Source organism: Aptenodytes patagonicus, chromosome 3 (genome assembly GCF_965638725.1).
Source record: "Aptenodytes patagonicus chromosome 3, bAptPat1.pri.cur, whole genome shotgun sequence".
Taxonomy (NCBI): Eukaryota; Metazoa; Chordata; class Aves; order Sphenisciformes; family Spheniscidae; genus Aptenodytes; species Aptenodytes patagonicus.
This window is the reverse complement of record NC_134951.1, coordinates 48,026,988-48,171,166: the sequence shown is the minus strand read 5'-3', so window position 1 is coordinate 48,171,166 and position 144,179 is coordinate 48,026,988. Positions and strand designations below refer to the sequence as shown.

At 42.5% G+C, this 144,179-nt stretch overlaps 2 protein-coding genes across 3 annotated transcripts; one reads left to right on the top strand and one right to left on the bottom strand.

Moving 5' to 3' along the window:
• The first annotated feature begins 48,867 nt into the window (after positions 1-48,867).
• Positions 48,868-117,560, top strand: FBXL4 (F-box and leucine rich repeat protein 4). Of its 2 annotated transcripts, none has more exons than XM_076333279.1 (9): positions 48,868-48,927; positions 56,143-56,314; positions 57,124-57,713; positions 67,163-67,508; positions 75,148-75,392; positions 85,684-85,897; positions 102,696-102,767; positions 107,225-107,537; positions 115,583-117,560. In XM_076333279.1, exons 3-9 carry the CDS (start codon positions 57,205-57,207, stop codon positions 115,744-115,746), a joined length of 1,863 nt encoding a protein of 620 aa, XP_076189394.1. In that variant the 5' UTR covers positions 48,868-48,927; positions 56,143-56,314; positions 57,124-57,204; the 3' UTR covers positions 115,747-117,560. The 2 variants fall into 2 exon arrangements, with proteins under 2 accessions (XP_076189394.1, XP_076189395.1); XM_076333280.1 differs by lacking the exon at positions 48,868-48,927 and adding an exon at positions 50,211-50,266.
• Positions 117,561-140,674: 23,114 nt separating this feature from the next.
• POU3F2 (POU class 3 homeobox 2) lies at positions 140,675-142,497 on the bottom strand. The gene has a single exon (XM_076335460.1). It carries the CDS (start codon positions 142,480-142,482, stop codon positions 141,169-141,171), a length of 1,314 nt encoding a protein of 437 aa, XP_076191575.1. The 5' UTR covers positions 142,483-142,497; the 3' UTR covers positions 140,675-141,168.
• Between the last annotated feature and the right edge of the window lie 1,682 nt (positions 142,498-144,179).

The following is a 144,179-nucleotide window of genomic DNA, read 5'->3' as shown; positions in this document are numbered from 1 at the left end:
CATATTTCCCTAATTGTAAGGCACATTTAACTTAGAAAAAAAAATGTTGCTAATGACAAATTATCCAGTAATACAGATATTCTGAAGAGCAGAAAAAGTAGGAAGAAGTGGTAACTAAACAGAACTATCAGGAATGGCAAAAGGCAAATTAGTGACGAAATTGAGAATAAAAATGTCTATAGAATCTGAAACTGAATATACAGTAGAGCAGCACCTGAAGTAAAAAGAAAGTCTCAGACCCTTTCAGAAGGATTTTGTTACAGACATAATTCAGGAAAGAATGAATTCATTTAAGGCACTTCCTTAATCATAAGATTCTGTCTTACAGGAGAAACGAGACCTACAAAAATAATTAGGGGCATGGAGTGAATTAATTTACAAGGGGAAAGATAACTAGTTATCTTTGGTAGGTGATGATTAAGAGTGGGAGAGGGATGCATAATAAGAATTTACAAATATTAGAGGCATAAATATACAAAAAGCAGATTATAAATATGCAGTGAAGTATTTTTAAATCCAAGGACCAATGTTTGGCCTGTAGGTGACTTATTTGCTAAGGGAAAAACACATGATATAAAGCCTTTTTCTAGGCAGGTTACCGGTTCAAATCTGTCCCTGGCATGACATGACTTAATAATCTAAAGACTATTTAGGATTCTGCTTGAAATAAATTTACTCCTGTTTCAGGAGAAAGTGTCTTCATTACAAAGGCTGAAGCCTGGACTAGCACTGCTGCTCATTGTCTCAACAGAGCAGCGAATGGCACACGCAGCCCCTTCCCAGCGCTGTGAAAGGGGGGTTTATCCGCGTGGGAAGCGGAGGGAGCATTGCAGCATCCCCATGCACTTGCACTTTACTGGCTGCAAAGAACTTTATCCCATGGGAGTGTCAGGATCTTATTTGTGATACACTGGGCAGGTAATTAGTGAAACAGAACGTGATTTTATTGACCCAGAATTCTGCAAAAATTGCACACGTATTACTGGCCAGCGCCAGTATGACAAAGAAGCACTGCAAGCCAGTACCCTCCTCACTCGCCTCATAGCCACGAAACAAAAAGTTTCCAAATCTACAAAGCTCTAACCTGTTTTGTTGTGTAATCAAAACTGATTTGCATATATAGCCATATACATGCGTGACCTATATGGACATCCAGAAAAAAGGCTAAGAAAATAATAAAACAATAATAAACAGCAGTAGCAGGGAGTTTGGATGCTTCTAGCAACATGTGTAAGTGAATTAACATGCTCTTTCAAAGCAGACTGGTAAACACTCCCCGTAAAAGAAATAAAATCTGCTATTTAAGCTACCTCATATTTGACAAAGACAATCTGCTGTGTACACCTATACTAATCCAGGTGACACGAAATATCTTTCTTAGAAATGCTGCTCATCAATTTGATTTAGAAGGGGGAGAACAAATTAGTAATTTGCTAAATCTGAGAGAGGTTTGTAGCATTTACTTCTGTTGCACCAGAAGGAACTCTTTCAGGTAGGTCTTGTTTCACTGTGAAAGGTTACTGAAATGTAGAGTTTCAGAGAAAATGGATTTGATAATAGTTAAATACATTCCAAGTAGGAATAAGCTTATCTTCCTAAGAAATATAGTAGTATATTTAATTTCCCAGTTAAATATGGGAAATTCTCCCATATTTAGGTTCCTTTCCAGACCATTAACATGCATGTTCTTTTTAAGCAAAAGTCTCCGCTGGTTTGGGTTTTACTGTCTTTAATCTAGCAGATCCACACCCTGCATCAATTAAGATCTGAAGAATTAGCACTTAGTGCCATAAAAGTATGTATTTTAATTTCATCTACAATGCATAAATTGATGACATAAGGCAATCTGCTCCCCTCATCTTCTGCCCCTCTCCCGCCCCCTCCATCCTCCCGTCTGAGTAATATGGTTCAGAGTAGGAAAGGTTAAGATTTCAATACCTGTGTGAATGACGCCTTTTTTTAGTGTGATACAAGGTCTCTTTTTTTCACAATTTGAAAAATCAGAACAGATTTTTTCATGTCTCCTCCTTCACCATAGTTAGCTCTTCTCAGTGTAAAATGTGATCTATTCATGTTTGAATTATCTTTATTATTGATAACAAAAGGTTTTTAGAGGGAAGATAGAAGAATACAGGGATCCTTGACTGCTACTGGTGCTCTAAGCACAGATTTTCTGGAATTTCCACTAAAATGTCAGAGGTTGCTTTTTTTTGTTTTGTTTTGGTTTTTTTTTTAATCTTTCTATGTATTATGGAGTTCAGGGAATAGGGAGACATTATCCTCTGTCCTACCTGTAAGTGAATGACTGTATCTGCTGGTCGTGTGGGTTGAAATGAAGCTGCTTTTTCAGATCAGTCACTATGATTTGGAGACTCTGTTTTGTTGCCAGATGCAGTCCTAGTATCTATCTTACTAGCTGGTTTTCCTCTGCAAAGGTGGCAACGAACATGCATAGCTGGTATAAAATGGCATACCTGCCCTGACTTGAAAAGAAGTTGCTTTACACCAGCTGAAGATTTACTGAAGAGCTTCTCCACTGGTTTGGGGGAGGCTGGATGGCTGATAACAACCAGTAAAAGAAATGTCATTACTCGTTTTGCTCTCCGTTTTATCAGCATAATAATGCTTGTACTGTTCAAGGCTTCTCTTTCAGTCCTTTGCTGTCAATACATTTCAAACCCAGCATCTAGTGGTACAAGCCAATTAAATCCCAAATTCACTTGTCAGAGCATTCCCTCTATGTGTCTGCCATGTTCTGGAGCCAAGTTCTTCAGTTTCTTGGGTTTAGTCCAAGAGGAAACATTAACAATAAATAACTACAAAGATTTGTATGCTGGGAATTAAAACAATATCTATTAAAGGCACTCCACGAAAATGATCTTGAAATGCATGATGTGAAAATTAAATAAAACTGGTAATAATATTAAAGTTCCAAAGAAATAAATGGAATGACTGCTGAGAAAAACTGAAAATGAGGTGCCCAGTGTTTTTAAACTGTTCAGATTTTTGGCAACTTGCACAGTAAGTAAATGCTTTAAATCAGAAAAATTCCAAACAACTTTCAATTGCCTTTAAACGTATTTTGGACTCAGTTCTCGGTGTGGACAAATGTCATGGAGGAGAAGAAATCTGGCTCAAAACCATGAAGTATGAGTATTGAAAAAAACTTAAATATGCACAATATGTGACTTTCTATTATATTTTTAACAACATTTCAAGGTTGGATACATAATTCATGGCATTTTGGATATCTTGAGAGAAAGTACAGTGTTGTAAAATTTCTGGATCAGCATCTCTTGGCTTGGGACCCATACCTCTGAAACTTTTTCAGCTCCCTTAAAACCGTTCTGAATGTAAAAACTCCAGCGCTATGATCTGAAGCCCACTGAAAAACATTAAAATTCTCCTTATTCCAAAATGTGCTCTGAATCCGCCTGCATTGTGGAAGGGAAGGGATTCATTCCGTATGTGGAACGGGCTATTTAGAAATGTAAGGCAACAAAGCAGCATGCATTTCGGTAATTTCCTCCTTCAGAAAGAAGCAATCATCTCCTTGCAGAAGGGACCACACTCTTTCGGAGGCTTTATTTGTTGTTGTTGTTGGGTTTTTCATCACAGCAGCAATTGCCATCCAAGATGGGGTGGCAGGCACCATGACCGGCGGGCACCTTTGGTTCAGCATCGCACCGAGCCCTGGTTTTAAGGCGAAGTTTGGACAACTGCATCCTGAAGCCACAGGCAGCTCCGGTGCTGCCCTCGCACGTGGCTCGCGTGGCGTTCATGGTGCTCGTACCTCCGTCTGAGACTCCTTCTCGAAGCATCTAGAAGGAAATAAACCACAGTGCTAGTAAACTCCTGTGGTTTTTTTTTTTCCCCTGGGGTTGTTTGAATCTGTTCATTTTTTGCTGTTGGAAATGAAAACCGAGTCATATAATTGTATACAGCTCCCAGTCACTGCGGTGCTGAGGTCAACCCGAGCTAAAACACGAGTCGCCTCTCCAGGCTCACCCAGCCAACAATCATCCCGAAGCCAACTGAAAATGAAGCCCCGTGCAAACACTTGAGCTGCAATCCCTTTCATCTGTGCTGAAAGGCTTTCAGCGCAGTGTCAGCTGGTGTCTCCCGGTCCCACCAGCGCCAGGCAGGTCTGCCATTGCGCTGGGGCACTTCACCCCTCTCCCCCCCAGCCTCCGAAAGCGCGGTGTCCCCGTGGCCGGGGCACCCGCCGCTCGCCTCCCCACAGGGGCCATTGGGGTTGCTCTTCATCACGGTCTGCTCGACAGTTGTCTCTCGACTGGAGATACTCAGGGAGGCCCTTCAGCATGAGACCCGGCCACGGGATAAAAGCCGCATGGTAAATAATAGCTGTTATTCTCAATCCTCAACACACAGAGTTTAAGCAAGAAAAGAAAGAAGAAAGGGAGAGCAAGTGCTGTGAAAATAAGTAGTGTACTGCGTGCTGAAGACTTTAAAAAAAAATGTTGCTAGAAATGAAAATAAGGACTAGGTAACGTCCTCACCCCCAGAAATGAAATATTCCTTTAATAACTGTTTTCCTCAGCTACTCTTACAGCAGTTTCAGAGCCTTGTGGTCTTGTAGTTTTTCATTTATCGTCAGTGGACTAAGACAAAATGGGGCCAGTCGAGTCCACCCAAAGCCCGTTCCTTCCTTCATGTAACCCCAGAAACAAGTCAGGATCTTGGAGGACTTCTGGGCCACCATGTCCCTCCTTTGGCGCTCCCTGTTCTCCCCGACAGACCAGTTTACAGCTGGGCAACTTTATAAACATCCGCCCCAGGGGTTCTTTAATCCAGACCTTGAGGGCAACTGAACCCCCCAGATCTACAGTTCCTCGCAATGTGCCTTGTTTCTTCCTTGTATCGTGATGGTAAGTAACCACAACATCCTCCAGTCCTGCACATTGTCCCCTTGCAAAGGAGGTCACCAAGAGAACAAGCCCGTCTGGGGCATGGAGGAGACCGCCTGTACCAAGATGGCTTGCATGACTCTCTTCTAAATAACCTTCTACCATACATACTATTAGCGCCAGGGAGTGCCAAATTAAGAGCAATGTGAAATCTTTGCAAATGGTGACTAAATGATGGAGACAATAACAATGTAAATAACTTGGTAATTTAAATAGCTGGTTTATAAATAAACCAGAGTCAATATATATTCCTGCTGGTCTCTAAAGAAATTAGACCAGTAAATTCCTGTGAATCACAATAGGGAACATATTTTGTGCATTTAAAATAAATCTCAAAGCTGCATGATGAAGTACTTTTAATTATTGTAGAGTGGTACAGGCAGCAGCTTTATATATTATATCTCTCCAATCAATAACAAAAGAAGTGCTTTGCAGGAACTGATGCTGAACTTTTGCAAGAAAATAAGTTGTACTTCAAAAGAAAAAGTCAAATGCTAACCTTAATTTGTCTTGCTAGTCATTTTATTTGACTTGTATCTTAAAATTCAGTTGGTTACCTCATGAAGGATCACAATGCTTAGAAGAATGTAGTGTACCTTAAACTGGGTAAAAGTTTTGTGGGTTTTGCATTTCAGTTGTAGCTGATAAGGAAAAAAAATGCAGAAATACTTTCCTTTGAGTTTATAAGCAACATGTATGAAAGCAGAGATAATTTCTCTAAACATTCTTTGTATTTAAAAAAATATGAAAGGAACTCTGCAAGGTGGGCACTTGAGAAGGGTATTTTATTTTAAAAGAAATGAAAAAATGCTCACAGCAGGCAAAATCCCCAAATGGAGCCTGTAGCCCGTTGCATTCAGCGGGTAGCCTGGATTGTTAGCATAATAGTAAAACTCCAACAGTGACACTTGAAGCAAAACTTTATGCATTTTTAAAGACAGCTAAAAAAACCACTGAATTTGATTCCTGCATTCTTGTTTTCAGACATGCCACTGGAAAAATAAGCCAATATATCGTCTTGGTAACTAACGTTAGCAGCCCAGACTTATCTCTGAACAACTCTGTGCAGCACAAACACTTGAGAGATATTGGTCCTGTCCAAGGTCACTGGAGATCCGTTTTTCAGAAAAACCACCTTGCTTATAAGGGGCTTCACATTTAGATAACCACATCTGTCCTTCAGTGGCCATTTAGGACCCTTTAGGATCATTCTTTCGCTTTGCAGTCATTCCTAAAACAAGTTTCGTATTCCTCCTTACCTGAGCAAGCGGTGGTTATGCTATCAGAAGGGAATAGCATCCTCTGAAAACTGTTTAGTGGCCAAGATACTCGCAGGAGCACCTAGTTAACATTACCGCTGACCACGCTCAGGGGAACTGGACGTATACTTGGGGCTGCTAGCAGAGTTTGACCCAGACACGTGAGAGGGTGGCTCATCTCCAGACCTGGAGCTACAGTGCTAAACTGCGTTAGCTTTCCTTCTCTTAGTGATACAGGGCTTTTTCTCAAGAGAGCCTGCAGCTGCTTGCGCCCAGTAGCAGAGCCCACGGCCACGAGTGCTTCCTTAGCTCCTGATACTGGCATGTATTTTGTCCTGGAAATGGCCACTATTAGGTATTCATTGCGCCATTTCACACCTCAGGTCTCTCTCAAGCTCCAGCTGCGTTGTGGATTACTCCAAACCCATCGGAAACGGGCATCAGCTCAAGATGGCTTCAAAGACATTTTGTCCATTTAACCACCATAGAATATTTTGGCACCTACTTTCTAATTTTTGTCATGTTTAGCACATCTGGCAGAGTTGTTGCCCTCATAACAGCTGACATTTCAATGGAACCTCTGCACCAAGGTATCCAGCAAACTTTGCGGAGAGTGTCCAGCTGCCCCCAGGGCAGCAGTTATCAGCGGTTCCTCAGTGACACCAGGCAGCATCCAGCTTGCGCTGCAGGAAGGCTGGGGATAGGCAGAATGAAATATGCAATTTTAAACTGACCTCAGGGCTAACATTATCCTGGGAGGAAGTCCTTGATAATTTTGATGACCGTAGCAATTCAGGAAAAAGCCTCTCTATTAGATCTCATTCCAGTGTAGCATCTTCTCAACACTGCACCGCATAGCAAATGGCTGAGGAGGTGTCCTCTGCCCATCCTCTCCGTTCCAGTTCTGTCCCTGCTGCCTCTCTCCTCCCACAGGGCTCTGCGTGCCCTGGCACAGTCCTTCTGGGGATGGGAGAGGGGTCACCCATGGAAAAAGGGTAATAGGTGGCCCAAATATTTGGATACTTGCTCTGAATTTCTCTCGGTCCCCTGCATCTGTATTAAAATGCCCTCCGCAGGTAGCTCTGCCAGTCAGGGGGGTGTGATTTCTCATCGGAGGTAGAGCAGCAAGGCAGCACTTTCCCCAAGAACAGCTAGGGTTTTGACTGTGGGAGGGAAGGGCATTGATTTCAGAAGACGTATAGGGATGTCCACAGGAGCACCTTCCCAGCCTGGTGCATCAATCCTCACTGTCTGATAGAGATGGATGCACTGCTTCCAAGCGAAAGAGAATTATCTCCTGAACAACGGCGCTTGCTGCAGCTCTCTTCCTTTGTGTACACAGCCTGCCAGCCAAACTCCTCGCAGAATGACTCTGTTTGGTTGACAAGAGTCACTGTGATCACAGTCCAAGGCAACACGTTCGCCGTTCACAGGAAGCCGTGGATTAAAGTACAACTGACCTTCAAAACCCACCAGCACAGGCAGTGCTTCACTGAAGTGAAATGCAAGGCTAATTTATGAATGGGGCAACTCATCATCAGCATTTTAATGAATAAACGATGTGCCCATTCATTATTTTTCCATTTCCAAGTGTTAATAAACAGCCCGGTGATAATTAACTGAAATTCTACCTTTACAGAAAAGTGGCACTTCATAAATATCAAATTGTGCTATTATCGTACATATCTGCTGGGTTTCCATGAATATATAAATTCAGCAATTACCTCTGGAACTGTTTGCTAAAATGTAAAAGCAGGTTAGTGAAGAAGAGGAAAGTCATACAGCAATTAAAACCTGAGAAACAAACAAAACGTCTTCCTGATTCAAACATTCAATGACAGTAAACAGGGCAATGCAATCAGGAAGGAAAGCCCTGTCCTAATCAGCAAAGGTGATTTTTTCATATAACTCGAGATGTGGCTGAGCGAGCGGTGGTGAAACCTGCCTGCAATCAGCCGAACAAGTCTTTAAGGCACTGAGCATCTGAAATTCCTGCCCAAGGAAGCGGAGCCTGGAGTTGCACGACTATATCAGAAGGTCAGCTCTTTTTTAGAGAACAAAGAGAAGCCCCCAAATTTTCAAGCCTTCCTAGAAAATTACCCTGGGGAAAAAAAAAAAAAAAGAACTGACCTTTACCAGGGCTGGGCTTTGCACCTCGCTGGGAGAGGTGTGAGCTGCTGCTTTCATCTCAATGAGATGCTAATTCCCATACTCTCTTTCTGCAGGGAGATGCCAGATCCCGCCAGAGCGGGAGGCTGCGGAAGCAGGGTGGAAGTGGGGAGCGGGACCCTCCTTCGGCACGTGGGGCATCCCTGAGCAACCGTAAAAAAGGAGGAGGTGAATTTTCCTCTGAATTTTGATGAGTTGCAGGGCAGAAGGGAAAGAGCTGATTGGATTGTGACTGCCATCCTGGTCTGTAGTCTCTTGAAAACTAAGCAAGAGTAGATGCTTGGAACAAGATTTCAGAAGAAAATGGAGAGTACAGAAGGTGGTGCTGGCTACCAGAAAGACAAGTACAGCCACCTGTACTGTTCAGCCCACGTTGAACCGAAGCTGTGTTTGGGCCGGAGCACACTAGCAGCTCTGGAGCCGGAGCTCCCCTGCGGTGGCCTCAGCTGCATTGGTGGAGGCTGCAGCAGCACTGACTTGGTTTGGCTCAGCCCGCCGCATGGTGCCTGGCTAACCGGTTGGGTGTGACACCGAGATGCCATGCCCAGGTCCTTCGTTTGGTCGGTTCAGTATCTCCATCACCAAATGGGGTGGTGGGGGACACTTACAAAACAGGCTAGTGACAGCGGGGCAGGGGGTGGCACAGACATGTTGGACCAGAGGGTTAGGGCTAGAATTTAACACGTGTTGCTCCTTCACATTGCAAAGAGGTGCCATGCCCTCCCTGGGGACAATGCTCCTTTACCGAGGGGAAAACCTGGACTCTCCCACTCCTGGAGGAGCGGAGGTGCCCGGGGGTCAAGGAATAGCACTGAGGCAAGAAAGGGGGGAAGCGGGATTTCTGGGTTTTGGGACACGCTGCATGGCTTACATTGCTATTTCAGCTGCAAACCCAAATTCTGACTTTGGGGCGCGGGGTGGTGAGCGCAGGGTCTCCCTCCTGCTTCACACTTACATGCACAAACTGAGCAGCACCGTGCTGCCGGCAGACAACTACTACTGAGCACTTACCCTTATGCAGCAGTTTTCCACCGGCCTGGGCGATGAGGAGATTATCTTGCCCACAGCAGGTGACAGTGTTGATTCATGGCTCAGCCAGACGCGGTTGCTTAGCTATGCAGCTGCCATCCCCCGGCTTCCCACATCTCCATACAGTTCCTGAAGCCAAGACTACTCCAGCAAGGAAATGCACTGGGCCTAGAAAGGCAACTTCCTTTGATGAGGACCTTTCAAACCTCTTTGACCTGACCTCACTGACAAAAGAGCCCTTCAAAGAAGATGAACTGTTTCATGTGGCAGCAATTTCTCATGTCAATCAAAAAGATTTTTTTCTTACAGCAACAACTCTCTATCCTTTCCCCACAAAATTATTCATTTTAATACAGCTATCCTCCTCTCTACAGCGAACACCCTTGGGTAGCATCTTCCAGTGTCTCACAGACACACTCTTCAATTCGCATTTCCATATTTTATTTTCTTTAAAAAGGGGGAGAAAGGGAATGAATTGAGCTTTCTTTGATTAAGATTCTTCTTTTGCATTTTTAAAACACACATCTTCTAAAGAGCAAGTTCCTGCATGAGATCTGGTGGTCTTCTGAATATTTTTTAAGAAATAGATGCTCAACTTCCTTTCTTTTTTTTTTTAAATGATAGAATGTTTGACCTGTTGGCCTCAAATTTTTAACTCGGTTTTCTGCCTTAAAATATTGCTGCAGCAGTATTTGAACTTCTATGACATCGGGAGATACAAGTCAAACAAATATTTCTGATGTTGAAGTAACTATTAAACTTCAATGTGGATCCATAACCTTGAACCATATTTTAGCCAGGAAGCAAATAATATGGATGCACAACTCAGAAGAAGCCATAAAAGCTACTTAAAATTGCCTACAATAGATTTTCAGCACATAAAATTGTCCTGCGTTGAAAGTCTGTTCTCTCACATTCCTCCCAAGCTCAGAGGGAGCCTTGGCCTCCTCTGTGACTCTGGTAACCTCTACATCTTTGGGAAGGAGAGCTTTCCTTCCCAATGATATAAAGCATCTGTCCTGATCCTTGTGCAGGAAATACAAAAGATATGCTCTGGTGGGTTAGTTTAGAAGAAAAGCCTTAATCTGTTTAGAGATTTGGAACATCTCAAGAGCTTCAGCAGAGATGGATGGATGGTCAGGGAGTCAATGAGGTGGTCAAATACACATGCATGATTTAGTCATATTGTCATTGCTCCAGGACTTTCCTCGCAGTTCCACGCTCCGCCATATAGCCATCATTACTGCAAACATGTGACACGCCGATATGTTGAACATGTTCATAATCAAAACTATACATAATGCCTGCAGTTAGGACTGTACAGCCATTTCCACCTTTTCACCTGCTTCTAATTTTGTTACTCTTTACCTCCTCCTTTGTAACTGTCAGTGTTTTCTCAATTCTGTAATTATTTATTTATCCATTTATTTGGAAAATTAGTTGGCTTAGGCATTTTTTAAACTTTAAAAAAACCCAAGCCTTTTTAAAATGAGACCAAACTTGCCAAAACAAACAGAAACCGGACATTTTTGAGAAAGAGGATGTGTAGGAGAGCAAAATGTGCTTCCTGTCAGCTGGTGGAAATTAGCTGTGATTTGAAGAAATTGTAAGGTTTTTTTTAAATGTCCTTTTTTTTGCATGCTCTCTGCATTTAATAATGTGCTGTGATCACAGCCTAGCGGTTCTGTGGGAATGCCTAGTGTAGGAGTATGTAAATCACACCCCGCTTTTCTCAATGGTTATTGGAGTTGCATGGAAAGCTTTCCGCTAAGCTGCCAGAGAGATCCTTGTCACTGCCAGCGTCCAAGTTTTATCCCTATAACTCAGGAAATTTATCCATATAACTCAGGAAATTTTACATTAAATGAGGCAGAAAGTTCGACCTCAGGTTGTACCTCCTGAACAGCCCCAGGTGCCCTGGTGCTAACAGATCTAGGTACATAGCAGAATAGGTTTATTCCTGTCATTTTAAAGAAATACAAAAAAATTCTATAGGAATTCTCTTAGAAGATTATTAACGTCGCAAAATTAAAGCTTCAAAGGCAGGGAGAAAGAGTAAAGGTGGCAGCTGCACTTTAATTCTGGTCTCTGAATTAGGCTTTTAATTACACCATAGAATCATAGAATCATAGAATCATTGAGGTTGGAAAAGACCTCTAAGATCATCGAGTCCAACCGTCAGCCCAACACCACCATGTCCACTAAACCATGTCCCTAAGCGCCTCATCTACTCGTCTTTTAAATACCTCCAGGGATGGGGACTCAACCACTTCCCTGGGCAGCCTCTTCCAATGTTTAACCACTCTTTCAGTAAAGACATTTTTCCTCACATCCAATCTAAACCTCCCCTGGCGCAACCTGAGGCCATTTCCTCTCGTCCTATCGCTAGTTACTTGGGAGAAGAGACCGACACCCACCTCGCTACAACCTCCTTTCAGGTAGTTGTAGAGAGCGATGAGGTCTCCCCTCAGCCTCCTTTTCTCCAGGCTAAACAACCCCAGTTCCCTCAGCCGCTCCTCATAAGACTTGTTCTCCATCATGCAGTCCTGCACAGAATCCCAGGTCGCTGTGAACGCTGAAACCTGCTGATTATTTATCGCACTGTATCTGCCACAGTTATCCCCAGACGCCGTGGGACGAAAGAGTGGGAGCCTCCCGACTCCACAAGTCGCAGTTAAAACAAGGAATACTGCTATGAGCCAAGGCTCGGACTGAGCTGTACACGCAACTGCAGTTTTTATAGAGGGCAGCATTACTTTTTCCATTGCATACCAATGGCTGAGGGAAACTGGGGCTGAGTTTTAGTTGTTGGTCTTTATTTAAGCGGTCTTTACATTATGCCAGAACATAGCTAACCTGAATATTTATTTAAAGGGAAAATGAGCATTTGAAAGAGGCTGAGCTTTGAGACCTTTGGTCAGAGCTCTTTGTTGTAGCTCTTCTTTGGAAAAGTAGACGCAGGACAGGAATTCTGATCCAGTTTTCCAGTTTTGCAAGGAAAAAAAAGACCTAAACCTGTACTGCTTGAGATTCCACCCATCCCATCCCGCAGCATTTCTTTAATCCACTGATGACTGATGTAAACAAGTTTTACCAACTGCAGCTCTCAGATACGTGAGTTTATTAGAAAATGTGAAACGCAGCATCTGCAAAGGGAAGAGGCATCCAAGGAAATGCTGTGCTGGAGATTTCCTTGGGCAGGAGCTCAGCAGCAGGAGCCTGAGCCCAGCAGTTTTCTGCGGGGTTTGGTTGCCAGCTGGTGAAGCAGGAGGTGCTCACTGGCCAGCCGGTCAGCACCCTCATCCCTCGGGACTGGCCGGAGTGCACACTGCCGCTCGGGTGGCACAGGGGATGGCAGAGAGATGACAGTGCTGGGGGAGGTGGAGGACGAGGGGACAAGGGGAGGATGCTGTGGGAGGGTATCAAGGCCATAGGGAACACAGTGAGGATTTGGGATAGTTTGTAGGGAGGAGGAGAGGAACAGGAATATAGGACACAGTTTCATAGTAAACTAGGCTTCGTTAATGATGCGGCTCTCAGAACTGCTTGTTTTCTAACTTGTAAAGAGTCTGTCAAGTGCTGCCTTTTTTTCTCTCTTAGACTTTTCTCCTCATTACTGTGTTCTTTTCTTTATTGCCATCCCATGCTGTGACTTTGATTCTCTGCTCTGAGTCACAACATATCCACCGCCACTTCATATTTTGAAATGCCTTTACATCAGCATTAATATAAGAATGTATTTTGGCATAATAATTGTATCCAGTTATTGACCACATAATCAATAGTGTGGAGTTGGTAAAGCCTTTGCTGCCATTTAAATCAAATCATTAACGAAAGCAATAAAATCCTAAATGTATAGATCTGTAAATGCTCCTAACAGTTGCTTTATATTAAAGGGAAAAAAGGGACTCGAGTTTGGGTTTTTTTTTCCTTCCAGTCATATATAAAGCTGCCAAATAAGATGATTTCATCCTTTTGTTCATCTCTCAAGCAACCCCAGGATTAGGCACAAATTACCACAAGTGTCAGGCGGGGCTCCCAGGAAGCCGCGGGCAGCAGCGGAGGGGACTGCAGGCCACGTCACGGCTGGATTGCACTGGCAGAGTGATCCGGGAGCCACAGTCACACGTTACACCCCGCGGATGTTTCTGGGAGCCTTGCGCTCGCTCTCAAAGCAAAAATCAAGTTGTCAAAGTCTGTGTCTGTGCTGCTAAATAAAGCAGGGCTAAGGAGCAAGCTCGACTGCTGGCCATCCAGGCTACTTAGCTATTAGCTGTTAGCTCACACCTTGGTGCAGTCTTGATACGTGCCGGCTTCTCTCCCTCGGGGAGTGCCCGGACGCGGCTGGCCCGTGCGCTCGGCTGGCCCTATCAGTGAGGGTGCACCAGGGTTTGCTCCCTGTGTCCTGCGGGCATCTAGGATGCTCTCTCCAATGCCCCCCTGTCCCCATGCGCAAAGCCTGGGGTTTCTGCTGGGAAAACATCGCCGTCATGGGCTGCAGACCCTCATGATTCAGTGCCAAATACAGCAACGACAAAACCAGAATGCCACATTTATATCTAGGCCTGTAGGAGCATCCCACAGGGCCTGAGGGAGAGCCAGACCCTAGTGCCATGCAGCTGGTAAGCCTGTGCCTTTTTGAGCCGCAGAGCCAGAGAACAGCTCCTGGACCTGTTTAATTGGAGGATGCTTCTACAAGGGTGCATGAACTGGTGCGAGGTGATGCAATGAGGCCTCTCATCCCATTTGCAAAGGTGTCTGAGCTTTTTTTCTTTTTTAAAGCTAGATCAGCCTTTCAGTATTGAATTTTGAGGTCTTAGATGAACACAATTTTCAGACACTGTTAATGCTCAGCATTATGGAAACTAAGACCTTTTATAGAGCCTTATGCCAGGCATCTAGAAACTGAGGAGCCTCAACTCATTGGTTACTTTTGAAATGCCCGGCCTGAATTTCTGGGTAGTTTGCTCCCTTCTCTTCCTATATGATACATCATTATACGATATGTAAGAATTTCTCACTGCTGTGGTTTCTCCAAGAGCCTGACTCGGTTCTTGCTCATTCCAGTTGAAAGGAGAATTACTCCCACTAATGGCAAAGGAGTTTCATCAATGTAAAGTTTCAGTACCAACGGACATGAAATTAGAAGCAGACGGCCAGAGTTTCAGGGGTCTAGAAGAAATCATACTGCCACTGGTACTCACGCCCCTGCACTCACTGTCAAACTGACGGCAAGACAGCGCAATGTGGTTTTGCACTCTTTGCGGGGTGTATTGGCTATGACGGACGTGTGCACATCCTTAAAACACCTCTGTGCTTCTGAGACTACTTGTTTGTGTGGAGTGCTTTAGGAAGGCTGTGTTTTTAAAAGGCTGATTAGAGGTATTTGAGAAAAGAGAAGACAATGCCCTGCTTTGATCCTTTTAAGTCTTCTTTTTATATAATGGAGACAAAATAGTTTCTGTTTACCAGAGCCGGCCTTGCACTGCGAGCATCGCACCCACCGTTCAGGCTTTGTGGTCTCACCCCCTCAACTGAGATCTTGTCCTGATTATGGGCTCTCCCTCCTCCTCCCCTCCTTTCCCCACCTCTAGGGTCAGATGAGAAAAAGTTATACCACAGCCCAGAAGGAAGGAAAAGAGGAGGCGAAGTCCTCAGAGATCCGCTGCATCAGGGCAGTTCATAGCTGCATCCCAGGCAGGGCAGCTCCCAAATGCCCCTCTCAGGTGTCTCTCTCACCTCTCATCTCTTGGCCTCTCACCCCAGGGCCTCATGAGTTTTTCATGATTCAGCTGGGGCTTTTATAGTCAAATTTATAACTCAGATGTTAATTTAATGTACAATGTAAATGTAACCTGCAACTATAACGGAGAAGCTCAAAGTCTGGACCCTGGTCTGAAACATTTTATATGTGTGCTTTTAAAACCATAAGCAGACCATAAGCGGTCCTCCCCTACCGGTTCACAGATCTTTTTGAAATCTGACTGCAGCATCTGCTGGCAATGTTGTCTACATATATGTAAGCTTTGTTTTTCATGCATATTCATGTGGTAGGCCATTTATACACAGCATAAACAATAACAGACCAAGGACTATGTCTGATGGACCCCAACAGGACTAGCCTGAAAAGAAGATTTAGTGCTTCTAGTAACAATATTTTGTTGGCAATTTGACAGCTTTGACCTAAGCCAAGTGACAGCGTTAGGTGATACACAGTATGCTGACAACTTATTACATAAAGTATCATGGTTGGCTGTCAAAAGCTTTCTTGGAATCCAGAAATATAGCTCTGGCCAATTTTTATGGCAGTGAAAATGTGTTCAGTAATTTCTACCAAGGCAGTTGTTGAGTGGGGAGGCTGAAAGACAGGACTGATGGAGAGTTATTTGATAACAACAACAACAACAAGTTGTCCACCTGCAATCGGGCAGGTTTATCCATATGGTTTTGCAACCTTCTTGGCAGTGACTCAGACATTAAGATACAGTCTGGACAATTCCCCTTTTTCTCTGGGGGAAAACATAATCCCTGCAAAAATAACATGCTACCTAGTTCCTTTTTAATCTAAAAACGAATTGGGAAGGAGTAGCAGTGCACGGGAATAATAAAGCAATGCTAGTTGGATTCTGTGCCTCAGAAATACAGGGCACCTCATTTTATGCCTTGAAACTGTGCGGACTCTGGGGGCCAGCGGGCATTGCTCGCCCTTGTACGGCCCTGGGAAGCTTAAGGGCATTAGCAGAGCCAAGGATTTGGCTCCACAGGTCTTCTTCAGTAATGATTTGGAAATACAGAATCTCAGTTCTTCATATTCTTTTTCTGAAGCTTTACTTGCAATAAAAAAGAGATGATTCTTAGACTATGTCATGCAGTTTTGTGAGGAGAAGGATCGATATGACAGGAACGGTCATTTTGGGGCAGCAAAAGCCCTCAGTGGCTTTCTTGAGCATCCCTCCCTTTGCTCCTGTTATGGGAAGGGATCAGCTCATGTCCAAGTAGCTGGAAGGACGTGCAGTGTTTCAAGAGGGGCAGATAGCTGCACTGCAGGAGTGTAAGTCAGCAGGCACATGACTCACATACTCATCAGATGACGTAACCTACCAGGTCTGTTCAGATCTGGGCTGCTTCTTTTTCATGTGGCTTTTGCCACAGGGGTTGCATTCTCCGAGTTACAGAGGTTCCCATATACTTTTTAAATGCAGATCAAGTATAGCATAATAGACACACGCTCTTATTTAGAAACCTTAATCTTGTTTTGACCAACACAGCAATTGCTCTCGTGAGAACGTTAGCCTGGGGAGTTAATTTAAATTAGTGCAATTTAGTCTGGGGAAAAAACCAGGAGCATCCACTGTGCAGGGATGCATCAACGGGCAGCTGGCCCCCAGCTTTGGCCCCCTGGGTTTGATAACTCTGCTTCAACCTGGCTTGTGGGATGCAGTGGGGAAGCAAAGCGACATGAGCCCCGACTGAAGGGAAGGCACCGTGGTTATCGGCGATGGTCTTTCCTTTCTGCTGCAATGCCGACCCATGTCGGTATAGCTTTATAAAATGAACCGGTATGACGAGTGAAGCAACCACAGGCAACCATTTTTAACTGCCTGCACATGATCAGACACACAGACCCCTTCTTCTGGCATGTCTAGCACAGTCTTAATTAAGAAAGTCAGGAGCTGGAGTTGAAAATACGGTATCACATTTCCCATAATGTGTGAATTGATGGTTTCCTACAGTCAGCGCCGACAAAAATCTTCCTTTCCTCCCAGTTCAAAGTAACTGTTGAATATACAGATGGGCCGTATCTGCACCTTTCCCCTCACAGCAAAAAGTGCTTTAGATGATTAAGAATTTAAACTGTATTGTGAGCGAGAATCTTGGCCGTTTTAAGGAATAAGGGTTTCCTTAGAAACCGGGAAAAGTAGTTTAAGAGCAGACGTTTATGAGGGCGAATATGTACACCATCAATTAACACCTTGTTTCTTTCACAAGTTCAGTTATATTTACAACACTGCTACGAAGCAGTGAAAGCAGACAGTTTTGTATGTGCATCAGGGCTGTGAAAGATAGACTCTGCGCTACCAGACAAACAGGGATTCACACCATATGGCTGGTTCAGGAGTTTTGACCGATTTAGAGCAAACGCGTAGTAATTTCCCACCGGGGCCAGGTTAGGATGAATATTAATACAGATCAGAAATGACAGAGAAATGGACAAAGATTGTCCCCAGATTACATCCCACCCCCACCCCCCAACCTGACACTAGTTTTTAAAGCTGTTTTCTTGGCAAAGTCAGCGGTTTGCACCTGATTTCCATGGTACTTTACTTACGTCAGATCTCCGTAAAATCCCACTAAATGTTTCCATCTCCAAGCGGCAAATCATCGGCTGCAATTTGATAGCCAGAAGAGGTCATAGGCTGAACATGTTTAAAAAGCAGCCAAACAAGCCAAGAGCTCAACAGCTAACAATGTTGAGGAGGCTGTAGACACCGAGCTTGGCACTGACAAACACTGCTGTCATTCCTACCTTTAGTGCCAGTTTTATCCAGAGCCGGTTTTATATCAAACGTGGTGCTGGAATACCAGCACATTGCACATAGATATCCTGAGAGGCTGCAGTACTAATACATTACAAATAACATAGCAGTTCAGCTGACAAGCAGAAGAGTAAAGTATTGTGGATGGAGCTGGCATAAAATTAACCCTGGTTTTATCTTGCTTTCACTGAAAAAGATTTATTCCCCTTCTTTGCAAGAAGATAATTTAGAAGATAGTTTATAATTGTCTATGAGAGTCTCCTCAATTCAATTTCTGATCAGCTTGTGTAGTGGAAATAATGAATAATTAGGTTTGAGCCAAAACTTGAGTTCCATATTTGGTGCTAAAATTGACATTTTGAGTCATAGTCCTCCACCCTTCTTGTTCCAGGGAAGCGGCACTGCATTCAGCTCCACGGAAAGCAAAGGTGCCATCATTTAAAGCACTGTTCCTCAGCTTCTGGAAGAAAGCCCTTTTGGAGATGACGGCTGAATGAGGTTGTATCCCAACAGCCGAGTGGATCCGATTTAAGTACTCACCACCTGCAGAAACAAAACAGTGTAAGCCCCAGCTACGCTTAGGGTATGTTGATCCTCTTTATGGACAGATTCTGTTTTCAGCTGACAAACTGTAACCGTGTGAGTGGAAATTTTTCATTCAGTGGCTTATTTCAGGATGGCTGAGCTGAAAGAATTCAATTAAAAATGACTCAGCTAATTCTGAGGACAGGTTAGTAGAATGACTGTTTTCCTATGTTAAAAAAAATTCATTTATTTGAGGAACTCTCTCACACAAATGCTCTGGAGTTGTGCCTTCAAATTTGGCAGGATGTATGACTTTTCTATACAAGATTTGTTTTTTGCAGTTATTCTGAATATTCTCATGCACAGGTCTTTTAAAAGCTGCAATTAATACATGCCCTCTAATATACGAGTTTGGTTTTTTTAAACTGAATTATTAAGCATGTTGACATGGGGATTTTTTGTGACTTCTTAATTTTCTTTTTTATTCATTCTCTATTTGAATTTTGGGTACCACTGAGCTAGAGTATTCATGTTGTATGTATTTCACTTTCAAAGAGAATATATGAAGGAACATTGTTATGAATTCAAAACTTAGACGATACCCAGGCAAGCTTAATTTTCCCTTGCCTACCCAATGTACACAAAAAATTGTGTGAAGACCAACTATCTCAGCAACTATGTGCAGTATAATTTCCTCTCCCTTGTTTGGCATGCTTTATTTTCTATATGTTGTATTTCCTAAATATTGTTCACATTCTGGTCCCAAGGCAAATTTTCTGAATTTCTCATGGCTTGCAAGATGCACCTCATGGGTGTATCTTCACGTTCCAAACACAAACTTAATTTTTGCAACACTATTGGCATCAAAGAGGACTGAAAGGACTACCACAGCCTGGAAACCATCTCTTCTTCTTGAGATCCACTGCTTCATCACTACGCACCACTTCCACAGCAGAAGAGGCAGAAGTCATCCAGACGCTTGCTTTTTTTTTTTTTTTTTACACAGGCTTGTTTCAAAATCTGGCTGATTGTAGCATCAGTCTTGTGGCAAAAAAATGCAGCCATGTAAGTAACGCTTACTGCAGATAACTACGAGGAGTTCAAATTCAGGGTTTTTCAAACAATCTCAGCTGCTGTATAACCTATTTTTTAGAGTTTGATTTTCCTGCCTTTGAACTAGTCTCGTTCAATGGTTGTGCAACAAGTAGACTGCCTATCCATTAACAAAAGAAGAAAACATAACAGACCTAAAATCCATGTCATCAGAAAAAATGTCTGCACCAGTTTTAGATGCCAAAATGAAAGGCAATTCTGAGAGACTTATATTTACAGTGACAAATGGGAGAGTAAAAAAAAAATGACCAGGCTACAGTTTCTTTTGAGCTACTGCAAAATTGTTCCTTAAAGAATAAATGCATGTAAAGGGCCTCATCCTGAATGGGTTCTATGCAACTGCATCTTCTGACTTTTTGCAAACATAAGACCTCAGCTTGCAAAAAATACAGTAGGCTTAAAAATCTGAGCAGCTTATCACAGTCCGGCTGAGACAGACTCGGTGAACCGCAGGACTTGCTTTTCATTGGCGAGGCCATTTTCACCTCCTGAACGTTTCAATCAGCTCGCTGGCAGATGTGCTCCCGTACATGCTTGCACGCTCAGCCCCGCCGTGGCTTCCAGCATTGTTTGGCAGCACCGTGGCAGAAGCGAGACAAAGATAAATGGAAGTGCGAAAGCTATATTTACACTGCATTTAAACATACTGTATATTGGAGATTGAAGGGCTTGCTGGTAGGTGACACTGCAGGTTTCAATAGGGAGCACGTCTAGTAGAGCCCTTATGCCTCATTCAGGTCATGTGGCTCCCATGACTTTACCTAAGGGTTGTTGTTTTGCCTGAAAAACAGATTTTCGTGGGTAAAATCCAGACAATAGTGAAGTTTGATCCTTGATTTCAGCAAAGCAAGAACATTGCTCTCCTGGAAATATTCTTCAACTATACAAAGATCCTCCAGATCTAAACAGGAAATAAATCAAATATGAAAAGGAACATGCATGGGAAGCAGAGATCCAACAAAAAGTCACTTTAAAAGCATGTTGATTTTGCTTCACAAGCCAAAAACATGAAGCAAGGATAGAAGTATTACATTAATTTTTCATCGTTTGCCGTTCAAGTAACATCTCCATTTGGCATACCTTTAGACATTAGTCTTACACTTTATAGAGTTAATATTAAAGTTGGAAGAACATGAAGCTGCAAGAAGTATTTGGAACAAAGCATATTCGCACTGAGATAGGCCTGCTTTCAAATTCACATAACACTGACAAAACTGGAGTAAATTTATGACATTTTGAAGACTGTCAATCCATTTTTACCATAGGATGACTTTGGAATTTTATGTTGAAGGCTGGCATAAAGGAGATATCGAGAGATATTACAAGATATGTCTTTAATGAACAATATTTTACTACATAGATATAAAGATATCACCACACTCACCACTTGTCTCCTTTCAAGAAATCCCTTTTGATTCTGTTGTGAGTCACTGATGAAGAATACAGAGTATGAATGGCAATAAACACAGTGGTATAAAATAAATAAATTTTCATTGTAAAAGATTATTTTAACCAGGTCTTCTTGGCTGGTGAATAGAATATTTATGGCACCAATGCAGTCAAAATCTTGATGTTACTGCTCCACGAGTGCAAGGGATGAAGGGCTGTTAATGTCACCGGCACCTCTGTTAGACATTAAATATAGAAAGGGATGTGGGTCATGCACGTTAGTTGTACAGGTAGTGCCTAAGCACCCTGAAGAGGTGTATCAGTTGTTCCACCACAGCAAATGAGGTGGGATTCAGCTGCCTGGCTGTTGCCTGCAGGCAGGTCTGTAGAGGTTTGTGGGAACTCTGGCCATAGTTGTGGGGTGCTATTTTTTTCTCAAAAGCCGGTTCTGATCCTCAGAGGATGCAGTCCTGATGAGACTGCATCCCTGGAAAGATGGGGGGGTATGACTACGGAAAGGTATAGCTGCTCCCCCATCATATGCTGGGGGTTACAGCCCCTTTGGCTCCTGCTATTCCTCCCTGCCCATGAAACTGTGCTTGCCTTATTGTAGTGCAAAATAATTCAGCAGAAGTAAAAGTAAAATACTTTAACCAGATGAAATTTAAATAGTATAAAATTGTGATTTGTGAAGCAAAACTGCTGAATGAGTAAAAGAAAAAGAAGCATGAAAGATTTCTTATCAGTTTTTCCATTTCAAAAGGCTCGCCTGTGGGATGACCCATCCAGCATTCTTCAGGCTTTAATTAATTAAAAGCAGGGAGAAAGTTAGGATTTTGGTGCAGGATAAATATTCCAGACTTGAAGAGATGTTGCTTTAATGACCTGGACACTATCCAGGAAGTACGCAAAGGCTAGCAGGCACTTCTGACAGCTAATATATCTGATAAAAAAGAGCATTCTGGCCAATTAAAGAACTGGGGTAGAAATAATGGTTTGTCACCAAGTGTGTAACTGAGGCCAATTGGTCCAGATTAACCAATGGGTTATCCTTTTAAAGTGAATTTAAAGGTCACAATGAGCTGTCTTGGTGGGTAAAAGATAAAAATGTTAAATTAATATGGTGGCAAAAGATTTTCAAATGTGAGACGTGGAGATAAAAATTAGATTTGCAAATCATGCAAAATCACCTGGAGTGGACTAAGCAAATTGCTCTTATGGCAGAAAGTCATTAAGAAAAAAATGTGAATAAAAGTATGAATTTCCATCCACCGTAGAAAGCAGAAGCCTTCTTTAAGTATTCATAGGCAAATGTTCTCCTGAAGGACTTTATTATAAACTAACAGCTGGGAGCATATACATCTATATATGGGGAGAGGTAGGGCTGTTTTGGGGCAATTAGTTTCCGCCTTCTACAATAAAACAACTGGTTATGTTATTGAGAGCTGACCTATGCAATACTAGTTGACCATGAAGAGATTATCTCTAATCTAGCTGTAAATTTCCATCATGCTGACTGTCCTGGGGACAAATCCCATCGAGGTGGATTTTTCCAGCATGCTTTTCTCTACACTCTTCCATTGCACAGAGACGTAAAGTTTGACACTGCCTCTGGACAAAGAAGATGGTCACAGACTTCAGGATCCCCACAAGACCTACCGGGATGTCCATGGGGATGAAGCTTTGGCATCCCTGGTTTGGCTATGGCAGCCTGTGACAGAATGGAGTCGCTAAGGTTACGTTGCCCAAGTATCCCAAGCTAAAACCAGGCACCTCGGGAGAGAGAACTGAAGCCAAAAGTTTGCACTCAGTGCTGGGGGGTGATATCTGTTCCTCCCAGCCTTGCTCTTGACCTTCTCCTTGCTTGGTCCTGCTCTCTCCCCACAGACTGATGTAGGTGGAGATGTGAAGTGGCCACTAACGGCATGAAAGGATGTTTACATTGCAAATGACTGCCTGGCTCCCCAAATGCAAGAGAGCCTATTTAGACACAGCGTGATGTCTAGCTGAGAGCTGAAGCCTCTCCAAACTTGACTCTCCCCATGGGGGCAAGGTAAGTTGTCCTGCCCTCATGCCTATCCCATGCACGAGGGATGTGGAGGCAGCCTCACGGCTCTGGCTCTCATCTGCCAGCACCGGAGTCTCCCATCAGAGCACCCAGGTAGGCGGCTGCTGCTCGCCGCGGGCCAGCCAGCTGCTCCTCATGAGCACCTCTGCCCCATCCCTCTCCAGAAAGTCCTGTTGTGCTATTAACATTAGAGATCCTGTCCACCAAACACTTCTGATTTCATGTGCATCACAGCCAGCGACTGTATTCAAATGGCTCTGTTTGCTGCTACTTGAGAGGTAAGATTCCCAAAATAAGGCAACAGATATCCACAGTAGCTGCTGCTTATTTTTACAAGAACCTGCAATATGGAGGCCCCACACCATCACTGCAGTGCATAAAAATGTAGATGTTTATAACAGGCAAAGTCTAGCCAGCCCCGTAGGGAGGCCTTTTGGTGTTCACAGCCTCCCAGTTGTGCTTGGTGCTTCCTTCTCACCTAGAGGGGGTAACCCCCAGCCCCCCAACCAGGGGGGATGCCGCTTGCTGCCTCTTCTGGGTCCCTCTTTCAAGCAGATGAACAGCTCGGGAAGGACCCTGCCTGCCACCCACCCTGCCCAGGGCTGAGATGCTGGGGACAGGCAGGCGGGCACTTTCCTTGTCTTCCAGGGCTGCTGGCGAGGAGAAGAGGAACAGCGACAGCCCGAGTGCAGAAGCAAAGAGCAGGACCAAAGAGAGGCTGTGGCTGGCTGCCCCTTCCTCTTGGCACTGTTTGCTGCAAATATTTGTATTTTAGCACCCTTCTTCCAGCCCCAGGTCTGACTGTGTGTGCAAACTGCTGTTCTGGCAGGATTTGGGTGGCTTTGAAACCACAGGAAACAGCAAGGGCTCTGAGAGGGCTCAAACACTGTTAAAAAGCATAGAACTCCATTTCTGCGCATGGCATGGAAATATTGGTGCCAGGCCGTGAGATTTCGGGACTTCAGAAATGGGTTATAACAAGTATATAACCAGTGGTCATAAACGGTATTTATTTTTCTTTATGTGAGTACCTAAAATAGCCAAAACACACATAAAGCTGCTATTTATTTCTCTGAGGAGCATTTAAAATGCTTGTTCTTCCATGGATTACCCATGTGAGTGAATGAACTTAAACCACTAAACAGCTGCTTCTGAGCCAAATTTTCAATGGATATTAAAAAAGATGTACATATACCTAGGAAAGTGTGCGTTGCCACACGAGGTAAATGCATGCAAATGAAGATATCCAAGTACAATGGCCATAAAGCGTTGATGAAAGGTATTTTATTGACACTGAAGTAACCTTGTTGAATTGCAAATTTTGGCTTCATTTCCTTTTCTGTAACCAGTACAAAAGCAAAGAAAGGATCTGATTTCCTGGAAGCAGGTTTGCCTTATCTGTTAATATATAGTCCCACCTTTTACATTGGGTGAATATATTTTTATGTCCTTGGTTGGCATAATTTGGGACAAAAAGGAGGAGATATCTTGATTTTTCAGAGAGAAGCAGCTATTTTGAGGATGAATTCTAGGGAAGCATTCTGACATTTCTTTAAAGAAAATGTAGAAACAAATCATGTCTAGTCAGAGCATTAGCAAATTGCCCTTCTAGTAGAAGGAATTACAGTACTGAAACTTTTAGTACATGGTTTCCTATAGGTAGACTACCTCATAGGGTTTTGTAGGAAGTGAGACAGCCAAGCTGAAGTTAGCTTGTACGTAAGATTCCTTAGGAATTAAGCATGAGCTTAATTCCCATTTTTGAAAGCGACTGAGCTTAGAAACACGAGAGCCAATGCGTGGCAGCGCATGCTGGCGATGGTGTGGAGAATCCTGACGGCTGCTGCAGCTCAGCCTGCGACTGCATCTGCCTCGGTGTGCCTCTGCCTGGTGGTGTCTGTACGGCTGTGGTGGAGCTAGCAAGCTCTTCTGATACCTGCTGGCGAGGTTGGTTTGAAGGGTGTGCTCAGGTGGAGCCATTTCAGGGATTTCTATACCATACTTACTTGCACTAAGGTCCCATTGAGTCTCAATTCAATGCAGGCTCCCCAGTCCCTTACTCGCTTTTGGAGACGCACTTAGGAAGCTTCTGAAACTTTTACCTTAAGTCTCTTTGCTGACACCATGAGAAAGTGAGGGAGCGGATGCAAGTTCCCATGCAAAATAAAAATATACATACTTAATATTTGAAATTTCAATGGAACCGCTGTTCTGTGTAGAGATAGCACTGTCCATTCAAGTGGTAGCGTGCAAAGCATCTCATCTTAAACCCACAGAGCTGGCAAAATCTCCTTTTGAAATCATAGTATTTCTTTCACGAGATGCAAAATATGTGGAAATAAAGCTTAGTCGAACTTTTCCTCCACTCTTGGTAAGTAACATGTAAAATAGAAAAAAATACCCAGCCAAACAACAAGCAGAGCCTTCTTGACCCAGCTGACTTCACTAGTTGGTGCCTTGTTTTCTTCCCTTTCCTTAGCTGTCATTGCATCTCTCCCCCTGTAAGCAGCTCAGTCTCATTAAAAGCAATGTGGTGAAACTAGCCACATCATTATACTCGCTTAGACGGAGTTCTTGTAGCCGGCACTTACCGTTCGTAGTAACTGCCACTTAGGATTTGTGAAACCCCTATTGGCACCTTCCTGGTGGTTTGTTGGGGTTTTTTTTGTGTATGTGTGTGTGTCTTACTTTGAAATTTACATGTCTTCAGAACAACTAAAATTCACAAGAACAAACTAATTAATGGATTCTAGTTTTGACAGCTACAAGAAGACAGATGAGAAAGTAACATGCTTCTGGCAGCGTGTTATCAATTGGGAGGCACCAGTGCATCGCCTCTATGTGGTACAGTGAGCTGGAACCGACACTGACAGATGACACAGCCCTTGACAGTGAAGCCTGTACACGCTGACAGCTCCACTTGCACTCAGGCAGGTCCATGCTCGGCGCTGGAACTGAACCAGCTTGATGTGCGGAATATGCTTGCTTTTATCTTCCCCCCGGCTGTACAGTGGGCAGGCTGAACAGCAAGCACTGTCAGGTGGATCCCAGGACCTACCTTAGAAAGTTACAACTGTAAAGAGTGCTAAGATTTTACCAGTAAAAATAAACTAAAACAATTAAAAAGTATCATTAGCTTCCAACTGGTGCTTTGCTCTCCTTTTTGGAAGCAGGGTGGCTCCCTGGCCAGTGGGACTAAGGGAGCCCGGTTTCCTATGTACCGGTGGGCGTCTCCTGCTTGGATTCTCAAGTGCCTACTAAGGGGCTAGCTCCAAGCAAGCCCTGCCACGGCTGGGCACCCCGAGCCTCCCTCTGCCACGTGGATCCTCTGGTCTCAAAGAAGGGCTGAACGCACATGCCTGCCTTTCTTTCAGGTGGATCTCTCTTCTCTGGACAGCTGCCTGCTTTCACAGAACTGCAGGAGCTTGTGTCTTTGGGCCTGTTACCCCTCTGTCAAATTTGGTCAAAACTGGCCAAAGGTTTGAAGGCTGTGACTTAAAGTTTAAGTTCAGATGGTGCTGGTGGTGGAGAGAGGGTGAGGATGCGCATGCAAATACAGAGTGTGACAACATAGACCTAATTTCCTTTGAAAACAAGGGTAACACAGCAAGGGTAGAGTTTCTCCACACTGTACATTCAAGACATACATCTACAATCTTAAGATTAGATTGAGTCTGAGTGTAGAGGCCCTGGCAGCCTTATCTAATTCTTCCCTAGGGGACAGGGATGCTAGAGGCACCTGCCTAACTGCTCCATGTCGTGGTGAATTACAACCCTACAGCAAGTATCCCTTCACAAATTACTATGATAGATCTTTTTTCCAGTCCTCCTCTCTTAGTATACATAGATGAGCTCAGGAAAAGACTGTATGCTTTTAAAAGGGACAGAATACTGGAATCAATATTCTCTCATGGATTTAAAAGGATATTGTCTTAATGAAGAAACAGTCTGGTTAAATTAGTTTGAATCAGCCTAGATCTTCAAGAAGCTTCCTTTCCTTCATCTGTAATGCTGTAATTTTTTTAAGATCACATTACAGAGGAACTGAGAGCCCTATTAAGGGGGAAATCCAAGTTTTATGGCTCCAGCGAGGGGATTTATTGCAGCCAACACATCTCTCTCCCTTGCCCCTTACAGCTCCATGTGGCCCTTCTGCCTGCTTCCCTCCTGTTCATTACAGTCTCCTTTGGCCCCCCAGAGCAGCTGTCAGTGCTCCCTTGGCCTAACGCTGGGGTGACACAAGCAATAATACCGGCAGAAGCCAGAATGGCATTGGGCATACTTGTCCACATTCAGCAGCCGTCAACAGGAGCTATTTGAAAGATAGATGGGGGCTTCTATAGCTTTGTTTGTGCACATGTGTCTCAGAATACGGCGCTTAACTAGAAGGAACATAATTCCACTAGCTTCACTGGGACTATTCGCATCCTTAATATTATGCTCATGTTTTAGGGGCTTTGCTGAATCGGGGCCTAAATTTGTGAAATTTGTGTTGGTGCACATCTGGCCGAATTTTTCTGTGCTGGGGCTACCCATGCATGCTGTCGTTTCAGCTCCTCAGGAGCTTGGTAGTAATATGTAACAGGAGGTACATTTCACACAGTCTGTTTTCAACTGTTTTAAAGTGTAAGAGGAGAAAAAAGTTCATTAAAAATTAGTCTATAAAAAGACAACTGGGCAATTTTTTTGAAGTGCTTTTCTCTGTGAAGCTCTGAAGACAAAATTAAGTTTTTTTCCAGATATTGATACTTTTGCTTACTGTTACACATCTATGTGATGTATAAATAATAGATCTGCTGGAATTCTTCAGAAAAATTTGTTTAATGAGGATCAAGATTAACAGGACTTCCCTTTAAGTCAATAAGGAGGAATTTATAGTCCTTTTTCCAGGTAGCCTTTGTGCATCACATTCCCTTTCCCTAGAAACCAAACAAAATCCACAGCCTGAGTGGCTCCAGCTTCTCAGGTGGATTGTATCATGGAGAAAACAGAAAGCATGTAAGCATGATCATTATTTGCCTTATGCTAATGTTTAGACACTCTTATTCCAGCTTCACGGTCAAGGAACAGCGAGGCAAAGAGAAGCAATTGCCTAAAGCAACATTATGGTCCCGTGTTGAGCCATGAAGCCCCTATCTCCTCTGAAGCAATGGCATCAGTCACCCTGGAAAGCCACATTCTCATCTTGCTTGGTCCCTCCTTCTCCTGTTGAGGCAATCCGCCTGGGTAACAGCGCGACAGCTCGCAGGCACTAGCTCAGTCAAGGCAGCATGTTGGAGGGCAGCATTGCAGGCACTGCCTGTCCAAGTCGGGCTGGTCATGCAGGGGTGAAAGGCTTTGTTTTAACATTGCAGCAGCATGCTATAATTATGTTTGAGCAGGCAGTTATCGCTAAGTTCTTGCTTTCAATATCTTACACCCACCTGAAAAGTTGCCTTTTAGAAAGAAATTCAAATATCTCTTCTTAGCCTAAACCACTTTGGAATTAACAGAATATAGAAGACCAGTGATTTTCACTGTAAAATTATTTTCATAGGCAAAAACATTGTATTTCCTGGATCCAGATGTTTGAACATGTATGTTGCATCACATAAGTTTTTAAAGAAAAATCTTATAGAAAAGATGAGCTAAGGATATGTGGCCAGAGTTCTTTCTCTCTTCTTTCATACTGATGAAAACTAATTTTGTACAAGCAAATAGAAAAACGCCACTGGTGTTCTTAATTTTTAGGTATTAAAAAAAACTCCCTGGGGATAAAAATATCTTATGGATACTGCTCCTGATTTAAGACAAGTCTTCCCAAGCACAGAACAAACATGCCATCGGAGGTGCTCAGCGGCTTTATAACCGAGTGCCCTGGATGGTCTTCTGCAAAGGTCAATAGAAATACCTATCTGGAAACCAGGCCCTCACTTCAATCCCTCTAATATGAAATTGAGCAGTGAATTGACTACCCTTCGTAATGCACCTTGCAGCAAGAATCTAGGGTGTTTGACTATTCAGAGCTGAAGGTACTGTCCTTCGGTTGTTTTTTTTCTTTGAGGGTTTTTGCTTCTGTATTGGTTGTGAGAGTCACATCCTTACACACTTAACGAAACAAAGCAGGATCACTGAACAGGCAATTTGTGAACTCTGCCTATCTAGGTTAGGAGCGGAATCCATATTCAAACTAGATCCAGATGAAATATTTATGAGTATGCACAGATACATATTTACACAGAGAGACATGGATATAGACAAATTCAGATTATCTGTTTTTCTCCCCCATGATCAGACTGTTCCCGGATTGCTCGCTTAGATATATTTTAAATGGTTTGCATTTATATTCATGGTGCTGCACATATCTGTGTTCTTGCTGTTTTAGACAGATTTTAAAATATCATGCTGAAATTTTATCGAGCCTGATAAAGTTGGATAGCAAACTTTCTTAAACAGAATGAAATTGTACTGTCTAACATCATACACGGCTATCCAAGATATTCTTTAACTTCTTTAAATACAACATTGAGCGTGCAGTTCTTTTTCTTTGACATTTTTTGAGCAAGTTCTCTTCAAAAACCTCCATCATTTATATCTGCAACCCAGGAATACATGCAATGTTTCTTTACAGCCTCATTTATCAAGAGAACCTGAAGTAGAGGAAGCTATGGTGAGCCAAATTTTCAGGTGGTGTAAGTGGGGAAGCTCACTGACCTCATGAAGGCTCTGGCAATTTATACTACTAGAGTCTGACTTTTCTGGTGTATCCACATTATGGTGATTAATAAAACATACTTAAAATTTCAGCTGAGTACGTACTGTCATACCGTCAGCATGAAAAAAGCGTATTCTACACAAGGAAAAAGACGCTTAATTTTTTTCTTGATATTTTCACTCCATTGACTCCATCCTGCATTCAGACAGGTAAATGTAGTGTCTCTGACTGTTTCTTGTTTCTGTTTTGGAGCCACCCATGGAAGAGAAATCCACTAAGGGCTGTTAAAAACAAAACACTCTCTCTGGCTCAGAAAGCCCTTGAGATGCAAATTTGTGGTTGCTAGGAGAGTGTTTTGGGGAAATATCACTATGTGCTTTCTCTATTCTCATACTTTTCTGTAGCCACCTGCCCTTGGACACTGCTGAAAACAGGGTCTTGGGCTGGACGGACCTTATATTGGTTAGAGTCAAAGAGGCCAGGAGCAGACATAAACCTTCACCAGTTTAAATTCTCAAAGTTGTTCTGTAAGTAGAAATCTTTGCTGATACTGAGAGTGCATTAGATTCTGATAATGACATTTTGCTCTTTTCTAGATGACCCTGGGTCTTCTCCTCAGAGGTATATGTTTGTGTTTCTTTCTCAGAACTTACAATGAGTAATCAGACAAAACCTATTCAAAATATCCTACTCAGAATATCCTCACAGTGTCCCTTGTCCCCACCTTTTATATCTGGGAAGGACTAGCGCTTTGCTTTTTGTCACAAAATCATACCTGGCATATGAGAAATGGGGTTCCATTCTGTGCGTGGATTTTCTGCTGTAACTCTGGAAGACAGAAGTGGGGAGCTGAAAGTGGTGAGGGCAGCAAGGGGGAAAGAGTTTTACTCCTTTGAGAGCATTAAACATTAAATAAGAAACTAGAACTGTCTTTTTTTTTTTTTTTTTTCAAATGGTGGTTTTTCACAGTAGATGAAGTGAGGAAGAGATTATCCAGTGGTTGAGTAACAGGGCTGAGATTCAGGAGGTGCAGCTTCAGTTTCTGCCCTAGCTCAGCAACTTCTCGCATGTCTATAGGAGTCTGTCCATACTACTAAATGAATGAGGACCAAAGAAGAAGTTTTCACTCCAGGCCCCAGTTATGCACCCTGCTAATTGCTTTCCCACTCCTGGCTTTGATTTGGATCACTGCAGACAACTCATGCAAAGACAAGGCACAGGTACCTTCTCTGTTGAATTCACTCCCAGGTCTGTTCCTGACAGGCAGTATGGAGGAGATGGCATTAGGTCTGGCTCCTCCTGCCTGGCACAGTTTTCCAGCACTCTCTCACCCACTTTGCACCCTCACATCACCCTCCAGAACATGTTACATGAAGCCCTCAGTTTTGTAAAAACACTGGTGTAGTGGGTCGCAGCACAGGTTTCATATTATTCCAGTGGTTCAAATTGAAGAGATACATGGAGGGAGTCATGATTGTATCTAAAATCTACGGAGGCACCACTTGGCGCGGAAGAGACCCAGGTGTCATGTGGATGATCTTGAGAGAGTTGAAAGGAGTATCTCCTTCTGCTTTCCTCTGAGAAATCTGAGTCAGCAGCTGCCTTTAACAATGTTTTTTAAGCAGCTAGGTTAACAGCTGGAAACTCTAAGCACTACTGTAAGCTTAGTAAATAACAAAAGTGAAGCTAGCTTTTTGATAAAGCAGTTCTGGTAGGAAAGAACAAGATTTTCCATTACTCCTCCTGAATGCGATGCCTTTTAAGGCTGGCTCATCGGAAATGTATATAGCAATTCTGTTTCAAGACATTCTCAAGAATTTCCTTAATTAGACATCCATGTTTACTGTACTTGCCCTTATAATATGTGCAGTGTTACATTTGCTATCTGTAATCTCTTTGTTGATTTTGATTCTCCTGAAATGCATTTTTCCCTCCGATGAAAAGTACCAAAAGGGCTTTCATTCAAGAAAATATGCTCGGCATCTGAAAGTTAGGGATATGTGGGAGTCACATCCTTTTCGTACAGTTTCCTTTAGTACAGTGGGAGTTTAACTCCTTGCTGTCTCCTGCAAAATGAAGTCAAACTTACGGAGCTTGCAGTGTAGGTGCTCGGGAGGGGGAAGGTTTCAAGGGAAAGCCCAGCAGCTGCTGCTCCCCTGGCGTGGGGGCAGACGGGAGGGAAGGAGAAGGAGCTCTACCTGTGCTCGCAGCGCTGTGTCCCGGAAAGGCAGAGTATCGCTCCTGCTACTGCACAGCGGCTAGTGCAGCTGTACAGCAGCTGTAACTTTGGTACATCAGCACCTATAACTTTGGTGCTGGATAGGGAGGACTCCCTGGAAGCACTTACCTTTCTGAGGCTGAAGACCTCTGCAGGCTTAACAGACTGCATTTTCAGTTGTTATAGGTCAGTTTTTGTACTGTTAAGGATCAGGCATAATATCTCCATGTTAAGCTTTTTACATAGCTCCCTTTTTATTTTCCAGTACTGTTCTGACTCCAGAGTCAGGTTAAAAGCTCTAGAAGCTGATGAGAAAGTACTGGGTGCTGGACTGGAAAGAAAATAAACAATATTCTGATTTTGTCACCTCCTTAATTCTGGTTGATCTGCGGGCCACAGGGGCTCCTCCGCTCCCCGCCTTCTGTAGCTGTTCTGCTTCGACAACCACGCACACTGGTTATGGTCTGTGCCACTATGCACACTTTGCACATTAAATACATTTTCTCCCACCCATGAGCCACCATCTCCCTCTCTTGGCTACATTTGTTCATCGGAGGCTATATGGCACAGGCATAAGAGCAGTATAAATATAGGAAATGTTGAGACTGCAGCACCAGAGAGTGCTTCCCAGGTCCTGAGCTGGCTTAGCATCCAACCAAGGTCTGGACTGCACGGAAGCAAGGGAGCTATGATGCTCTCCAGCAGGGCCCCTGAGGGCACCTGCCCTGTGGTACAGGCACAGCCATGGGGCTCTTTTTGCACCTGAGGAATTGCCAGAGATCATTACAGACTTTTTAATCTGCAGGAGGAATATAAAAGAAGGCAGGAACCAGTATCTGGCTCACTGACAAAAAGATTTCAGGCCAAATGACTCACCTCTGGAGGAGTCAGACAAAGCTTTTCAGAGGACATGACTTACAAGGGAATCCAATAGCTGGGATTTATTTATTTTCAGGGCTTGTTGAGCTTTTTTCAGCTCTTAACAGTAAATCTGCATACAAAAAGAACATAGACTTCAGACTCATGAGGTTTGAGGACAGACTTCATAAATGGTCACTTGTTGTGACTTACCCACAGAGGAAGAGAAAGCAGGTTTTTAGAATCTTATTGTTGCCCAGATCATAAGACCCTGATGCTTGTTTACGTGAAGAAGGCAAGCTGAGCATTTGCCTCTGGTTATAAACACATCATTTGTGAAAGCATCCATGCTGAAAGAGAGAAGTTTGCTTCTTATGAGAACTGTCTCCTTTTTCCTTCGGTTCTTCAGTTGAGGCTTTGCCAAAGAGGTCAAGTAGACAGTGGTCTCACAAAACTGAGAGTCACCTAATGTACTCAGTGTATTCATAACTCTGACGGTTTCTCAATATATTGCTAGAGAAGGACCAGAGTGTTCAGGAAAAGGCTACACTCATAAAAATGTGAACATCCAGTACAAATAGCCAGACACAGAGTAAGATGTAATACAATGGACTACTTGGACCATAACTCTGAAGTTGCATTACCTTGGAATTCTTCATATTCTGTGCAACAGTTTATACCTTAAGTCCTTCAAGCATTTCCTGCAGCATAAAGTATGTATGTCAGAATAAACTCACAACTTACTCTGAATATCACTGAAAATTACCTGGTGTGTTTGCCTGAAATTGGGGATATTGTCATGTGTGGTAATTCTAATGAAATGTTTACCTTTGCCATAATAACTAGAAGTGATTATACTACACAGTTTTCAAGAACAACCTCCCCAGTGAATTAAAAGGATAGGAAATTGCTTAATATACATTGATATTTTTTTCCCTTTGAGAAGTCATATAACAGATTTGTTGGGCAGTTTGTTCTGTAACACTGCATCTTCAGAACAACCTCTTTTACATGACGGAGAATGATTTGATATCTGCTTGTGATAAAAGTACAGGCTGCATATCATTGCTGCTTCACTGAAATATGACCTGAAACAGTCTGAATCAAACTCTAAAAACAACCGTTCCAGACTGACAGTTTTCGGGGACTTTGCAAGTCCATTTTTAATTAACCAGTTTTGCTACAGATATTAAAACTGCAAACAAAACACATTTACAGAAAGCTTTTGTGTTTAGAGGTTTAAATCTACCAGTAAAAACCTTGCCAGAGCATTGGATTTAAAAAAAAAAAGTTGCATTTTTCTGTTCTATGAGTGTTAATTGGGATTTCCTTATCACAGTGAAGGGTAATACAGAAGGTGATCTAAAGCAACTTCTTATAGTCCACCATACCGGTATTTACAGATAGCGTTTCCACTACTACTACTGGCCTGATTTACTCATTTCACTAGGTTTACATAGTATTTCTATGTTTATCTGTTGCAGAAGTGAAGAACAGTCATAAATAATGTGGGAAGTCTCCTAATTATAAAGAAAAACATACATAAGAAATTAAGAAAATATTTTACCAATGGACTACAGCTGCATTTTACAATTACAAGGAATTGTAATGGCTTGATGAGCTAAATCATGTAGATTGTCTAAGCACAACAAGGTGAGCTGGAAAAATAAAATAAAACTTCTTTCTGTAAATAGTTCTTGTACGGGGACCAGATCTCATAGTCTGCTACAAGGTAGAAATGGCAGCTGCAGAAGAGGATGAGTGGGGAGATGTGAGGAAGGTGCTAGAGGCCCAAGAAGCTGAGGTATACATAAATGGTCCTTTGCGCGCTATTCTCCTGCCAACAGCAGTGCGCAGCATTAGGCAGACACCTATTCTGCCTACATCTAAAGCCAGCTCTGCTCAGGGTGCTCCAGTTGTGTTAGAGCTGGGATTTTCAGCATTTCTGAGTTTGGAGACCTGAGGAAGGATTCAAATCAATATTAAGATATCTTTGTTTAGGGTTGCAGACGTGGGTTTTAGTGGCATCTTGCTTGCACTAAGCCTTCAGTTGCTGGCCCAGAGGGGTGCAAGTTGCTCATAGCCCTGTGAAGATGCCTTAGATACCACAGAACATCTCAAATATCACCAAGTGCCTATATTTAGGTAACTAAACTGAGCCTTAGGTGTCTACATGGAGATTCCTACAGATGATTAAGGTATCTAATCTTCCTTTGTAATCTGTGGAGACCTACTCTTTACAGTCAATGGAGACCTAGTTTGTTCCCCATGTTCCACTGACAGTGTTGACAGGGTCTCTATTTACCGAGACAAGAGCTTACTGAGACAAGATGCCTCCTACCTAAACATACGTATCTATATCCAGAGCTGAATCCCACTCCAAATTCTGGTTTAAATTCTGGTTTACTTTGTTATCATCGAAACCGGACTTTTTTTATTGCTGTCTAAATTGTGGTGATGTCTAAGATGCATGCAGTTTGAGATTAAATAACTTCTTAATTAAGTCAGCTTTAAAGTCTAGCTTGATGGTGGCAGAAGCAGCACATTCACCTGTAGCACGCTGGCCACATAGTAACAATGCAATCTACTTACTACAGAAGACTACCGAGAGCAAACTACGAACTAAACGTTAGCGTGCAGGTTCTCTTCCTGCTGACGTGTAAAATGGACTGCTCTGGAAAGCAGTATTGCTTTTAACCGAGCTTTTACCGATCTCCATTGCAAGTTAGCAAGCTCCTCTCAGTCTATCAGAACATGGGACTGCCAGGAGGTGTAGAAAATGTTCTTTGCACTTGGTCATCTGTACGTGGCTCCTGCCAATTCTGTTTGTTCCTTAGCTCTGTCAACACCAAATTGGATTAGAAATTTAAAAAAAAATCTGTCAAAAGTGAATTATTAAGGGATTTTTTAATTTCCTTCTGATGTTGCACCTGAGAAGCCAAAAAGGAAAATGAGAAATAGTCTATTTCATCTAGGTACTGACTACAGATTAGAAAAACAGCAGGAGGAAATAAAAAATAACACTGGACTAGGCTGGACTTGAATGGTCTTGGCTGGGTGAAGAGGAAATGCCCGTGGACAAACTTGCAAAGCTCAAAGACAGTGTACAATTTATCTAAGTAACTTTATTCACTTGGATTCAGCTCGCAAAGCTTGGTGCTTAAATAGGATATATATAGTCCCAAATTCGGGTGTTGTAATGGGCAATTATCCTTGGGCGAATTAAAAATGAGGCAGAATTTGTGCCCTCTATTGCAAATACCTAGGTATGAAAAGTTGGGTTCTAAATATTTGCCTTCCTGGCCTAGAACAATTATCAGACATTATATTTTAAGAGGTACACTTTATAGCTTGCAAATAACAGTCATGTGTTTTAATGTATTTAATTTTACTGGCCTGACTTTCACATATTTTCAGAGCTCTCTACCTCTCCTTGGCAGCATAAGAAATTTATCCTGCCAGAGGGATATAAAGGGTCTGTAAATGAAAATCAGGGCTCAGTTATTCTCTTCCTAAACATCAAGGTCTCTGGTATTAGGCTGTTTGAGATTATTGTTACCTACCCTACCTTAATGTGAAAGTGAAATCATGCAATGAAGAATGTGCTGGGATGAGTGAAATATTCCCCCCTTCTGTTGTTGTGTTTTGTTTCCTTGCAGTTAAGAGAAGCATAAAATGTGCAATTGAATCCTGTTTGGTTGATATTAAGATAATAATTTCATGCACATGCCCATACAAACAATGCTGCAATGAAAACTGAATACGTCCCTGCAGCCTATGAACACCCATAGTAAATAGCCCTACTCTAAATTAACTAATAAAACTTTTCTAATTACGCATGGTAGAAAGGGTAAAGGAGAGTGATAGCAGGAAATTCCTTTTGCCTCATGCTATGGGTTTGGAAATGGAGTGACATCATTCCTATTGCCAGGCACTAGAGGAGATCATAATAGGATATAATTGTTGCTTGCTCATTTGATTGAACTCCAAAACTATATCAAATAACACTTAATTATACACATAGAATATCATTACAGAAGAGAACTCAGAACTGAGAGCTCAGTGTAAGCAGAAGCATTTAATAATTATACAACTCCTGTAGATGCAAATAGATAACTTGCTGCTAATTAGTCTGGAATTTTATGCTCGCAATATCCTAAGTAAATCTAGTGAAAATTAGTTGGGAGCCTGAACATACAGTTTTACTATAGCTCCATCTGGTACGTGCCCTCCGATTACCCAGCGCATTGGCTAGCTGTTTGAGGGACGCATTTAATATCTGGCCAAGTTTAAAGGTCTACTGGAGGTAAAACAATGCCCACCCTTTTACAAGGGGATCATTGTTGCTCAACAATAAAGCTCTCTGGCTTATTTGAATGTCAACAATTCAGAAAAGTTGATGTTTGGAGCCATCAAATAAAATGTTTTTGTGAAACAGTTTATTATTTCAGTGGTAATTATTTGAATCATTCATGGTAAAGGATGTTTGCTAATGAGAGCTTGGCTGCTGTAAATTCCAGGGAGACTGAATGCTCTTTGTGCTGACAAAAAGGCCCAAATCACTGGAGAGCGACTGACTGGACAAATCATTCATCTATGCAAATGCCAGCTGAAATGGTCAGATGCATTTATTACCCTCCTCATTATAGTAAACAAGGCAGAAATCGTGACTGGCAGTTATCAACTTGCCCTGAAGTGTGATTTGTTCTCCTACCACTATTTAAATGAGAGGAAGAAAGGCATGCCACCAGGGACTTTGTCGGTTTATAAAAGAGTAAATGTCACATAGCCCAGTGCTTAAAGACTTTTGATTGACAAATGTTTTATTTGACATATCAAACAATAATGGTTTTCATATCAAATAGTCCATATTTGTTAGCAGAAATTTAACCCTTGGAAGAGTGAGAACTGATTTTTCAGAATGCTCTGAATCCAGATGGAAAGTTACAAGTAAAAAGAAACTCTCTAACTGGGTGGACCAGAAAGACTCACATGGTACTGTAGAAAGATGTTTTTAATGGAGGCTTCAAATGAACCGCTGTCTTAGTTGCTTCAAGAAAGCATCTCACATCGGGAAGGCTAATAGAAGGTAACAGAAGGAAATAAAACAGTGATTTATTATTTTTTTTCTAAAGGAAATACAGTAGCAGTTTGAGAGATCTAAACAGGACCTGCCTCATCCTCAAACTATGTTCCTAGGACATTTATGCTTGTATTAGGACAGGATATAGCCCAATTTGTTTGAGGAATGTATGGGTTCGATAACCAGAAATATTACTGAAAAAAATAAAAACAAACAAAAAAGAAGCAAACAAGAACATAAATAAAAATTCTTTTTTGTATTAGGAGTGTGTATTTGTTGCTACCTTTCACTTTAACAAGCACAGGCTTTTGTGTTGGTGATCTGTCATCACTGAATATGAAACTATTATTATATAGGTGGCTCTAAGACCCTGTATAAATATTTACAAAATCATATGTCCTCTGTTATTAAACAAGAAAGAAATTACATGTGACTAAGTGATGCTTCACGTCATTTGCTGATTATGTCTTTTCACCTCTGTCAGTCGGTGGAAGGACCAGATGGAAAAAGCATGTATGCTCCATCCAGATGTGAATGTACATTTAGATTGATTGAGAATGAGCTCTTTCAGCTTTATAGAAGCGGGAGGACAAACTCTGAGTCAGATCCTTTAAACCTTTTCCATCCAGAACAGTAAACTGGGTCTCAAGAATGAGATCCTGAAGCTGAGGAAAAAGGAGAGATCATTAGGGATTGTAAGAGGAGAATAAAGCTCTTCGATCATGACTTTTGGGGGGGTGGGGGGAATGATCCTACCTGCCTATATGTTCTAACCTATGCATTCTGTTGAACTGAGATTCTGCAATCCAAGTAGCCTGGCAGAGAAATACTACGTGGAAAAGAAGCTAGAAAAAGCATTTTGGAAAGATGCTTCGGGTTATCTGGGAAATATAATGTGATTTTAATAATAATAATAATATGAATATGAATAATACTGTTTATTAGCTAGCATGATAGAGGGAGGAATTAAAAACAAACAATGTCTATATAATGCTTTATGGCTCTTGTAAATCAAACATTAACTGATTCATTTTCTCATTAGCTCTGTGAAGTGGCATCATTAATCCTCCTTTGTGACGGGAGAGCATCTGCATACATAGATAGGTGATAGATATTTAAGGTCACTCAGCTGGCTGCAGCAGACCTAGGTGTTACTACCTAAAGCATTTGATTTCCACTTGTGTGCATAGGTATTACTGTATGCTAGGACTATGTACAGAGACACTTCCTACATTCTGAAAATGGATCACCACAGCATTTACTTGTACTGCATACCTCTGCTATCAACATTTAAAGGTCCCTGCCTTTTAACATCATAAAAAAGCACTTGTCATCGTGGCTGTCACTACTGTCATTAGAAATACAGGACTTTCCATTCCAACCTGAAATAATGATTCTTAATTCCGGTATCCAGTATGTGGAGGCAGGTCGGCCTGGTGCTTCAGAGTAATATCCTTGGCCAGTCGGGCTGTGCTGCCTTGCATATGGAAGGAAAAATCCTCCACAGATATCCTGGAACCACAGGGACATCTGGTGAGATATATACCTTGCTGACAGAGGACTACAAACGTTCTTGCTGACCACAAAATAATCCAACAGTAGCATTTGATTTTGTGACCTTATGCAAAGATATCAGAAGATAACTATTGCAAATATAGGGAAGAAAATATTCCCATTTTTTTCTAACATAGCTTCTATTATTAGATCTAAGTGCCCCCTTGCATTCTCTTCCTAATGTAGTCTGAATACACATATAAAAATAAAAAGTCAATTGTTACCAGCATCCTCTTTATAGGCATTTTGAGATTACCCTCCTGTCTTGGGATGCAGCCAGCTCTTATTTATGGGAGTCCCTGCTTCTCCTCCCTCCTGTGCCCCCATATTCCCCTTTTATCATCCTCACACTCCTAATTTCTTCCTCAGTCTCTCAGAAGTTGGTGTGTTTAAATGCTCCCATCGGTCCACCATTCTGGCTGCCGTCAATCTCCTTCAGACCTGCCACGTCATTCCAGAGCCATTGCTTCTGCAGGTCTTGAGGGTGCTGTCACAAGGGGCTGATTTAACGCGGTGGAAGAGGCAGACAAACGGTTAGCTGCAGAGACAGGCCAGCCTAACGGAGCTTTGTAAAAGCTATAAATAGCGTTCTTGGTTTCGAGGATTTTGGAACTGAAGAAGAAAGGCAAGGTGCTAATGAGGCAGGGAGGAGCACCTGCTCTTCGATGACATTGCTGGCCTCCACCTTCTCCACTGGAGAAAAAGTTAAAGGAGTTGACTAATATAGTTCAGGAAGGTTTCAGGATTAATTTTCAGGAATGTGAAGTAATCAACATTTTCTCAAGCAGTTAGTATGTTCAGTCAAGAACAATGCCACCTTCAGGACTAACTATGTGCCCAGAATAAGTGATCATCAGGAAGCCAGACAACACTCAGTCTAAAGGGTTATAATAATAGAAGAGGGAAAAAATCTCACTAACAACGCTGAATATCTTTCATTAATACATACTGGAAGCTAACAGCAGGCAGCAAAAACACTTGTTTCATTTTGCCAGTTATTCCAAGTAACTTGGTGTCCCCTACACGGAGGTGAGTGGGCTGCATGCACATAAGCAGTTTTCTGTGCATCACAAGCCTCCTTAATCCGTGCAGGAGCTGCAGATGTCACTGCAGCTTCAGGCTTGGACTGATGATCCCTAGCTATGTCCTCCAAGCTGTAAGGAAAACGTGTGGTGCCAGGAAGCAGAGAAATCGATAGATAAAAAACCCAGATTGAAACCAAACACCGGTCTTCTGGTGAAACTGCTGTATTTAAAAGCTAAGAATGAAATCACTCTGCCATGAAAAACATATTCCAGTGTTCTTAGCAACTGCACACTGCTACCTTGTTTTTGGATGAACTAATTAATTACAGTACCAGCAACTCACTGGCAAATCTCAGGCATGATATGTTGGAGGAAAAAGCTCCAGGAAGAACTGACCTACCTACGATCTTCCTTAAGCAACTTTATAATGGGGTAACTCCAGTCACTTCAAAGGAGTTACTCTCATTCAGGAGTGTGCAAATCAGTACAGAAGTAGGCCAACTATTTTATATATATTTGTAGTCAAAAACTATTTAACAGTCATAATTATGTGAAATCATTGGCAGAGGTGCTGAATAGCCTGAAACTGAAGGGAGAATGGAACAAATAAAACAAACTGTGAAGACATTTCTACATTAAAAAAAAAAGTTCCTTACACAGTCTGATCTGTATCCAATACAGAGATATTAATGCCGGTCTTTTCATTATTCAGAACTCTTTCAGCAACTGCATCCAAATTAACATAACCATCTATTTCCATGTGAGCAGGAATTCATGCTAATTGTACATTAATTCCCAGGATAAATAATTGAGGTATCAGATGCAACCGCTCAAAAACCTAAATCTTGTTCAGTGCTAAAGTAACAAGTTCTAAGCCTTAAGTTAATCAAGAAAACTACACATAGGTCTTCATTAACATAGCGGGAATCAATCCACAGCTGATAAAATCACAGACCATGCAGGTTTAACAGTGTGCGACTCTATCATACTTAACTTGGTCCGAACACATCTGTGTCTTTAAAGTTTCACAGCGCTGGTAATTTTATAGCTAGGAATCATCACCTCCCACTATGCTACGAGTCTTCTTTCCAAAGCAATAATGATGTGTGGATGTGGAAAAGGAATTATTTTTAAATGATGCCTAGTTTTTCTTGTTTGGGATGAGCTAGCATTTACTCCCGCTTCCCTGTATTTCTCCCTGGCGATGCTGCATGGAGAACTCACATGTAGATACCCTGCCCATTACGATTCCTCTGCGTACTAGTATGACACTATGTTGCTTGATATTGCTGCTTGTTCACCCTCTGTCTGTAAACATTACCTAGATCACAAACCTACTTCATCAACTATGGAAACCAGCCAAATTCCTGCAAGAAAATATAGTAATTTCAAAAGCTAAAACATGCAAAACAGAAGGGAGCTAGCTAAATAAACTAAGACCCAAGGGTTGGAGAACTACTTGTAACTAACAGCTCGCTTGTTTCTGACTAGCTGTGAGAGGGAAGTAGAGCATCCGGCTCACTAAGGTAGAAAATTCCAGTATAATTAATAGACAAGAATGAAAAAAACCCCGGATTCTTGGCTTTTATATTCTGATTGTTTGAATGCCAACATGGTATCCATGCATACTTCAGAACTGACTTAGTCCAGTTGTTTCTATTGCTGTAGCAAATTCATTCCTAAACAGAGAACGCTTGGGTCAGACACCTGGCTGTGTTATTTCCTATTTGCACCGTATCCATACTTAAGGGACTTTCACAAATTAAGGAGAACAAAAGCATTTCCTGCAACAGGGGCAGGGTGTATGTGTGTGTGTGTGTGGGGGGGGGGGGGGTGTATACATATGCATATTACAAGCACGCATACACAGTGTAACTTTCAGCTGTCGGTATAGCAGGGAAAGGAAGGTGGCTACAAGCTTCTGGTTAGAAGCTGAAGCTCATTAAGTCTTCCCTGAAATTGACTGCTAAAAGCTTATATATTTAGGGAAGTGACAGTCTCTTTTCTTACACATTATCTGCTGGAAACAAAAAGCAGAAAGAACACAAGTAGAGACTTCTTGCCAGTTTTACACACCCGCCCCAGCAGTATAAGCCCTCTTTCTCAACCCATTCTCCTAGTTTGCTCTATATTCTGGAAAAATGCTTGAATGGCAAACTCAGCTGAATGACCTGAAGCCATTTATCCTCAACTCTGGGAGGACTGAACTTCTGCTGATGAATAGACCTTATCTCTTTGAGAAGATAGGTTCCTTTTCTGTGCCCTTGCTTGCTGAAGAGGACTCATTAGGTTATCCAAGAGGTCATTAGGTCATTAACTGCCCAAGTTGTGGTAGATTTCCCATGACTTTTTAGGGCTTGTATACATTTAGAGCTCCCAGACTTTCCTTCACTAAAATTTAGGAATAATTTGTTTTAGAAGAAGGCAACAAAATAAGATGCTGAATTCCAATACATACTCTGAACTGTTCCACCACAAAGTAAGCTTTGCAATGTGCTTTGTGTATTTCCTCTCCCCCCCTTTTTTTTTTTCAATAAAACACAGCAAGCAGTAAAGCCTCCTAATTTTTTATGGGTAAGTTTTCTTATATTGCCTTTTAATACATCACTTTTACTTTTTATACTTGTATGATATCTTTAGCAGTGGAGAAAGGTACTAAATAAGCATATGGTTTTACTGTTGGCGTATTTACATGGCTGAAAAGAGCTTTTCTGCATGCAGTGGATGCACATGTTATTTCTGAAAGAAAACTTCTGCACATCTGACCCATCATGTTGGCAGCCTAAGACATCAGTTGCAAAGCATCACCAACAACTTCTCCATTCATTGCCATTGACAACAATGCTCACATTGATCCGATTGGAACAGCGATATGAACTTCACAGTACTTCTCACAGTTTTCCAGGTTTCTAACCCGTGGGTGGAATCATCTTACTGTTTAGCATCTGCAACTCCCCAGCTCTGCGGAGCTCTGATTTGACTGATCATGCCATTGTGAAATGTGGCAGCAGTGGATGAGCCACAGGCAGCTTTGTGGCCATGGAACACAACTGACCTATAAAAATATCTCTGGTCATATGAACACATTATAAAGGGTTTAAAATTGTTGTGTGATGCTCAATGAGAGGCTAACAATGTCTTTTTGTGAGGCTAAATTACATATCTCTATTGAAATCAATATGGCTCAGATCTGCAAACACTGAAGTACTGCACTGCAGCTGTATCTATTTCCTTGGTTTTTGTGCTAAAAACCCGCACGGTGTGGACATTACACACATCTATCTCAAAACTACCAGTCATCTGCTCCTCGCTGCCAGTCAGTTCATACAGCCATTATGCAAGAAAACATGAAATGGCTGATACATTTCTAAAGAAAAAGTACTGGCATGATAAAGGAGGCTCGAGCTGATTAGCAATTGCTACCAATCAATATCATAAGCCTGATGATAAAACACAGAGTCCCGCTAATTATTAGAACTTGCCTTTCATCATGAAATTACAATAAGACCTTGTTCAAATGTACCTTGCAGCTCTTTAGTTGTTATGAAGAAGGAATCAATTGTCCCTGTTCCTTGAGCGTTACATGCCTGTGATACTCTTCTGCACTCCTAGCAGGCTGCAAGGAAAGCCTAGAGACTAGAAGCAGCTGACAGTGCACTAGGAGCACTTAGCTTTAGAAATCTGACATTCAGAAGGTTAAAGCAACGGGTCCGGTTTGAAGAAAGTAGGTGCTTTGCCAGAATTGCCTCTGGGAATGTTTTTATGGCACAGACACCTAGAGCATTTATTTGTCTGCTGGAACAGAAAAATGGCGGTAGCCCAAGGGCTAAGGGAATTTCCTACTTACTCTTTCAGTTGTTATTCAGGTTTCAATGTTACTGTATATCTTGCTAAAATGTTATACAGGTTTTACATTCCCACTCTTAAATTTCAACTGAATGCAGTAACAAGCTGTGCAGTGTCAACACAAAAGCTTAATAAGACTGTATCTATCTCTGTCTCTCTAGATCCCTATATGAAGTCTATTGCTGGTTAAAATTAGCATATTATCCTTACTGGATCCTACTGCTGCTGACAAAGGATTCTGATTTAAAACTTGTCTGAAGATTCTTGCACAACAACCTCCTTGTATACAGTAGATTTTACTATCTCGGATTCCCTAATCCTCATTAAAAACCTCATGAAGACTTCAGTCAGCGCATCCTTTCCAGGCTTTAGGATTATTGCTCATGAGTGTATTTCTGCAGAAAGATAAAAAGGAAAGAGGAAAGATTTTTAACCGCGATATGTCCAGGTAATACTGTATTTTGATAAATTAGGATTTTCTCATTCTTTATGCTTTTTTCTTAAAGCTTAATTACATACCATGCAGAGTGCTTCCACAGTAAGGGCAGTGCTTAGCCATTCAAATGCTGAAACTGTTATTGTTATATAATTTGATAATATGTACCAGGTACTTCATAGAAGACATAGCAAGACATCGCCCTTGCCCCAGTGAGTCTATAATCTAAATTCTGTGTGATCTACCGAGAACCAGTGCCAAGCAGCAGCGAGACAGATGAAATACTGCAGCAGTTTAATTGTGTGTAAAATTTAAGCACATACTTGTACCGTGGCACATTCTTCTCTTTGTTTTTTAATAAAAATACAGGAAAATAAAGATAAAAATGCAGCAAATATGTTTAACTATGCAATACAGCATTTTCATAGAGCATAGCAGAGAGAGGATGCTATGCAAAATATTGTTACATGGAAAAAAAACCCCACAGGGAATAAAAAATTTCCTCTGGAAAAAAAAGAGTTCAAGCTGACACAGAAACCAATGACTTGTAGGCCTGGCTCATGGAAACACCTACAAACATGTTTAAATTTACTCAGTGAGGAGTTTCATTGACTTAGTATACTTTCTCTTCCACTTCAAAGAATATATGTAATTTCACATATCAAAAAGCAGTAATGCCAGTCCAAGAGGCAGCGAGATGTTTCCCACGCTGGGTTAATATCCTGGGATGCAGAGGAAGCCAGAGAGAACAACTCACACCAATGGCAACGGTGTTATGCATAGGCACTCAGTGCTGCTTTGTGGTTAACACTTGGCTAAGTTGGTTGTATTAAAAATAACTCACTGATTAAAAAGATTTCATTATTTTTAGGGTTCAATTTAACACTTTAAAATACAAAGCTTTGCAAAGTGATAACAAAATTCAGATCAGTTTCCTGCTAGGAGCGGGAACTGGTGACTTACAAGCCAGGTAGTTTTTTGCATGATTTCTTTATTTACAAAATGTTTTCTCAACCAGTATGTTAGAAATAGCAACTCAGGCCTCTCTTTTTTTTCCAACTTAACTAAAGTGTTACCCTGTTTTCAGGAGGAGCTGTCTCCTAACTCTTACCCAAGGCTCAGGTAGGCTTCATTGCTTAATAAGCAGACTCTTCGTTCTCACTAAAAATCCCTTTGCTACGTGTGCTTTTCCAGAGACCACCTTGCCTGGAAAAGTGGATCTGGATATCTTCTGGGAGTGCAGAACATAAAAGAACCTTGGAGCTCCAACCGCCAGACACAGTAGCTGACGCGGTGGGATCTTTACCTCCTCCTACGGAATCAAAAGCAATTGAAATGTCACTAGCCGTATCATTCCCTCACCTGCCTTTGGAATAGACACAGACATAACTTCATCACATTTAACCATGCCAGTTATATGGCCTTTCCATTCTTTCTACCTAATTTTGAAATAACAGTATTCCTACTGACTTCAGTAAGATTTCCTCCTAATGAGCAAGCCATAACGCTGCTTATCATAATGAGCAAAAGCTGAAGGAGAAGCAGGCTGCTGTTGAGACATGAATTTGGTGATTACAAAGTTTGATTAACACACAGAAGATAAGTCTCACTGTTATTTTACAAACAGAAGGTTTCCTGTACTGTTCTACCAGTGTATTTCCTTTCAACACAGAGGACCATTTCTGGAACATATTCTATGCCTAGTTTTACTGCTGATGTGTATATAGAAATATGTATAAAGTGTTTATGTGGCATAGCTCACTGGAAATTATCTGTCATCTTCAGATGTGGATAACTGTTGAATAAAAACAGATCATCAATTGATTTTTACAAAGGCTGTGGAATGACAATTTGACAGTAATTTGGAGCACATCTTGAATGCACATAGCTTGAATTTGAGACAGCAGCCTAGAGAAAAAGGAGACTGTCACCCGATGTCCTCTGTCCCCTTCAATAAATACTAGTCTCTCTGCAGTTTTAAAATGCTACCTGCCGTTGGACCACCTCTGTGAATAACGATGAAGTTGGTTCTGTAATTTGTCTAGCTTGGTAAGGATGTGTTCATACATAGCACATCATATTTGCTGTCTGAAAGCTTGGGGACGGTCCATGCGAAGTGGAGAGAGGTGTACCTCCAAACAGGTATCTTCTGTGTATCTTAGGCACCTGGCATAGGAGTGAACGGGACAGGCTGGATAACCTGGAGGCAGCCGTGTCTCCCCATGAATTATAGAATGAGCCTAGCAGACTAGATCAAACACATACCTTTACAAAGCTAAATTGAAGTGATAATTCCAGCATTTGTGAGCTGGAGGGTGAGTGGACTGAGAGAAAAACTTTTCATATCCTTCTATCTTCTGCACTGATGCAGAACTCAATCTCAATATAGTCTTAAAATAAACACCGGATAGGAATGATTTGGTCAAACATAGACCTCTGCACAGATACCTGAACTAGTTGCCTGCTTTTTCTTTGTAGCGAATAGACAGAAATGGATACTCTTGGGTTCCTGTTCCTAGGCGATATGTTTCATGCTAAAGTAGAAGTCTTAAATGAGTTAGATAAATTGTGCCCTCAAAGTGTTCCCTTTCTTTTCATTTCATTCGGAAAGGGAGGATAGCATGATATGCACAAAAAGCAAAATGAAAACAAGAACATAAACAAAACACAAAAATTCAGCTTTATGTCTAACCAATTTTCTGACTCATCAAGCTTATGTGTAGTCTTATTTCATTTTTTTTTTTGTATTTTTATGAATTCAAATTTTAAGGTGGCCACTGTCTGGGAAGGTGGGTATTGAAAGCACCTTTATAAGCACTCTGTAGCTAGCACCTAACTGTAGGGTAGGAGTGAGGGAGTGAGGCTAAATGATGCAGAAAGGCACATTACACCGCTGGCACTGGAACCCGAAAAGCCTACCTTTCTCTTCCGTAAAAGTAACACCTTAAAAGTTGGGGTTTAAAATGTTATTTTTAAAACATTGTATGGTACAGTGGCATCTTATGCATGTAAAATATGTATGCATGTATGCGTATTTCTGTATGTGCACACACCTGTGCATGCAGGTACATGAATCGCCTATAAACTGGTCACCCTGGCATGTCTGCTTGTGGAAAGCAGGGTTGTGCAGTGGCCTGTCTGCCACTGCAGTTAGCGACAGAGAAGCACTCTATCCTAAATTTATAGATTTCTATATTTGGAATTTATTATAAATGTACAGAATTTATATTAAAGCATTATACAAAAAGTACCTTAGATATCAAGTATTTTTAATCTTTCTTGGATTTTTAGAATTATTTTTCGACCACCTAGTCAAAGTCAGCGTCACTATTTTCTACCGTAACTGAACGGTCCCAGGTACCATCTAACGCGGAGCACCGCCGGAGACACGAGGAGGCCAGGCGGACTGACAGCAGTTTCGGCGATCACCGCAGGAGCTGGAATGGGAGGGAAGCGGTGGTTGAGAGAGAAAGCGCAAGTGCTTGGGCACGCATCGCAAATGGAAGGGTATGGAAGAAAAACATGACACTTCCTTTGCAATATGCCAGCTAGGGACCCAAGAGGCACTACAATTCACTGGAGCAAGTACTCATTAAGGTCAATTAAAACCAGGGCTGCCCTTATGACATGCCGGGGACTCAAGGCACCACGGCAAACGCCAGGATCCGGTTGGGCTGGGGCTAGGGCGAGACGTTTCAGCCGCCTGTTAAAAAGCTTCGGGAGAAACCAGGCCGGGGCTTGCGGAGGGCAGGTGGGCTTCCAGAAGGCGGCTCCCAGCGCCCGCCTCCCCGCAGCCTTTCGCGGCTGCAGAGGTAAGGCCACGCAAGCCGGAGAGGGCCTGAGCCGCAAACGGTAACTAAACAACAACCCTCCACCGCCTTTCGCTTGACTTTGCAATTAAAATGAAGAAGGGGGCGCCGGGCCCGCCCCGCCGCCCCCCCTGGGGCCCGCCCCGCCGCCCGCCGCCCCCCTCAGCCCACAGCGCGCCGCCCGCCAACGGCCGCCACGGCCCGCCCCGCGCCGAGGCGCGGGCACGCGCAGCTCGCAGCTCGCCGCCCCGCCCCGCCCCCGCGGCGCCCCGCCGCCGCCGCCGCGCCTCTTCCTCCGGCGCCCCGCCCCCGCCGCCGTGCGGGGCTTCCGGCGGCGCCTGGCGCGGCGGCGGCGCGCGGCCCGAGCTGCTCCGCCCTCCGGACGGGGTAGGGTGGCGGCTCCCCTCGGGCAGGGGAGGGGCGGGCGCGGGGGGGCCGCGCTGCCTACCGGGGCCCCTCCCCCCGGGACGCGGCCGCGGGGAGGGGGTCGCCTCGGCGGGGCGGCAGGTGCCGGGCGCCCTCCTCCGCGCCCCCGCCCGACCTGGCAGCGCCGGTTAGCGCGGCGCCGGGCCTGGGAGCAGCCCGGTGCGGGTGCCGGTCCTGGTCCTGCGCGGCGGGTGCGGCCGGCCGCAGGTGTGTGCGCGCCCGCCCGGCGGAGGCGGGGGCCGGGCCGCAGAGCCGGCGGCCCGGCGGTGGTTGGCGGGGCCGGGCCGGGCCGGGCCGGGCGGCCGTCCGCGCGTCAGGGAGGGGACCCGGAGGGCGGTGGCGGCACCAGGCAGTCCCGCCTGCTTGAGGGTGGGGGTGCCCCACCGGTGCCCGCGGGCCTCGGCGAGACCTACCCCTGGGGACGGCCCCCGTCGGCACAGAGCGCTAGCGCCCGAGGGGTGCGAGATGACAGGGAGGAGGTGGAGCGCGGTAGGAGGCAGGCAGGGCGGGCAGAGTTGGGGCAGGGGTTGCGCATCCTCTCCCGTGCGGGGCCTTGTCCGCTCTGGGAGCGTCAGGCTCTCCATAGGCGTTAACTGCTGCACGGTCCCCGCTGTGCTACGCCAGTTACGCCTCGTTACCCCAGTTGCCCAATCACAACACAACAGAAGCAGGGTAGGAGCTTAACCGGCAGCATTTATTTATTTTATTTTATGTAGGTGTGTACTGTGGGGTGCTTCACTTCATGTGAGTTGTTATTTATTATCGGTGCAGGCTGATGGATGGGCAGTGGGAGACAGCTACGTGGCCTAATGGCCACGATCGGCGTGGCGAGGAGGCAGGGGACCAGCAAGTAAATGCCGTACAGAATATGACTGCGTGGAGAGGTAGTACAACATGGTGAAGAGAAAAATGAGAAGGCAAATGCACTTGAGTTGCTTATTGAAAGTAGTATTGAGTGGGGATTTTAGTGGTTTGGGTTGTTTGGGGGTTTTTTTTTGGCACAAGGAGGAGAGTTTCGCCATAGCTGGAAGGGCAGTTGTTCAGAATGAAGTGGCGTAATGCTGGTGACTTCAGGCTTTGTGTAGAATGAGTCATTTTTAAAAGGGGCTACCTGATGATTTACACATATTGAGAAACAACTTCTGTTACATGTGAAGGCAACCTCCAGAAGGCAGGGTGGTCACCTGGACCATGTCACAGATGCCGAAACCAGGACAAGAACGTTTGTCTCCGTTGTACTGCAGTGCTGAACCACGCAGTGACTTCTGGTCCTGGCAGGAAGGAACAGGCAATCAGTGAAGTAACCTGAAATTCTTGGATTTTGCATGTTTTGATGCTCATGACAGCAACACAAGCAAGATTTTAAATAGATAGAATTGTCATGATGTTCCTTTTTTTTGTAATTTATAAGTTTATAAGTAAATTTATAAGTTGCAAATATGTAAAATGGCTGTGTTTTTAGTGCCAGAACACATTACAGGACGAAACACAGCAAGCGGGGCATGAGTTTAAAGTACGTTGTAAGAGCTTATTAATTTTTAATTAATATTACCTTCTAGTTTGAACAAGTTGAGTGTAGATGTTGGTATAATCTGGGTAATTAACAGCGAGAGATGCTAACCTGTGGTAAAAATACTCTGTTTTAGCCTGTAACGTAAGGTTCCAGTGTTCCCTCTGTGCATTTATGTGCAAAGATAATTAAGAGATTTCCCATTTACCATCTTCTATCTAAGACGCATGTATTAAATTGCATTAATCTTTCTTCAGAGATAATACTGTCTATTGTTTTTGTCATTTATACGTTCTTTGTAATTGTCAATGTTGCTGTTTCTTTTATAGTCAAATGAAAGAAAACTCTGCACAGTACTCCCAAGTGTGAGATTAGCAAAGCTGGTGTAAAGAGGAATTATTACCTCTCTGGCTTTAAAAATCAAACCTGGTGTGTACATGACTTGTATATACAACGTTTGCTTCTCCTGAAATAGTACAAACTCTTGTCTAACACCTGCATTGCCAGGGATGGCTCAGGGACGAAATACGCCATCTTTCATTTTTTTTTGCATCTAATATCTGTCACTTGTTATGTTTCTACGCACATCCTTCACTTTGCAGCCCCTCCAAATCCTCAGTATTTTTCTGTATATTTCCTACCTTTTCTCAGCAGTCTGGTTGGTGAATAACTATGTAACTATGTCCTGTTTCTGCTCTCAGTGGGATGAAATTGTGAATACTGGGGAGCTGCGTTTGCAAAAACAACCAAAATGAATAGGTACAGTAATCATTAACAGGATGGGTTGCCTGGAAGCTGGAAAATAGATCTGTGTACATAAACTCCCTGTAAAAAGAGGCAAAATAGACTGAAGAGATCTAGTGCTTCTGAATGCTTTAGTTTAATTAGTGCCTGTTGCCATGAAATCTACAGAAACCATAAGACGTTTTCCTTTATCAAGGTTTGTTGCGTTTTAAAGAAGGAAATAGTGAATTACAGTCTTAGCAGGCTTTCTGTATGTATAGCACGAAGGGAAGAAGGGTTAATCATAATAGAAAAGGGGAATTTGCCCATATAATTGAAATAGTTGTCAATTAAATAACGATCTGAATAGGAGAGATTGTAAATAATGTGATGGGCTGCAATGTATTTTGGAAGAAGGTAGCATCTCTCTGTCTTAGGAAATTTTTATTCCAGGTCTAGTCCAGTCTGGTTCTCTGGAGTCCTGTCTGTCTTGCAAAACTAGAGGTAACATTTCCATGGCCCTTGGTTTGACTTGGGGCTCTTGCAGTCTTGCTGCCCCCTTGAGCCAGCACTGACTTCACGTTAACCGGCGTTGAGCTGGTTCGGGGAGATGAACAAACTGAAAACTACACTTGCTTGCAGGAGTGGTTGGTGTCTGGCTGGACGAGCCCCAGGACTCATCTGGCTCCCCAGCAGTGCTGGCTGGAGAGGTGGCTGGGAAGCAGAGAGGGATGGGTCCGTGTGGGGCGTGAGACGGGAGGGCAGAGCTCGGGCAGCCCCGAGAGAGGCTGGGGAACGGGATCCAGTCTGGAAGTGCAAAGTGGGCATGTAGGCATAGGACAGCACCTCACAACGTCACTGTAGTTCGTAGTGTATTGCTTTTTCTTTCTAACCAAACTGTTAACGCCCTCTGTGCTAGTCTGTGGTGGCCGCTGAAGGTCCTGGTATTTAATAGCACCATTTCAGTCCATTTAATAGTATCTTGACAGAAAAAAATTATGGTATGAAAGAAACCAAATAAAAGAAAAGTAGAAGGCTGCTGCCTGGGAGGAGGATAATAAGATACGTTTAAAAGAAACCTTTATTAAGCTTCAGTTTGGCATAATTATGCCTGTACAAAAGAAAATGAATAATATACAACAGGCCAGAGATGCTGCCAGAGATTGGAAGGTATAGTTGCATAGGCCCATATGGATCTCTTAAAAATAATCAAGCAGTTTGGGGGAGGGGGGAGTTTTCCATGTAAACTTTGCACGTACATGAACTGCTCTGCTCCAGACCTGTTTATCTTGATGCTTTGCATAGGCCTGAGTCTGCATTTTTATCTTTTTTTGCAAAGTTAAATCCCTTTAATTGGAAATCAGCTTGACCTGTGGCAGTTCCCGAAAAAATCTCTCTATATCATCTGGCCCTACCGATCTGTATTTAATGTAATTCTTTCACTAGCTTATTATCCTTTAACCTCATGAGCAATTTTTCATTGGTCTTTTAACTCCACACAATTCTTAATGCTTCTTTTAAAATGCCAAAAGAAGAGTTCCTATTTGTATTGTAGTCCTAATGCTTATTTATCCTTCTTTTATAATAGTTTTGTTTCCTCTTACTTGTTATAAACTGCCTTTGACATGGTCCCCCACAACATCCTTCTCCCTAAACTGGAGAGGTATGGATTTGATGGGTGGACTGTCTGGTGGGTGAGGAATTGGTTAGATGGTCGCATCCAGAGGGTAGTGGTCAATGGCTCAATGTCCAGATGGAGATTGGTGATGAGGGGCGTCCCGCAGGGGTCCATATTGGGACCGGTCCTGTTTAATATCTTCATCAATGACATAGACAGTGGGATTGAGTGCACCCTCAGCAAGTTTGCAGACAACACCAAGCTGAGTGGTGCGGTCAACACGCCAGAGGGACGGGATGCCATCACATGGACCTGGACAAGCTGGAGAAGTGGGCCTGTGTGAACCTCATGAGGTTCAACAAGGCCAAGGGCAGGGTCCTGCACCTGGGTCGGGGCAACCCCCAGTATCAATCCAGGCTGGGGGATGGAGGGATTGAGAGCAGCCCTGCCGAGAAGGATTGGGGGTCCTGGTGGATGAAAAGCTGGACATGAGCCAGCAATGTGCACTCGCAGCCCAGAAGGCCAATCGTATCCTGGGCTGCATCAAAAGAAGCGTGGCCGGCAGGTCGGGGGAGGTGATTCTGCCCCTCTACTCTGCTCTGGTGAGACCCCACCTGCAGTACTGTGCCCAGCTCTGGAGCCCTCAGCGTAAGAAAGACATGGACCTATTGGAGTGGGTCCAGAGGAGGGTCACAAAAATGGTCAGGGGAATGGAACTCCTTTCCTATGCAGAAAGGCTGAGAGAGTTGGGGTTGTTCAGCCTCGAGAAGAGAAGGCTTTGGGGAGACCTTATTGCAGCCCATTCAGTACTTAAAGGGGGCTTAGAAAAAAGAAGGCAGCAAACTTTTTGGCAGGGCCTGTGGCGACAGGACAAGGGGGAATGGCTTTAAACTAAAAGGTGGTAGATTTAGACTAGATAGAAGGAAGAAATTTTTTATGCTGAAGGTGGTGAAGCACTGGCACAGGTTGCCCAGAGAGGTGGTGGATGCCCCATCCCTGGAAACATTTGAGGTCAGGTTGGCTGGGGCTCTGAGCAACGTGATCTAGTTGAAGATGTCCCTGCCCACGGCAGGGGGGTTGGACTAGATGATCTTTAGAGGTCCCTTCCAACCCAAACTATTCTATGATTCTATACAATTCTATATTGCTTTTAACTCTTTAGAAGTAATTTACCTCCACTTGTATTGTTTAGACTAATACATTTTTATGAAAGCTGTATGCTCTTCCCTGTTTCTTCCTACTTACTTACTTTTGAGCCTGTTGACCAATGTCAGCCAAAATTGACAAAGTGGCATCAGCATCAAGGTTATCAAATTTTTACAGGTTTTATGAAAATCATCAAGTTGGTAGAGGGGGAATGACCCAAATTATTACGCTGCAGATTTTCCTTTATCTGCTCTGTTAGACCTGACTTAAACTGGCCAGCTAGTTGATGTACAGCTCCGAACCAGCCGGCGGTTATGCTGCTCTTTGACAAGCTGGTAGGGAGCACAGCTGGGTTTTACAACAGTGCTGTAAGAGCTCCGGGCTGTGGCCAGAGGCAGCCTGGAGTTTGCAGTGCAGATGTGAAGCTGTGTAGGATGCATATGTGAGAGAAGTGATTCACACCTGATCTTGAAGTACCCCAGCTGAATGATTCTTAAAATTGAGCTCTGTAAAGCCATCATTTCCATGGAGCAGCCTTCAAACCATGTTAATCAGTGAAATTTTGAGTTGGAAGCTGGTGTGTATGCTGGTCTACACATGATTCCAGGGCTTGACAGCAGTGAGTTTGTTGACGTTTAATGTCTGTTGGCATATTCTGTAAATAGATTTTTCTTTTTAAGAAAAAAAATCCAGACGGAGAATGTATTTGTAATCTTCACTTACATCTTACAGCAGCTCCACACTGAAAAGATAAAATAACAATTTCCAGTTTGGAGTTGTTTTTTTTGGGGTTTTGGGGTGGTTTTTTTAAGGAGGAGAGATTGGGGGTTTTGCTGCTTTTTTCCGCAGTGCCTTTTCTAAAAGGTGGTTCAACAGGATGTTTGGGGGAAATGTGAAATTTTTGGGTTTTGGCATTCCAGGGGAGCTTGAAGTGGATCCAGCATATCATCGTATGCGTTCCCTCCTGCACTGTATGTCAGGAGTAATTCATGTTGTTGACAGCTATGTCAACATGTGAAACTGAATGAAGGACAGGAACTAAACAAAAAGCTAATAATAGAAGAGGCAAGAAAGTGCGAAGTGAACACTTCGTTAGTAAACCTTCTCGCTGTCACGAGTAAGAGGGTCAAATAGTGCAGCATGTCCTTATCTGTTACCACAAGCGCCTTCTTGTTGGCAACATTCAAGCGAAAGAGAGCTGTTTGTACATCTATGTGCATTTTGTGAGTATGGGAAACAAGCAATTTACCCAAGAAATATGCACGGTGGATTTATGTAGAGGCATACACAAGTCACTTTGATTCGTCTTCATTTGTTTAATTATTTACCCTACTTTAAGCTTATGCCTCCAAAATCTCTATATTGTATGGTCTCACTTGTACCCATTGCAAACGTTAAATGTGTGGTTTGTCTGCCAGGCAATGTGAGGCATCGTGTTAGTTGTTGTTTGATGCGTCTTCTGCAATAGAAGAGTCGCCTCTGCTGGTTCAGTGATTACCACAGTATGTGTCCTGTGATAAACTAACCGGCAACTCCGGTACAGGCTGTTGAAGAAACATTTATTCTATTTTGAAACATGCTTAGTCATCCCTGTTTGGGCCTCTAACAGGTTACAGGCATTACTCCTTATTCTTTCCTAGTAAAGCTGATGAACAAGTTAATCGGAAGGCCAGTTTGTGAGAAACAGTTTGTGGTACTGGAGGGTGTGAATTCTGGAGTGCTGTGTTATTGCCCGTGTGTGTTGTGTGCTGCTAGCAGAAATCAGAGAATACGTTCCACGTTTTGTTGTGTGTTGGTAAATCTAACAGTTTACATCACGCAGGTATGGAGCGGCTGCTAAATATGGTACAAGCATATGTAAGAGGATCTTTATTAGTAGGGAATATGATATAGCTCTTCTGTGTCCTGAAGACTACATTCAGCTATAAATATTTCTTCACCGTTGTGAATAGAAACTTTAGTAAAGAGACTTACCTTTAATTTGGCTTTTTCTAATTGTTAAACCTGCTTGCTTGTTTGTTTTACTTGTGATTTGGTGTAGGCTGTGTAAAACACATCAACATCCTTAATTATTAGTATGTTTTCTGTTGATTTTTTAGGTGGCCTGGCAGTATGCAGATCTAGTACATTTTGTGTTTAACTGAATTGTTACATAAATGGAAATATTTTCTCTTATCAGAATTAAAATGCTTTCTATGGGGACCTCTGCTTCTGATGCCAGGACTCTTTTGAAGACTTACTCTGTTGCTTGGCTTAAAGGAAGATGATGCCGTTAGTGAATTCTGAGCATCCTTCAGGAGGCTGGTGACCCTTGTATCGTCGGTGAATGCTGTCATGGACAACTTCAAAGGGTAAAGACAGTATTTTTGTGAGTGTTTCAAGCTAGTGCTCTGATATAGGAAGCAGTGGGTTAAGTTTTTGGTTTAGATTAACTGCCCAAAGCTCGCGCTTTTCACTCTTAAAACCATCCACAAATTATGGGAACAAATTAGAGGAAACAATCCACTGGAGTAGCTGTCCAACTTTCTATATGAGCTGTCTTTGAAGGGTGTATTTACTCTCTGTATATATTATAATATAATATAGATATACTTGAGCTAGCTTTAAATGAACTAATTTGGGTCTGGGAGCAGTCTTACTGCAAAATATAAGCAGTGAAGTAACTTAGGTTTTGTTGAGCTGTATACTGCTGCAGCCTGACTAGGTACCTGAGTACTTTGTTTAAAAGTCAGTTTTAGTTTAAGTATTTCAAAACTAGACTACGAATAATTTTAGCTGTACCTTCAGATACTCTTCTACAGTTGTTTACTGCAAGGGCCGGATTTCATTTCATACTTGATGTCATTTCCATAAGTCAGTGCAAGATTTTTTTCTCTTAATAAATCCCTGAAAATAATGCTTAATTTAACCATTAGTCTTTTTGTTGCTCAAGGGCTAGTTTTGGCTGATGTTTCTTCATTAGTCTTATCTTTTTTTAAACACAGTAAATGGGAAGCCACACTTAGTAGCCTCCAACTAAATAATGGTCTTAAAATAAAATGTAATAGTTTATTAATGTTTTAGTAGCAGTACTTTGTTTAAGAGGATATTTGAAAGAGTACAGTTTGCTTTCTAAGAATGTTTTATCTGCTCACTATGTTTATTCATTCTGTTTTATCAGCTCTTTTCCAAAACACCACAAGCAGTTCATGCACCTTATAAAGGACTCTTGACCTTTTGCATCTTCCTAAGTCATATCTAGATGTCACCAGTGTTTCCCATGTTAACAGTTCTGAGCATGTTTTACTATATGTGCCTTCGGCGCCGAGCTAGGACAGCGACGAGAGGAGAAATGAACAGCCGGAGGGCTATTGAATCAAACACCCGAGCCTTACCTATCAATGTTGAAATAGTTCAGTATGCCAAAGAAGTGTTGGATTTCAGCTCTCACTACGGTAGTGAAAACAGCATGTCTTATACCATGTGGAATTTAGCAGGTATTCCAAACGTGTACCCTAGTTCTGGTGACTTTACTCAGACTGCCGTCTTTCGAACTTACGGGACCTGGTGGGATCGTTGCCCTAGCGCTCGGCTGCCGTTCAAGAGGACGCCACCCACCTTCTGTAGCCAGGACTATGTGGAACTCGCTTTTGAGGAACCAGTTTATCCCACCGCAGTGCACATTCTGGAAACGTATCATCCTGGAGCTGTAGTCAGGATTTTGGCATGCTCTGCAAATCCTTACTCACAAAATCCACCAGCTGAAGTAAGGTAATTTTTTTTTTTCTCCGTTATGCTTTCCTGTAAGATGTTAAATGCTACAAATAATGCTGTTTAGCGTATTTACTTCCTAGTATTTCTCTGTTTTGTATCTGACCCACTAACGTTTTCTTTATTTCTGCATGTTTTTAAAACTGTGGTGACATGTTTTTATAGCAACTTAAGAGATGTGGATTTTTTTGTAGGAATTAATGCAGATCCTAATATCGGATTTGATTTGTGTAATGATAGCTTTTGTGTTGGAATTTTTATGAGCAATAATTGTTATGTATGTAGAAAGATCACTTTTGAAATGGCAGTTCTGAGTTCTTCTCTTTCTCCAATAAGAAAAGCAAATTGTGTAGAAGAGGCTGAGGATTCATGGTTGCTGTATCGTCCTGCTTCAAGTAGCCATAAATTCTTCTCTCTGCATGCTTTAGGTTGTATGTATAGTACAGTCAGGCACTATAACTGTTCATATGGAAATGAGGCCAAAAACAGAAGCACGGAACAGTTGGACAAAAGGTGATGCCATTTGTCTGATCTTTACTTCTGGTTTGATCAAAGGGTGTGAGCTGCACTTCATTTTTACGCTTGCTTCATAGACTAAAAGAAGCTGATTTGATCCTGTTGGTTTTCCTCATAGTAGGAACTCCTGATGAAATTCCAGCTGGGGGGGGCAGGAAGATGGGGACCTGGGGAGTGGTAAGGTAATAAAGAAAAACACTGTGTATGAGGTGTGAAGCTCTTAGCGAGGAGGTGAGGAAATAGAAATGGAAGGAGAAAGAGAACAGGTAAAAGCACATAGTGGGGAAAAACATTGGGAAAAGCTATCGGTATACACAATCAAAGTATTCTGTATACATCAAAAAGAGATGAAATGATACCAAAGCCATAAAGGAAAGGAGAACTGATAGAAGAAAGACTTAACAAAATGTATCCTGTAGAAAATAATATGCCAACAAATACTGTATTCCTTTAAAATGTGTGCTTTGGCGGAATAAGCAGTGTTAGCTTGGATGCTGGGTGTTTTTTCCCTGACTTGCCTTTTACAGGTACAGCTAAAAAGCATACTTTTAGGTCTAACGTAGTATCCCATGCTTCCTAATACTAGGCCATTGATGTTTATTCAAAACCCCTAGAAAATCAGGTGTCATGTTATATATTCAAAATTCCCAATTAATATATTTTGTGTGATTCTATCATCTACTGTTGTTTAGTGCAGTTGTTTGTTTTACAGCTCTCTAATGAGTATATACTGTATAGCTCTAAAGTAAACATCCAAATTCAAGGAACAGTGATAGGTCAAACTAATAATAATAGGCCGCCTAACTTCAGATGTAGGAGTGCGTTTGGCACTGTAATACAGAACTTATTTATAGGATGGTATGTGGTGAAGGCAGCTTTTAAGACTCTTGAATTTAGAACCTAATGTGAAATGACTTTTGGCCAATTACTCTGTGAACTTTCATTTTACTTTTTTATTTTATGATGTAGACTTGACTATTTTATGATGTAGCACAGATTTATGTAGAGATTATTTCTGTAACTTGATAATATTGCATTAGAGTAATAGTAAGATAGTGTGCTGCAGGGCAATACAAGGATATAATTCTGAGTATTAAGCTAATGCTGTGTTATAAAAATGTCTGTTTAGGTTTTGCTTCTTAAAGCAGTACACTCTTTTTAGTTTTGTGTAAAGACCAAGAAGAGTCGAAGGAAAGCTCAAGAAATGTTAACTGAAGGAGCTATTTAGTAAGGTGCACTAAAAAAAAAACCAGAAAATTGTTCAGAGAGCTAAAAGAAGATGGAAGTGAAAATACTAATATAAAACTTTTTAGGATGTGCTTTATGACTCCTCTTGGGGTGTGGTCAGAGAGAGAGCTCAGACTTTTCCTTCCTCATAAAAAAAGATTAAGTTTCTATAGGACCCTACTTCTTAATTTGTAGGCAGGAGTATCTTCTGTTCTCCCTACTTAGGTTAACAACATTTTTGGTTAGAAGAAGGTTGTCTCAGGGAGCCTCAGAACCAGTTGTCTGTGCTGCATCTTCAGTACTTGCCAGTCTTGATGCTAGAGAAATGTTAGAGGGACTTTTTCTTTTTCTTTTGGCTTAGCTTTCCTCAGCAGGACTTGTCTGTTCAGAGCTGCACATTTGGTTTGTCTCCTTCTTTCTTCTGAAAGAGACAAACGTGTCTTATGCATGGTGTCTTGAAGGGAAGATTAAGGAACCCTTTCTCCACATGAGGTATGCAGTATTTTTTCTCCGTTCATTTGCTCACCTTTATGAGGGGAATATGAAGAGTTGCAAGAATGCGGTCTCTTTTCTGCTTCAGTTCTTGGTCCCTTGTTTTCACTTCCAAAAATTCTCTGAGATGTCAACTAAGAATTATTTTTTGAATAAATAATAATGATAATAAGGTGGAGTGCTGCTGATAATCTCAGATGATTCTGTGTTTAACTGATGTTTTGAAGTTGAAGCACTGCCGTACTGTTTTCTTCAGTTAAAAAAGGCCACGTCCCAGTTACTCGAAGGCTACTTAGAACCTTGTTTTCCTCTTCTGACTATTTTGATACTTAATTTTAAATCACCTTATTAACTAAAAACCTTAAAGTGCTGCTTTGTTTTATCTGCTGACTCTGGATCTGTTTCTTTCTAAACACCACTGTAGAAACGGCAGGTCATTAGAAAGGTTGCTTTTCACCAGTTCTTACTTTGATATAAAAAGAAGGCTAAATTAATGGTGGAGTCAAAACTGTTGAGAGGAAAAAGTCTGCTGAGACTTGTTTAAATGTTATGCTTAATGGATTATACTAGTCCAGCTGAGTAATCTTTTTTCCTCTTTGTTTAGTATTTAAAACATCAGCTCATCCAAGACTTTGCTGTGTGCAGAAGCTTCTAACCTACAAGAGTCTCTGTAAGGACTCGGTGTACCGCAGTCCTTGCTCAAGAGGAGTTCATATATTCTTGTAGAAAAATGGCTATAGCCCACATAGTAGGCCAATGTGTTGCTCTGTTGCTCAATTTATGCTTCAGTTGCATGAAAGAACGACTTATGCTGGTGTTCAGAAAAAGGTCTTTAGTCATGTTGCTCTCTTGCTGGTGCATTGAATACTGCTATCAATTACAGCTTTGTATGATACTCAGATCAGCTTTATGCAGAGTCTTTTTAGAGGTGGGATCAGCTCTTCACGGAATGGGAATAAGCATTTATTTTTCGGAATGGAATGTAAATGTTCCTGAATAATTCTAATGCTTAAAACACGACAGTTAATTTGAAGTTTTTTCATTATGGTTTAATCAGCTTCCAGCAATTTGAGGATTCTCTGTCCTCTCATATCTTTTGCTGCTTTAAACACAGAAGACGTTACATCACTCTACTCTGCATAAAACAATTTTTAAAAATCATAAAAGTCAGAGAAACTGCTGTCTTTACACATGGAGACTTTTTGTGCTTTTCATTAGTGCCACTCACAGCTTGACTGGTAAGAATTGTTTGGTAATTTCTTAAACTATACTAACGTATGTTAGTATCCATGTACAAATTTGTTACATGAATTATGAGTGCAGAAAATCCAAGCAAAAATTAATAATCTGAGATTAAGGGAATATTGTAGCATATAGTCTCAGTTTTTATGTGGTGAAGAAATCCCTCCCTTTTTTGTATTGTGTTGTGCTATGATTATTATACTAGTGTAGCCTTGAGATTCTTGTACTGTTGTGCACATTGTATGTACTTAGGGTTTGGTGACAACGATGAGTCCCTCTTCGGCCGGTGGAAGAGGCAGAGCTCCACACAGGCATGATGGGGACGCTGCACCTGACAGTGGCATGAGCTGAACCCAACAAGAGAATTTTCTTTGTTTCTCATAGTGTGTTAGATTGATAGCTAAGATATAGCTAGGTTCTGTGATGAGGAAAATGTTTTCTTTCCTGTTTCTTTTTCCTTCTCATTTACCCAGAAGGCTTACTCTTGGCGATTCCCTAATGACTTATTTGGTGTCAGCCCTTTTGAAACATTTTGATGCTCCCAATAGTTAGCTGCTGTCAGACAGGAAGAGTTTGTGTGTGTTTAAATGAGAGCTTTCAAGGCAGAAATAACTTTGTCAGAAGTTTTTCAACTTTATTCTTTTACAAAAATAGCTTTGCTTTTTGGCATATAAAAGAAAAAATTTGTCCCTGTTCTTCTGCCGTGGTCTTTTTTTAACTTAATTTGACAGTTTCTCTTATTTCATGTACGTTATAGTGACACCACATATTCATATGCTCTTATAAAAGCTCAAAACCAGAGATTCCTAACTGCTCTGGGATGTGTGGCAGTGCGTGGGGTCATGTTTCATAGCATGTGTCCTTACTGCTATGGGATGATTGCTCCTTTAGTAGATTGGAGGTTGTTTTGTGATTATTTTTTTCTTGTTTTCCACAGATAGTGTGTAATACTGATTAGGTTGTTTCTCACAGGTGAGATACCATGATCATTTGACTGGCTGGGAGCGGTTCCATTCTGCCTTGTGTGTTCCCGCCATTTATTTCTACTTAATTTAATTTCTTTCATGTTGTTTAGAATTTTGCTAGATGCTCGTTTGAGCAAAATTCTAAGTTTGATTTGTAGGTGAACAGCGTGGCTCAGTATTTCCTAGCTTAGCTGTGTTTGCTGTATGCGAGGTTCCTTTCTCTTTTTGAAGGTCTTGAAGCCTGTAGAGGCAGAAGCTGCTACAACCAGAGGAGCAGGCTAAGGAAGGTGGACAAAGTAAAAGGCTCCCTCTCCTTCCATTAGGAAGTTCATTGTTTTTAGGCAATACAATGCTAGTCCAGGTGGGAATGTTGCAGATTTGTTGGCTGGCAGCCAGGATAGGGATCAAAATGTTTGATGAAAAAAGAATCCCCCCTTCTGATAAAGGGAGTGAAACCAGAAAGGCAGTGTACTGAATGTAAAATATCGTGAGTCTCTTGCTTGTAGAGAGTGGCATTCAGATGGTTCTTTCGCTCTACCTTTTGTTCCCTGTGAATCTCAGATGAAGGCACCCAAAACACTGCTGATACCGTCAACACATTAGAGTGTGATAAGGGGCCTTCAGGGCTGTATCTCACCTATGTGTAACACACAACTTAAGTTCTAGCCATTTGCATCCTTACTTATAACTTGTTTTGACATCTTCAGGGAAACAGCTTTTTCTTGTCCAGAAGACTGTCATAGAAGAATGAATTCTGTGTTCATGGGACACAGTCATTTTTGAGAAACCCATAAAAAGCTCATGTGGACAGGGCAGTTATTTGAAATTTCTTTTGCTATGTTAAATGCCCTGAGCATTCTTGGAGTCCTGTCTGCTTTCTCTGGTATTTCAGAATTGAACTCTCAAAGTAGAAATGAAAATCTGCTGCATATTCCCCCATAGTAATTAGACTGCTGTGAACTCTGCTTATCACCTTGATCTGAATGGTTCTAAAATTGTTCTCGTGATCAGTCTTCTCTGCCTTTTGTATTTACGAACTCACAGCTGTGGCCAGGGACGCACTTCCCAGGTTTTATTGAACCTAGTGTGCTGAAGCATCCCCGGCACGTTAGCAGGCAGGAGATATTTTCTTGTAGGTAGCCTGCAGATTATTTACAGAGCACTTGCTTGGGTAAGAGCAGGTGGGATGTATTATAATCACATATCATGATTATAATTGTTGCAGAAGTTGCAATTTCAGCAAAGATGTGGTCATATTATTCTCTGAGTTTCCTTACGTTCTCCTTGTTGGTCTATCTGAAACTTTCCCTTCTTTGGCTTTTTGGCTTTTAACACAGCTGTAAGTTTCTTGGGACAGGGCATTTATTTTTTGTGCTTGAATCGCACATAGTGCTTTACTCACTTTCTACACCAATCTGAATTTTACAATGCAAGAAATCTCAGCAGACTGCAGGAAAAGTTTAATCTTGTCTCGCTGGAGAGAAATCTGATTACTTTTCCTAGGAGCCACTTTTCCAAAGAATCTTTCTTCTTATATATTTTCTTCAGAAGTAACCAGGTCTACTCAGTCATCATCTTAGCCATTAAAAAGCTTTCCAACAGCATTAGGTCAACAAAAAATTAAGCAAGCATTAAACATGTGCTCTCATTTGACACAAACCTTGCAAGTATGTTTCTCAGCCTAAAAATCATTAGACTGTATTTTCCTTCACGGTGAGGGAAGGAGAATGGGAATTTCTTTTTTTTTTTTTTACCACATAGGTGTATGGAGTCTTTAGTATCAGAAATTTGAACAGAATGAATTCCTGGCTATCTTCATGAGGTAGGAAGAAATCTAATGGGAAAACTGAGTCCATTAAAGCTGAATGGAAAAACTTCACTTAAAGTCCTCATTTTCTTCAGTCAGTAGAGAAAATAATACAGATGTTACTGCCTCTCATTCAGGCTTTGCATGGCAGTGTAAAGACCGCGGCTTTCTAGCACGCTGCTGGTGAAACCTTCTTATCAAAGCACTCTCATTGCAACATCTTTGATCAGCTGTTACTGTATATCTGCAAGACTTGAGGACAAACAATGTCCTACCTTCAGGCATTTGATTCTGCTTGATTTTTTGAGAGCTACCTAATTAACTCAAAGTGGGGGTGGAGAGGGAGGAAAATTCCTTTGACTTCTTTACAGGTATTTGTTGGGATTCAGTTTCTCTTTGTTTTGGGTTAAATAGTTTATCAAGCATCTTAAGCTTGGAACAAATGCAGGCAACCTTATTAGGGAAGCTGATTTTGGTATGCACCCTCAAACCAGGACTGACTGTCAAAATATCTTTCTTCTGAAGGATTTTGAAATTAATGCCCGTAACAAAAAATGCTCCAGAGCAGAAGAAATACAGTTCTTACTGAAGCCTCTTGGAAATTTAGACTTTTTTGATCCATTTCTTCACTCCCATTTAGATTACATGTAGCCTGTTTAAGTGTCAAAGTGCTGATCCTAGATGAAGAGACCACTTCCAACTTCAGTAATGGGTGTATTAAGAGCATGCGTACCCTCAGGAAGAATTTACCAGCCCTGACTCAGAGCAGTTGCTATGGCCTGGTCTTGTGTGCCGTGCCACCAAGGCAGAGAAGAACATCAAATCAACCTGATAGACTTGAGGTTTTCCAGTTAAACCAACAGCTAACTCCTTTAAAGTTAGATTGGTGGGCTGTTGATGAAAAGAAAACAGTATGACAAGGACAGTGGGAAATAGTCACCAGTCTTGTTGTCCATCAGCACTTGGTATGTAATGTGGAGTTTCGCAAGATTGTAAAGTCATGCTACGTGTCTTTCCTTTTCTCTAGTTTGTTACAAAGACTGGAAACTAGAGACACTGCTTGCTGAAGGAGGTTATTGCTCTGCAATTTGATGAACCTGGGCCTCCAGATGCATTATTTTTTTTCCAGAGCTCTGCTACTGCTAGATAATCTTCTCTCCAGGGCACCAAAGGAGAAGTCAATAACTGAGACACATTCTGTTAAAAGTTGATGGTCCAGCGTGTGCTAAATTAGTGGAAAAAAATAGCCTTGAGTTTCCCTAAGGATAGTTTGAGTGGGTATATGAAAGTGTCTGAGCAAAATGTCAGACGGTGATCGGGATGTGTTCAAGAAAGGTCATGTGCGTTGCCAACATTAAGTATTTGCTTAGGGAATTGACCGATGTGAGAGGGCGTGACAGTGGGACTACATCTGTTACTTTTTGCCACGAGTTGACATTCATTTCCTAAATGAATGAAATGGTCTCTTAGTAATAAGTCTCTCTTATAAAAACTGTTAACCTTAGGGTAGAGTTGTCCACTCTTCTACGCTGGTACTTTCTGATGTGCCATATATTCACCAGTCCTGCATGTTTGTTTTTAGTTCATGACTTTTTTTTTTCCTTTGACAGAAGACTTCTGCAGGCTTCCCATTCTACTGTAAGGTATTTGTGGACAGTGGCATGATGTAGGATAGGAAAGTTTATCTGTGCATACCTGAAAACATCCATCGTGAAATGGAAGTTTCAGCCGATACGGATTAATTTTCCTATCCTTGAAATAGTAGCAAATACCAAGCTTCTAAGCCTTATTTATACCATGTGCTATGTTTTAATGAAAGTCCTTACATACGTTTTACTTTCTGTCATGATGGACAAAGTTTAAGCATTTGGTTCTGGAAAATAAAGCATGTTTGATTATTTTTTTTAATTAATTTTTTTCCCCCGTGTGTTCTGCAGTATGTAAGTGTTGAGCAATACTTGTAAGTTCAGAGTAGTGGTATCTGACAGGGAAAGCTGAGATGCTGAGGTACTAGGGAGCAGATACAGCGTTTCTGAGACCCATGTGATAGGACACGTAGCCTGAGAGAAATCCTTGAAGCTGGGACTAGGGTGATCGGAAGGAGATGGAGTAGATGTGGAAGTGTCTGGGTTATGCACACGGGATGCAGAGATCGCTGTAATTGTACTGTCAAAGGGAGTAGCAACAGTGGCTGCTGGAGGCTTCCTTCTTTAGGAATTAACTAGACTTGATGGAGGAAAAGATGGGCATCAGTGACTGAAGGACCTCTAAAATCCATGCACTGGGTAAGGACCCATGCAGATATAAAGAGCATATTTCTGTTTTCAGGCCTTTTGGCGAGTTTGGGAGCACTGAAGACCTAATGAATATAAGACTTGATTCTCCGGATTACTCAATTGGCAGCAGGTTTCACTGTCATTACTGGAGGAGATTTGAGGTCTGTGTGTGAAAGTAAGGATGTATGTATGGAAGTTCTGTGCATGCCCTGAACCTCCTTCTGTCATTGGACCAAAGAGGAGAAAAACTTTTCAGTTTAGCAGTTTTGGAAAAGCTAATGTTTTTTTGCAAAGGACCTTTTCAAAAATGACTTGAAGATTCTATTTTCTTTGGTAATTTGATAGTGAATTACTTTTTAAAAGGAATAGTTTGCTTGCCTAGACAGATAAACAAAGTAGAGTTTAGATTATTTTTGTAATAATTTGCGATGCTGCAATTTGAACAGGTTTGATGTTAAAGAGTCTAAGCTATGGCTTTTGGTTTTTTTTGTGAAAACCTTTTGTGGGAAATAAGAGAGGTCAGCTGAGTGTATATTTGGGTTACGTGGCAAGACTGTTCCCTGCATACTTGTGAAGACATCTGTAATCCACTTGTTACGATTACCTTACCTGTGAGATGTTAGAACAAATTATGCATGAATAATAGTACTCTGACACAAGTGCGTGACTATCAGTATACAGCTTGTTTTGTTGGTTAGCAATGCAGAGAAAATACGCTAAGGTCATGAATTAGTGTGCCCTGTTAAATTCATCCTTAGGATATTTTCCATCTAGGGAAAACATAATTTTCATTGGCTTTTCAACCATGTTTCTCACTTGTTAAATACTTCTGACAGAGAAGCACTCTTACTGTGTTCAGGAATTGCTTTAGTAACTTTGATTTTAATCCCTATACTGTCTGCGTGTGCAATTTTTCTTTCACAGATGGGAAATCCTTTGGTCCGAGGCACCTACAAAGGTGAATGGTCCTCAGGCTCGGCAATTCACACCTTGTATCAAACAGGTAAACTTTCCCACAAACTTAATCCGACTGGAAGTGAACAGCTCTCTTCTGGACTATTACACTGAATTGGATGCAGTAGTACTACACGGCGTGAAAGAGAGACCTGTGCTTTCACTTAAGACTTCCATGATTGATATGAACGATATTGATGAAGATGAGGATGAAGAGAAGTATGGCTGTGGAATGGACACCCTTAATAAACAGTTCAGCATTGTTACCCTCAGGGAATGGCCGACTAACGGATATTTTGATAAACTGCCTTATGAGGTAAGAAAAGCATGTTTATATTCAATGTATTTGTCTTGATCATTAGGGGTGCAAAGGTGCTCTATAGGGTACTGGTCAAGACTGTTGTTTTTTCCAGTTAGAATTCCTTGCACTCTTTTGTGAATCTCCTGCAGTTACTGTATGGTTATGCCTGAATTATGTAAGTCTGTCTACTTCCACGGATGGATATTAGCAAGCCACTTTGCTGGTATTTGCATAGTTGTTGCACTTTTATTTCTCAAGAATCTGTCCACTCACACACTGTTTTTACACCAGTTATTCTAGCCTTGAATTTCTAGCTCTTGAACTTAGAAGCTTCTGGCAGTTTTCCAGTAGTTTTAGTCCTCATGCTTGATGCAGAAGACATATAAGAGATATGAAAAGATCGAATCAAGATCTGGAAGTGAAAATAGTTTGTAATAGGCTAAGTTTCTTTTCCTGTTATCTCTCTTACAAAACCCAGAACTTTGTTCTTGAAACTGCCATAATATTTTCATGTTATTATGAAATAAGGTTCTTCCATCCAGCTAAGTTTTGAATCATGGTGCAGGTAAAAAGTGTTATAGCTGGACTTCTGTACACTGTCTTGTTTTGATGTTTGCTACTTTTTATTCTATCATTAGCACAGAAAACAGTTGTGAAGAAACTACTCCTTTCAGATCCCCTGGCAGCAGAGCAGTTGCAAGTGTGCTCAGAGTCAGTGTAGATAAATATTTTCTTTCCTGTAATTTCCAGTATAATGAGATTGTGAAGTATGATTACTGAATATTGTGTGCAGGCCAGGAAATTCTCAGTGGGGTGTAGCTGTTTATGGAGATAGTACCCTAGTTACAGTAAGAATTGAGAGATGAAATAATTGTCTTCACCTCTCCTGAAATAAACTGGGTTTGCACATAGTGGAAAGGAGCCTTTACTTGCCGGTCAGACCTCTGGACTTGGGCAGAGACATGATTGTTCCTGCTCTTCAGTGTACTGCAGTCTGGCAAAAGAAGCAAGTGTCTGTTTACTGCAGTAACTCATCAAATGCTCAGGGTGCTTGTGGCTTGAATCAGACTCGCTTTTGAAAGCAAAGGGAGGATGGTGAGAGATGCTGTCACTGATTGCAGGGCACTTTCAGAAATACGTGATCTAATCAAATAGTATTTTGGTTTTGTCACATCTTTTGTCTCTAAGTACCCCAGTTCGGCACGTGAAGGTCATGGCTGGGTGACCATGTGCCCTAGTAAACTGCAGAAGTTTGCTGTGCTTGTAAAGAGGAAAGAGAGAGGAAGAGAATGTAACAGCTCTTTCCATCTTTCTCCTGTGTATTTATCTTCTCTTTTAAGTCTTCTTCAGTTCTTGAGTTTGTTGGGGTTTTTTTTGTTGCTGCTGCAGTGGAATAATAAATGAGGATACTAACTTCATCCTGAGTTAGCTCTAGTGGTGGTTTTTTTCCCCCAGAGTCCATATCATGTTTTATATATTTTGCTGTCGGTGCTTGTATATCAGTATTGAAGTAAAGAAAGTACTTCGCATATGCAAAGGTGCAGCTGATTCCAGAACATCTTAAAATGTATAACAGTTCGAAAGTTTGAAAATGTGTTGGTTTTAGTCATTCAAAGAAATTAATTGTAGAGAAAACCTGATTTAAATCTAGGAAGTCTTGTTTGAAAAGACTGGATAAATTGATTTGTAGTATAGTAGATTACCAGAGAGATTGATTAATCTCTCTTCCGTTCCACATGATTATACATCTTAAGATTATAATTTAGGAAGTATTTGTGTAGTCCTGTTACTCCTATGAACTTCTGCCACCATGTACTTTATTGTGCTTTTCTGCTTTCCTGTTTGTGTACCGGCTTCCTTTTTTATCCATTTTTTAACATTTGGTTTCATGAATGCATTTATGTGGTCTATCAATACCAAGCACATTTTCTTTTCTTCTGCTTTGATGTAAAGAGACTGAAAATATGGGTGGAATATTTATCAGAAAACTACAAAAGACTATTTCTGGACTGGTTTTGTGACAGCAGAAATCCCAGTCTCCTATGTTCTTGGTCCAGCTGGAAGGTTTGGGTATCAGAACAACAAAAATGTTGTACTTTGTAGTATGACAGTTTTTTATCGCATCAGATATGGGAACAGTACCCTGCATGCTGTCTTCAAGACTGACAAGTGTCAGATTTTTCTGGGAAGTGTTCGAACCTTGTAACGATGAAGTAAGGCAACCGCTGACTCCTTCCAGTTTTGATTGATACATTACATGAAAAATTGTATCTTTTTATAAGTTCATGTTGATTGTTAACGTGTAACTGTTCTAAGTCTTCATACATATGCCTATTCCTTATTTGAGCTGTTTCAGGCTGTTTCATACTACCTTCCATAATTCACAAAATACACAGGCTGAATGGTCTTCTGTGCTAATCTTAAAGTAGGCAGTAGTTCCTCCAGCCTTTGTTTTGCCTTTGTTGTCTTTCTGAAACTTCCGTAGACTATCCTTTCATAGACTGTGGTGTTCCTCAAAATGGCATTAGGAATGGCTTGCTGCAGTGTGAGCTCTAAAAACATTGTCAGAGTCTAGATTGCTCCTGCCAACAAAAGAGAAAAATGCTCGACTCCTGGGGCACAGACTTCCTTAGAAGAAAGTGTGAAGTCTTGGATGAACTAGGTGAGAGAATTTTCCTTCTCTGCTCATGGACGGTGTTAACCAGCCCTTAGTAGCTGTGAAGTACTTGTACAATCATCTGTTCTCTAGAATTACCTTAAAACTGAGGAAGGATTTTCTAGGAGAGATTTCATGTCCTTGTCTTTCTTCCCAGTTATCTTTTGACTAACGTGTGCTGTTTGTAAGGTGGAAGGAGCAAGGCCTTAGTCTTAGTTGGCTTTGCAGGAATGCTTGAGACCTGAAGGCCTGAAAAAGTTAAAAGCCTTTGAGAAAGGTGAGGTATACCTGCCACAGCATACCTGTTTTGCAGTTTGAGACTCACCAAGATGTGCCAGGTACCAAGAACCTACCTTTTGTTCTCCAGAGAGGGGAGCCAGGAGAAATCCTGCATGTTGACGTCCAAAATATATTTTTTGTATAAATTTTGATAAAAAAAGATATAAATGACATCTTTGTCATTCCTTGAAGCCAATTTTTCCTAAAGCTGCCTACAAGATTTATGAGCTGTTCATGTCTACTGGGGAAGTGAATTTAACCGCTAAATGTGGATTTGGCACCTATGTTCCAGGAAAATGGGTCTTGAATGTTAGATCTGCATCCCTTAAATGATACTTAGATAGAAGAGTTGGAGCAATAAGCAGGAGCGTTTTTAAGTGTCATACACTTTTTTTCCCTCAACAGTAAACTTCTTACATCTTTCCAGAACTAATATTTTTAGGCTTTCAGATAATCAGCAAGATTTTACGCCTCTCTTTGGAAGGAGAAACTCATGAGGGTCTTAAAAGCTGTCTTAACAGCTAATAACCATATGGCACAAGATTCCCTTCGGTTAATGGCCAATATACTGCCAGTTGCTGTAGCAGACTAGGCTCTGAGCAATGGCACATGGAGAAGATCTCTCCAGCCTTAGTCCGTCTGGAGTCTCGATTATTTGATTGTGCAGTCTGTCAGTAAGATCCTTTTCTGTTCTTTGAATCAAGAAGGGGCTTAAAAACCTTTACAGCCTTTCACTGCTGAGAGGATCAGAGCCTATAGCCTGGTGATGTAAAGCCCACTCTGCCAAAGCATGTTATGTGAGTAGAATAAAGAAAAGAGAGACTTAAATGGTTGTGTTTTGTGAAACAGTTGCAAGATCCACTTTTCATGTGTTCAGGTGCGCTATTAAATGTGTATGCATTTGCTGGTGCAAGCTATAGGATGGTGGAACTAGGGGCTGTGTTTTCTTAAACTATGTTGAGGAATGTCAAAAGCCCTAGAATACCATCTTCTTCCTGCCTTCTCTCTTTGCCTTTTTGTGGACATATCCTTTGTCCTTTATCTGAGCATGTCTTAGTATCAATTCTAATTAATTAGTCTAAGCTGTGTCAGCTCTAGCTGCAGAATGAAAAAATTGTAAGTCATTCATTTGTGTGTTTCTGAATGAGTGGCTTGCATAGGCCAATATATTTTCATATTGGAGGGGTTCACGTTGAAGAACTGAAAGAGGGTATTTATAGAAAGTGCAGATATTCTAGGTTTGACCAGCATCCAAGCATTATTTTCTGACCAAACCAAGTTCTGCATTATTGTGCTGTAGCCGCAGAAAGAATTTTATTGGGTACAAATGGTTATTGCTTTCTGTTTTATTGCTTTGTTTTAAGCAAAAAAGCTTAAAAAAGCTGGAGAAACTTTTGGGTAGGTAAGTACTATTAGGAGCTACACCATTGGTAAAGTTTTACCCCATGTATTGAAGAATGTGATGAAGATCCTGTCTGAGCTTATAAGCGAACTTTGATGCAGTGGGTAAGATGTCTGGTTTTTTAAGATGCATATATTTTGAAGTATAAATTAAAAAATATAACATATATGTAAGACGCTGCAATCGGAGACTGTGATGATGGTAAAACACACACAGATCAAGTATGAATCAGGATCTTTTTTGTGCTCAAACGGCACACAATGAATTTGTATACTGTTGTTTGTTGAATTGTTGCGGAAACTTATGATTTGGAAACCTCCAGTTTTTGGAGGTTTTCACTGTAGTGGGTGTTGATCTCGCCACATCTCTAAAGCTAGCATGTACCATGTTTGCCCTGGAAGTGGGAGAGAAAGTACTTTTGTACTTTTGGTCCATCATAGCCTAAAAAGGTGATGAGTGTTGTATAAATTATATTTTGTTTTCTTCTTTCTATTCCTTTGTATTGTTTTTCCAATAATCTTTGTTTTTACTGATCGATTTATAAGGAAGTGTGAAACAATAATGGTTGCCATAATTTTTCATAAATGCAGAGTAAAAACAGTTGTTTGCGAGAAACCGTGTTACGAAATTAGTTTTCAAAGCAGATACTCAATTCTGCAGCATTCTTGGAATCACCATGAACACAGTGTAGCACAATACAGCACATCATGTCACATACTCATTATGGTATCAAATTGTACTTTATGCTAGGATACACATACATAAAAAGCGGATTTCTGACAGACACCAGACTCCAGACTAACGGTGATTAATGGTTATTAGCCTGTAGGCTTGGAACCTGTTATCAACTTTAATCAAAAGCCAGAAAAAAAGTACGTTATATCTTAATGTCATAGCAGTGACATTTCATTATATTTTTTCATTCTAGATATTATGAAGTTGCATAATTTCAGTAAAAAATAAAGAAGGATTATTGTTTTCTGATTAAGATGTTCATGTGATAAGAGATTTCATCTCAGGTGTGGAAAGATTCCAGCATCCTGTATGTTATGAAATACTCACTGAAGTCATCAGTTAGTGTAAAGGGACATTGGTGAGGCATTTATAGTTTCATTCACCATTATCTTTACTGCTTAGAAGTCACAAAATATTTTTTTTCCATTGAACAAAATTTGTGTTACTTTGTTTTTATCAGACATTATTATGCCGCATTAATCGTAGAAATAAATTTAGCTAACTGTGCAGCCTTTGGTGCTGAGCTCTCTTCTCTAGAAAACTTACTAAATAAGCATGGGAAAAATCTGAGGGAAAAGACATTCATAAAATAGATCTTTAGGTGGCTTACAGAGTGTGAAATAGCTGAAAGATTGCAAAATGGTTTGAAGCTGTCTTTCAGAATATTGAAAATTATTTGAAGTGAATTGATGGCCTTAGAAAAATAGGTATACGTTTAGGTATCTGCTATTAGAATGACAAACAAAACTGTGCTAAGCAGCTTTTAAGCTGAAGTATGGGTCTGAGCCAAACAAAAATCAAGGTATTAACTTGGGATTATATCTATGTTAGCTCCTAGTTAGTTTGCTCTCTCTGAGATACCAAAACGCCAACAAACTAAATGTCAGTTAGGAGCAAACTTTGTTGATTATAATATATTACCTGGAGTTGTTATATATATTTTATGTATCTATTGCTGTCACATTGAAATGTCTGCGCAGATCCTCTGCATCAAGCTGAGGTGAGAGTTGGAGGCACCTGCAGAGACAAAAAGCCTGGGCTGTTTTTAGGGGGAAGGAGGAGCGAGGAGAGAAATCAAACTTGAGAGAAACTGGAGTATATGCAAACACTGTATTTTGGCATTGGAGTTGAAGTTAAATTTTTTGAAGAGTCGTAGATTGTGTTTGAAATCCAAACACTAAATCTGGAGCTGAGTAGGAAGTAACATTTTTCATTTTGCAGGAAGTTGGATTGTTTTCTTATTTCTTCTCTTCCAAAAATGAAGGGGGGAGGAGGGGAGGCGGAAGCTAGCTGCATGAACTGGTACGTTGGAAGTACAGTCTGTTTGGATCTCACGAAAAGCTTCATTTTCATTTTATGTCAAGCATTTTAGTCTCATTTTTGGCGGTTTTGTTTTATGAATCCTTACAAGACATTAAAATGAAACATTATGGTATTTTGAAATGGCCGCAGGACTCTCTTCAGTTTAAGCTGGCTTGTGGGTTGTTTTGGTTTTTATTGTAATTTACACTGATTCATTTCAGCGAGTTATTGTTTTCCACTCTGCTTGAAAAGTCTTAGTCAATTTTAGTTACTTAACTTGAATGCAGGTAATTATAGCTGTTAAAAGAGAGCCCTGGTAAAGTAAACATTAATTTTTAGATTTAATTTTTCAAGTGCATTTTCTCTCAGTTTCTAAGATAAAGGAGATTGTTTTTGTTGAGCATTTTTGTTACTTCCTAAAGTGAGTATTTATGTGTCTGTGTGTCTTGATCTTCCTTTAGAAAGGAAAACAGAGCATCATAGGAGACAGGGGATATTTCTTAATTTCTGAGTGTGAGATAAGTCGTTAGAAAAACATGTATAGTGGTGCTAGTTAGAAGGGCTGGTGATTATTCTGAAGCAGAGATGATTCAATCTGATAAAGGTAAAAAGGGGTTTTGCCTTGCAGATTTGACTCTGGCATAGAACAAAAATGCTCTCAAAGTATTACAGCAGGGAAGAGATTACTTTGTAAAAGAAGATCTGAATATGTTGAATTTTTTACCTAGTTGCATAGTCCAGCATGGATGGGAGAGGATATAAGGTAGAAGGCAAACCACCGATTTTTAAAGCAGGGAGCAGAGGAATAAATCTGAAATGAGTTCAAGGTGTGGGGAAACCGGGACATGGTATGTTTTTTCCATGTACTCTGCAAATATGCTACCATCTTAAAAACCAAATCCAGAGAAGAAAGAGGATGCCAATTCAGTGTTCTGATCAACGGCAGTGCAGACATTGTGAAGGGAAATATGTAAACATAGTGTTTACATATATATCACTGTTTAAATTAGCATGGGTAAAGAAACTTCTAATTTGAAAGCTTCCTGTCACTTTCATATGCTGACCTGCTTTTTCCTTTCTTGTTTAATATGTTGTCAAATGGAGAAGGCAGTGCAGTCCTATTTAATAGTTAATCAATGACTTATTCGAGAAGTTACTTTTAAGTAAAAGGATTTACTTTTCTTTGAAGTTAGAACATATTTTCTTATTCCTTCGCAGTTTTCCCTTAACATTTCAAGTGCTATATGACCATCTGTGACTTTTTTCTGTTTTTAATATAGCTCATCCAGTTGATTTTGAGTCACCTTACAGTACCAGACCTGTGTAGACTAGCGCAAACTTGTAAGCTACTGTATCAACATTGCTGTGATCCTCTACAGTATATTCATCTCAGTTTACAACCTTACTGGGCAAGGATTAATGACACATCTCTGGAATACCTACAGTCTCGCTGCACTCTCATCCAGTGGCTGAATTTATCTTGGACTGGAAACAGGGGAGCCATCTCTGTTTCTGGATTTAGCAGGTCAGTGCTAAATGTACAGAAGTATTTTGACAAGCTCTGTTTGCAGAGCTGCTGCACGGTAGTTAGTCACTAAGTATTCGAAACCTTATTAAAAGACAAGAAATGTCTTTGATTTACTATAAAGGGTGTGATTGTTATGATGTAGAAAAAAACAACAGCTGAAACAGTAAGAGATAGTAGATACAGCAGCAAAAGTCCATTTCAGTATGTCGAGTCTGCATGTGCCAAACTGCCTGTGACTGAAAGGCTTCTTCCATGGGAAGCAGTGTTTTGCTTTCTCCTGGGCTTCTAAAAGACTCCACTAGAACCAAGCTGTCAAAAGTCTGTCTCATGAAGAAAATGTTTGCGGTTGTTCTTTGTACAGATGAGTCATCAGTAGGACTGTATTAGAATGGCTGCAGTAATAAACTGATTACAGTGCATGCTTACAAGGTATGGGCCCTAAGTAATCACTGGAGTGCAATGTAAATGCAAATATTTTCATAAAAATGATTTAAAACATTAGCCCTGTTGGGAAACAGGGGGTTTGCATGTGCATCTTCCACTGAGCTGAAAATATGACTGTGCTGTAGGTCATTAAAACAACAAATTCGCAGGGATTCTTCTCTGTATAACAGCCATGTTCTCTGCTTTCTTAACATATCATTTCTTGCTTCTTTGCTCGTTTGCATTAGTTAAACAGCATCTATCAATGCATTTCATTTAAGCAAAAATTGCTGCTTCAACTAATCAGCAGTGGCAGGTGAAAGCAGAGCTTGACTGATAAGAAACAGAAATGTTTAATATATCTTAAAAAAAAAATTGTCTTAACTCTCATTTGTTTTCCAAATAAAAAGGTTAAATCAAGTATTCAAACATTTTCTTTCCTTTGGTGCCTGGGTGCCTTCCCTGGGGAAGTAAAATAATTTGAAGGAATACTTTGTCAAGATGAGAATGTCGCTTCCTTTTTTCCTGACCTTCCAGTACAATCCAAGAGCCCTATGCTCTTTTGTGCTTGTTGGTAGAAAAAGGAGACAGGCATCAGCTAGTTGCTGAATGGGGTACAAACATTACTCCTAAATTTGGATTTCATATTAGACACGTTATGCAGAGGATAATTATGCAAGCTTTAATTGAGAATTTAACTCTGAAATGATGAAGTGCTTGCTTTCTGATGCTTAGCTATTAAATCTGTCTTTTGAAAACTTAAAGTGTGTGCATCTTCATGGCAATTTATTTTAATTTTCATTATTTTTTTTGAAAATGCAGTACTGCTAAAGATTTTTGTAGTCTTGAAAGCAATGAATGTCCAAATTCAGAGAATTATAAACTTTGCAGTTCTGGCATTTCTGACTTCCAGTTAGTTGAAAATGGCTTTATTGCTAATGACTTTTTTTTTACTCCAGTGCTGAACTAATAGCCACACTTACGTGTAGTCAGCATTTCTAAAATAATAAATATTTGTTGTTTGACTATTAATAATAATCTGTGAATAAACATGGTCAATTTATAGTCATTATTATGGGTGATATTTATTTGTAACAATGGGGAAAAGTTGTTCTTGGACATTGATACAATTGTGAAGTTATACTTTTTCCTAGAAATACAGATTTCTTGGAAGAGATACATGCAGTCTGGGAATGGCAGTTCAATCATAGATTTTTGAAACAAAGTTGTGAACTAAATAATTTTCAGGTGTGACTTCTCAGAATTTTTACTTCTGAATCAAAAATTCTCCACTGTAACTAGGTCTGGTTTTGAAGGTTTTCTTTTTCCTAATACAGAAATAATTTTGCAACTCTTTGTTCTGTAGAAGTGTCTTTTCTAGTAGAATTTCCAAACACAAATTTTCCTTTTGACAATCTTCATCAGCAGGTTTGTCAAATTTGCTGACCTCCAGGAAAGGAAAATTTGCTGCTCATATGCTATGGAAGTATCTAGTAATACAGGAGACTTATTAGAACAACACTTGCTTTTCAAAAGCATTAATGTAACTTTCTTCAAAAAAGTAGCATCCTGGTAAGAGATACTGTTCCTCAAAGGAGAAATCTGTCAAGTAATGTTTTAGTTTTATTGCCCTGGCTGTCATTAAACCACCACCATGTGGATATTGCAGCATCCAGGACACGTAGTCATGAACCCCCACAATTTTTCCTTTTTGATTTCTAGATGTTCCTCACCCAGCCTGACTTTTGGGAGATATTATGCAGAACAGAGTTTCCAAAGAATGGAGGTACTTTGACTTCTCTAGGAATTCCTATTTCACACTTAAATTTTCTTTCCAGTTTACTCTTCAGAGTATGAGTCTTGCAGAGGAGGTTGTCAGTTGGCTGGGGAGAGTGTATTACTGCTTTTATCAGTTACCTGCTGATGTTAACTGTTACTAAAAACTTAATCAAATTTTCAGACTGAAGTTGTCCTTTGCAGAAATTAAATACTTACATATTTCTGTCTGTCTCTATATGTAACAGCAGAAGACATGTACCACTACATTTATTGGTGTAAAGTCTTCTCTTGCTGCCTACTGCATGAATGTTTCTGAATCAGTTTGGTTTTTCTTTATCCTGCTCTCTTTGGCTCCCTCTCTGGTCTTGGTATTCTCTTTTTCTTTCTGCAATGGAAATTTTTAAATAAGGCAATGAGGTGTTCCTATAGAATACCAAGCTGCATATTTTATTTTGGATTTAATTGATGAAAAAGTCGTCTTCTAACTTGAGGTTAAGTTCAAGCGAGCCTAAATTGCTTATTCCAATACTTCAAGTTTATAAATTTTGTGATAAGTTGCTGCATAAGCGACCATGAATAGCTGTCAAGCCAGCTACTTGGAGGTGTAGAGAATTCTGCCTAGGAGTTGTAACAATTTGAAGGACTCCGTTTATGCTGTTTTTAAAAGGCCAACCTATATTTGTCAATACAAGGAGAAAAAACATTATTTGCTAAATGAAATTTGTAAATAACTTCACAAACACTACAAATTGCTGCAGTATAGAAACAGCAAAATGCTAAAACCAAAATACCTTATCCTCATAGATAACAGCATTTCACTTTTACAGGGCCTGTTTTTTATTTTGTTTTCTTTATTTTTGCACTTTTCTCAGCATTTGGTGTTACAGTTGGCACTGTTGAATTCAAAACTGATAGTTAGGTTCATTCTTACAGCTATACAGTTTAGGTTATGATTTCTGCAAGTCAGGGCATGTTTAAATGCTACTCTCGCTCGAATTTCATTGTGGCAAATATCTTTCAGAAATGTTTTTATCTGTTTCTTACGACGATCTTAAGTAGCTTGTGTAAATTTGTGTGTTGCTTTAAAAGGTTCATGTAGACGTGATTGTAAGAAATAATTGAAAATATATATTTTCTTGCAAAAATGTATTGAAGTAGAAAATTTTTAAAAAGAGTAATTTTAAGAAATGTGACTGAAGCAAATACTGTGTTATCATGAGAAAATAGAACGCTTCAGGCATATGAACATCCCGAGGCAAAGCTGAAGGTATTTTAACTTATTGATAACGTCTACTCCTTAGGGCAAAAAATGGCTATCATAAAGTTTTCATTTCGGCACATAATATAAATTAACTAAACTTTATCATCTAGATTGAACTAAAAGTATACGGAAAAGTGAAAGACAAATTAAATGAGTATCTGAGCAGTCTCAAGTGTCTGGAATGCAAGTGACGGGGAATAAACAAAGATTTCACCTCAAGCGTTGCGTAAGCAGCACTGCATTTCTCTTGGCGTTAGAGGTATGGTGAATTTCTTCATGCCAGGGGAATATCAGCGTGAGAGGATAAGACCTATATAGGAAAAGTGAGGCAAGTTGACTGGAGGTATACTAAATATCGAGATGCTGAATAAACGCTCTGAGGTTTAAACAGCTCAAGGACGGTGACAGTTTAAAAATCGAGTTCTGCATGCATATTTCTTTGTATCACTGATAATGTCATTAGATTGTTTAAACTCTTTTGCTTTAAATATCTGAGGTATTGGGATTTTTATTTACTTCTAACATTTTATACTGTGAAAATGAATTAATAGTGTTTTATTTTCAGGTTAGTGATGCAGTGTTTGCATGTCGAACACATCCAGGGATATTTCTTTAACAATTTTGTTGCTGTTAACATTTGAAGGCTTTAGTTGCTGTTTAATAGAGGTGTATTTTGACAGTGTTTAACTTCGTGAGGCTGTGCTACGAACCAAACTAGCAGGAAGGTCAGAGAAATTACTGAAACATGCATCAAATACTCAGTCACAGAAAATAGGAATAATGTGCGACTTGACAGGGATTCTCAATGTAAAAATCACATCTGTCTCTCTTTTTTTAATTTCCACAGTTTTTAGTAAAACCTAGGGTTGCTGTAACTGAGATTAAGTAATAATGTTTGTTTTGCATGTTTAATAGTTTAGTTTAATCTGTGTTGAGAAAAGCACAAGATCAGGTACTTAATAGTCTCCTTACTTGCATGCAATGTTTTAAGGTTTGCTGACAAAAAAGAAGTTTAATACATGCTAGAGTAGAAAATAACGTTGTAACAATTAGAATGTCTTGGAGGAAGGGGAGGGTGACTTCATTTTAAAAACAAAATTATGTTTCTCAGTCTCACTCCCATGCATGCATACTCGGATGCACCAAGTCAACCGATATGTGTCCAAACCACTTTGTCCAGCGTGTCGTCTCGCCATTCTGTGCTACCTCCGTCCTTTGTCTCCTAATCTGCGTCTCCTGAGAAACTGCACATACATATGCTCAAGGATCTTGATGACCTGCTAATCTAACTTCCACTAACACACACCGCTCTACCAGCCCTTGCGTTGCCATTTGTTCTTTCTTGTGCTTCCACACCTGTGTGTACCCATTCGTTCTCCAGTCATACCAATCTTAACACTTCTATTACAATTATCTGGACTACACGCTGTTGCTGTTGTGTAACACAGCAGTCCTGAAAGGAAAAATGTCATTGTGAGTATAAAAATATCTGGACGTGACTTTAAGAAATATCTTAAAATATAATTCCACAAGCCAAATGTCGTTGTTTTAAATTACATAGGTAAATTTGTCATAGTTCCTTTAGGTCCTCAGATCTCTGCTGTAAGGCTGGTGTCACATGTTATGATCCAGAGTCAATTAGAAACTTGGAATTTTTTATATTAATTGCGCTATCAGTGCAGAGACCATGATCCCAGAAGTTGGTGTCTGCTGATGAACGGAAGTATCAAAAGCCGCCATGCAAATATGCAGTCACCACAACTTTGGAAACTACCTGGAGTGGAAAACAACTCACTGACTGAAAGGAGGAGGAATGTGCTTCAGTGTTTGGGGGGAGAAAACGGAAAAGTGCATGAAGTTTAAACTTGCATAGAACATTAGGGGTTGATTTTATTCAAATATGTAAACCTTCTGTGTAAAGCAAGTAAACTGTCTCCTTAATTATGAAGACTGCAGGGAAAACAGAAGATTTTAGAACAGTAGACAACAGAAGCTGCCAGGGATACAGGAATGGTACCTCTGGTATGGCCTTGGATTAAATGCAAGACTGTAACTGCAGGACAGGTTGGGATTATGAAGTCCTCTGCCAAGTCTATGCAAATAGTAATATTGATAGAACTACAGTAAGAAAGAGAAGACCTCAAAATCTTAGAAGTGAAATGAGGAAGAATAATATCCAAGTGGCTGGTTTGGTTTTGGGGTTTTTTTTGACGTTATTCTTGTCTGGTGGCAGGCTCTGGAAAGCAGGAGACCTGAGTAGCCAGAGGGAGTCTGTAATTGACTTGAAGCAAACTGCAGCGGTTGTTTTAATGAAATACTGGTTCTAGGAGGGCGATACCAAGGAGGGCTAGGCAGATGGGGCAATGTTATTTCTGTCAAGTAATGGAGGTAACGTCCCTGATTTGGATGCAAGCGTAAGGTAACACTACGAGGGAAAGTGCTAAAGAAAAAAATATCTGTCCAACCCTATGTTGTTCATAAATGGAAGTTGCTTTCCCCCCCACCCTGGACACCAAATTCAGTGGGTTATATGTCAATGACTACAAAATGAGTACCTAAGATTTTCATTGAAAACAGATTTGGTAAAATCAGCATGTTTGAAACCTGTTGGGGTAGTTGCACTAAAGGAATATAAAACTGGGTAGCTACTTGTGTTTAGGAAGGATGAGTAGATGAGAGAGAACTGGACTATGATCCTTGCTTGTTGTAGAGTTTTTAGTAAGTTTGAACCATGGGATGTCAAGTAAGTGAGGATCATTATGCTAACCATGAAGTGTAAGTTTTGGATCCAGTGCAGTTCCATTAGAAACCATTGGAGCAAATGTGATGTGTTCAGTACCCTCATAAGCATATGTCTAAAGGTATTCTGAGGATTTTGTTTGGGAGGTCTTATGCAGCCAGTTCTGACATGTACCTTCATATTTTAATTTTGGATTTTCTTTGGCTCATCGGATATGCTTATGATACAGATGTGAATTACAAGATTGGAAGTTGTTAATAGACTGAGTGACCCCATGATCATGATGGGTTTAACATCAGCATGAGCAAATCATGTCCTAACTGCTAATAGATATATTTGATGTTTCAGAAGGATTTCACTATGACTAACTTACTTCCCAAAAGCTGAAGCTGAAGGGGGGAAAAATGAGCAGCAGTTCTTGAAAGCAGGCAGAAGGTAATGGAAAGTGAGATTCCTTTTTTTTATTAAAAAACAAAATCAAACAAACCCAAACCAAATGAAAAACACCCCCCCCCAAAAAAAAAAAAAGAAAAACCCAACCCCAACCCAACAACCAAAAAAACTCACTGAAATGCTGCAGTCTAGAATGAGGATGAACTTAGAGGGAAAAGCCCAATCCAGTGTCTAGCAAAAGAAATGTACATGTTCACATTATTCTAGGTTGTTTAGTCAGTCATATTTCATAACAAACACGAAGGGATGAAGGGAAATCACTTCAGAAATTGTGTGTATAAAATATTGATAATAAAACTAAAGGGATGGATGACTGTGCAGAAAGGAGGAGAGACTAAAAACAGGAACCAGTCAGTCCTCAGTGATTAAAGGAGAGGTATTGAAGAAATGTTGATTTGGGTAAAAAGTGCTTTTTTGGGGTCTTTTTTGTTTTCAGATGAGCTAAGTCAGAGCCAGGCACCCAGTGTCTGTTAAGTCTCAGAAGTATGAAGGCAATGCCACATTTGTTCTGAAAGCATGAGAACCCATGTTCTACTTTGCCATGTGGCTTTGGAGATCCACATAGAAAGACATTAGCAAAAACCTCTGTCCTGAGCAGCCTGTTAAGTGCAAAGACTGGGGTGCCTTGATCATTCAGAGAACTCTGCAGCTCTGCCTAATGTTCTCTGCCCTGTGGTGGTTGGTGACTTCTTCACATTCCTCCTCCTGTTTCTGTTCGTCTCTTTACTTCATGCCTATCAGCTCGTTCCTGTACCCTGCTGCATGTCCCTTATCCCCCTTGCCTTTCTGTTTAATGTCTCCTAAATAACCTTTTCCAAAAAGGCAGCAAAGCCATGAAGTGCAATACTCGTTGCTATTGCTGTGTTTGCTCTGCCTGTGTGTTTCAAGTGTAATGAATTTAAATAAAACGTTATGAGGATAATAACTGCTCAAGCTGGTGAGCCTGGAGTTCTTCTCCAAGTCTCTAGGGGGTTAAATGAGTGTTTCCTTGACCTGGTAATGTTAACTTTTAATAGTCCTAGAAGGAGAAAAGAGTTGATCTGTACCAACATTTATAAGAGCCAAGCCCTGTTAAATTATATGGCAGTTAACCTAACATCCATTATTGTAATAGAGTAATTCATAAAATATTTATCCGTTAGCAAATTAAAAGCTAGAGGTATAATAAGTGACGATTGACAAGGTTTTATGGAAAATATCACCATTCAAACAAACCTGGTAATTTGTTGATGAAAGAAGCTGTGTGAATGTATTGTTAAAGCACTCATTAAATAGAGGAATTGGCTAATTGGTAATCAGCAATGAATCCATATGTCTCTACTCTGATTTCCAGGGCATTTCCTTCCTGCGTTTCTCCATGGCGGTGTTGAACTCTATTGCTAGCCTAAAATAGCAGCCTAATGTTTACAAACCTGATGTTAATTGTTGTGGATTGTGTCATTTCAGCTCTGACACTCCCATAAGAAGGCTTTTACCGATCTAGGTGAATTCACTGTATCCAGTATGAAAACAGCAAATAAGTGCTTGGTGTTTGATAAACTCTGATTTTACAAGCTAAAATAGATTCTAAAGAGAGACTATGGTGTTAGACAAGAATAGTGGAAGCGTAGATTTAAAGGCCATACTTAGCAGAACCCCTGTGGCTCTGGGGCTTACGTCTCCCCTTTCATGTCTCAGACCCTCTCTTTGTTTCTGTTTGCATAGGCTCATAGAAATGTTGGATGTTAGGGACCTCTGAAGGTCGTTGACTCCAAGCTCCCACTTGAAGTGCCAGTGTCCCCAGTACTAGATCAGCTCAGTCAAGGTTTCAGGTGAAAGCCTCCAGGGATGGAGATGCCACCCTGGAATCTCCTTTCCCCTCCATATTGCATAGGAGCTGTGTAATCAAACTAAGGCCACGTAATGTGCAAGATGAAAGGAATAAGGAAAAGTGATGATGAATGGCAAGTATGACTTGAGTGAGTAATGAAAAAATAAGGAAAGGAGAAGGTTTGGAAACTTGGATCTTGAAAGATGGACTTCAAGTCCTGTGCTACTCTTAGTGTCGTTGAGGAATGCCTCCCTGAATGTGTCTGCTTTTAAGACCAGCAGCCGTTTCGTCCTAAGTTTCAGCAGGAGCAAAGTCTTGGGAAGGCTAGTTGTAGCAATAGGAGTTTTTGTGTAAGCAGAAGCGTCGTGTCTCTCTGGCACTTCTATTGTATCAGTTAAACCCAAAAAGTAATACTAACTTTGCAGTGAAAGTGTCAGAACCTAAAGCTGCTTTGTCTGCATGAAGGTTTTGGTAGGATAGAACTGGTAATAGAGCAGATCAAAATATTTATTATGAGAAACTAATTCATGCTCTCTCACAAGTAGCTCCATTATTCTAGGACGTAACAAGGGGAACTCACTGCCACCCATAGGTTAGGAACTTAGTTTTTTCTACTGGAGAAACTTAAAGTATAACAAAATCACTGCAGACATGTGGGGTTTTTTTCCCTATTAAATATCAAACTTACAAGCCTAGTGATTGATCCACAGTTTGAAGGTTATCTTTGCGATAAAAAGGGACATAAGCTTATGTGTTTTTAATTAAAGCTTGGATTAGATATAATAGAGCTTGAATTTCTCACAAAAGATCTCTGACAGAAGGTGTAATTCATGCATAGACCATCAAAGTTTCTAAATTTTGGATATTTTGTCTTCTAATATCTTAAATTTTTATAATTCCAACGAAAGTCATGTGAAAATAGTCCTTAGGAATCTCTGTGTTCTAGAACAGCTACAAAGTGTTGATTTTGACTTATTTGTTAATGAAAGGAATGAGATGTTTTTCTGAAAGTCTTAAAATACTTCTCCTGAATATTTCATCCATTTAAAAATATTTGTTTAACCTCATTTTTACATTTGCAGATTTTTCTGAAATAAAGAGAAATATGAAATTATTGGTGGAAACTTGCAAGCCGTTGTCAAAATTGGCTTTGGGGACTGTTTAAAAGCATTGCAAACATTATCTGTGTTGTACTTTGCTCCATTGTCTCGGAGTAAATGGCAAGAAGGAAGCATGTTCCAACTTTCTAAACCGAAACAGAGTTTTCAAGACTAATGTTAATTTAACAAAAAGCCCTCTCTGTTCCATTCTCACCCCCAATGATTCTTTTGCAATTCGTTTTCAAGGTAGAATTGCTTTTTCAGGCTGCTTCAGTGACATTAGCCTCCTTATGCCATGTACAGCATTATATAGCCTTCCGTGTTTCTGAAAATGTAGGTAGTCAAATATTCCTTTGTACAAAGCATTGTATAATATCTAGGTTATGTACAGTATCAAGTTAATGTTGATGAAACAGCCTTGACTCTCAGACTACCTTTGTTTTTTGAATATTGCTCTCTAACTCAAAACCTAATTAGTTTGGTCTCTTCTGGATTTGTACAGATTTGATTCAGAAGTAACTTCTTCAGAGTGGTTATGATTAATTTACTTTAACCTAATCATGTTTTCTCTTAGTTAACGGAGGTGACATAAGAGCTGTGGTCTGTAGGCTTTTCACTGTTGAAAGGAACTGTTTCCTGGTTTACATGCTTAAGGTTTTGACAGTATTCAAACTCTTGCCTGAAAGTACATTTATTTTTCACTTAAAATGTGTTTTTTACAGGTTCTTGAAAGTTTGTGGCTCTGAACTAGTACGTCTTGAGTTGTCTTGTGGCCATTTCCTCAATGAAACATGCTTGGAGGTCATTACTGAAATGTGTCCAAATCTTCAGGAATTAAATCTCTCATCATGTGATAAAATACCACCTCAGGCTTTCAACCACATAGCCAAAGTGGGCAGCCTAAAGCGTCTCATTCTCTACCGAACAAAAGTGGAGGTAGGAACAAATATTTTTAACCTTTGCAATAAATACTTTTAATCCTGGAAAAGCTGTATTTTTTTTTTTCATTAATGAAGAAGTGAATTAGAATTTTGCATGTAAATTCAAAAGTAAATTAAGAAAATCCAAAGGTAGTTTCAAAAACCATAGGATTTTTTTTTTATTTTCAAAATATCTTCTGGATTTAACAAAAATAAATAAAAAGCCTGCATATTTTAACTTGTGTGGAAGATTGCTTAGAACAGCTGGTGAAAAATCACCAATGTAGTGAAATCGCAAATGTAAAAGCTTTTCTCTTGTTTTGAAGTGTACTCCAGACAAACTGTATTTGGCAATAATACAGTAACTGGGAAATTATCCTGTTTAGTAACTTACTGTAACTATCAACATTCTCTCCTTTAGAATGACTTACTAATTACTAGATCCCTCCTGTCTTTATATATTAGCAGTATTTGAGACACAGAACACAAATTTTTTTTTAAAATACTTTTCATTCACAGTGTAAAAATTACTTCTTTATACAATTACTCAACTGCCCGATTCAGGGTTGTTATTGTTTGCTGCAACATACTTCCTATTTAAGATGGAATGGCTTTACATGCTACAGTTAAGACTGTTGTAGTTTACTACATTTTACAAATGTTGTATCCTAGTAAATTCAGCAATTCAAATCAGAAGCAATTCCATTACTTCTCACTAGCTACATTACTCATGTATTACAACCTTGCTACTCTGTTTTACATGGAAGCTCTCATACTTGTGCTTCTCTTGTTGCAAAAGCTGCTGCTTAGTAGAGCTCCAAAATGGGGGGAAAAACACGTCTCTGCAGTTTTTTCTAGCTTTTAGTTCTAGGTTAAACATTTTCAGAAGAGTTTGCTTGTGTGTGTTGCTTATGCTTTTGGTACACAGAAGTGAGGTTATGATGCTGGATTGTGTGGGGTGTTAAGCTGTAGTGTAATAGAAGAACTGAAGCTGGGACAGTAGGTTCTGTCTACTGGATGTCCAAGGGGCATCTGAAGTTAAGTACCTTGTTTCATTTATAAGCAGTTCACACCTAACACACGTGCTGCAAAGTTAGTGGCATCTTGTTGTTCTTTTTTTGGTAAATCATATGTACATTTGTATCCAAGGTCTAGCTAGCTATCTGTAATGGTGATTTGATAATGCAAGGTGGTTAGATTAAAGGGTAGGCTACCTGGAATGGCTGGCATTTGCCGTGGGGTATGCAGGCAGTCACCATGAAGCCGGTGCCCCTCAGTAACTTGTTACTCTGTGGTAGTTGCTCTGTGTATTGAAGCAATTGTTATTTTCTTCAAACTAAAAAACAAATTGGTGAGCCCTGCTTTTAAGAGCCTTTTGTATAGAGCTGAATTGGTGCCTTGGGCGTATCTGTTCTGTTTCTAGATCACTAGTCTTTCTGTAAATCTTGGATAAATCTCCTTGCCTCATTTTGACTGTGGGCTCTAATTCACAAGGCTTTTTCAGATCCAAGAAGGATCATTGTATCAGAGGTAAAGATTGTATAATTTTTTTTTCTACTGTTGAATGATCATAATCTTCTTGATTCTACTCAGGTAACTTCTAAAGTTTCAGACTTAGTGCTTGTAATAGTGCAGCAGCTGAGGTATACTCTGAAAATGATCAGTAACTGTCATTTCTCAGCTATCACTTTGCTGAACAGAGCTTGAAATTAGATTGAATGTAGGTGGTAGAGATTTCCTGACTTTGAAGTCCTTAAATTGTGAAGATTCACTTCTGCCTTTCATGTGTATGGACATGCATCAGCTTGTAGCTGACAAGAACGTTCATTCATAATCAAGCTTACTTAAGATTGTGCTTCCGTTGTACACATAAGTATAAACAAAAGGCACTGTTCCTAACAAACCATGGAAGAGAAATTTCTAGAAATTTAAATAGGTAAATTGGAGAGGATGTTTTTGTGTTACTTGTTAATATGAAGCCACTTAACAATATACGTTGTGTATCACAGGTGGAAAAGTAAAAGGGAAAGAATGAAGATGTAGCATAGGATTTGAGTTAGAGGATTAGAGTTACAAAAGTCACAGATTTGTAGAAACATTACCTTTCCCAACGTTAGCTTCTCTTAATGCAAGTCTTTGGTTTTCTGTACAAAATAGGCTGCCATTCCTTCTGTACTCTTCAACGGGTACGGAGATGCTAGGTAGTAACTGGTGTCTAGATGCAAAAATACAGGATAGATTGATCAAGCATGCTCTGAAGTGATGTAGACTTCTCTAAAACTTGTCAAAGAATTGTAATATAGTAGTGTTCTTGATTTTTGTGACATTTCTGCTACTACTGCGTCTTCATTGTTGGAGCTTCTAAGGAGCAAACAATGGAACAATGCTAAAGTTTAAGCAAGAGCTTGGCATTGTATTGTTGCCAACTGGACCTGCTCAGAGAAAAGAATCTGAGGCTGTGAATCCACTGAGGAAAACTGCTAATTGATTATTATGAGATTATTAAGAGAAAGTAAGAAGGTGAGAAGAACAGAGCTGATGTGTGTGTTATGGTCCTTTGTAAAAGTTCTGTCTCAAAATCAAAAAGAAGGAAGCCAAAAGAAAAATCTGTTCATTCCATTTAGCCCACCGTTTTCCTAAATAAATCAGTGGTTTGCTTTTTTCGTAAAACCAAAGAACAAACAAAATAAAGCACCAAGTCTCTTACTCTAAGTTTTCTTCTTGCATCATATTCTAGAATGGCAAAGGTACAGGTCCTACCATAATTATCAGTGTTGTCATTTTTTGTGGCAGGAGGATGGCATCCCTGTTCATCCTGTGTTAACGGCCTTGATGTAAAAATGGGGTGATGTGCTTCTGATTTTACTGGAGATTTTGGGGTAATTGCCAAAATGTGAAGAGGGAGTGAATATGCAGAGAATAAGTAGGTAAAAAGTTGACCAAAATGAGTTCTCCAGTGGGATATCATAGTTTGCTTTGTATCTTACTGCACAGTTAGAGGCAGGCACTGGAATTGAAGTATAGTAAAATTAGATCAGATGAGGAGGGACACTGCCTTTTATGCTTGTAAACAGTCTGATGAATTTATTGTTATGGCTGATCAAGGTAAACACTTAAGTTGAATTATTTAAGCGAAGTGATTGTATTTTTAAAAACGGGCAACACTGAAGAGAACAAGAAAAGCAAAATAGGACTTAATGCTCTAATTGACTTTTAAAGGAGGGCCCCTCTCTGCATGTTATTTGTGATGCCAGTGAAAAAGGGGTCATTTTCCTACTCCACAGTTGTTAATCTCTGTTGAAAATGCAGTGTTGTGTTAGAGCACATCAGGCTCAATAGTACGACTTGTTCTTTTGGCTGTGAATTTGGGCGTGTGAGTAAATGACGTAGGCTATGGGATGAAGATTCTCCATCCTTTTTGTCAGTATGTGATAAAGCTGTTTCTGTTTTTGCATGATGCTTTATAAAGTACAGTATTAACATTTTATTAAAAGAAGTGGTATTTTGATTAAATGAAAACAAAATCCCATGTACCTGTCCAGGTGTAGGATTTCCTTACTCAGACTACGTCTTGCAGTACTTTCCTTTTATTTTTTTGTTTTTTAATGCTAAAAAAAAACCAGAGAAAAACTGCTTTTAACGTTTAAGTTTAAAGTATTTGTTGTACTTTTTCTGTTTATATGATTACTGTGACACTAATGGATGAATTCTGAGAAAATACTCTGCGGAAAATTGACTAGTGTTAATGATTTTTGTGTGTTAGGTACAGAAAAACAGATTTTGAGGAAAACGGGAACTTAATAAAATTGACAACATATTATGTAATCATCTGAGCAATTGCTATGAGAGTTTCTTGTTATTTTAGCTGTTTTCTTTGAGTAGGTTTTGTATTTAAAAATATTCCCATTGTCTCTGTAATTAAAGCTCCAATTTTTAAGTGTACGTTTTTAGTGAAATGGGCAATTCTGGTGTTCTGCTACTTATTGCACTGCATTGCTATTTTGGAAGATAGCTGTACCATCTGGAGGAGTTTATGGTCTTTTGGTCCTAACCCTGCGATTCTTAAGGCCATATATAATGTTATTTCCTTGACTTACTGAGTGCAAGTTGCTGTGTACAAAATTGGTTTCAAACCTCTGAACTGAAGCTTCCAACACCCTTGAATTATTCCAACCTCTCTGTTACAAGAAGGAAAGTCCAGTGACTCTCAGTAACTTGTTCCAGACTGAACAAGAAAAAAAAAAACAAACTTTACATGTCCTGCATTGCTATACTCCTCCCCACTAAATGCAGCTCATTTTTCCAGTGCTTTAAGTTCATTATTAAAGGTTTCATTCTTAAAGGTTTTTCGATTATGTATATGCTTGAAATAATTTGTAACTTGCTTTGAGAAACTACTCTCAACATTTTATAAATGTAATTTCTGCTAGCTCAAGACCACTATTATACTTTTGGGATTTTTGTGCTGGTGGTTTTGCTATTTACTGATACATGACTCTATAATATTTATTCATTAGGAGTGTATTCACAGCATAATTTAAGCACTTGTTGGCATTGATACATTTGAAGAATACAATGAACAATAGAGGTATTATTGTATACAGTAATTGGCAATGCACATATTTATGGTTTGAGTATGAATATTATCTTGATTTAATGCTTATCATGAAGTATTCCATCTATATAAATAACGCAGCCAAAATTGTATTTTAAAGAAACCAAAGCCACAATTACAGTATGAGAACTTCAGTCTCCTTATTGCTGGGTGTAAATTTTAATGTAAGATTATATATTTCATGTTGCATGATATTCTGAATTCTTTATAATGTATGAAGAGAAAGTTTTTGAAGTTTGTGTTACAATTATAATTGAAATACAAAATGAACTAAATTTAAATCAAATTACAATGGACAAAGGACTTTGTTTTGCACACATTTTAAAGCAAGTGTTGTATTTATAAATTTTATCTCTGATACCTTTGACCAAGAGCAAATTCGGAACTTGGGCAGTTGTAAGAGAGGACACTGAAAATTTTAGATGCCAAGAAGAGGCATAAGAATCTTAGCAGTAAATGTAACAGCTCTTATTTTCTTATGCCATGAAAGAGTTAATGCTGCCATAAAATTGTTCTACAGCGTTTTCAGAAATAACCTGTTATGGGTCATGCTATACTTCTGAGAGCTATTGTCTGAGGTTTTTCAGCTTGGACAAAATTTCATTGGCTTGGGTACAAATCTTTAGGATTAAGACTTGCAAGCAAATAGTGGGGAAAAAAGTGAAAGCCTCTAGCTAGAAAGTGGATTATTGGAAGGAGGTTGAGCCGATGACAAATAATCATGCAATACAGGGACTTGGTGGTGCCTTCTGATCCTGTGTCAGGCTCATAGGGCTGAATTTGGTCATTTAAGCCTGTAATGTGAAGAGTGAGGGGAAAGAATGAAGGTGTAAAACAGATTTGCAGACATAAGGGAGGGCATAATTTGACCAAATGAAGCAAAACCAAAATACAGTAATTGAATTAACTACAGAGACTATTACTTTAATTGAATTAATTCAGTAATTGCCATGTTGCTTGTCCCAGTCCCTGCTGTGTCCCTGGCACTGCCAAGTAGCTGTAGAGAACAAAAAGGTGCCCCTGTACATCCTGAATCCCAGCTTGCAAATTACAGTGTGCCTATTTGTGAGAAGACAAGTGTTTTGACTTTTGAAAGGCTACATCTGCACTCAATAGTAAGGTTCGTTCCACCTTCATTTCCATGTACTTTCGTTCTTCTCTTACCTGATGCTCGTACAGAGTTCATATTGCATCTGTTTTTAAATCTGCATCATGAAGTTTTGGAGGCAAAAGTTTTATTGCTGTCTGGGGGGGAGGGAAGGAGAGGGGAGCTGATTTTTAACAAATACGTTCCAATTCTCGCCCTTTTCATCATGTTTCTTTCCATGTTGTATCTTCCAAGGTGATAGCTGATGGATGCTCGAGGGAGAACAGACTTCCTGTCCTAATGCCAGCTTATACTGTAGAGGAAAATGGCTTTGCTGCCATATTTATTTTGAATCTATAAATGAAAATTGTCTGTGTTAATGTCTCTATCCAGAAGGCATCACTTAAATACGCTTGTGATTGTGGTAGTAAAGGGCAGGGTGGGGGGTTATCCCCTTCTGCAAACATCAGTTGAGAAGGTGTGAAAGGGACTGGCTCCTACATCTGTTGACAGCTTTTTCTGGCTGGTTGGAGAGGCCAGCTGAGCTGGAGCCAGGTGGGCTGGGCTAAGCAGTCTCCAGAAGTCCCTTCCAACACTCAGCTCTTCTGTGATTCTGTGACTTGGTGCTGATGGCACTAATTGAGGACTTAACCCATGAGCTTTGTTCTCCTGATCTGTGACCAGCAAAATGGCCGGTTGTGAGATGCACTGTTTCTGTATGCCACACTTTTCCCATCAGTAAAATTTGTTTAACAGCAACTTTATCATTTTGTAGCTGTGGAATGAGGATAGATATACAGAAGACTTCAAGATTCTCCGATATGTATGGTACTACATAGGGTACTCTACATAAGGGTGTGTATAAGGACTTGAAATACTGTACCTTGACAACATGTTTTTCTAAGTTGCAGGAAGTTGTTAGTTACAAAGCTCCTCTGGAAAAATTGAGAAAAGGATTGCTAAAGAAAGCTTGTTTAAGAGGTATAAGCATTTCTGTGAACTAAATGATTGGAGACTTTCAGTGGTTATCTCTGTCTGGGACTGCACGGGTATCTTGTTCTTCCTAAAGGCCACAAAAACTACCTTGTAAAGGATGAGGTGACCTCTTCTATTTGCTTCCTCATGAAATGGCACCAGTTAGCTCAGGGAACTGAAGGACTTAAGCGTAAAAGAAATTTGGCCACTGTTTAGTTCTAATTTGGCATGTGATTCCCTGCCATTTTCTGTAACTGATATTTTTTGTAACATTTCATTTAACTGAAAACTAATATACAGAGAAGTGAAAATAGATGAAACCAAAAAAAGGTGAACAACTTGAATAGCTTTGTAGACCTCTAGATGCAATTTTAGTTTCCAGAAACAGTATATTGTATTTCGTGTGTTATCAAATGTTCCTGTACTATCCCAAGATGTGTTCTTTCTGTCAAAAATAAGATACTGAGGATAAGTATTTATCCTTAGAACTCAAAATCTTAGAAGTAGTCTGGAAATGAGTGCTTTCTGGGAAGCCAACAGGTATGAAAACTTTTCCTGAAAACTAAAGCTAGCGCTGTATAAGTATCTAAAATTCATTTTGTGTTCTTTTTTAACTGGTTAAACCAATGACTCTCATGTGTTTATAAACACACATATCATCTCATCTCTCTAAACCTCTCAAATTCCCTTGTATCTTTAACATAGTTGTTTCAAAGTATCATAGTACCAACAGGCACATAACAGAAATTATCTTGATGCCTTAAAATACTGTTGGGGGCGGGGGGGATGGTGGGGATGGACAAAAAAGACCAGAAACATATTTTACAGTTTCTTCGCTGGAGCAGATTTAGATAAGAATGGTATTTCACCATTACTATACCTTTTGTTTCTGCATTATTAATGTATTACATTCTTCTTTCTGTGAGAAGAATTGCTTTTTGGGACTATTGTAGGTTGATTGTAAGTTGGTTTTTAGATGCCGAGGTACAATACCTTGAAATTCATGAAGTAGATTTTTTTTACCTTTTTATAGGCAATATTGATTTGCCCTGTTGTACCTTTCAAAATAGAACGGTTTAGTAGAAGTTTACAGAATTCTGGCTTTGCATCTGATGTGTTTTTTAATTACTGTATTAGAATAGCAGATGCCAAGTAATTTCTGACATAGTTCTTTCACAGACCGTGCCAAAAAACCCCCCACACCCAAACAGCTGATTTTTGGCTTTCTTCTTGTGCTATATGATGCCAAAGGGAGGGGGGGAAAAAAGTATTCTGAATTTATATAGATTTTGAATTACTTTTGACAATCTTAAGATTACCTTTTACATTTGCATGAGGTGTGTGTAATTACAAATATTTATAGCAATAGTGGCACTCAGATTGAAATACAGTTGTCTGCTTTCATCTGAGATTTTTCTTGTTTGGTTGGTTGGGTTTTTTTACCACAGGTAGTTCTAATATGGTAAAAATTTTTTTTGGTGCGGTACCTATGAAATAGAACTTCACTGGCTTAAGATAAAGACTGTGATAAATTGTAATTGTATATTTTCAAATAGTTGATGGAAAACATTAATAACAATGTTTCTGCAGTATTTTTGCTACTAGAAGCCAAAATTGGAGGGAGGAACTTTGTTGCTGAGCTGTGGGGTTTTTTTGGGGGGTGTGGGGGGGAGAGAATTGGTAGTTGTTTTCTTATTTTTCGAGGAGTCTTACTAGAACTTCCTTTTATGCAATTTTACATATGGAAATAAATTGCCATTCCAAAGATACCTTAGTCACATATAGTAATAGCTGTAGTCTTAAAAAAATGAATCCAGTGGTGTGCTGCCATCAAGATTCCTTGTCTCCTCTTTACACAGGAGCACATAGCAGTTGCTATTCACTAAGGTATTTCTGGAAGTCCTAAAGCAGAATTAGCATTTAGTTAAGTGTCTCAATTATTTTGCCTGAAATTAGAAGTAATTTGGTTCATTTTCTGAAATATTTTGGCAAAAGTTGTATATGTCAGTTTGTAGTAAAGAGAGGGGAAGCTGCCGTACGGAAGAGGACAGTTTGGGATGTTTCCTGTGGTTGGCCTTCTGAGGAGGGGCTCTCCCTCCAAAGGCTCGGCAGCAGACTGCAGCAGCCTTTCTCTGTCTGGAGGGCTCATGTTGAGAGATTTGGGGCTCGGCAGGAAAACAACTCCTGCCGGCCGTTGCGTGAGAGTGCCTGCCCTGAGGGAGGTGAGCGGGATTCAGGAAAGCTTGCTTTCCGGGTGCTGGGGCCGTGCCTGGGGCATTGCCCTACAGCAGTGCTCTGCTATCTGCCGCTTCTCTGGCCATTGCTTGAGCTCTGCTGCCTGTCACCGGGTATTTTGCGCTGCTAGCCATCATGATTACCCTGTTTTTCCATCCTTCACCTTTGATTGGTTTGTCTGACTTTGAGGAATCTGAGGAGGATAGTGATAACGATGGAGATGTAACTGCCCCGAAAGAGGCAGTGAGGGTGTTCCCCTTAGGAGGTTTCTGTCAGGTGTTCAGTTTTGCAGATGAAGCAGCTGAATTTGGTTGGTGGTAAGCAATACTTCTTGTAAGAATTCAGGGTGGGTGCGTGTATGTAGGGACTTACTGCACACCATTGAAATACCCAGACACCGCATGTGATGTGGATGATGTTTTAAAGCCAGCTTAAGAGCCATCACATCTCTCAGGTGATGATCACATCATGTGTGTGACCTGTTTGTATTAAATTAGCGTGTATTTCTTAGGTCCCTGCATGTGTCCCCTCTGTTTTGTTAATTCTTAAGGGGGGAAAACTACTTTGCTGCCCATGGAATCACTAACCATTGCGCTCTTCAGAAACGGATCCTTGATGAAAAGCAGGATACAGCTGTTGTTAAGTAGGATGGGTCTTACCAAAGGAGGTTTGAACTGTTGGTGCGAAATTGGGAAGGGGATAAACTTGTAGTTGCTAGTCTGCCCTTCCAAAAAGTTTGGCCTTGATTCCGGCAGTCAGGCCGTTCTGTAAAAACTTCCAGATACCCTTTTGATTCAGATTACTTGATCCCAATAAATAACCTGTGTGAGAGGATTATCTCGATGTCAAGTGGTAAGTACCACATGCGTGATTTCTCTTCTTGATTTGCCAAGAGCTTGTTTGTAGTTTTCTTAAAGCAAGTGGTAGTTTCCTTCCTCTCTGCTTTCCCATCGACTTGACAGTCAGCTTTTTGTTTCACCATGGGGTTCTCCATGTGTGTATGTTCAGCATTAAGAAGTTTGGTTTTACTTGTGATAACTTGGCAGATCTTTATTATTATTTTAAGGAAGGCGTTCTTAACCTGTTTGGCATGTTAACTTGCTAATTTCTGTATCATCTTTACTTTGTAACTACATCCAGAAAGGTGTGATTCAGACTTCTTATGTCTTTTGTATGTGTGGTATGTCTCACTTGGTTCTCCAACAGGAGAATTCTAGTCTGTGGTGTGCTGGAGGCCTTGCGTTACCTATAAGGAGAATTCCCAAAGTCATTTTATACACAGTAATGTGTATGCAGTAATACTTGGGTGCAGGACGAGGCAGTTGCACAGGAAGGGGATTTGTATCTGCAGCGGTAGAAGTAGCATGCATGATGTGTGTGCTGAAGTTTGAGATGTTTTGGTCTAATCTGTTCCCACAGTTGTATGTTTGTATGGCTGAGTCAGCTGGTCCCACCTCCCTTGCCGTAAATTTAAACCTTTTGGGAACAAAAGAGAAGCTCCTGCCCAGATCATGAACAGAGGAACCTTTCTGTGCAGTTCTGAGAATATTTTGATTTCTCTGCTGAGGGATCTGCTTCTGAGAATACGGATGCAATTGATGGGCTGAGAGAGACATGGAAGATTTCATTGGCCTGACCTTAGTCTGTACTTCTCCAGTTCTCCTTTCTGTCTGCTTCTCAGGTTCCAAGAATTTTAAGGAATTCATTCAAAAGTCATTGACTATGACTTTTATTAGGAAGACAGAATACTTAGAGTACCCTGCAGAGTTACCTCCTCATTACCACATTTAATGCTCCTCATTCAGGCAAGGTTGAATTTTGTCTTGGATTTTCACTCAGATTATTAGTTGCTACTAAATGGAATAATATTGTCAGGTGTTGTCAGATAAATAAGCTCCCAAAACATAACTACATAGTATCAAATGTATACTGACTGTTTGATGTCCTATAGTGTTTGCCTAATTGCTGTATCAACTTTTAGCTAAATGTGTTGAGAAATGTAAACTTGGTTTGTATACAAACAGCATGTGGTAGCTGTTGATTTGAGTACTGAATATTTGGGGTTCCACAATTCTTTACTGGCCGGCTGATCAAATCTTTTGATGCTTTTCCTATTTGTCTTATGAAAAGGTGATTATTTGTGGAATAAGCTTGTCTAAATATGTTATCCAGTGCAATTGGTTAATATAGTCCTAAAGACCCCGATTCTAACCTAAAAGCAAATATTTTTTACAATATTTTAACATAGATCTGTAGAGTAAGATGAAAATGCTACCTAGAAACATGGGTAAATACTGTGATAGAACCTGTTATTAAATATAGCAACCTCATAAATTTATATGCAAAGGCAACTCACCTCAAAGACTCTTCAAGATGCATTTTTTTGATGGAGAGATAAGTAACTGAAATATGAAAAAGAAATTGTGGTCTTTAGGAACGTTGTTATATTAATTCTTTGTTATTGTGGAAAAATGCAATATTCTCGTTGTGGTGAGCTTGCAAATGTAGGCGTTATCTGATACCTGCCTGCAACTAACGTTATATAAGTATTTGAACGTAAGTGGAGACAACGGGGTTTGGGGCGGATAGGGCAGGGACGGCTAGAGATGAGGTTGTCATTTGGAAATGATAAGAAAAAATAATACAACTTTGGTTGTCCTCTCATACAATGCAACTGGGGAGGGGGGGGATTAAAGGAATGGTTTTTTATACCCCTAACTTAAATTTTTAATGTTAAAAAAATAAAATTCAAGTCTTGCATAATTCATTTTTTTCTTGGATAAAGTGGTTAACTGAAGAATTAGTAACTGATTAAAAACATAGCAAGCAAGGGAAACCATATTTAAAGAAGGGAGGAAGCATTCTTTAAGATTGCTTTCTCTCAGCATTAACTTCATTGAAAAATTTGAAGAAAAAATTGCAGGAGAATAAAAGTCTTGTAAAAGATTTAGGCTCTCAAGTTGTTTCGTTGAGGGGCTGGAAGAATTCCCAATTTATGTCAGACACAGTTCTTCTGAGAAGGGGAAAAAACAGCCCGTTGTTTGTTCCCAGCATAAAAAGTAACAATTTTAAAAGTAGTTTTTAAGATTTCTCTATAAAAAGAAAGTTTATAAAAAGGTTGTCGTGGTTTAACCTCAGTTGGCAACTGAGCACCACACAGCCGCTTGCTCACTCCCCGCCTCCGCCCCCGGTGGGATGGGGGAGAGAATTGGAAGAGTAGAAGTGAGAAAAACTCATGGGTTGAGATAAAAACAGTTTAATAATTGAAATAAAATAGTAATAATAATAATAATACACAAAGCAAGTGATGCACAGTACAATTGCTCACCACCCGCCAACTGATGCCCAGCCAGTCCCCGAGCAGCGGTCCCCCTGGCCAGCTTTCCCCAGTTGATGTACTGAGCATGACGTCACATGGTATGGAATGTCCCTTTGGCCAGTTTGGGTCAGCTGTCCTGGCTGTGCCCCCTCCCAGCTTCTTGGGCACCTCCAGCCTTCTCAGTCGGTAGAGCATGGGAAGCTGAAAAGTCCTTGACTAGTGTAAGCACTACTTAGCAACAACTAAAACATCAGTGTGTTATCAACATTGCTCTAGTCCTAAATCCAAACCACAGCACTGTACCAGCTACTAGGAAGGAAATTAACTCTATCCCTGCTGAAACCAGGACAAAGGTGCAGACTGTTTCTTCCCTATCCCAACCCTAAAACTGTTGTTTTCCTGAGCTGTTCCTTTAATCTTCCAGAGGCACACTGTGGTGCACTTATTTTCATGCCTTTTACTATAGTGCAGCCATTATGTGATAGCCATATTATAGTGCATCATTTGTATTTTTTAAAACCTTTTGTATTTTTTTTTTAATCTTGGACTACTTGACAATGAAACTGCAATGAGTAAATGGTCAAATATTCAAAGTGCATCTTTCACAGGTGAGCCACATCTGCCACAGACAGAAGGGTTTTCTGTTTGAACGGATATTGAGCTCAGGCTATCTGTTGGATGCTTTCCTTATCATACTAACATCAGAAATGATTTGCACTTCCTGCTGGATCATGAATGCAAAAAGGCCTGAAAAAAGTCAAGCAAGATTCAGTCTTGCCAAGTGTATTACTCTGGCACCAGCGTTTGGTTTCTCCCCTGATGGGTTGTCTGTTCAAACCAGCCACATTCTTGCAACATCTAAGTCAAAAAAGTGGGATGTCTAAGGTCTTTACAAAGACAGGTAGCATACAAGTTAGTCCAATATCAACTATTTAGTTGAAGTATACGCAACACATAAATGTCTTCCAGGCTGGCCTGCGTTGCGGAGTGGAGGACTTTCATGTTTGGGCAGACTTCTCACCTGTCTCATGTGGAGTAAGTTAGGATTTAAAGCGGTAATCTCATCTCTTCTCTTGTCCAAGGCAGGATCAACTCTGATGTCCTTTCTGACAGATGTTTGTCTGACCTGTTCATAAAGTCTTTAGAGACTCTTCAGGCAGTCTGCTTCCCTTTTCTGTGGTTTAGGACTAACTGCCATGCCTTAAAACATTTCTGTAATCTGCTCTGTAAGGTTGTGTTTAGCAGCAGTATCGTATCCTTCTAATCAGTTTGATGTCAGAGTCTTCTCTCCCAAAGCAACTCCTGCATGGTCTCAGCTGTATGTTTTCCTCATCTGAAAACACCTTTCCTGGGAATGGAGGATAGGGTAGACCATTTTATTTGGCCCCTTTGGACTCTTCCTGTTGTCTGTGCCTTCTTAATAAAAATTGATTATTTTAGTAGTTTTTGTTTTGGCTTGGATGGCAGAAGCCATTTAGACCACTGAAGCCACGCCATACATTACTTCACGAAGAAAAAGTAATTCTTACCTTAAGTCTGTTTCCAGGGTGGAGGTTTTTTTCTTTGTTTGCTTTGCTTTGTTGTTTGGTTTTTCTTTGTGTGTTTTTTGCTTTGTTTTGTTTTTTTAAATCATCCACACTTTTCTTTTCTCAATCTCTGTAAAAGGGAGCAGGTGCGAAGCCAAACCTTACCTTTGGTTCAGGGAAAACTCAACAAATCTCCAAACTATACATGTCTTGGCTACTAGCCTCGAGAATAGTATTACATGGGTAGTTTTTTATTTGACTGTCTCTGGCTGAGAAAGTGAAATTAGACTCTCTCCAGGTTAAAGCTTGCTGATCCAGAATTTAGGTGGCCTCTTAGCTCCTTTTGCAAAGCACTCTAACATCTGAAGTTTGGCCAGTGTTACAGCTTCAGGGTTGGGTGATTGCCTTGCTCTTCTCTTTTGCTTAAATAGGACTGTTATCACTCATCTTGTATTGCAAGTCAGAGAGATAAATTGTACAGCCAGATGGCTTGAAACAGACAGGTTATTACAATGATAGTCCTTCTATATGTAGTGCATATGGATTCTGTGAGCTGCCATTCTCTCCTGCTATTTTCATGTCCTTTGCCACCTGGATTCTCAATTGACTGAGGTACAACTAGGCATGCACAAAGGGTTTTTTCTTCTTTCTTGACATATGCAAACCCCACCTCAGTTACAGAAGAACAGACACTGCAGCTAAAAGAAATCTGATCTGTTGTGTGTGGGCATGTATGCACCCCAGAAGAGGAATTAATATAGCTGCTATAATTAATGTTGAGTAAGTAGTTGTTTACTCTTGGGCTTGACTTGGCATGATTTATGATGGTGCAACATGGTGTTCTACCAAGCTCCCTTCTAAGCACACTCCTAGTGCTTTTTTTAAAATGTTTGGTTTTTTTTAAATAATGTTTAAAATATTACTTTAGGTTTTATAGGTTGTGGAAAGATCTCTGAAAATGTGGACTCAGTGCACATCAATACAGGAAGGACTGTCTCAAATTAGAGAGGGACTAAAATAAGGTATTCTGAGAGATGCATCAAATTCCTGTTCAAGTTAACAAAAGTAGCTCAGTTATCTAATCAAGATAACTATGAACATTAGTCTTCCTACTTATTTCACCCCTCTCTGAAGAGGAGGAAGTATGGAATTGATCTAACATCCTACAAGCTGGTCAGAGTGACTGTTCACTTTTGCACTGTTTATGTCAATTAAGGAAAGATGTTGCTGCTTCCCATCCCTTAAGGGCAGTGTTTAAATTCCAGTCTGGAAACTTACTAAAAACCATGGTGGAATGCATCAAGGTATTCAGCTTTCCTGTGGAGTCACCTGAATACTTGCAGAAACCCTGTTTAGAACTTTGTGTGCTGTCAGAGACTGATTTATTTAGCTCTGATATTTAAGGTTTGTAGAGAGGGGTTTGGGGATTTTGCTTTTAATTTGTGCACCTGAGCAGGTTCTAAAACTCATAGCTTTCACTGAGTTAAATAGTAAAGACTATGTCTCATTCTCTTGGAGTTACTCATTTATTCAGGTTTAATGATCCAAATGAAGCATTTGCTTAATAAGTACATTATTTAAAATGTATTCGATATTTACGCATTTACTAGCTTTGAAGTGTTCTTCAGTGTTACCTCTTTAATAATGATTTTTTAATGTTCTGTTTAATTCCCTAGCTACCTTTTTTTTTAAAAATATGAATGAAAGTAAAGCAAGCAAGTGGACAGTGGCTTTGTAAGACCTCTGCAAAGATATATGTGAGGAAGGCTTACTCATAGCGTTTACTTTTAGGCTGCCTTTGGGAAATCAAATCTTAGAAGGCCCAGTTGGAAGCTGAGGCTCCATACACATCAAGTGTTGGGTGTTTCTAATTGCTCCCTGGAGACACCTAAATTAGATGTCTGAAATGGTCTTCATGAGTACCCCACGCTATGTCCCTGTTCTGTGTCTGCCAGCCTTTCAGTCCAAGGGATCAGATATTTCTCCACGGTGGTATGACAAAGCATCGTGTTCCTGCTAAGTTTCATTAGAATATAACTGAGGAAACTAAATAAAGCATTTTACCGTAAACTTTCTGAAAACAAGCAAATTTGTATTTTAAAAAAAATATAAAAATCATACTACCCCTGCATGCAAATATTGTTGAGTAGTGTTCTTGTAGGAATTCCACTTATTAGCAGTAGATTATTTTGCCCCTTATATATTGCTTGGTTTTTTTCGTTAGAAACGTGTATATCCTGTAGACATCCACAGACTTCAATGTTCTTTTTTGCACTGTGTGTATTTCCAACTACAAAACAAAATATTGCTACAGACGATGCAGAAGAGTCTTTTCTGTATCTTAGAAACACAAATAAAAACCCATGAAGTTTCCCTTGTTGTGGAACAGAACAGCCGCATACTTTACATTTTGTAAGATGCATCCGATGTTCCAGTCCAATTTCAGGCTGAGCAATGTGCAGTACTTTCTGAAAAGAATGGCCGTGTTAAATGGCAGGAACATGACTGTAAAATACACGTTATATCTGTTTCAGTCTGCATGCAAGTAGTGACAGGTGCTCAATGGTTGTCAGCATCCTTGTCAGCACGGAGACTCCTTTGACATTAAAGTCACCAGCTTGGTTCTGATGCTGCGCAGCTTTATTGGCAGTTCCATCAGGCTGCAGCTGATCAGCGAATGTCAGAGCCTCCGCTGTTTTTCTGGTATGTCGCCAGCCCTCTGTTTTCGGCCTAGCCTTGCCTGTTATTTGAACTTGCCACACTTCTTCAGCAGCTTTCCTATGGGAAATGAGCAGATAGGTCATGGGTGTGTAGGTATCTTCAGGGCAATGCAAAACCACTTCCAAAGTGACTTGCATAAAGGTTTGTAATGATTACCGTTGCTTTAAGCAAATCAATGGGTAGAGTACCCAGGGACTCATTAAGTGGCACTTGTGGTGTCTGTAACGAGTTTTGAGCTGTATTTCAGGAAATGTGGTGACAGCCTTTAATGTCTAATTGACCTCTTCTCTTTGTTTCACTTTCCATATTTCCTTCTGATGTGTTCCCCCGTGGCAGCAAACAGCACTGCTCAGTATTCTGAACTTCTGCTCGGAGCTGCAGCATCTCAGCCTGGGCAGCTGTGTCATGGTGAGTACTTATACCACTCTGGTGGGTGTGTGTGTGCGTGCACGCTTGCTTTGGACCTAGACCTGGGTTTATGTAACAAAGACATGTTAAATGATAAGTTGATGTTGTACTATGCTCTCTTGAAAGGTCCAAGATGAATGCAGCTTAGTCATATACTTAAGGGTTACATACTAGTTAGTAGGCCTAAACATAGCTTGAAGGCTTTCTCATAGTTCTTCAGCCTCCTCCTAAATTTTGGGGCATTCTTTATATGCATAATCACTTTTTCTTTCCAAAACTAATCAAGACTTACTTATTTTTATTCAGACCAAATCATCATTCCTAGCAGACTAATGCTTGTGTCTGACCCTACAGTAATAACCATGAGAGGAATATTTTCAGCAAAAGCTGTTTGAGTCATAGACTTGTTGGGCGCACTCAGTGATTTAAAGAAAGAGAATACAGGGACAGCAACAATTCCTGCAGGGCACTCGTCTGAGCTGTATTGCATGTGTGTGCCAGAGCTGTATGTAGTGGGATTCTGGCTTGCTGCTATCCCTGGTGGTAGACATGCCAGATCACTCATCAGGGAGACTTAGTTGACCTTCCTCGTCATTCAAGAAGCAAGTGAGAAAGCAGAATTGGCTCAGCCTTCCCTCATGGACAGAAGAGGAAGGCAGCGTGACTATGTTTTTCCAACAGTCCTTGTCTTCCTACAGTTTTTGATAGTGGATTTCATTCCTTCTGCCTGTATAGTGGGACCCTGTTTCAGTCCCTTTGTCTTGCCCAAGGTAACTAATAAGACTTCCATAAGGAGATGGAAAATAAGGAGGTGATTGGTGACAGCCAACATGGCTTCACTAAAGGCAAATCGTGCCTGACAAATTTGGTGGCCTTCTACGATGGGGTTACAGCATTGGTGGATAAGGGAAGAGCAACTGGCGTCATCTACCTGGACTTGTGTAAAGCATTTGACACTGTCCTGCACGACATCCTTGTCTCTAAATTGGAGAGACATGGATTAGACGGATGGACCACTTGGTGGATAAGGAATTGGCTGGATGGTTGCACTCAATGAGTTGCAGTCAAGGGCTTGATGTCCGAGTGGAGACCAGTGATGAGTGGCATTCCTCAGGGGTCGGTATTGGGACCAGTGCTGTTTAACATCTTTGTTGGCGACATGGACAGTGGGATCGAGTGCACCCTCAGCAAGTTTGCCGACGACACCAAGCTGTGTGGTGCGGTCAACATGCTGGAGGGAAGGGCTGCCATCCAGAGGGACCTTGACAGGCTTGAAAGGTGGGCCTGTGCGAACCTCATGAAGTTGAACAAGGCCAAGTGCAAGGTCCTGCACGTGGGTCGGGGCAATCCCAAGCACAAATATAGACTGGGCAGAGAATGGCTTGAGAGCAGCCCTGAGGAGAAGGACTTGGGGGTGTTGGTTGATGAGAAGCTCAACATAACCTGGCAATATGCGCTTGCAGCCCAGAAATCCAACCGTATCCTGGGCTGCATCAAAACAAGCATGACCAGCAGGTTGAGGGAGGTGATTCTGCCCCTCTACTCCACTCTCATGAGACCCCACCTGGAGTACTGTGTTCAGCTCTGGCGCCCCCAACATAAGAAGGACATGGACCTGTTGGAGCGAGTCCAGAGGAGGGCCACAAAGATGATCAGGGGGCTGGAGCACCTCTCCTATGAAGGCAGGCTGAGAGAGTTGGGGTTGTTCAGCCTGGAGAAGAGAAGGCTCCGGGGAGACCTTATCCAGTACCTGAAGGGGGCCTGCAAGAAAGCTGGAGAGGGACTTTTTCCAAGGGCATGTAGTGATAGGACAAGGGGTAATGGTTTTAAACTGAAAGAGGGTAGATTTAGATTAGACAGAAGGAAGAAATTCTTCACTATGAAGGTGGTGAGGCACTGGACCAGGTTGCCCAGCGAAGTTGTGGATGCCCCCTCCCTGGAAGTGTTCAAGGCCAGGTTGGATGGTGCTTTGAGCAACCTGGTCTAGAATCATAGAATCATTAAGGTTGGAAGAGACCTCTAAGATCATCGAGTCCAACCATCAACCTGACACCACCAGGCCCACTAAACCATGTCCCTAAGCGACGCATCTACACGTCTTTTAAATACCTCCAGGGATGGGGACTCAACCACTTCCCTGGGCAGCCTCTTCCAGTGTTTAACCACTCTTTCGGTAAAGAATTTTTTCCTCACATCCAATCTAAACTTCCCCTGGCGCAACTTGAGGCCATTTCCTCTCGTCCTATCGCTAGTTACTTGGGAGAAGAGACCGACACCCACCTCACTACAACCTCCTTTCAGGTAGTTGTAGAGAGCGATGAGGTCTCCCTTCAGCCTCCTTTTCTCCAGGCTAAACAACCCCAGTTCCCTCAGCCGCTCCTCATAAGACTTGTTCTCCAGACCCTTCACCAGCCTCGTTGCCCTTCTCTGGACACGCTCTAACACCTCAACATCCTTCTTGTAGTGAGGGGCCCAAAACTGAAGACAGTATTCGAGGTGCGGCCTCACCAGTGCCGAGTACAGGGGCACGATCACTTCCCTACTCCTACTGGCCACACTATTTCTGATACAGGCCAGGATGCTATTGGCCTTCTTGGCCGCCTGGGCACACTGCCGGCTCATGTTCAGCCGGCTGTCGACCAGCACCCCCAGGTCCTTTTCCGCCAGGCAGCTTTCCAGCCACTCTTCCCCAAGCCTGTAGCGCTGCATGGGGTTGTTGTGGCCGAAGTGCAGGACCCGGCACTTGGCCTTGTTGAACCTCATACAGTTGGCCTGGGCCCATCGATCCAGCCTGTCCAGGTCCCTCTGCAGGGCCTTCCTACCCTCGAGCAGATCAACACTCCCGCCCAACTTGGTGTCATCTGCAAACTTACTGAGGGTGCACTCGATCCCCTCATCCAGATCATTGATAAAGATATTGAACAAGACCGGCCCCAGTACTGAGCCCTGGGGAACACCGCTCGTGATCGGCCGCCAACTGGATGTAACTCCATTCACCACAACTCTCTGAGCCCGGCCATCCAGCCAGTTCTTTACCCAGCACAGAGTACACCTGTCTAAGCCGTGAGCCGCCAGCTTCTCTAGAATGCTGTGGGAGACGGTGTCAAAGGCCTTACTGAAGTCCAGGTAGACCACAGCCACAGCCTTTCCCTCATCCACTAGGCGGGTCACCTGGTCATAGAAGGAGATCAGGTTGGTCAAGCAGGACCTGCCTCTCGTGAACCCGTGCTGGCTGGGCCTGAAGCCCTGTGTGTCCCGCTCACGCCTTGTGAGCGCCCTCAAGATGAACCGCTCCATAATCTTCCCCGGCACCGAGGTCAGGCTGACAGGCCTGTAGTTCCCCGGATCCTCCTTCCGGCTCTTCTTGTAGGTGGGCGTCACATTGGCAAGCCTCCAGTTGCCCGGGACCTCCCCCGTTAACCAGGACTGCTGATAAATGATGGAGAGTGGCTTGGCGACCACCTCCGCCAGCTCCCTCAGCACCCTTGGGTGGATCCCATCCGGCCCCATAGACTTGTGAGTGTCCAGGTGGCGTAGCAGGTCATTGACTGCTTCCTCTTGGATTATGGGGGGTTCATCCTGCTTGCTGTCCCTGTCTTCCAGCTCAAGGGGCCGAGTACCCTGAGGATAACTGGTCTGCCTGTTAAAGACTGAGGCAAAGAAGGCATTGAGTACCTCAGCCTTTTCCTCATCCTCAGTGACAATGTTCCCCCCCGCATCCAATAAAGGATGGAGATTCTCCTTGGCTCTTTTTGTCATTAATATATTTGTAAAAACTTTTTTTGTTGTCTTTAACGACAGCGGCCAGATTGCGTTCTAGCTGGGCTTTTGCCTTTCTCATTTCCTCTCTGCACAACCTAATGAGATCCCTGTATTCTTCTTGAGTCGCCTGCCCCTTCTTCCACAAGCGGTAAATTCTCCTTTTTTTCCTGAGTCCCAGCAAAAGTCTAGTGGAAGGTGTCCCTGACCACAGCAGAGGAGTTGGAATGAGATGATCTTTAAGGTCCCTTCCAACCCAAACCATTCTATGATTCTAGGAGATGCAGCAACTGATCAACCTAGAATGAAAATAACCACATTCTTCAGTCTGCATGTGCTTATGGTGGCAGTGCCTATGGTCATAAAAACAGTTTTAATCATCTTCTGAAGGAAAAACAACTGTGCGATAAGAAGAAGGGGTTTTCAAAGAAAATGAACTTTTCACTGCATTTTCACTGATCTTTAGAATTAAGTGAATTTAAAAACACCTGTGTCTGGGGGTTGATAGGAGATTTATTTTATTTTTGTCATTTGTAAAAGTAGACCTCACTGTACTCTACAATGAATAATTATCAGAGCTTTTTAGAAATGACAAATGCTCAAGACAGATCTGTAAGTGTGTTAGCAAGCAAATCTTGAAACACCTATGTATGTCTGGAAAGATGGTATATAGGACAAAGTGTTTGCTTTCCTTGCAGATTGAAGACTATGATCTTATAGCAAGCATGATGGGAGCAAAATGCAAAAAGCTTCGCAGTCTGGATTTGTGGAGATGTAAAAACATAACTGAAAGTGGAATAGCAGAATTGGCTTCAGGCTGCCAGCTTTTGGAAGAACTTGATCTTGGCTGGTGCCCTACGTTACAGAGCAGTACAGGCTGTTTCACAAACCTTGCACGTAAACTCCCGAACTTGCAAAAGCTCTTTCTTACGGCCAACAGGTCTGTGTGTGACACAGACATTGAGGAGCTTGCTGCTAACTGTACGCGTTTACGGCAGCTGGATATATTGGGTAAGAAAATGTAGAACTACTGGTAAATTTCTTACTGTGTCTCAAAAGCCTTGCAGTTAAAAAGGAGTCGTTAAGACAAAACTGTCTTCTAGACATATTTTTAAATAAATATTTCTTAAAATTATGGTTTAGCATATGAAAAAAACCGGAGGGAAGTTTTACTCACTGCAGTGAGTTTCTGACTTAGAATCCAGTGGATTTATACCAACAGTGTAATTTGACTGCTTAGTGTGAATTGCTTAAACTGAAATTTAAGTGCGAGATTTTTCCAATAACTTTTAGTTTCATGACCATTAGGTTTTTTTAACTGAAATCTTTATCTTTTGACTGTCAGAAGATCCAATTTCTTCTCCTTCTTTCTGCTTTTGTTTGTTGTTTTATTTCTGTGAATGACAAAGTATATTTATAGCATGAGTCTGTGATCAATAAACGGATTTCTGCTTTTGCACAATACAGATACACCAAGCAATATTGAATTTCTTTGTTATTTTTATCAGGAATTGAATTTGACTCATTAAACAGGAAAAGGTAATTAACATGAAAACTTAAAATGGACTTTCTACTAAAGTGGGAAGGAAGTGATGAGGGGCAAAAAGCATAGCAAATCTTAAATTTCTAATCCTCTGCAGCTTCTATAGTTAAAAATATTTTTAGAAATCTAAAGTAAATATACTTTGGACTCTTGAGTAAGGACTTTGAGAAATGTGGTTTTGCATGATACTGCATTTATTCTTTTTATGGTGGAATATGAGGTTTTCTTTTTAAAATAATGTAGGACAGCAGGGGTATTTGTGACATCAAGGTGGGAGAAATTTCTTCATGCATTTGCTGACTTATTTTCACGGGGTTAGTTGAAAAAGGAAGATTTAAATTTAAGAGAAGAAAGTAGCTGCACTGCGTATTTTTAATATTTAATAATTTTAATGAAAATATAACATTTAGGTTGAGACACATGCTGGAAAGAACTGAGAGCCCTCAACTTGAATAATGTTGCAACCAAGTTTAAGGCTATCAGCATTTCTCATTACAAAAAATTTACCATATGGCTTCAGATTGTCACTCCAGTATAGCTAGTACACTCTTCTACCATGAAATATGGTTTTACTCATTTCTGACTGAGAAAGTTGCCTTCTGACCAACATGGGAAAGGGGGATGAACAGGTAAAAACTTATCTCCACCTAGTACAAATTGTAGAGACCTGATGTATATGTCCGCAGGAGGTAACGTGTTTTGCGTATCGTTTAGGAAGTCTGTTTTGTAGCTAGATTATCAAAGGCACATTTCCCTATTCAGACATGAAAAATTTCCAAAGGGCATAGTGAATGAAGTCTTTCATAAACACGTATGTTCTCCTGACCACCCGCTTCTATGCATTTCTATTACAATGGCATTGTGTCTGCCCACAAAGTGGTCTGACCTTTTCACTACACCAGAGGCTGCCCAATGAATAGTTCGGCTGTATTAAGCCTACGGATAGTCTGCTAATTCTGTTGCCTCTCTGCTGGCTGTGAAGGTTTGTTGCCACATCTCCTTTAGCATTTGAATTCACGTTTTAATTCAGTTTAATATCTTATCGATGTTTTTGTGGAAAAATAACGTGAATGTGGAAAAGGAATTTGTTCTGTTCCCTGGGTGCTTACCAGTATTCTTGAGTCAAGTGGATTTGTAGTCAACCTTTCCCAGTGAGACTGCATGTTTGGTTCAGATGGATGCTCTTCAGAAGATATCCAGTTGAATTATCTGCAAGATGTTACCAAAACCGTTAATATCCACCTTCCAGACCTCGCTTTCTTCCTTCAGAGGAATACTTAGTAGGGGGGAAAGGTTGTCTTCCGCTGTAAATGAATCAGTACAAGGTGATAGGGTACATGTGAAGGAGTTACCCAGCTTTTTTGGCAGCAGCAAGGAAACTGTGTTCATTTCTTTGTCTGAATATGGGAGCCGTTACAGTCTGTGGTTAAAAGAAAGAGTTGTCAAGTAGAACCACATCGGGTCATCTGGAGGTAGAGTTGCCAGGTGTTCCTATGTAAGTGCAGAAGTCGCTGTTGTCTGAACTAAAGAGCTAGTCTCTCACAGTGCAGGAGTACCAAGAAAGTCATAAATGTCTGTATGTACTCTAACTTTGGCGGCTGTTGTAGGGCCATCCTGTTACCATAAGCTATATAAATGCTTAATGTGTTTTTGTGCTTTTGAAGAAGTGTGACAACAGGTCTGAAGCTGTTAAGAGGCCTGAGGTCAGTGCTCAGCTTTGCAGGAGTAACCTTGAACAGTGGGTCTTCTCTATGATGTGAATGAACGAGAGGTACTCTCATTATATCCTTTGTCATCTCCCAAGTACAGAAATGTCTGGCTTGTACATGCATTGTGAAGGGTGTAGAAGTATTGCTGCTAGGTTAACACTGCGTGCTGTAAGGGAACTTTTGCTTCAGCAAAGCTGTGTAAAAGCTTGAGGTTTTTTGCTATATACAGGCACCTACCTAAGTAGGGATCAGAATGTCTTACCTTGCACTGCGGTCACCAGCGTTGACAATACTATACTGGTTTCTCTCTGCAGTTGTTAGAACTTATGAACTTGTCAGGGAAAACTTCTTGTTTCAGTTATAAATTATTTATCACCACCATAGCTTCAGGACTGGAGGAGTCTAAGCCTCTGAAAGAAATCTTGTGAACTGTGTGTCATTCATTTAAGTGTTACAAAATGGATGTTATATATGCCCTGGATGCTGTTTTCAGGTGGTAGGTCCTGTGGCTTGGTACCATCTGTCCTTTCCTTAGTCTCTCTATTATTGTTTGGCAATTCCCATGTTACAGAATCAGAGGACTCCGTAGAAGATGAAAATCACCAGTTTTCAAGCGCTCCATAAAATTATTGGCCTGTGTGAAGCATTGTTTGATTGGTGGCTGTGTTTGTGGTGTGTAAAACATACTTCAGAAAGTAAATTTCTGTTTAAAAAAAATAAATCATGAGTTGGATCCATATCTGCTGTATTATAATACAGTTTGGAAGAGGAAGCATGATGTAAATGTGTCACTGAGTACATGAGGGTGTGCTTCTTGAAGTTTTAGTTCTGAGCTTTCTTTTAGCCATTACATACTGAGCTGACTGCTTACAAGTATCATTTCCTTCTCTGCCCACATCCTTTCCTCTGACTGACGTGGTGGGTTTCCACCTTGCAGCAGAATGATCCAGCTGTGATCATCTGACAGTTTTGTAGTGATGGAGTACATCATCCAGTGCTATCAAAAGTTAAGTGGACACCTCTAGACCTGCAGTTAAAAACTAGTCTTCAAACTGTGATCAGCGTTGAGCAATGTGATGAGTCAGATGACATCCTGAATTGGCAGTGCCAAAAGCTTTCCTTGTACATCATATCAGCTGCTTAGTTATGTTGTTGTGGGGCTACCAGCTGCTGTCAAGGATGAAGAATAAGTCATCTTAACCTCACTCCCCAAAAGTTCTGACTGCCTCTGTCCTGCACAAAAAGGGTAATGAAAAGTAGACACCCTTGTTACCGCAAAATTCATGTATTCCTATCTACATACCAACACCTCCCACACCTTCTTGAGCAACAGAAAACCCAACTGCCCCCTTGCCAGCTGTCAAAATTTTCAGCTTTATCTTGAGAGCATCAACACGTAGTTAGTCAATTCAAACATGAAAATGTGTAGCATGTTAAAATTTAGAATTTGAGTTATGTGCAATACATTGAATAAAAAGTAAAGAATAAAAGGCCGTCTGGCTGGTCTAGGGAAGGAAAGGAAAAGTAAGAACTTTTGAGGAAATAGTGCTAGTTATTTTCAGGGTCTCTACTCTTAAATATTATTTGGTGTGTAGTAGTATCCCTTGACTTAAAAATTGGGGCTCTGGCAATTTTTGTGGCCATCATACACAGATCTCCTCAACAGCTCTGGAATTTGAAGACTTAGATATATGATAGATACAAATGAAATCACTCACAGCTAATAAAAATAATTGTTCTAGCAAAGAAATCATTACTCAGAAGTGCCTTTTACAAAGGCAATACCAGAGAATTTTTCCAGGGAATAAACTGAACGACAAAATTAAATAGCAGATTTTAATATACCGGTTATGTATTTATTCTGAGAAATGGCAGATTAGTCCACGTAGGAAAAGTTGTAGTAAGTAACAAAGCCTCTGAACTCTAGAAAAAATGCACTATATAGGTAACTAGCAGGATACATTGTCAGTCTTTCAAAGGCAAAGGAAAATGTGCTGTATTACACTTCTGAAATGCTTTTGAATGTGCTCTTAAGAAATATATATCACTAATTGTACATTGTATAAATAAAAATCAGGCTGCGGATGATGTTTTCTTATCCCCTGGTGTGAATAACCAAACCCCAACTAGATTACTGGCTTTTTTAGCTTATAGAAAAAGATATTTGCTAACACAAAATTTTAAGTCTGAGGAGGAAAAAAGAAACAGGTGCAGTAAAGCATGTAATTTAGGATGGCCTATTTAGTTACAAATCCATTAAAAAGATCTTAGTCTTAAATGAAATGGTAGGAGAACTGTCGAATTTCAGGTAGGAAGGAATGAAGAACATCCTACACAAAAAAATCTGTGGCTAGGCATCTAGATCTAGCATTTTTGTAGAAACACACATTTGGATCTTGAAGCTTAAAAGCTGTGATGTGTAAACGAGACTGGTTTTAGATGAAGGTGCTGATGCAGTAGCAATTTTAAGGCTTGGTGGAAAAAAGATGAGTAGCATAATGTGGTGTTCCTGGAGTTTCGGTTGGAATGGCAGAGCAGATCCTGCTAGTAGGTCAGTGGTACTATGGTAAAATTATGGTCAAGTGAAGTAAATAACTAAAGCGCATTACAGAATTTCTGTGTGTGGCTATAGGGACTGTTACACCAACCACCAGACGGTTGTGGTGACAGTGATCATGTAATGATAAGGGAGTTAAAAATCGCAATAATAATGACAAGCTTTGATTACCTTCGCGTAGATGAGGTAAAATTTGGGGGCATGATAGCAAAGACTGTTTACAGGTGATGTTAAGTGATGTCTCAAAGCAACTAATCTGAGAGGCTCCCATAGAAGAACTGAAGACCACCCTTAGATACCCCCTGGCTTACAAAGAAGAGTACAGGAGACTGCTAAAAACAGAGGCATCTTTCTGGAAATGAATCCTGTTCAGAGAAGAAGAATAGGAAGATGAACTCTAGAAAGTGAAACAAAATCACAGTAAGGCAGAATGAGATGTTACGGAACCATTGGCTTAAAGGTAAATGCTAAAATTGTATTTCAGATACCTTAGAAGAAGTTTAAAGGAGAGTTACTGAGGTTGGTAGATACTCCAGATGTAAAGGATTGCTCAGGTACGAGAAGGCCATTGCGGGAGAACTGTTGTCTGTCCATTAGTGTTCATGGCAAGGGGGATCAAGTAGGCTGCTACATCAGAGCCATTCTTTCCAGGAGATTAGCCCGGAAAGCTGCCTTAAATTGGAATGCCAATACAGAAAGCTTTTGAACAAATCAATACATTGAACAATAATAAATTGTTAGGACTAAATGGTGTTTATGCAGCAGTTCTAAATGAGCTCAAATACAGGGCTGTGGAAATCCTACTTCTGGTGTGTGATCTGTCACTTAAATCAGCCTCAGCACTAGAGGAATGAAGGGTTACAATCATGGCAAAATCTTCTGTAAAGGGTGCAGGTTAGAAGCTACAAAACAGTAAGATTGTCTTTTGCTCTGTGTAAACCAGTTGCAACCGTAAGAAAGTCAGTCAGTCAGTGGACATGAAGGCCGTTACGATATTTTGAAGGAGAGCTGCGTCCCCATGAGGATGGTTATGCCTCTCCAGTCTTTCAGAATTCCTGGGAGTTTGTGGTGGAGGGTAAGCACTGATCCAGTCCATAGAGGATAGGATTTTCAAAAGCTTTAGGCAAGGTTGTTCTGCTTTTGTAACTTAGCTGTTTTCTCCTGGATTGTAATGAGTGTTTCAAATATAGACAACAGAGGATAAGAATGTATCATCTCTTTTCACAGTGAAGTTATGTCACTACTGTGGTCACCAAGGGTCTGTACTGATCTGTTTATGAGTAATCCAGGCAAAGGGGTGAATAATGCTATACCAGAAGGTAATGCACAGATATTTAGGGTAGAAAAATCTTAAGCTGAAGAACTTAATGCTGAAAAATTGCAGAATGATCTTACGATACTTACATGATAAAGCAGGAGGAAAAGTGTTCCAAGTGCAAAGTAATCACATGAGGCGAAATAACATTAACTGCATATGGGGGGTGGCTTTATATTAGTTACTGTTTTGTAGGAAAGTGATCCTGTGGACAATTTTTGGAAAACATCAGCTCATTGTTCAGCATCATTCTAACAGACAAACAGGTTACGATTTCTTAGGAAAGAAATGGAGAAAACACCGTAAGATCTCATTATACAGTTACTGACTTTGTGCCCAGTGCACTGTATAGTTCTGGTCATCCAATTTCAAAAGTACTAAATTTAGTGCAGGAACAAGACAACGGGCATCATCTGAGATACAAGAGTCTGGAAAACAGACAGCCTTGAAGGAACAGAAGAGATGTCTGTAGGATTATGAATGATGTGGAAATAGCGAACTGGGAATGATCTCCCACTGCTTCTTTATGATTCATTGCCCCTTAATTATTGCAATTAATAGGCACTGGGTTTAAGGCTAATTTTTTTCTTTTTTTTTTTAACATTATATAGTTAAACTGTAGAACTCATGTGAAGGGGCCATAAGTATAAAGAAGTTCAGAAAAGTAGTAGCTTTCATGAAAGGTAGCTTCAGAAATCCCTAAACTGATAATTTTTGGCAGTTGAGAAAATCCACCAGTGAAAAGCTGCTTTAAAAATCTGCTCTTGCCTTTTTTTTTTTGCTTTTTGCTTTTTCTTTTTTTTTTTTTTTTTTAAACATTATTGGCCCTGGCCATAGACAAGATCCTGGACTAGGTGGCTTTTTGGGGTGCAGTTCAGCTCAAGATGGAGCTGTGTATGTTGAAGTGTCTACCAGCAGCTGTCTGCAGTCATGTTGGCATGTTGGATGTATAAACTCTTTTTAGAGCTTGATGAGCAATTTAGCCCACTGTAGACATCCAGGCTTGGTTCACTTGCCCAGGGTAACCTGCCTGGCTTCCAGCTATTCCAGTAAGGCATGGATCTCCCCCTGTGGGTCAGTGTCCTGTCTACCAGCTCTGTGTGGATGTCCTACATGGTGTAAGGAAGGCCAAGGGGCACTAGGCATTTCGGGCAACTGAATCATACTTCAGTGCCCAGTCAGCTGAATCACGTGCTGAGCACCATTGACTGTACTGACTAGATTTCCATCAGCTATAATGGGTGTGTGGATGCATGCTTACAAACACCTATTTCTTTGATTTCTGACTCAATCCCATGCTTGATTTGAGCCTGTGTGACACTTAGGAGTTTAGTCACTGTGGTCACGTTTTTAGCAGGGGTAAATAGTGTGCTTTCTGTTACAGTTAGTGTATATATGGATATGATTGGTAGTCTCTTGAACAGCTGCCCCTCCATGTGCGTAATACCCATACTCAACTCTAGAGTCCTAGAAGCCTTGCTGATTTATTTGGAACTGGAGTAGCCCATAATAGCTCATGGGCTGTGCCGGTCATTGCAGTCAGCAGGAGAGTCATGAGAGCATGAGTGTAGCGTACTGTGTTGCTTGTTGCCAGAGCCCATCATCTGGTCACTAGGAGGTCTTGTAGCTGTGGGTACTTGGGCTCAGCTTCTGTAGTTAGAAATTCCCCTTGAAGTTGTAAAGTTGCCCCCCAATAGAAAATGATGGAGTTACTTAAGCAGTTGGGTTAGGAAAGTACAACAGGCTTCTTAAAGGCAAAACTTCTGCACTGTCCCTTGAGAAGCTTTTAATTTTAAAACTAATTGAAATAATCTAAATAAAAAGTGCATTATAGTAGCATTTTTTTTCATGACACGGTATTAGCAGCTTTAAAGAATAGACTATTCTCCATAACCTTACAATTTGTTTTGTTTCTTTTTTGTTTTTGAACAGGGACAAGGATGGTAAGCCCTGCATCTTTAAGAAAATTGCTGGAGTCTTGTAAAGATCTTTCTTTACTCGATGTGTCCTTCTGTTCACAGATTGATAATAGAGTTGTCCTAGAACTGAATGCCAACTTTCCTAATGTGTTCATAAAAAAGAGTTTCACCCAGTGACTCACTACATATGCTGCTGTGGAATTCATTTGACAGAGTTGTTTCCTGTGAATTTGTGCTGACTTTTTTTAAGAAGAATATAAATCCCCTATGAAATAGTGGAAAGTATTAATTATTGACACAAATGGGTAAAATACATTTAAATGTATTATGCATTTCTTAAAGAGTTGATATTGTACCTAAGAATTGTTTTACTCTGTGTTAATTGGTGGCACTGCATGTTTTTAAATACCAGCCATATGTGTGGCTTTAATGAGAAGAAAATGAATAACGTCTTCTTAAATGTCCCTTTATAGGGTGATACACACAATAAACTATGCTAATATCCAGGTGAAAGCAGAAGTTCAATATTTAGCAGTAAGAAAAAGATGGGTGCTTCCTTTTTATGTATGTGTGTTTGTGTATATATAAACTTATGCAGAAGTATTTGTATATACATACACACATACTGTAGCATTCTAGTTTGGCCTGCAGCATAAGATGATATGATCTGGCCTATAATTAATTGTTTGAAAACCTGTTTAAGCTTGTATAAGAATGGATTGAAAAGACTCTTTGTCGTCTTTTTTTTTTTTGGCAGTGAATCGTATCTGATACATTTTTCTCGCTTCCTCCACCTGAATTAGATGTAGTGATGTTTTACAGTCCAGCCTAAGTGACACAACAGATAAATGCAAGAATCTTCCTTCTGAACTTAGAGCAGAAACGAAAGAGAAAATTACCAGCTGCTTCGTGGTATTGGATATAAAGTTTGAGCCAGGTACTTAGCGTCGTAACTGGTAATGTGCAGAAAACTCCAGAGCAATTTTCTTTTCAAATTTCTGGCATGGCCAAGACTTGATTTGTGATACATCTGGTTATCATGCAAAGTACCATAAAAAATAGAACTTGGGATAATGCATTTGCTACTGTCCCTTACACTGGCATCAAATCTACTGTCAAGTGTAAAAACAAACATTTTGTTCAGTAAAACAGCAATGAAAATATAGTGAATTTGAAGCAAGGGCAATATGATTTGGTGATTTAATAATCACCAAACCTTAGTATTGGATTTGTTTTGGGTTTTTATTTTTTTCCCAAGAGGTGATCGCTCAAAGTACTATTGCACTCTCTCTCTTTAACACTGTTTAGCCTCTGGAGAAGGAAAACTGTGTTGATGGACAAATTCTAGCGGTTTCTTCCTTTTGCGCTTCCTTGGACGAAGTTTTTATCTTTTTTTTTTTTCTTGAATACCACTGCTAGAGTATGTTGCTATGTACAGCTTGAGTTTAGAATTTTACCTTTTTAGCCATTGTTGATGAATATGGACCATGAAATATAGCCTGTCATTTGATACTGGCTCCACGATTCTTGTATTGATGGCACTTACTACCTACTGGAATAAGAAGGAAAGTACTTTGTCTGGCAGAAGTATATTATTGCACCGAAGATCACTGGCAAAGAATACTTCAGCTTATGCAGTAAATAACCAACCGCTATGAGAGGACTGCTACGAATCGTTAAAGATTTGATGATCTCTGTGACTGCTGAATGAACGCTTTGAACTCTCTGTGCTGGTGCCAATACTTTATAAACCATGTCATGAAACAGCTACAGAACATTTATCTGATTTTATAAAAAGATCTTTTTCTTCAGATTTTTAAATTTTACAGAATCTTTTGGGAATTCCAGATCCAAAGAAGGGCATACACAGTTGGCTTTTTGATTTTTCCTCCACACAGATGGCACTATGGGATTTCCAACTAGATTATGCCATTCCATTTTTTTTTTTCCCAGGAAACTGGACATTGTCAGAGATCTTTAGATTGATTTACTCCCCCCCCCCCCCCCCCCCCGACAGATGTCAGCTTGGGTGTGATTCTGTGTGAGACCTCATTTCTTTCAATCAGGTTTGGGTTGATTTATTTTTCTGGGAACTTAACTTTTAACTTTTTTTTATCTACAAGTAATATTTTTCATTGTAATTGAGTATTAAACATTATTGTCCTAGTTATAGGAGAACACAGGTTCAGATAATGGGAGTTTACAAAGACCAGTATTTCAGAACAAATGTTTTTGTTGTGAAATTTCACTTCTCAGGGTGCATCTGTGTTTATCTCCTCTTTTTCTTAGAGATCCTTCTTGTTTGTTTTTCACTGTAAATAGAATGGGATGTGGATGAAACGATAGCCATTGTGCCTTCAAACTGGTAAACTTGGTAAATAATATAGTTTCACTTCTACAGCATTAGTGAATCAAATAAGTGTTTTTGTAATTATGTATATGTAAAGGATTTCATTCTCTGTTGCTTTTTAGGTAGTATAAAGGAGGTTTAAATTGACGTTTTGTTCATACTAAAGGATATTTTTTCTTACGTTGTGCCTTCTGTTTGAAATTGTTTTGGTCAGGAATTCTCTATTGTCACTTGAAAGATAAACTGAGGTCTGCTTTTTATTTGGACTATTTAAAACTTAGCTGTTGCTAACACATAGTTCAAATAGCTGAGAAATAATTGGGAAAGACTTCCATCTGTAGTTGTAGACTTTAACCTTCAATCAGTGGGCAAGAAGCTCTTTTAGCTATGGCTTTATACCTCCAAGAAGTCTTCCAGCAAAGAGAGGATAGACCAGACTTGACATTTCTAATATTTCCAGGGTAAAGAAAACAACATGCTTTCAGACCTTCCTTCTACATCACAAAGAAGCAAGAATAGATCACTGTCTGTCTAGTTCTATTATTTTATACTTGTGTGTATATCTATTTATACATATGTATGTATAAATGATATATATGCACCTATATGTTTGTGTGTATATATGAACATTTTTTGTATGTGTGTACATACTTACAACTCTCAAAGTTTTTCATGTACGAATTACTTTTGTGAAGTGAATGTAGTAGCAAAAGGTGTTTCATAGCAGTTCTGTTTTCAGCTGTTGTTTTACTGTACCTGGAGACTGAATTCCTCTCCACTCGTGCAGCAGGAAAAGCCTGGGCAGGAGGTGTGCTGGATTTCCTGGGTTGCTTTGCCGAAGTGCCTTTTGGTTTGTCTACACGTGAAAGGTGTTACAGGGTATGGTAGAGTGTGAATGCAAAGTCCAATAACTACTGTGGACTGTCTCCTTGTGAAGCAGTCGTATAGAGGGAAATTTTGTTCTAGTTTCATTTAATCCAAAATGAATGATGCCAATTCCTCAGTTGGAAGAATTTAATTATTCTGGAATTGGGTCGTCATCTCCGACGTCCCTCAGTCATGTTATCTAAATTCTGCTTTTAAGGGTATTCCATTTTTTTATCTTGTCCTTTGATCTTGTCTGTCTTTCTGAAGCATTGTAAAAGATGTGCTTTGGCAACAGATGTTAAAAAAAACATTGCTAACATGTCAAAAAAAAGAGGCTTGCTCTGAAATGCTCCTGTTCTTAGACTAAAGGGGGGCTTCCGTACTATCTGTATGAAATTGGTGTGAGATGGCATGTAGGTAGATATGTCATTCTTTTGGTCATTTTAAAAATTAATATGATAATTTTACCATTTAAAGCATCTTCCCAACTCTTGAAGGCTTCGGTTCAGTAGGGTACTTTTATTCATAATCCTGAGCTGTCTGGCTAGATAGCTCTATGGAAATGGATGGTGTTTCTGTTGTTTAAATTATGCACATGATTAAGTACATTAGTGAGCAGGACTTATATGAAGAACAGTTTTGCGTAGGAGTTTGGACCTTATAAACCCCATGTACTTGGAAGTCCAAATTTCAGACAAAAAAAAAAAGGAAGACTGATTCTTTCCTTTGGGCTCTCATGCCAGCTTTTCCAGATAGAAGATGTCCAGTAATCATGGTACACAGTGAGTAGAATTCATCTCACTGAATGTTAGCTCTCTGAAAGTTAGACATCTAGTTTAAGGCAGGAATCTGGGCACCTCTAGAGAGCTATTAATCTCCTCCTAAGGTAGATATTTAAGGAAAGTAGAATGAATCATTTTCTGGAGAGCCTCTCTGGAGGCTGTGGAAGCTGTGATTTAGCTCAGGTTAGATACTTCGCTTTAGAATACTAAACTGAGCTTCATTCCATCCAGCGTTGTACTACCTGTCTTGGAATAGCAAAAAACAAGACCAGAACAACATCCATCCCCAAACCTCAAAATCCATCCGGAAAGAAGCAAATTAGAGAGATGCTGACAACTTGAAAAATCAGTGTTTTAAATGCCAAGATCTACTTCTGCCCCTGAGTCCCTTGCCAATGCCTGTGGTATGTCTTTTTTTTTTTTTTTTTTTTGGTGGAAATGTATCCCCTTTCCCTGTTTTAAAATCTCATGTACCTAACTAGCTATATGGATAGTTCTGTAAATGCATGAAATTAATGGGAAAACGTAATTAATGTATTGCAGCTATTTTGATAATCTTTCATATTGCTATAATTAAGACTATGACTAGTTTAACTGCTCTCTTGTCATCAGAAATGTTACCCACTGTGCATTTGCAAAAATTGTATGTTTAGTCCTGGTTCTTACTGTGTGTACTTATTGCATCTTATGGGATATGTTTCCCACGTCACATCTGCAGGACTACTAAATTTACAAAAACTAGATAAAATGTAGCATTTTATTATATGGAGTATGGGGGTGACTTTATATATTGATTTACATGTTCATTATTACTCTTTTGCAATGATTCCGTAAGGTGTAGCTTTTGAAATGACTAGGCTAGAAATTCCTGGTTTAATGCATCTGTACATGCTGTGTTAGATACAGTCAACATTTTTCCCAAATGAAAGCATTTGTCCTTCACTGAGATGATAATTTCTGTGATTTTAGGATTCTGACTTGACAAAGAAATCCAAGAAGGGGCTCTTTATTAAATAGTACCAGGCATGGGACATGTTGTGAGAACTGACATGAGGAAGGGCTGAGGCATGAGTCTTGTGTGTTACAGATCCTCATGATCTTCAAAGAAGGGCCTTGGCAAGAAGTGGCTTTTTTTAAGATTTGGCCTCAGTAACAGCTAATGGACTTTTTTAGCTAATGGACTAAGTACTGTTATTTTGGTTTGAGTAGCTCTAGTTTCTCCCTGTCTTGTTTTCATTTAAGAATGATAAATAGCACAATTAGGACAGACATCCTAAATTGGAGACGATCCTTTGTGAGGAATGAAGTGTTTTCTCTGGCATGTTTTGTTCCCCTTTTGTAAAAACAAACAAATAAAAAACCCCTCAACTACTTGAAAGCTCTCTCTTTTTCCTTGGATACTGAAGAAATGCAAATGTCAAGAAAGTTGAGAAAAGAAGCAAAGGAGACTTACCCGGATTTATCTGGAAACTCATGAAAGGGTGGCCGGAGCTATTAATAGACGTGAGGAAAGTAAATGCATTGTTCTAGGTCAGCTGTTATCTTTCCCAGAAATTTAGTTTCCCATATAATTTTACATGCTCATACTTCTAAGTGAAGATTTAGCATTTAGATGCTCTTAATACTGACCTTTCATATACGTGCTTGTGCAGTAATTCCTGATGTCTGTTTCATTTTGATGAACTACATAAAAATATTTTTTCTTCAGCTACCACTGCCCAGCTGCATTTTTCGTTAAACTCTGAAACGATTTTGTGGATGCACACACAGACTCTTGTAAGACTTAGTTGCTTAGGATTTTTGCAATTGGTCCTTTTTTGAGGACAAATAAACTGCAGTTTTGGGGTAAAAATGGTAAAGGCGGTGGCTCTGGAGAAGAGAAGGCTCGGGAAATCTTATCAATGTATAGGAATACCTGATGGAGGGGAGGAATGAAGAAGAGGGAGCCAGATTCTTCTCAGTGATGCCCACGGACAGGACAAGAGGCAATGGGCACAAACTGAAACACAGGAGACTGAACACAAGAAGACACATTTTATAGTGAGGGAGATCAAGAAAGCCTGTGGAGTCTCTGTCCTTGGAGATACTCAAAAGCTGTCTGGGCATGGTTCTGGGCAACCAGCTTGAGGTGGCCCTGCTTGAGTGAGGGGCTGGACCAGATGACCTCCAAGGTCCCTTCCAACCTCAACCATGCTGTGGTTCTGTGATCTGAGACTTGCCCTTTGGTGGTTCTGTTTGCTTCAGTGTACTGATTGCTGAAGATGGTAGGGAGGGGAAAAATAAATAATACCTATCTTAAGAAACTTGCGACGTCGAGAACGGTCACAAGAATCTTATTCATTTGTTCATTTCCCTTTTTTTTTAAGGGAAGTCATATTTTTCTTGGTTTAGGTTAGTAGGAAAATCTAAATGTAACTTATTAAAATAAAGTTTTGGTAATGTTTTTGACATACAGTTCTGTAATGTATAAAACACACATGATCAGTTTACAGGAGTATTATTGTCACTCTGAAGTCTGAGAGTTAGACCAAGGACTAAGATAAATATCCCTATTCTTGGCTACTGACAATAGTTTCTGTTTAGAAACTGAGTTGTCTGTAATACATTAGGAACAGATTAGTTTGCATATTTTTAGTATTTGTTTGCATAGATCTTATAATAAATTGGGATTACCATGGCTTAGGTGCCAATTGTTTCTGCTTACTCTGTTGGAAACCGAGTACAGTGGTTAGCTGTTCATAGTGTCAAAACATGAAAATTTGAATTCAGATGAAAAAGAGGACAAAGTTTATGAAACGCTGAACTGTGTGAGCATTTTAGGGAGATACTGTGTATAATTGTGGTGAACTACCATCTTTTGTGCATTTATTTACCATTAGACCATTGTCAGGAGCTGTTGGGTAGTACAGTCCTCTGCTCACCATCAGGAGATGGGTTCTCTCTGTCAGACCTTGGTGTCTTTAGATTTATTTTCTTCAGGGCAGTGCCACAGGTTTCTGCACATACCCACTGTTATGAAACTAAGAGAGGCAAATTAAAAATAGCTGTTTCGGTTGTGATTTGGAAACTAATGGCTAGTCTATGCTTGGAATTATTTTGGAAGAGTTACTGAAATTGAATTAAAATAACCAGGAATTGGTGTGTTTGCAGGGGGACCATGCACTTTCTGATTTAACTTTCATATACAGACAAGTCCTAATTACCAGCTGTCCCTTGAGCCATCTTAGCGAAATCAGTGCGATGGTCTCATTCTCGTTCTTCCTAGTGAGCATAAAGCCACTACAGCTCTTTAGCATCCTGTGGCTTTTTGCATTCATCTCCTTACCAGGCAGATAGTGGAGCTGGGGTGTGTTGAGACTGGCCTGATCTCCACAAGTGAGGTGCATGAATTGCCTGGCAAGTTTCCTGCTCACATTTATTCTTGTGTATGGATGAGAAGGAATGGCATCTCCAGGCATTCAAATTTAAATACCTGAACCCAGCACCTGGATTTAAAAATAATAGGTCTCTCCCTGCCCCCCCCTCAAATAACCAGCAACAAAATACTTGTACTGTATTTATGATTTAATAGTATGCTCCATTTTCTGCCGCAACAATGAGAGTTTGAGTAATGTCACAACAAACTCCTACCACGTTACCTTTTAAAGGGACTAATTTCTATAAAAGGTGGAAGCGCAGCAATAGAGGGAGCAGTTCCGGACACTGTCTGTAAATAGCTCTGCTAAGCATGCTGTGCCAGTAAGCACCAGAAGCAAGTTACGCCTTTTTTTAATAAGTTGAGAAGGACAAAAGGGATAATTGCCTCTAAGCACATTTTCTATAGCTGGAGGATATTTGTCTCATTTTAAATATCTAGGGTAGGTACTAAAGTTAGGAAACTAGTCTCCTAGGTTCCCTTCACTCTGCAGAGACAGATTCCTCAGGGTAATTCAGATCAGGAGATCAGTCTTAAATTGAGGTCTTGAATTGACCTCTGGAGAAGCTGAGGTCCACGTAGGCCACATAAAACTTCTGTTGGAAACTAGCTTCCTGAACTACGCGTGCTATCCTAGCATGTGTGGATTCAGAGTAAGATGCTCCCTGTTAGCCCCCTAGCTTCTCTTGCTTCCATCAAAGGCCAGCCCTTTCTTTGCTCTGTTGGTTGAACTGTGTCTGATTGCTCCCTACAAAACGTCTTGGCTAAAACTAGAAAACCTTTTGTTTTCTAGTTAGTTGAGTGTTTAAAGCTTTTTTTTTTTTTTTTTACCCTCCCAAGTCAGGTATTAAAGCCAGCAGAAGGAAGAGGGCATTTAACTTCGGTGAAACTGTAGGTGGGAGCACATTGGTTGTGCAAATGTTTTTTAATTCAAATTAGCATAAACGAGGATAGCCACTCTTGATTGTGTTCCAAGGCTCCTTAACTTTTAGATAGTTCATCTCAGTACTGTGTGGCAAAGATGTCCAAACCGAGGTGGTTTATTTTCACCTCATCATGGTGGTTCAAGCCCTAATGTATAAAATGTCACTGTGAACATATGAGAACATGCAAGTCCTAACTGCCTTCAGTAAGTTTCCTAACTAAGGTCCTTTGAGCAACAGGTGCTGGAAGGTTTAGATTAGAAAGACTAACGAGCATATTTAAAGCATGGTGAAGGCAGTGGTTAGCAAAACCAAAAGTGGGAGGTGGGAGGGAGTGGTTCATGAATGTGTTTTTCGTGACTGTTTCCTGATCTTAAGCTACATGGGCCCAACGAAGCTAACGTCCACTACTTTGCACCGTTGCAATCCTAAATATAGTCAGTATTCCAAGAGCCGTGTCTGTATGTGCAATCTTAGGTTCCAAATTTGTTCTCTGTGCTGTCGTTCAGTAAGTCGTACGCAGTCGGCATTAAGCCCATTTTTCGTTTTGTGCTCCTCTTAGTATACTAGCAGTGTTTACCTTAGCATCTCCTGTATATTTCTTTTTAATAGTCCCCTCTGAGGCTTGTGCATTTTTTGTATTTATGCAAGTACTTAATTACATTTCATAACGATGGCGTTTTCCCCTCTGAGTATTCTGCTTGACCAATAGTAAATGGAAGGTATGTTATTAGTGTGTTACCTCTGTTCAGATTTGACTACTGCATCTTCTCTCTCTGTGTAAACCCAAAGGTCTCTGTGCATACGCGGACACAGCTCAGGCACAGATACCTGGCTCCTCCTAGTTTGAATACCTTTGACTCGTACCACTTATATATGTTTTTGTGGTATAAGGTAAGGGTTTACTTGAACACATGTAAAACAGATGTGAGCCCCATATTTATAAATGATGGAATTTATTATGGGGAAATCATCGAATGCCTTATATTGCTAACTCAAAGGTAGTTTCTTTTTATCTTCAAAAGTTAATTACATATTTACACACCGGTTATTTCTATTTAGTAAATTAAGCCTGTTTTATTCTGACATGTTGAGTCATTTAAAATGTCATGATACTGCGTTGTACAGTTTTATTCTGTTACTGCCAGTATAAAGAAGTTGAAATTAATGTCCTCACTGAGTTGTCAGTGTCTGCTAATTCAGAGATGACAGAAATGTGTTGAAATGTATTCAACCTATAATATTTATCTGGCTTTGCACTTAATTTGTTTCCCTTTGACTGTGTTGGAAAATACCAAGTGTACATAAAATAATTAATAAATAAAACAAACAAATTATTTGTCTACATTCATTGACCTTTTGTGCATTCATTTTAAAAAACAGTGACATAAAACACAAAATACAATCCATTCAGAGGAACAGTTTGGGCATATTTTTATCACTGTTCATTTTGAAATAAGTTGCCCTGGATGTTCTTAGATACAAATTTGTAAACTAATTTTTTTTTTTTTTCCCCAGAAAAGTGTGGTATTGTTTAATATTTAGCTTACTGTAGCCCTATGAAAGCACATGGAACTAGGTGCATCGCACAAAATAAATCATTCGCTGCCTGAAACGGTTTGTGATCTAGGTACAAAGCAAGAGACAACAGATGGATATAGACAGACGGGATATAAAGCAGAATATGGAGATTACAATGTACCAAGAAAAAAAACCCGTTGAATTTCTTTCAAGAATAATTTCCTACTCTAACGCAAATCATGTTACCATAACGTATTCCTTAATCCCTTTAATTATATAGGTAGTGATATAGTTGTGTTTAAATGTTGTGCAACTTAAGTAATACAATAAACTCTAAATTTAGCAAAGATGTTACAGAGTTCTGCAGCTTTGGAAATGGGAACCAGAAGGGGACAGGTGGTCGGCTGGACTGGACTTGTCCAGAACAACCCCAGTACTGAGTTGGAAACGAGTAACTGCTTTGCTAGACTTTGTCCTCCTGTTTTCGTGAGTTATCTGCAAAGTTCATTGATTCAGAGTTATTTACCAAATCGGTATAGGTCTGATCGGTGCCCATTTTCTTCTAGGTAGAGTTTATTCAGTGTTAGATTCGCCTGGTACTGTTAATTGTTCAAGACAACGCTCCTACTAAAACAAATACAAAGCTTTGAGTTGCTTTCTTGCATCTCTAAGGAAACTTTTATTAAGACTTTTAATCTCCAGCACCTACTGAAGCGTTCAGCTTTCGTATCACAGCTTTGCCTCGGGCCAGTACCGTTTCAAACGTGCTAAAACTGTCTTCTAGCACCAACTTACAGCTGCTGGTGCTTCTGATTATCGGCAAGCGTAAGGACGAGACTGGACCCGGCCTCTGTGCATCTTGGACAAAATGCAGCTGACTTTTGACACCTGCTAAGTACAGTTTCAGACTTCGTTTCTGACTGCCCTGTTTCTGACAGATACCTGTTTCGCAGTGCTGCTTTCACAGTATTGAAAATTCACAGATGTAACTGAAAATTGTCAGGTGTCTCTGTTCCTCTGTGTGGCACTTCTGATCATGCAAATGGCTTAGAAAAACCCCACACAGATAAAACCAGATTTCAGAATATTTCAGGATTTCCAGATTGTAATGCTTGAGAGCCTGTAATACATTACATCATTATTTGGCAGGAGTGCATTACTGTTTGGGGAAGTGAAAGCAGTTACGCATTCTCAGTACTCACAGTTTTACATGTCATCAGTCCGGAGGGGTGGAGGAAAGATGAGTGTTCTGTGAAAACGTTCAAAAATGTGAACTTGTCTCTGTTACTTTAAGATGCAATTGGCAATCTTCATTGAATTTAAGCAGAACACTGTAGATCTGATACCATGCATGCTGGAATTGTTGTTTCTACTGGTAATATCAAGTGTCATATACAGCGCAGGCATTTATTATTACAAACAGATTTTAACGTAATGCTTTCCCTCGCAGTTTTGAAGAGCTAGAAATAAAAATGCCCTGACACAGTGACCAGGCAGTTTTGAACTGCCAAATATCTTTAGGAGCTAAAATAAGTGCAGCAGCATTTTTGTAACCAGGTCACGTCCATCTCTCTGGATGCAAATGCACAAACAATTTAAGTTCAAACTTCAGGCCAACAGGTCTCCGAGTGCGGTTGAAGCCCAGTGATACAGTCTGCGTAGTTCCTTTGTAGAAAGGATAAATCGTGCTTAGAATTGGCCTTGTTAACTGGCTACAGGCTCAGGGCTCGAACGAAGTCCACCACAGGCAAAAAAATTAAAAAATGAAGATCATAGACATTAAATAGTCTATATTTAAAAACTACATGGAATGGCACAGAAAGATGCGATTGGCAATCCACTTAGGTTATTTTTTCTAGTACCTGTATCCAATAGTAAACGTAACAATTTGGGCAGCTGTTAGTTTAGCACAGGAGGTCTCTCATGGAAGGATCAAGAGCACCTTGTCTAAATTAGTTATTTTAACAGTTGCTAAAAATTACCAAAAGCAGCTCAGAGCTAATGAAAAGTGGAATGGGAATTAAAATAAAAAGTTGCATTGCATCTAAGAAAGTGTGATTGATGGAAGCAATTCTCATTCTTGCTTCGAGATATTGCTGAAGATGGTTGGGTCTGGTGTCTGCTATCGCTTTCCAACATCTGTTCCCAGGATGCTGCTGCTGGGAGCAGCTGTTCCCTTGCAGTGACTACAGTAAAATGTCAGTGCTAAACTGCTTAATTGGGCATTTTGAAAATATGTAAAAGGAGTGTGCTTTGGGATGAATTTGAGAGACCTTACTATGTGGTATCTCTCTTTAGAGAAATCTTTACCACGTTTTTGCAGTCACTTCTGTTTAGTAATTGCAAAGTGTTTGTGTGCAAGTTATCTGACCCATATGGAGAGTTCATTGCAGGTGATGGCATGCTATTTCCAGCATTTGTGGTTTGGTTTTTTTTCCATACAATGCATCGATAGACTTGATAGGATGCTTCGGAGTAACTTTCGTTCCTCCAGCCAACATCTTTTCTTTAAGGTCTCCAACCACTGCCTGGTGTTGAGCAAAAGATGCTCAACTTTTTTAAGTGATTGGGGAAGGGAAAAAAAGCGGTGGGTAGGTACAGAGACTTCAGGTGGAAGCCCTGGACTGTGTCATTGTCAGTGCTGGGCCTGCCGATTGACCTGGGGGCAAGTTACTAAACTTGTAATTCACTTTCCATCTCTCTGTGATCAGGTAAAATTTAACTGTATCTCGTACTAATGAGATTCATGGCGAACTTAAGTGTTATGCAAGAGTGAATCGTCGTCTTTGAATTGGCTAAGAGAAGGGATTTGTAAGAGCAAAATACAGTGGGTATCGATCAAACCTAGAGAACTACAATACCGCTCTAATTTTTTTTATATATATATATACACTTTTCAATAATTCAGTCTCTTCAGAGAAGGACAGCAGGTTTCAAGTTAAAGTGTTGATCCATGGGTGTTCTGCTGCTCTCCAAAAGGTGCAGAGGCTTTCGCATCTGTAACTCCACTGCTCAGAGTGGCAGATCTTCAGAAAGGAGGCATGGAGAGAGATTAATGGTCTCCAGCTAATGATCAGGTGCTGTCTGTCACCTGATAGCAAGAAGTCAGTTGTGGGGGGTTGGGGTGATGACCCACCTTTTTGCGTTTTCCTAAATGTACAACCCCTTAGGCAGCTTTTACATCTTTCAGTTGGCAGGAACTGAACCTGAACTCTGGCAGCTAGAGCTGCCATATTCAACTGTGGCTCTGGGCTGGAGGAGTTTAGTGCCACGCATCAGTAGATGGATCACCTTTGTGCATGCAGTTGATCTGTGGGATGTATCATACCATACTTTCAATGTCACCACAATGTATCATCTAAAATTGTTGAATGCAGTTTTATTAATAAAGAGATTTCTTTCCTTAAATGCTGTAAGAGACTAAGGGAAAATGTACACTCTCTTTGCAAGAAAGAAAGCGTACTACCTTGCTCCCTAGCACATCTTTTTCCTCAGAATAACACTGTCTCCTTATAAAAACACTTTTTCCCAGAAGTCTCCTACAGATGATGAGTTTAAATTTGGAAGAGTGAGGGAACTCCAGCTCCTTCGTGCATCTTTCTGTCTGCTGGACGGTTAGTACCTGTCGTGGCCCCGCTCGCACAAAACAGCAGGATCTGTCCAGGGAAGGCAGAGGCGCCGTTCCCTCTGCTCGAGAAATAGCAATGCTATATTTTGTCTCAAAACTAACAGAAATGAGAAAATGGGCTGTATTCACTCGGGATGCTCTTCTGTCTTGGGCAGCGGGTTGGGGTTGTGGCATTTCGATGAGGCTGTTACAGCGCTCGCTGCTGTCACCTCTAAGGACTTCTGCAAACTCCATAGCGCGTCCTTCTTACCCCAGACTCTCTGGACGCTGCTGAATTTAATTTTAAATAGAAAGCGTTTGGGACATCTAAACGACAGGGCTTCCCACTGCCTGTAACAGCCTGTGGCCGTGTGTTTAGGCTGTGTGTTTAGGACTAGTAGGTGCTGAACACCTCCTGCAGCTAACCTTATTTGACCTGGTAAGCGTTAGGTCCAAGTCTGGTGGTAGAGCACCACTAGGATGTAGGAAGCCTTGGATTCGGGCCAAGGGGAATTGAAGGCGCAGCTGAGGCTTAGCCGCTGGGTTACACAGTGGTACTCTGGGTGAGCCCCTTTCGCTGGAGATGCAGAGGCAGGAGGGCAAGAGTCACGGTGCTGGGCCAGGCGGGGAGGAGGGGGATTGATTTCAGGCTCGTAGGTAGGGCCCATGGGCAGGAGAGAAGTGAAATCTAACCTGCCCCTATGGATGTGTAGCTCTGTATAGATATGCAGTGGCCTGGCCCCTGCTGCGGGTGTGCCTGTATTTCTGAATGGTCAGCCGGAGAGGAGGCAGCACCGAAGCCAAATGGACCGGCTGCCTCTCCGCAGGTCCTCTGAAACACCTCCCTCCCTTAGTCGGCTACAGAAGGCATGTAGGCAGGCTGGGTTGTCCATCCTTCTTCTTGCCCAATTCAAAGGGCCAGACATTCATAATTTTAATAAGGGGCTGCTTAAGGGTGTAGATTCTACCCAAAATTAAAACTGTCTGGTTTGGGATACGATTTATACACTGAGGGTGTTCAGCAAAATTAGTATGCAAAAGGTCAATGTTGTCCAGCTCCCCAAACCTATTAGCAAATAAATCAATCCTTACTTATCTGCTGGTTTAGGAAGGGTCCCTGAAACAAAGCCAGCTTTTCCCTTTATAGGCTGAACCTTCGTCGTGGCTTTCTGCCTACTGCGAACAGAGCTGTCTCCGCAGCTAGGACTGACGCAGGCTTGGTCTGTAGTGGAAGGTGTAGCCACTGCTTACCTTTCCTGTTCCAGCGTGTGCACAGCACCTTATTTCTGTTATCTGAACAGGTCCACAACTGATGTTCGGCTGGAAAACAGGTTATTTTCTCCCATGTCTGCTTGGTGCTACAGTATTGACTGTCTGTAGTGTGATTAGTTCTGCAGAGAATGCTCACTTACTTCTGAAACTTACTCTTTCTTGGGGTTTTGTTTTGTTTTGTTTTGTTTCAGCTCAATTTGCTTGTTGAGTTAGCGAGAGACTCTGAGATCGTGATATGTCACTTATCTGTTTTCAGTGCACTACAGTCTGCTATAGCAGAATGTCTGAATGGCTTGGGTTCTTGATATTCACAGTATTTTAACATTTTCAGCACCCGCTTACCGTGGCAAGCGGTAGTTACGAAACCGGTAGCACCGAAATAAACACAAGATGTAAACCTGTATGGTCTTACTAGCCAGCGCTGCTGGGGTCTGGGTCCCGTAAAGAGACGAACCCCTGGCAGCTCTCAGGCGGCCTGGGGAGAGTGTCGCGGTTGTGCCGTGAGGCTGTCGTGGCGTTGGGTGAAAAGAGAGCACCCGGCCAGCACCAAACGGCCCCAAACGGCCCCGCGGGAGACCAGGGCTGTCTCTGGTTCTCTAGTCCTGGGAAATGGGGGTTTCACCCAAGCGAGCAGGGGTTTCGGGTAGGGTTTTTTTTTTGGAGGCCTTTGGTGATGGTCTGGCATCTGGGATGATTTGACTTCGGGAAGAACAGAAGTCATTTGGTGAAACGGTGGGATTTGAGACACCTCCCCCCCTCAGAAGAAGGGAGGCGGGTGGGGAAGGCGCTGGCAGAGGTGTGCGGCGCTCGGGGTGGGGGGTGGGGGGCTGCAGCCGGCGGGGCCGCGGGGACCTGCCCTGCTCCCGCTCCCCCGGCTGCGCCCTCGCTTGCCGGGCGGGACCGAGCGCCGGAGGATGCGCGGCGGGGGGAGAGAGCGGCTCCCACGGGCTGCGGGGATACCTGGCGCTGGGATTAGACCTCGCAGCAAACTTGAGGGCAGCAGCAGGAACGAGACGGCGCCCACGCAGCGCGGTCGGAACAGCCGAGCCCCACAGGTGTCCCCCTCCACGGGTGGCGGGGCGGAGCCAGGCTCCGCGGGCGCGGGGACCACGCGGGGCCGCTTCCACGCTGTGGAGGGGAGGTGGCGTGGGTTTGTCCGGCTGTCCAACGCGGCGTTGCGGAGCTGGACTAGGGGTCGCCGCTCGGCGGGACAGGACATCTCCCCGGCCCTGCCCTTGCCGCGGGAAGGCGAATCGCATCCTCTCTCCCAGCCTTCGGGGGGGCTTGCAAATGAACCGGGGCTTTGCTGGGTTTTTTTATTTCCTCCCAGCTAGACGGCGGGAGAAGCAGCACGTTTAACGCGGGGTTTCGATGCTGCTGTGTGTGTATTTAAAAAAAAACAACAAAACAAACAAACCCAAACCCCAACACCAAAAAAAACAACAAAAGAAGGAAAAACCGAGGGGAGGACAACAAGCGTACTCACGACTTTCTCCCCCCCCCCCCCCGCCCGCCCCCCCAGCGGCACCGCGGACGCCAGCGACCTCTCCGCCGGGTGCCCCGGGGCCCAGCCCCGTCGTCCTTGCGTCCAAGGGGGGAGAGAGAGAGAGAAAGAGAGAGAGGTCTCGGAGAGGAGGCTGGGGGGGGGGAAGGGGGATGCTCCCCTGCCCTTCCCGGGGGAGTCCCCGCGGCGGCCGGGCCGGAGGCGGCCGCTGGGGGGAGCCCGCGCTCCACGCGTGGCCCCGGCTCCGGCTCCGGCTCCGGCCCCGGCCCCGGCCCCGGTCCCGGCCCCCGGGGGCCGGGACCGGGGCCGGGGCCGGGGCCGGGGCCGGAGCCGGTGGCGTCTTCCCTGAGCCGAAGCGCTGCCGGCGCTGAGGCCGGTCCGCGGAGCGGGGCGAGAAGAGGCTCTGCGGGAAGGAGAAACAGGACACCCCTCCCCCTCCATCCCCTCCCCCCACCCCCCCACCCCCCCCCCACCCCAAACCCCTACCGCTGTCCCCCTCTCCCCCCCTCCCCGACCCTAGGGGGGAAACTGGGTCCCCGGCCACACCAGCGGCGGAGTCGTTTGTCAGAGGCAACGGGAAACCGTCTCGCCCCTTTGTGCATCTTGCGGGATTTCTCCTTGCATAGGCAATTGGCAAAGGTTAGGAAGGCGTCTTTAGATCCCCCATAATCCCAGTTTAAATATTAAAAGTACAAGCAGCCTAGGCCCAGTATTTACCTATGTAACTCCGTAGATTTCCCTCCAGACCGGGACTTCTAAGAATTTACGGGACGGTTTGCGTTTCATTTTTTCCTTTTTTTTTTTTTTTTTGTATTTTTTTCCCCCCCATCTCTTCGTATTTATTTAACAAACTAGCGGGAAGAGGAGCGGGGAGACACCAACAATAAAAGCAGTGTTTTTACGACCGAGAAGTAACCGGCCTCCCTCTCTGTAACGTGAGAGGAAGGCGAGATTCCGTCCCCGCCGCCCGCTTTGTCCCCGGCTGGGTTTAAGTGGCCGGCACGTCAACACAAAAGGCAAAACCACACACACAACCCAAAACTCGACACGAAACCTCTATCGGCTCGATAGTGAAGATGGGTATTTTGATAACGAAATCACCTCCCTGCCCTGGCGGGGTCTGGGCTCCGCTCCGTACCCCCGCCGTGCTTAAAACGGCAACCGCCACGGAAAGGGAAGGACAAAAATCCCTCAAGAAAGTGTTTAAGAAAAAAATAAGTCTCAAACGGGATTAAGGTTTTAATTACAATTCCCTATCGAAGTAACATGTTTGATGAACTGATCTTATCAATTAATAGTAACCTTAATTTAAAACTTATGAAATAGGTTCGCATCAAATATACCTCAGACTCCCTTTTTCTTTTTTTGAGGGGAAAAAAAAAAGGTAAATGCTGCAACCATAAAGTACCAAAGCACTAGCAGAAGAAATTGTAAAGCAGAAACGTGCTGCTTGGCCAGAAATAATTATTTGCGAACGCTGGGGGGGGGGGGGGGAGAAGTATCTATCTGGTGGGGGATCTATAAAAAATGGAAGCTCTTTTAAAAAGGGAAAACAGATGAATGTTTCTACCCGCCAACGGTATCATTTCATCATATTTTTGGCCCGCGCTATATTAAAGAGAAAAAACAAGGTAATTGTTTCATGCATCAACAGTTTTCCATGAAATAAGAGTTAAAAGAAGTAATAGAACTAATCACTGTCTCCTCAAATCAAGTAGAAAACATTTCAATGCACTAATTAGAGTAATTAGAATAATAAGACTGCCTATATGTGGTAAGACAATGTGTACAAACAACTTTATTTAATGTATACTGGTAATCAGCGATGCGTGCGTGCTTGAATGCTTAGTGCAATAAAATTCACCCCCGTCCGCCCAGACAATCAAATACAAATTAGTTTAATGATTGTGCCTGCTTGAACGTCTTAGAAATCCACAGGCAGAGGGAAATAAATAGCACCATCCTTGTTTGTACGTCTCCCCTACTGACCAAGGAGCTGATGCCTCCATGGACTTGGCAATGAATGACTGTAGACATGAATGAATCAAGGAGGGAAAGAGAATTAATGAATGAGTCAGGCTGGCTAAAAACAAGCCCTAACTTTTAGACGAGCGCCTCTTACAACTCCCGGGACGGGAGGGGACGGGGAAGAGGAGGGGGAGAGCGGTCTCGCCACCACTTTTACGAGCTGCCTCTGCCCGGGCTTTCCTGCCAGGATTTACCGCCCTGCGAGGAGGAGGGGAAGGAGCACCGGCCGCCAACTTCCTACCGGCCTACTCGCTCTTTAATCCTTAAAAATGACACCGGTGCGGACGTGCCCGGGGATACACGGGGCGGTGCGGCTGAACCCGGCCGGGCTGGACGCTGCGGGGCCGCCGGGAGAGCCGCAGCCGGGCCGGAGCTGGAGCCCGGCGCCGGGGCCGCCTCCCCGCCCCGGCGGCTCCCCGGGGCAGCCCGCACCGCCCCGGCCCCGCCGTGGGAGCCGTGGGGTCCCCCGGGCCGGCCCCGCCGGCCCCCTCGCCCCCCACGCCCCGCACCCCTCGCGGCGGGGAGGCAGCCCGCCTGCCCCGGACCGGCAGCGGCTCCGCCCTGGCGGGGGACTGATCCTGTGTACGGACGGGGCCAGGCAGACCACGGCCAAACTCGCCCCCTCCCCGGGGCGAAGGGATGCGGCGCCCCCGCTCCCAGCCGCCCGCCCCCTCGGGCAAGGGCGCAGCGCCCGCCGCCGCCCCGCCGCGCCTCCCGGCAGCACCGGCAAAGAGCTTCCGCCGCTGCCCTGGCCCCGTCCCTCTCCCTTGCCCGCCGACGGGAGGGCAGGATCCGGCCCCTGCGTCCCGCGGAGAGGCCCGGGCCTTGCGGGGGAGGAAGGGGGTGCGAGGGGCCGGGGCTCCGCGCCGGCACAGGCGGCCTCCCCGGCCCCGGGGGCGCTGCGTGAAACGCCGGCGCACCCGGGACGCTTGGCCGAATTTCGGAGGTATTTACACGGATTTTGCAGGGAGGGATCTGCGGTTCGAGGAAAGAGACTTGCAGCGTGGGTCAGGCCACGGGCTGAGGCCGGGTGCGGCGTGGAAATCCACGCGCTGCGGCTCGGACTCGCCTGCCGAAAAGCCCACTTGTTTGGTTTATAATTTGATGAGAAGTCGGGCCTGAGAAGGAGTTCCTGCTTTTTATTTCACCATTTCTGCTAAAGCTCGCTTTGGTTTTGCTCTAGCAGATTTCCCCCGGAAAAGTTCCCGCTCCTCCAAGTACCGCCCGGTGCCCCGACCGCCCGGCCGAGCCGGGGTGAAACTCGCCTTCTTCGGAGCATCTTCCTACATCCCCGACGACAACCTGGCCATGCCCCGAGCACAAAGTACCAACGTAGCGCCCGCAACTCTGAAAAACTCTGGGTTTTTTTTAGTTTTCCATCTCGAGATTAAAGCCGGAGCGGCAGCCCAGGCCTCCGCCCCTTCCGAAACACAAAATAAATAGATAACCTCCGAAGGAGCAGAGGACGCGGGAGAGCCACGCTTTCCAAGACAGACCACAACGCCCAGCCTCCGTTTTCGAGGCAGCAGGAGGCCGCCGCTGCCCTATCCACCCGCCGAGGAGCCGCGGACATCTTCCCCCCCCCGCCCTTGCTCCCAGTCCCCTGCCCCGCAGGGCGCTGCCCGGAGCCGGGCTGGGGGGACACCCCGTGTACGCGACCCTCCCCATGGCTTTATCTAAGCCCAGAGCTTTAAGCCGGACTAAGCTCAGCGCCGCTTTCCCCGCCGCCGCCGGGCCCCGTCGCCCACCGGGGGCCGTCGCCTCCCCGCCCCGGGCGGGTCACCCGTCCCCGGAGAAACCCCGCACCGACGGCACCGGAACAAAGAGCCATCAAACCCCCAACAAGGCGGCTTGGGACAACTTCGGGGCCCGGGGCCGCGCCGGCGGGCAGGGGCAGGCAGCCGGGGGACGGGGGTTTCCCCCAACGGCGGGGCCGGAGGAGGAGGAGGGGGCGGCCCCAGGCTGGGGGTCGGGGCCGAGGCCGGGGGCAGGAGGCCGGGAAGGCGGCCCGCGGCCCGGCGCGGGCCAGAAGCGCGCCCGGGGAACAGGGCACTGGAGAGGGGGTCTCGGCGGCGGGGGTGGGGGGGGAACCCGGAGCTCCCGCCAGCAAAACCCGAGGGAGAGAGAGAGACACGACGGGGCGGAGCCGGGGGCGACAGGGGCCTCTGCCCCCGTCGGGGCTCTCGCAAGTTGTCCGGCCCGAGAGCGTCACCTGGAGAGGTACCACCCCGGCCTGCCCCGCAACCTGGGGGATTTGCCGGATTATTTCCCCTTCCTCCGCTTCTCTCTTTCCGAGCCCCGGCCCCCTTTTGCCCGCCTTCGGGAGAGCTGGCGGGGCTGGGCGGCCGCCCCCGCCGGCGGGAGGGCGCTCCCCCGGGAGGGCAGCACCGACCGCTGCCTCTCACCCCCGCGGAGCCGGAGACACGGGGGGGAGGCAACCACGACTCAAGGGCTTCGGGATACGCAGTCTCCTCCCGCCTTCCAGTTTCGGCCTCCATCAGAGGGAGCGAGCCGAGGAAATAGGGCTTTTGTTGTTGACATCTGATCTACGACAGAGAGTCCCTGCTGGGAATGAGGGTGGGGGAGCTCAGGGAGCTGCCGCGCACCCTGACATCCACCTGCAGAAGATGCATCCTACGGCTGCTCCGTTTTCCCCTCTTCCTTCTCTTAAAAGAGAGAAGGAAACGGGGAAAAGGACCCCCCAGCCGGCCGGCCTCCCCGCAACCAGCCGGGGAGGACGAGAGAAGTCGCTCCCATCTGGTCAGCCTCTCGCTGGACAAAGAGCCCCGGAGGAGCGACCCGGGGGCCTCCGCGACGGGCGGCCCGGCCCCGAGCAGCGGCGGGGCGCGCCGCCCCGCCACCGGCTCTCGGCGGCCATCCCCGCGGCGCCGGGCCTGCCCTGCCGAGCGAGGCACCGTCCATCCAAGTCACCTCCTGTCCACCCGACGCGGGAGGGCTCGCCGCCGGCAGGGCCCTGTCGTCAAAGGCGAAATATTCCCTCGGCGCCCACCCAAGTGTCCTGCAGAGGGCAGAGGCTGCCCGCTTTCCGCAGCCGGCTCCGCGGGCTATTGACCAAGGACTTTTAAATCCATACCCAGCTTCAACATTTTACCCGTCAGCACGTCTGCGGTCACAAAACACTTCTTCTTTCTGTCACTTCTCTTCGAAACTATTGATAAGATCGTTTAGCCGAATCTGTTCGGGATGAGTGTAATATCGACTAGGAGTTAGAAAAGATGATTAAATCTAATAAGCCCAGAACCTAGGGTGAAGGAAGGGGGGGAGGAGAGCAGGACACCGCGCTTAGGAAACCGAGCCAGCCGAAAAGGACTCGAACACACCGCCGCATGTGCGAACACCGCTCAGCTCGACGTCGCTCGCCGGCGCGCCCAGCCCCGCGGAGCGCCTCACGCCGGGACCCCCCCGGGTAAAACCGACCGGGTCGTTACACACACGGAGCCGCAGACGTCTAGCGCGAAAGCCCCGGCCCTGCCGGCTCGGTGGTGGTGGTGCCGCCGCTCCGCTCCGCTCCGCTCCGCTCTGCGGGGCCCCGGGCCCGGGCCCGGCCCGGGGAGCGCCCGCCCGGCCCAGGGGTGCGCAGCCCCGCTGGGCAGCCGCATCCTTCCTCCCTCTTTTAAACAGTACTCCCCATAATTAAGCCCCGCCTTTTTGTTTTTCTTTTTCTTTTTTTTTTTTTTTTTTAAGGAGCCAGACCTTAAATTATCAAAAGGGAACGAGGAGAGTCTCTTCTCCCCCGTGCCTTCCGCCAGAACATGCAACTAACTTGAGGAGCAGATCTCCCCACCAGCATCAAAGGCAAGGACACCCCTACCCGCACAGACATCAAGGCTTCGAAACACACCGCTGCCGTTCATCTGCGGGGAGACACAATGAACACAGCTCCTGAGGCTCTCCCTCAAGACCCTGGAAGTTATGAGCGTGGAACCTCTCGGTATAGGCATCAAATTTATTCCAAAAATTCCATGAAATATAAAGGAATGGCGGTGCTTTTACACAGAACTCAACTCAGTATAAGTACTGGGGTGTTCTCCCTCCAAATCTTAAGAACTATGCAAATCTGTGCTGTCTTTAAAAATAAAATAAAGATATTTCAATAATTAGAACAAACTATGAAGGTATTGTGCATTTCTGTTTTATGTAGATAATAAAATATTACTTTAACATAAATATATAAGGATCTCTGCGTTTTTATTTTTCCCCACAAGCACATCCAAATGTACCAAAACAAAGTATTTTTAAAGAGACTGAACCAAAAAAAAAAATTACATCCCATATAGATTTTGTTCACCTACTCATTTAAAGCTACAGAAAAACAGTTTCCATAACCTGTTTGCTTTAAAAGAAATAAATATACATTGAGGCAGGCCACTTAAAAATGATATGAAAATATTTCCCTGGGTAGCATTTAAAAAAAAAAAAAAAGAAAAATAGACAAAGAAAACATTGAAACTATTTCTGCATTTCAAAGGACAAATATTAAACATATATACATAGTGGTAAGGTTTGCGTGGTAACTTTTTTTTTTTTTTAGTAAACCTATTTGGAGTTTGAGGCTTTTCTCAAACGTCCTCTCGACTCCGTTTTCTGACCTTACGCACGTATTAATAAGTGTCTGAAAGTTCATTTCCTCCCTTTACCACTGGATCTGCCCTGATCTGATTCACTTCACTAGGCGCTAGTCCTCAACACTTTAAATAACAAGCAGCTCAATACATCCGAAAAGAAAAAAAAAAAAAAAAAAGAAAAAAAAAGAAAAGAAAAGAAAAGAGAAAAGCTTGGTGCCCGTATCTTTGTAACAATTGTTGGAAAACTAGGAAAAAGGCTAATGCATGTGCCTCTCAGAAATCATCATCTGTCTTACCAAGAAGAAAGAAATAGAGAAAGAAAGAAAGGGAGAGAGGAAGAAAGAAGGAAAGAAAACCCAATGTCACAGGCGCTTTAAAAGACAATGAGAAACATACTCTAAAGCCTTAGCTACTGAATGCAATATTTATAGGAGAGTTCTGCGAGAGAATGCTTCACTGTTTTTTCTCCGTAATTGTCCAACACTCAACTAAGTAAACTTTTAGATTATAAAAATGCTTTGTCTCTATAGCACCCGTTTGTGCTGACTAAATGATCCCTTTATGAATTTATAACTATCATAGTTTAAAGTTCCTCTAATGTATATGCATAGCTGTGTGTGTGCATAAGTACACAAACACACGCACGCAGACACACGCACATACATGCGCTGCTCCGAGGTCCCGCTCCTCTGCTTCCCTTTAGAGCTTTTTGTTTTGCTTTTTTTTTTCCTTTTTTTTGTCCCCGTGGGTTTTTCTCTTTTTTTGGAAAGTTAACCGTTTCCCATCAAGATAATGTCACGAAATGCACTTTAAAACTATTAACGAAGGGAGGGGGGGGGGAGACGGATTGAAAAATGGCATTTTTTTTTTCCCCACTTCATTTCATTGCCCAGTGAAAGACACGAGGCTGCCCAAGTTAAAACTGGTCCTTTCCTTCAACAAATTATGCCGCAATCTGACCAAAGGACGGGGGGGGGGCGGGGGAGGGAAGGCTAGATACGAATAGAAAAAAAAATAAATACGAAAAAATAAAAGCGAAAAAGAAACGCACACGGTCTCTGCGGAGAGGAGGGGGCAGCGTGTGTTTACACGCAGGTGTAAGCACCCGCCCCCCCCCCCCCCCCCCCCGCCCCGGGCCCAGCAGCTCCTCGGGCTCTCCCCGGCTCTGCCTCGGTGCGGAACTGCTCAGCGAAAGAAAGTTTGGGGGCTGACATCGGCACGGGCTGCCCGGGCAGCGGGACCGGGGATGCCAAAGGCACGCACGGGGAGCCTCGGGGGGAGGAGGGGAAGGGAAGGGAGCTGGGGGGGGGTGGGGGGGGTGGGGGGGCGAAGCTAAATAATCCCCTTTCCCTCTCAAGGAAGTGCCACTTTCTCCGGGAAAACTCTGGAAACGTGTTGTTTCGTCTCCGCCTTTCCCACAGCGGGCCTCGCTCGCCCGCACTGACACAATCTGGAAGGGCTGCACGTATTTTTTTTCCTCCCCCTCTGGCTGCGCCTCGGCCCCCGGACACACTGCCTGAAAATGAAGTTTACTTTGTCGATTGGCATTATTCTCCCTTCTCCAAACTCGACTCTTGCCGTTGAAGGCGTACATTAAGCAATTACGAGAGTCACGTCTCTGGAGAATGGAAGCTGGCGGTGCATATATATGTGTATATAGAGATTATATATATGTGTATATATGTACGTCTATGCACGCATGCATACGTATACATACATACAGATATACGCATTCTTTTTGCTACGGTAAAAGGAGAAAATAAGCGTTACACATATTTAAGAAGACTTGTTTATAACAAAAGTTCACATATACACATAAAGCAAAGGCTAAAACACAGTAACATATTATAGACCGGTCACTGGTTGACTAACGCTCACCGTGGAAAATGCAAGTCATTTGCAAAATTAAGGTCGGAAAGGAAGGAAAAAAAAAAAGAAAAAAAAAAGAATTTGTTTATGTAAACTTCGATTTTCTTGCAGTGCAAATTGGTACGGTTAAATACTGTCTACAGCAAAAGGGATAGCTTTTCCTTTCTCTTCTTTTTTTTTTTTTTTTTTCCATATATTCCTACAGGGGATCCACAGAAAATAAACACAGCAGCATGTGCCAACACCGAGCGACATTCCACAATGCAATCTGCCTTTGTGTGGCGGGAGGGGGCTGCGGAGGGGACCCGAGGTGGCTGCGCCCCCCCCCCCCCCGCCCCCCCCCGCCCCCTCCCCGACCGGGCAGCGCCGTATTTTTTCGCCAGCGAGCAAGGGAGTTTTGTGCGAACTGCTTCGCCCTGCGCCTGCCCTGCCGGTGCCGGTGCCTGCTCTGCCGGTGCCGGTGCCGGTGCCGGTGCCGGTGCCGGTGCCTGCCTGCCTGCCTGCCTGCGCGCGGTACTCACTCCACTCCGGTGCACGGGCACCCACCTGGGAAAGGTCAAAATACAGCATCGCACCTGCTACCGTCTAAGGGACAGTCCGGTGCAGGTGCTTTGTCTGTCTGTCTGTCTGCTGTGATTCGCGCTCGCCCTCTCGCTCGCTCGCTTTTTGATTTGTTATCTTTTTTTTTTTTGCGCGGTTTTTTTGTTTGTTTTTTGTTTTTTTGTCTTTTTTTTTTAAAGATAGGAGAAAATAATTAAAAAAAAAAGAAAAACAAAAAAGAAAAAAAGGAGGACAATCAAAAGTTGGGGGAAGGAGGAGAGGAGGAGGAGGAGGAGGAGGAGGAGGAGGAGGGGCCGGGCGCCCCCGCCGCGAGTTCACTGCACGGGGGTCTGCACCCCGTGGTGCGGCGGCGTGTCCCTGCTGGCCCCGTACACGTCCTCGGCGCCCGGCAGCGTCCCTCCCGGGGGAGTCATGCGCTTCTCTTTCTGTCTCCTGTTACAAAACCACACTCTCACCACCTCCTTCTCCAGCTGTAGGCTGTCCGCGAGCGAGGTGATCTCCTGGGCGGAGGGCTTGGGGCACTTGAGGAAGTGGCTCTCCAGCGCGCCCTTGACGCTCACCTCGATGGAGGTGCGCTTTTTCCGCTTGCGGCCCTGCGCCGCGATCTTGTCTATGCTGGTGGGGCTGCCCGAGGAGGAGTCCGCCTCCTCCAACCACTTGTTCAACAAAGGCTTCAGCTTGCACATGTTCTTGAAGCTGAGCTGCAGGGCCTCGAAGCGGCAGATGGTGGTCTGCGAGAAGACGTTGCCGTAGAGGGTGCCCAGCGCCAGCCCCACGTCCGCTTGGGTAAATCCCAGTTTGATGCGCCGCTGCTTGAACTGCTTGGCGAACTGCTCCAGGTCGTCCGAGGTCGGCGTGTCCTCGTCCGAGTGCGGGTCGTGGTGCGGCGGCGGCCCGGGGGGCGCGGCGGCGGCGGCGGGCGCCGGCCCGGCCGCCCCGGGGTGGGGGCCGTGGGGCGGCGGCGGGTGCTCGGCGCCGTGGTGCGGCGGCCCGGGCGGCCCCGGCGGCGGCTCCTCGTGGGCGTCGCGCAGGCCGTGGTGGTGCAGCGCCGGCTGCGCGGCGCCCAGCATGCCGTTGACGGTGAAGCCGGGCGGCTGGGAGTAGAGCAGCCCCGCCTGCGCGCCGTTGGCCGCGGCCATGCCGGGCGGCAGGTGCGCCGCGCCGCCCGCCCGCCACGCCGCCGCCGCCGCCGCCGCCGCCGCCGCCGCGTGGTGCCCGCCGCCGCCGCCGTGGTGCACCAGGTGCGGCGCCCGCCCCGGCGGCGGGTGCTGCGGCGGCGGCGGCGGCGGCAGCTCGTCGCCGCGCCCGCCCGCCTGCACCACCGCCGGCTTGATGTCGGGCTGGCCCAGCGCGCCCGCCGACCAGGGCGCCTCGCCGCCGCCGCCGCCGCCGCCCCCGCCGCCGCCGCCGCCGCCGCCGCCGCCGGGGCCGCCGTGGGACAGCGCCGCGATCCACTGGTGAGCGTGGCTCAGCGGGTGCCCGTTGCTCTGCAGCGCGTAGTCCGCCTGCACCAGGGCGCCGGCGTCGCGGTAGCCGCCGCCGGGCTGCATGCCGCCGGGCGGCTCGGCGTGCACCATGGGGGAGCCGGAGGCGAGCAGGCTGTAGTGGTTGGAGGCTGCGGTCGCCATGACTCGCCGAGCCGCACTGATCGCGCCGGTTAAAGGCGCCGCGCATTTGACAGCTACTTTTTCGCCTCGGGCGCCGCGCGGCGCCCGCGCCCCCCCGGCCCGCGCGGCGGGGCCCACTGCGAAGGCACGCGCGGCCGCCCCGCCCCGCCGCCGCACACCATTGGCTCCCCGCGCCCTGACGGACGCGGGCGCCCCTGGCAACCGCCGCCGCCGCCGTTTACCATTGGCGCGCCCCGCCGGCGGCGCCCCGCCCCCCGCCCCGCCCCCGACCGCCCTCTGGAACCCAACTCCGAGGGGGAACGGGGCGCGGGGGAGCGGCGGCCGCGGGGCGGGGGGCGGCGGGAGGGGAGGGGGGGGGGCTCCGCCGCCGGCCCCGCCCCGCCTCGCCCCGCCCCGCCGGGCCAGCGCCGCGCCGCACCGCACCGCACCGCACCGCACCGCGGGCGGGAGGCTGCGGCCGCCGCTCCGGCCGCCGGCTCCTGTTGCTCGCGCCCTGCCGGGGCCCCGCGCCCCTCCGCGGGTCTCTGCGCGGAGCCCGGCCGTGCTGCACCGGGGCGGGTGCTGCGGAGCGGGGGACGGCCGTCCGCCCGCCCCCAACTTTCTCAGCCGGGCCGAGCGCACCGCAGCGCCGCCCCGCAGCCAGCCCCGCCGGCGGGGCCGGGGAGCGCCGCGCCCCGGGGGCGGGGAGCGGGCGGCCCCCTCCCTGCCCGCCGGCCCCGCCGGCCCCCAGGCACCCGGTGCTCTTCGGAGCACACCGCTCCGCCGGGGATGTCGGGGCTTCGCACCTCGGCACTGCGAAGGTGGTATTGTTCCGCTTGTCCCGTCCCGGGGGGACGGGGTGCCTGCGGGTCCGCCTCGGCGGCGCTGCCTGTTCTGTATCGATACGGAAGATTTGGGGGGGTGGGGAGGGCGGGGGATGGAGAAGGAAAAAAAAAATTAAAAAAAAAGAAGGGGATAGCGGGGGAAAAAAAAAAAAAAAAGAAGTTGCGGCCCGGACAGGAAGGAAGGAGACCCTGGAACTGGATCCGGATTTCCTAGGAATGAGCAGCGCCCGGGCTGGCCGCCGCGAAAAGAGTTCACTGCCCATTTTTGAGCTGGAAGCCATAGCTTTGTCTCGAAAATAAACTGCTCACGGGGGTAGGTGCGCGTCGCAGGCTCCCGCTATCTTCATCGAAATAATACAATAGGGCGGACCGGGGAATTTATTACTACTAACAAGAAACAGCTTTCTTCTGCGAGTTGTTTATAAATCATCGTATTTAACGTGAGCGGTGGAAAGGCTCCTTGCCTGGAAATATTCCTCTGCGTGGGGGTGTGGAGGAGAGGGGGGATGGGCTCCTGCACATAAACATATACACAGAAGCAGCATAAACAGGATATCCAGTGCCCTGAGACAAGGGGCGCAGCAGGAGTTACCTCGTTTCGTTAGTTTAGCGGCGTATCAAGAGCTCCTTCTGCCGGGGGGTGGGGAGGGAGGGAGGGAGGGAGGGAGAGAGGGAGAAGGGGGTGGGGAGAGCAAACTTTGTCCGTGAAAGAGTGGAGATTCTTCCTAAGGGTTCCCCCCCCCCGCGCCCCCCCCCCCCCCTTTATTCGACGTGCAGGCGAAGGGAAGAACAATACTGCCTGTTCTGCGAGTGTCGCGGGGAGGGAAGTCAGTGCCTCTGAAGTGAAGCTCTGCCTTTTGTTTCCCGTGTGGA

Coding starts and splice junctions, on each gene's coding strand:
- FBXL4 (XM_076333279.1), top strand. CDS start 57,205: ATGTCACCAGTGTTTCCCATGTTAACAGTTCTGAGCATGTTTTACTAT. Junction 67,509..75,147: donor TTGATAAACTGCCTTATGAG/GTAAGAAAAGCA, acceptor TTTTTAATATAG/CTCATCCAGTTGATTTTGAG. Junction 107,538..115,582: donor ACGGCAGCTGGATATATTGG/GTAAGAAAATGT, acceptor GTTTTTGAACAG/GGACAAGGATGGTAAGCCCT.
- POU3F2 (XM_076335460.1), bottom strand. CDS start 142,482: ATGGCGACCGCAGCCTCCAACCACTACAGCCTGCTCGCCTCCGGCTCC.